The 125,416-nt window shown below is 33.0% G+C and overlaps 3 protein-coding genes and 1 pseudogene across 5 annotated transcripts; 2 read left to right on the top strand and 2 right to left on the bottom strand.

Annotated features, from left to right (window-relative positions):
- Positions 1–13,462: 13,462 nt before the first annotated feature.
- LOC145957760 (uncharacterized) lies at positions 13,463–15,452 on the top strand. The gene is made up of 2 exons (XM_083074165.1): positions 13,463–14,143; positions 14,227–15,452. The coding sequence occupies exon 2, from the start codon at positions 14,419–14,421 to the stop codon at positions 15,178–15,180; it is 762 nt and encodes a 253-aa protein (XP_082930291.1). The 5' UTR covers positions 13,463–14,143; positions 14,227–14,418; the 3' UTR covers positions 15,181–15,452.
- A 29,332-nt stretch (positions 15,453–44,784) lies between these two features.
- LOC109788183 (ethylene-responsive transcription factor ERF011) lies at positions 44,785–45,658 on the top strand. Its single transcript, XM_020346853.3, has one exon. It carries the CDS (start codon positions 45,082–45,084, stop codon positions 45,505–45,507), a length of 426 nt encoding a protein of 141 aa, XP_020202442.1. The 5' UTR covers positions 44,785–45,081; the 3' UTR covers positions 45,508–45,658.
- Positions 45,659–45,874: 216 nt separating this feature from the next.
- LOC109816607 (transcription initiation factor TFIID subunit 13) lies at positions 45,875–64,227 on the bottom strand. 2 transcript variants are annotated; one of them, XM_083075306.1, is made up of 5 exons: positions 62,062–64,227; positions 61,954–61,991; positions 61,793–61,852; positions 61,633–61,707; positions 45,875–50,432 (listed from the first exon to the last, which is right to left on the bottom strand). In XM_083075306.1, exons 1-4 carry the CDS (start codon positions 62,168–62,170, stop codon positions 61,678–61,680), a joined length of 237 nt encoding a protein of 78 aa, XP_082931432.1. In that variant the 5' UTR covers positions 62,171–64,227; the 3' UTR covers positions 45,875–50,432; positions 61,633–61,677. The 2 variants fall into 2 exon arrangements, with proteins under 2 accessions (XP_082931432.1, XP_082931431.1); XM_083075305.1 differs by lacking the exon at positions 45,875–50,432 and adding an exon at positions 52,585–53,057.
- A 15,578-nt stretch (positions 64,228–79,805) lies between these two features.
- Positions 79,806–115,636, bottom strand: LOC109816602 (lysine-specific demethylase JMJ25-like; annotated as a pseudogene). Its single transcript, XR_014434079.1, has 13 exons — positions 115,127–115,636; positions 113,365–113,696; positions 113,146–113,261; positions 112,672–112,771; positions 112,447–112,585; positions 111,846–111,909; positions 111,042–111,763; positions 109,681–110,008; positions 108,803–109,291; positions 108,184–108,256; positions 108,012–108,097; positions 106,136–106,255; positions 79,806–80,013 (listed from the first exon to the last, which is right to left on the bottom strand). The product of XR_014434079.1 is annotated as a lysine-specific demethylase JMJ25-like (transcript).
- Positions 115,637–125,416: the final 9,780 nt, after the last annotated feature.

The following is a 125,416-nucleotide window of genomic DNA, read 5'->3' as shown; positions in this document are numbered from 1 at the left end:
ATTTGTAACTACCTTATGTCTAATAGATGACACATACAAGGTAAAAAGATATTCAAAGGTTAACTTGCCTACTTTAAAATAATTACTTTTTAAAATAAAAGCTATTCACTATAAATTTATCTTTTAATTCAACGAAGAAATTCATCACGTCAATTGTAAAATTTTTTTAAATATTATATAATGATAAATTTTCAAATTCAATTACAATTTTTTTATAATAAGTAACTAGTTTTTCATTTTATACTTTTATTATAATTCATTCAATTATCAACATAATTAATTAGTTATTTTATGCTTTTGATGTATTTTAATGTTTAACTTATTACTAATTAATATAACGAATATTGTTATACTAGTAATCAATATATCAAAATGTTTGATTACCCAATAGTCCCTGTTAAAATGAATAAATTGATTTGATAATAACTATGTTAATCTATTAATATTAAATATTTATAATAAAATATTAAATAAAAGAAAATACTTCAAATAGTTGATGATAAATAATTTGTCATTTATAATTAAAAATAAAGGATAACTTTTGTAATGGACAATCATATAAATATAATATTTGTGATAAATAAAACTTTTCTGCTCATAAATACTTTTTAATGTTAAATAAAATATATATTAGTTACAAATTTAAAATAAAAAAATAAATCTTATAAATATTAGTGACAATCTTTTTGTAGTAAACAAATTTTGGTCACTACTAATAAAAATTATAGTGACAATTTATCATTTTGACACTAATATAAATCATATTAGTGATAAAATTAAATTTTATCACAAATAATATATTATTAGTTACAAATTCTACTTTCATCACTATTTTCTAGTCACTAAAAATCATAATTCTTGTAGTGCCTTAATTTGCATGGCTTAGGTCATTATTGTCATGATGAACAATGGGCAACAGTGAAGTGGCAGCATATGGATGGAAGGGAAAAGGAAATAGTGTTTTTTGTGGTACAGGAGCATCTGTGTGTGGAGTCCCAGGAAACAGAGTCCAGATGGCAGCTTTGTACAGAAAGATAAATGAGCGTAAAAAGTTAGATTGAAAGGGATAGGCATCACAATGAGACGTAGCATAAGGGCAAGAACGAGCTTTTGGGCCCTCACTCACATGTTCATCAAACACACCCACTTTCCAAAGTTTCTAAGCCTTTTCAGGGCTGCGGTCCCCTTGCCAGTTTGAAACACCAATTTCAGACCAATAACCTAATCTTCTACCAAAATATTTATGTCTCTATTTATTTGTCTCCTTCTTGCATGGATTCTAATGTCTAAAATCACACACACACATGATATACATAAAATATATGTAAGAATTACAATACCTTCAACTCTTCGTCATTAAACCGAATCGAATGGTTCTATAAGCATATATAACTTAATAAACACTATTTTTTGGGGGAAAAAGTTAAAAATAATTAAATAATAATAGATTTTTTTTCTTGATATATAAAGAGGTTTAACTTTTTCTTTTTTACTAAATTAATTTAAGTATATATTTTAAGTTAAAAAGGTATGAATAATGAATTTAATTAGTCATTAATTAAAGAATACAAGTATTAAATTATTTATTTAATTACTCTTATGAACATTATGTTTTAGTCTTTAATTATAATTAAAAATATTTTGTTTTAGTTCATATATATATATATATATATATAACATTTTGTTTTTTTTTATATTTTATTTTAGTCGTATAATTCTATAAATTTTATCTTTTAGTTTATAACAATAGAATTCAAAGATTAAAATGAAACAAAAATGATATATATATATATATATATATATATAAATTGAAATTGAGCATTTTTAACTATTAAGACTAAAATATAAACTTTTAAAATTATAAAGATGAAAAGGATAATTAAATATGTTATATGCAGTTGTTCAAAATAGGTTCCTTTTAAACTTTTGTCATAAGTCAAAAACCTTTCTTCCTTCTTCTGTAATATTCTCTAAGTGGAATAGAGTATTTGTAATAAGAATTAAACGCTCAAATAAGAAGATAACAATGTTACAAGTAATAAATTTAAATATGTAACTTGTGTCAATCTTATGATTAAATATTCTTCGAAGAAAACGTTATATATAATTCAGAGTAATAATAAAAATGTATATCTATTATTAATTAACAATAATGATAAATTATAGGGAGTTACTACGATACCCTCAAAGATCGAGAGGTTTCAATATATTTTTCTATGTAAACTCATAAAAGATTTAAAAAAAATTAATTTAATTATAAAATAAATAATCTAAATTATACTTATAAAATAAAAAGTAAGATAAAATTATAGAAATTAAAATTATAAGATTTCAATAATATTATAAAATATAAAAAAGAAAAAAATTAATAAATAGTAAAAATAAAAAAATTATTAAAATTATAATATAGAAATTCAAAAATTTAAGACAAAAAGACAAAAAATATATTTAAAAAATTTAAAATTAAAATATAGAAATTCAAAAATTTTAAGTGAAAAGATAAAAATATACTTAAAAATTTATTAAAATTAAACTATTTAAATATATAATAATATTATTACAAATAAATTAAAATATATAAAATAAAAATAAAATAACTAAATAATTTAAAAATTAAAAGAATAAAATATCATAAATATTATTTAAATAAATTATTAAAAATATAAAATATAAAAAACTGTACCGGTATCTCAAATAAGATGGATACCATAGAATTTCTCTAAATTATATAACACATTACCTTATTATGTTCCATTTATTTTCAATCGACCTATCGATATATGTAGGTGTGTCATATAGTTGAATAGATAAGATTTTTGCTCATAAAAGAGATCTAGCAAGAAGGGTATTCAATCTTAAGAAGAGCATTGAGTCATGAGAAGATATTCAGTCATGAAAAAAGTATTCGATCGTGAGAAGATATTTGACCCTTAGAGAAGTATTCATTCCACCCTATTCGGTGGTTAAAACCATAATATTTTAATGTTTTTGAATCTTCGATCTAGAGAACCTAACCTATACAATATTATCCATATAAATATAGTAGATCGTGGAGATCTTTAATGACGAGTCAAGTGCTCGATGAGAAGCATACAAATGAATTGGGTATAACAGTTTGTATCGATGGTAGGTACTAGGTACTAGAATTATTGATTATGGAAAGTCTAAAATGTAGGAGAAATCTTCAACAACACGTCAAGTGAATAAAAACAATATTTTTTTATGAGGATAATAAAAACAACATTAAATATATATGCTTTAAGTTATATATATATATATATATATATATATATATATATATATATAGTTTTTATCAAACGAAAAAAGTTTAGTTTTTGGTTCGAGTAATTCTTTTCTTTATTTTTTTTTTATCATTTTAAAATTTGAAATAACGTTTTTTAATCGCTATAAAAGGAGTGAATTTTAATTTAGATTTTTATAAATTTATAAATTTTCATTTTTTGAAAACCTAAAAAATTATTTTATCTCTAATATTTATTTTGAGGTAGATAACTAACATTCATTTTTAAAGATTTATATATAATTTTTTTTTACTTTTTGTTTTGGAGTAATCATGTTATTGGTTCAAAATATCTACTAATTTTGTTGTCAATGAGTAATCTCTATCAATGAACTTAATTGATCACATGTAGTTGGTTTTTTCCCTTTTTCTTATTATCACATATTAATATAGTGTCACAATTACTATTGAGTGTCACTTAATCTTTCATTTAACACAAGTAATTGTCTGATTGTTACATGGTAATATGAACAAGATATAATATATTATATTTTGTCTAGTCACAAATACTCCTAATTCATTAGTTCAAAGACTAATATATTCACAATCTTATGACTACTCTAATCTAATGAATTGTGGCACACGTTGAAGATCAAATATGAATTTTTTCATTAAATAGATCTTTTCTATAACATATGAGCATAATCTGTTATGTTAACATATTGAATTTGATTTCGTATTATTGAAAGATAAAAATCAAATAAATAGATTAGAATTAAGATTTCTTTATTTTATAATGACTAAAAATATATTTAAGTGTATATAAATATATGTTTGTGACTTGTAAGCGTGTTTAAATTATTACCGGAGCTCTTTTGTCATGTAGTATTATTTCATTAATAATTTTTTATATTAAATTTATATAATTAAACATATATTATTGAATAGATAAAATCTACACTTAAAAAAAAGAATTACTATTTTGTTGAATAAAATTAATTTAATGTAAAATATATTTTTAAATGTACTTAGTAAATGTTGATTATAAAAATAGCTATATTGTAACAATCTGATTTATCAAAAATTTAATGTCCATAATCATCGAAGTAATATAAAATACTTAATAATTAAAATTTTGAAATTATATTCAAACATTTATTAAACACCCTAACTCGACGAAAATCTTCCTACCCATGTGAAGTCTCACATCGGTTAGGAAGGAGAATGAAGCATGCCATATATATGGGTGTGGATACCTTCCTTGTGTGGACGCGTTTTGGGGTGGCATGCCTGCCATTGCCAGAAACAAAACCGTGAGGGCTGCGGTCAAAGCGGACAATATCCACATGCGGGTTGCTCGGGTGTTACACCCCACACATATAGGACAGCGTATCTATTGACTAGTTTGTGCTTTAAACAAAATTATTGAAGGAACTTATCGTAAGTAAATTATTAGTAATTTATCAAAATTCTAATTCAATCCATATCGCAATACAACTTATATATATATATATATATATATATATATATATATATATATATATATAAAATTATAAGCAATAAATTGTTTTTTTATTCTAGTTATGAGTAATATTTATTAATTTTAAAACTATTTAAGGTTAATTAAAAATATTTTATACTTATCATTTATTGTTAATTCTATTATATATATAATCAACATTACATATAACAATCACTTAAAATAAAATTACTTAAAATAAAATTTAAATTTATGATAGAATTAATTAAAATAATTATATTAATTATTTTTCTTGATATTAATAGTTTCTCTTATGTTACTTATAATTAAAATAAAAGATAATATTAATTATCAATAGAACGTTTTAAAATGGTCTTATGCTGAGCTAGAATTTGAGGTAAAGTCTATTATATAATTTATATTTTTTTTTCATTCTTTACCTTTATAAATTATAAAATTCTTTAGCAAAGTTTATTATTAATTAAATAACGCTAACATTCTTCAACAGATAAAAAAAAATGTATTCTACTGCATAACCCTTTTTTTTTTTATCAATAAATATAGAATAGGATAAAATCTCTTACTAGACCACCAGCACTAATTATTAATTTTTTTTATAAAAAATGTTTAGTGAAATTAGATATCTCTAATAAAATATAAAAAAAGAATCGAATTTGATTCCAAATTTTAATTATTTAGAGTGAAAATACTTAATTAAGTGTATTTTTTTTATATGAATCAGCTGCATGACTAATCTCAAATAGTATTTAAAAAATATATTTTTTGAAAACTTTTTTCAGTGGTAGAAATAGTTAGTCAGGGTGAATAATATCCCATGAGTAATTCTATTATAAGTTATTTTATATATAAGTAATGTATGTAAATCATAATATTTTGATAAACTATAACTTAATACTTCTAATGATGCATTAAATTATTTTTTAATGTTTCTTTCAATAGCTCTCGGATTCCATTCCACTTCCTTTTTCTTTACAAGGAATTTGTCCCATGGGATGCACCAGAAAAGAAAAAGAAAAGGGGAAAATGTAACATGTTTTTGGAGGGTAACTTTTATGATTTGGTACACGCGAGAGAGGGATCCAAAGCTATGCAAACTGCAAAGTGTTTAAATTAAGAATTTTGTTAAATAAAATATTTAAAATAATGTATGTATCTTATTTAATTTATTTGGAAGTATATATAAGATACGAGACAAGTACTCGGATTCCTCTGAGAATGTAACAGCAAGTCAGAAACTGGGTTGGGGTGTCCTTCTCGATCAGAGCATCCATTTCTGATTCTGTACCCATAAAACATTGCGAAAAGGCAACATTTATTTTTACTTCTTCATTATATTTAGTATTGCTTAGATTTCAATCATGTAAAATATAAGTCAAGCAAAGTTATCAACTTACTTGGTCAAGAAGAGTCGGGGGAAATAGTTGGAGGGAACAAAGAAAAGAGTATATTAAATACAAACTTGAGATACAGTTTGTTCTCATACCTACTAATATTTGTTGAGTATTGTATTTAGAAATATATAAACATTATATTAATAATTATCATGTTTACACTTTATTCTTTCTTTTTATTGTTTTTAAGTGTCTATTAATATGGAGTGTTAATATATATATATATATATATATATATATATATATAATTAAATCATAAGAAAGATTATTATTATTATTATTATTATTATTATTATTATTATTATATATTCATTTACTTTAAAAACACACTAAAGAAATTGATTTTGCTGATTTCGTACGATGTTGACTTGAATTTCTCTTTCTCCACCAAACTCTTCTTCATTGGATTCATCCGAATTTCACCGTTAGATTGGGTAGCCAGAGAGGATACATTGGACATTAGCTTAGTGTCTTAGGATGTGATGTAATCATAACCTTACATTAAAATTTTAAACGCTGAGAATTTCCAGAAAACCACAACTTCCAAAAAAGGAACATATAGTGTTAGACTTGGCATATAAAAAAACCACTTTCTTAGAACTAAAATAGGACATTTTTTCACTCGCTTTCTATCCCACCGGTGTTTGTTCCTTGGGTGAGCTCAGGGTCTTATTCAATATTGTTACGACGAAAGGCTAGGTTGCTTGTTGATAAAAGACTAAAAGTGAAAATAGGTACCAATGAATTAAGCCTTAAAGCTCCATATTTAGGTTCAGTTCAGGGTTCCACTGGCTACAAAAACTTATGGCCAACCAACAAAAACAAAAATTATTTACTATTCCATATATTGAAAAGAAAAAAAAAAAGACTTCATATTTTACAAAAAAATGTAACATATCATTCTTATTTACTTTATTTGAAGAAGAAAAAAATTCTCTCAAAGTTTATTTTATGTTTTATTTATCATTTGAATCTTTATTTCAGTTTTAAATGTAAGTTTAATTTATTTATTAATTTGATATATATATTATTTTTAGGAATGATTTGTTACATATGTCGTAATTTTTTTTCTCATTTACCCTCAAATTTACTTGTATTTTTTAGTTAGGATACTTTTGAATTTAATATTTATGTTAACTTAATACTTTTATTATCTATTTCATATCCAATTTTAATGTTTTTTTTATGAGTCATGGCTTCTATTTCAAAACAAAACAATGATACATTTATAATTTAATAATTAACATGAAATCAAAAGTTACTACATGACGATTTATTTTTAACTTGTTAATATATTATGTTTCTACATTTTTACAAAATTTAAAAATTATTTGATATTTTATTATATTAATTTAAATTAACATATAATTATTACAACTATTATATTATTCAATAATTTTATATAAAATAATAATTTTTTTATCCAATTCTTGAATTACATTTTATATTATTTTAAATATGTATATCAAATTTTATTAAAATCGAAGAATATTAATGAGAAGATTATAAAATTATTATATTTTAATATGTTTTGAAATGTATATATTTCATATTAATTTTAATTTATCAAGTTTAGATTAATAATTTTTTTATGTATGATTAATGAGAAATAAACTTTCATTATAAGCCCTATATATCCTAATATATAAGTTCGGTAAACATTTTCATGTTGGTCTTCAAACACCAAAGAAATTGTTCATTTCAGTCTACTGATAGTCATAGTTAATGATATAATAGATTTTTTTATAATATAAAATTTATATTTATTTAATTTTTATAAGAGATAATGGTCGAATCGAATATATAGAAATTAATATATATTAATCAAATCATGATTTTTTCAACCTATATTTTAAGTTCATGGAAATAGTAAGGTTGATTGATCTAGATGAAAATCACTGTTCAGAATTATTAAGATTGGTCTGGTGATAGAAATTGTGGTAATATAAAGTTTTAGATTTGAATTTTGTTATTGTTATTTTGATTAATAAAATAATGGTCATCGTACACTTATTTTTTATTTTGTTTTTAGTTTTGTATATGGTATTGTGTATGATATCTTTTTATATTTTTTCATTGTTGAATGCAGCGGGAGAAAATTGACCCATACCACCTCATATCCGTGCGGGTATTTATTAAGCGGGTATCCATAAATTTCTTGAATACCCACGGATATCCATGAATATCCATGGATATTTATAAATTTTTTAAGAAATTAAAAAAATTATATTAGAAATATTTAAGTTTTTATATTTAATGTCATTGAAATATTAAAAATAAAAATTTAATATTAATTTTGAACTTATATTTAATGTTAATTTGGTTGAAATAATAATAAAAATGCAAGATAATCAATAACTTAAAATACATCAATCTCACAAGTGAAAATCTCATATCAGAAAGTTACAATAATTCAATCTTATAATTCCAAACGAAAGTAAACAACTTAAAATACATAAATCTTATTGTGATAACTAATGTGTAGGTTCTGCGGTTATGGAAAGAAAATAAGATGAGAGAGTGTAGTTTTAGGGTTATGTTGTACAAGGATAATTTAAGAAATATTATTAAATGGTACCCGCAAGCATGAATATCATCATACCTACCCCCGCCCCGTTTATAAACAGGTAAAAATTTATTTGTCCCCATTATTCACAGGTACCCAATTAATCTATCTATTTATTATCCATAGCGGATTTTACCCATAAGTATTTTTGTCCTCCCTACTTTTGTCCTCCCTAGTTATAACGTTAAGCATTGAATTTGATTAGGTTGCATGGAATAAATCCATATAGGTGATATATGAAAAGGCACATTACGCACAAACCAAGGAAACAAGGAAATATATAATGTTAAGAAATATCAGTAATAAAGTCTATATTATATTTTTCATATTTATTTTATTGTTAAATAAAATATATTAAAAATAAATTTGTAAAGTTTTAAATTTTATTTAATAAATTTTACTCATAATAATTTAATACTAATTTTTAATAAAACTTGTAACATTGTGAGTTTTATGATTATTTATTTAATTTTATTAATTAAATAAGTATATGATTTGTTGTTTTAATATTTTAAAACTCCAAGAATTGACCGTCGGAAAATTTCTCGTCTGAAACATTTACCGACGAATTATAATCCGTGGGTAACTTTCCGACGGAATTACCCACAAATTTTATCCGTGGGTATTGTTGATAATATTTTTAAAAAATAATTTCAAAATTATATTAAATAACATCCTTATTTAGTGCAACCATCTCTCATATCTAACCTTTCAGTAGCTCCACTTCATGACACTTCACACAACTCCTCGTTGGTCAGAACCCTTCACCAATTAGAGCTCTCCATGGGTAACCCTATATGAGATATTCGTATGCTTTTAGGATCAAAGATTGACCCCACAAACCTCACAAATTAACACAAGACTTTTCAACGTGCCTTGTCGTCACTTGCACATTTTTCTGGAAAACTTTTCAAAATGTCACTCATCCCTAAATTACCTCATGTCAAGCACGCTTAACTGTAAAGTTCTTAAGGAATAAGCTACCAAAGAGTAGATGCATCTCATTGGTATAAATAGTACAAATTAATTCATTTATGTCATCTTCAACTATATAATTTTATACTTGTACAATTTTTGGATTCCTCTCATTCCAGTATATTTTACAAGTTACAATATAATATAATACTATAATTTTTATCTAAATTAAAAAATATTAATATTTTAGTTTGTATATTTCAAAAGTGACATTTTTATTTATTATAATTAAAATTTATAATAAATTATATATATAAATAAATATTATAGTTAAATCAATAAATTATATTTAAAATTTGTATAAATATATATTAAGTGAAAATTAGAAACTAATCAAAGAATAATTAACTTCTATATATAAAACACAAATGTCTTTCTTGTACCATAGGGTTTTAGAGACTTTTCTTTAACTATAAACCTTTTATAAATTTTAAAATTTTTTTTATCTAATTTAGTTTTTATTTATCATTATTACTTAGAAATTAATTTTATTATTTTTAACATAAATTATTAATAAAAAATAATTACCCATGGATACATCCATGGATAATTATCTAATTTAATTTTTATTTATCATAATTACTTATAAATTATTTTTATTATTTTAACATAAATTATTAATAAAAAAAATTACTCACGGATACATCCATAAGTAATTCCGTATCTAATTTAATTTTTATTTATCATAATTACTTATAAATTAAATTTATTATTTTTAAAATAAATTATTAATAAAAAATAATTACCCACGAATTTATCCATGAGTAATTATCAAATTTAATTTTTATTTATTATAAATACTTATAAATTAATTTTATTATTTTTAAAATAAATTATTAATAAAAAATAATTACCCACAAATACATCTGTCGATAATAACGTCGGTAATTTCGTGGGTATTGTTGATAATATTTTTAAAAAATAATTTTAAAATTGTATTAAACAATAATCTTATTTTATTAAAAATAATATAATTCAAAATTGGTAAAATTATTATAAATGTTAAGAAACTATCTTTTAATTTTAGACTATCATGCATCAATATATCATTTCACTAATTATATATTTCTCAATTTAAATAAAATTAACTATATAATATTAAAATATATTGATAGTAAATTATTATTTTATACTATCATTTAATTATAAATTATATATATATAATAGTTGGTATGGTAAATTAATTAGCATGAGAAAATTAGTTAAGTATTTAAGAATTTAATTTGTTAAGCTTTTATCATTAATTTTTTTTAAGTTACCGGTGATTTTTTTTCCCATTTTTTTATGAACAATGTTTTAGACAGATAATATCTGTCTAAAATATCATAATTTTCCCACGGAAAAAACACGTGGGTGATATCCATCTGAAATTTCAGACGGAAAAAATATGTGGGTAATATCCGTCAGAATCAATTATTTTTTAGACGGACACATCCGTCGGAAAAATCCGTCGGTAATGTTATTTTTCAGACGGATATTTATCTGTGGGAAAAAGTCCGTCGGTAATAAATGTTTTTTTTTGTAGTGGTAAATGCATGATGCATGTAGTTGTACTATATTACGGACTTAGGATTAGATGAGAGATGTTTTTAAAAGTTGAAATATCTCATTATGTGGACATATGTTTAGTGCTTTAAAAGCCCAATTGTTGAAAAATTCTTCTTGAGTATAGTTGTCTCTTGAAGTGGAGTGTTGAATCTCCTCTAAATCCTTAGTTGATACCGTATCGGGGCTCGGTCAATCCATATTGGTTTAGAAGCGACCAATCGAGTAAGGTACAAGGTCAAATGCAAAAAATTCCTAACTGTGTATTGGAAAGGTGAGTAGTATTCAGAGGGTAATCAACGGACTAATTTCATATAGGCTTAATTATGCATGTTAAGACCATGGTAGATTCATACTCAATTTGTTTTACTCCTGATAGGGATATTGGACTTTCTTAGTCTAAGTAATGAAATTCGAAAAACCATGTAACATTGTGGATTCATATCCAAATTTGCTATTGATTTAACAAGCACAAAAAGATCGTGTTAATAAGATGGTTTGTTAGGATCAAATCACTTAAACTTTTCACTTGTATCGTAATAGGTCTTTTAGTTGAAATATATAATGACACATTGTGTTGCTGTGTTGCCATGTTGTAGTGTTATTTAAGTTGTTGTGTTGTTAAGTTGTGAGTTGATGTGTTGATTCATATGTTGTGTTGAAAAGTTGAGATGATGATCTTTTGTGCAGTGACGTCAATAAAATTGTATAATTGTATTGATAAGTTGAAATGTTGCTGTACTTACACGAATCAGGTCGGATCCCTAACTCGGATAAGTCGTCTTCCTGGTTGGATTCAGCCGAGGTTGTGTGAGATCGATCAATAGGTTAGGTTGAGTTCCTTCTCTCTGGTTTCCTTGCTCGAGCGTCTTGGATGTACCTGCAAAAAGGACTCCGACGATCAAGTTAGTTACCATTTCATTGTCTATTCTCATACTTATCCTTTACTTGGGTTGTGCGGTTTTTCGATATAACTGCTATAGTGGTTATCCGAGGTGAGTTAACTACAGTTTAGTTAGTCTTTATCGTCACATGTTATATATATTTGATGTTGCTTATATGGTGAGGTGTCGGTCTTATTGACCTCGAGGTTTGCATCAGTATACATATATGTATGTAATCGGTATATTACACCATGATCTCGGTGTGAGCTCGGTCCTACGTCGGGGGTGGTACATAAGCCCCCCAAGTCTGAGTGATGTAAGAGTGAAAGAGGTTAAAAATGAATGTAACATCTGAGATCAAAAAAGGAGGTGTCACGTCCCAACAAAGAAAGGCACAGAGGAGGTGACATGAGGAGTCACAGTGGTTGAGTAATGACAGCTGGTCATTTAAGGGGTCATGTCGCTTCAGCATACGCGTGGAAGTAGTAATAATGTTTCATTAAGAGGCGTTAAACGCGAAATGACAAGCGCGTTGGGATGCGTGAAAAATAAAGAGGACGTTTGAGTTTTGAAGGGATGCAAAGGCGAGCATTTAAAGGGTAACTGGGCATAGTTGAAGATATTCGTAGTTGTTCAGAGAGTCGTGAAAAGGTGAAGCGTGGAAGTAGGAAAGGAGCGTCATCGTTGGTGGAGTATTTGTATTTCCAGGTATTGATTTAACCTCGCTGTTCATTTTAAAGTCCTTCCACCTTCTGCGCTTAGCTTATAGGGTTAGATTGATGAACAAGGGGAAGATGAAAGGTGGCAAAGGAAAAAGTAAAGTGACGGAGGCGGAGGAAGCAAAAGTACGAAAGAGAGGAGGAAATAATCGTAAAGATTCACATCCTAAAATCGCAACATCTAGGTATGAGTGGGTGAGGGGTGATGTGGGGCAATATAGTAGCAGATTTGGGGATTTAATCGGTGTGAGTGTGTTGCAACATCATCTAAAATTTTGCTTGCCTCCCATGCTAGAGCGAATCATAATAGAGCCCTGCTCTGTTGAAGAGCGTGTGTATTTTGAAGGGTCAAGGGTATCGCCTGGGATATACATGTATAAATGTGTCTTTAAGGATTTAGGTGTTTTGATGCCATTTACGCCGTTCAAATGTGAGTTCCTGAAAAAAGTGAATATAGCACCAAGTCAGCTGCACCCCAATAGTTGGGGTTTTCTGCGAGCGTTTCAAATTCTGTGTTCAATATTAGGAATGGAAGTAAGTTTGGGAAGATTTATGCACTTTTATCAGATAAAATTAGGGGAGCCTCCTTTTGGTTGGGTTTCGTTAAGTGGAAGTTCAAGAGGGGGGGGGGGGGGAATATTCCAGATATTTGCACAATCATATAAAAGTTTTAAAGAAGAGTTTGTCAAAATTCGGTCTGTGTGTCGTGATCCGAATTTAGATTGTGTGTTTTTCTTGGATGGAGAACCGAGATTCCCCTTTTATTGGCAATCTCAGCCTACTAAATTTTCCGGCTCGAAAGGGTTAGAACTGAGTCCAGCCGAGTTGGAGGATATAGAAAAATTGCAACAGCTACCTCGGTCTTTAGAAAACAAGTCGGTTCTAGGGCTTGTTGGATCAAAGAATCCTCAAGAGGATCTAGAACGTAAGTGATAGTTATAATACTAATAATGAGTAGATATTGCTACAATTAATGTCGATATAATATTGTGGTGGCTGATGTAATGCAGATATCATGGGAAGAAGTAGATGACGGGAGTTGAAGGGGAAATTCAATGTGGAAGAAATTCCTGATGTTGCGGTCCCGAAACAGAAAGTTAAGAAATAGAAGATAGATGATGAAAGTGCTCACAGTAAGGGACACAAAGCTTCTGACCATGCTGTTATTTCGAATAAGCCGGGGAAAGAAGTTGTGAAAGAGACTCCCAAACCGAGGAGTGATACAAGCCAAAAACATGTGGGGGAAAATCTTGTTATTGATCTGGAAAAGGAAAATCCTATCCCGGAGGGAAATCCCGTGATTAATCTGGAAAAAGAAAAGGTATATTTCTTATCATTACTTGCATTATTATGTAATTATGTTCCTTACTGTGACTGCTCTGATTTGTAAATTTGTTTTTAAAGCCGGCGAATACACAAGTTCCTAAATCTTCGAAACATTTGGTGTCGAATTTGGAGGCATCTATTGCTCAACTCGGCTTTAACTCGCCGGTGACACAGGGGAGACCGTCTCAATCTGGGTCACACAACCGTCCGAGATCATTGCATCAAAGATATGATACGGAGCATCCCCTGTCAAGGTTAGATCACGTAAGCATGTCACCCGACGTGACTTCCCTTTGGAATGCCGAGTTGAAGGCAGAAGCGTTTTATAAGGAGGATCCAGCTTACATCGCCGATAAGGCGTTAATCGAGAAGGTTGGACCTGTGCAAGGTTTAGACTCCATGCATGTGTTTCTGCAGAGATCTATTGCTGTGGTAGATCATTGGAAAAGAAAGTGGGATAAAAATGCTGCACTGGTGTCCAAACTGAAGACTGAGAATGCCCAGGTTGGGTCATTAAATGCCGAGGTTGGCACTTTAAAGAAAAAATTAGAGGAAAATTCAAATGCATTTGAGATTTCCGTGAGATCAAACAAATCATATGCGGCTAAAGTGGATGACCTTTTGAAGAAGGTGAATTTGTTGGAAAAAGAAAAAGAAGCTCAAGCAGAGAATGTGAAGATGTTGGAAGGGAAAACAAAGGAGCATGAGGGAAATATTCAAAGTTTGAAGGGTGAGATGATAGAGCTGTACAAGAAAAATAAAGCCTGCCAAGAAGTTATTGCTACGAACGTGAGGAAGATCGGAGAAATAGAGAATGAGAATAAGAAGTTGAAAAAAGAGATAGAGGCTGCCGAATACCAAGTGGTTGTAGAGCACAAGAAGGGATTTTTGAAAGCCTTACGACAAGTGAAATGTATTGCCCCAAGCATTGACTTGACAGAAGTTCACATCGAAAAAGATGTTTTTAAGGGAAAACTGGTTAATGAAGATGACATCACTAATGATATGAGCAGTGAAGAGAACAATGAATAATTATATTTGTTTACTGAGCAATAATATGGTTTGTACCTAGGAGTTGTATTTTGTATTTGCTATTGCCTTCATAGGCTAAACTTTTGACAGTCTTTATAATATTTCGAATGTTTTGATAAAGTGCTTAATTAACTATGGTGCTATGCTTAAAGTTAGCATATAGATATTCGAACGGAACTAGCTTACCGTAATAGGATGAAATCGGCTCTAACTTGGCTGTGTTATGCCGCGAATGTAATTGACTCGAAATTGGTAGCGAATGTAATTGAGTTGAAATTGGTAGCAGTAGTGTTATGAATGAAGAATAAATTTTGTTCAAACTGGGTTAAATTATGGCTCAAACTTGGCTAAATTATTGCTCAAACTTGGCTAAATTATTGCTCAAACTTGGCTAAATTATTCAGACCAGAATTAACATCGACTCAGATTTGGACGATGTTATTAAAAGTGATTAAAATTAGACCGAGTTTTGAATCAGAGATAACATCGACTCAGACATGGACGAGTTTCTTAACATTGGCTCAGATTTGGCCAAGTTTTAACTTAAAATTAACATCGGCCCAAAGTTGAACGGGTTTATTAACATTGGCTCAGACTTGGCCATGTTTCAAGTCAAATTGAATATCGGCTTAGACTTGGGCGAATTTCTTAACATTGGCTCAGATTTGGCCAAGAAGGAAGAATCAGATTAAGGAACAAGGGAAAAATTAAATTTATGTAAAACAGAAGAAATCAAATTGCAAGAAGAGAGAACTTGTAATATTGAGTATGAAGTTATGTGTGCATTACATCTCTCTTGCTGACCTCAGGTGTGCCTCATTAAAACCTCTTCAGCCAAAACCCTTTTTTTTTGTTGGGAAAAAAGACTAAAGTAGGAAAAAGAGTACAACACCTGGGTTTACATGCGTTTAACTGAAATAAGATTTCAGATGAGTGGCATTCCAAGTTCTAGGGAGAACTTTGCCACTAAGTTCTGCCAATGTATACGCTCCATTTTGTAGGCATTCTAAGATGCGAAAAGGACCTTTCCAATTGGCTGCAAATTTTCCTGCTGATGCATCTTTCCTAGCATCGCATGTGGCTCTCCAAACGAGATCTCCTTCATGGAAATATCTCGGTTTGAGCTTGGAGTTGTACCTCCGTGATGCTCGAACTTTACATGCTTCTTCTTGCACCCTGGCGTGTTCCCTTTTTTCGTCTAGTAGATCTCTGTCCAAGCTCAGTTGTTCTCCGTTCTGGGGCTCAGTAAACATTAATCTTCTGTGACTTGGCTCACCAACTTCAACAGGTATCATTGCATCTGAACCATAGGTCAACTTATAGGGAGTCTCTTGAGTGGTGGTCTGTGGTGTGCAATTGTATGCCCACAGGACACTAGGTAACTCTTCAACCTATTCTCCTTTGGAAGACCCTAGCCTCTTCTTAAGTTCACAGAGAATCACTTTATTTGCTGCCTCGGCTTGGCCATTTGTTTGTGGGTGTTCTATTGAGGTGAATTTGTGTTTGATGCCGAGTTGCATCAGGAATTGCTCAAAATTTTTGTCTACAAATTGCTTGCCATTGTCTGTGGTGACTGCTTGAGGTATGCCATACCTGCAAATGATTTTCTTCCACGTAAAACGCTGCACATTAGTCGCTGTAATTCGCGCTAAAGGCTCAGCTTCAATCCACTTTGTGAAGTAATCAATCCCCACAATTAAAATTTTCAATTGACCTTTGGCGACTGGGAAAGGACCGAGTATGTCCATGCCCCACCACGCAAAAGGCCATGCTGATTGCTTGGAGTGTAAGGCTGTTGCAGGTAACTGGTGTAGGTTGCCAAATTTCTGACAAGCTTCGCACTTTTGTACATATGCTTTACAATCTGATCTCATAGTTGACCAGTAGTAGCCAGCTCGGATCACCCTAGCAGCCATGGACCGAGCTCCTTAGTGCATACCACATATACCCCGATGGATCTCGTCCATTACATACCCAGCTTGATCCGAGTTAAGGCATTTTAAAAAGGGTACTGAGAATCCCCTTTTGAACAACTCTCCAGCATCAATTGTGAAATGACAAGATTTGAGTTTGTTTTTTGAGGCTTCAGCTTTATCTTCCGGTAAAGTACCGCTTGTAAGATATTGCCAAATGTTTGACATCCAGCTTGGTTGACCGAGGTTGTTAGCTGACACTGCTACAGAATCATAGCTAGGTGCACTAATTGTCTCTTGGATAATTGTTTTGTGCTGTCCGGGATGTTTAGTACTGGCTAGTTTTGACAGCAGATCAGCTCTAAGATTTTGGGCCCTTGGGATATGTTCCATCTGGAAGTTGTCAAAGGAAGAAGTCAAATGAGATACTAGAAGGTTATACTTTTGGAGTTGTGGTTCCTTCGTTTGATAACTTCCTAGGCCTCCGACTTGCTCTGTGATCAACTTGGAATCACTACAACATCGAAGCTTTTTGACGCTGACATCTCTGGCCAATCTCAAACCTGCAAGCAAAGCCTCATATTCGGCTTGGTTATTAGTAGCTCTGAAATCAAATTTGATTGCAAGTTCAAGCATCATCTCATTAGGACCTTCAAGAATAATACCTGCACCACTACCTTTTGTATTGGACGATCCATCAACATGTAAAATCCAGGATTGCTCTTCCATAGGAATGCTAGGTGTCAGCTCGGCAATAAAATCAGCAAGACATTGGGCTTTTAGTGCTCCTCGACTTTCATATTTGATTCCATATTCGGACAGCTCGATGGACCAAGCTGTCATCCGACCTGCGAGATCAGGCTTTCGAAGTATCTGCTTGATGGGATAGTCGGTTTTTACCACAATCTGATGACTTTGAAAATAGGGCCAAAGTCGCCGAGCTGAAGTTACTAGCGCGAGGACCAACTTCTCAATGGTTTGGTACCTCTTCTCGGTGTCTTGCAAAACACGACTAATAAAGTAAATAGGAATTTGCTTCTTACCGTCATTTTGCATAAGGGCTGCACTGATTGCATTGTCGGCCACAACAAGGTATAGCAAGAGGTCGGCGTGACTCTGAGGTTTAGTCAGGATGGGGGGTGCAGATAAAAATATTTTGAAGTCTGAAAATGCTTGCTCACATCGGTCATCCCAATGGAAATTCTTTGGTTTCTTTAACAGGTTAAAAATGGGTTTGGCCTTTTTTGCCATCTTGGGAATGAACCGAGAGAGAGAAGCGAGCCTGCCCGCCAACCTTTGTACCTCTTTGTGGTTCTGGGGACTTCTCATGTTAATCAATGCCTGACACTTATCTGGATTTGCCTCTATCCCCCGACACGTAATCATGAATCCTAAAAACTTCCCACCTTGGACTCCAAAAACACATTTCTCAGGATTTAGTCTCATGTTATACCTTCTGACTTGCTGGAAGATTTCTTCTAGATCTCGGACGTGATCGTTGGCTGACTTCGTTTTGATGACCATGTCGTCAACATAAACCTCCAGATTACGGCCAATCTGTTTCGCGAAGACCTTGTCCATTAGCCTTTGGTATGTTGCTCCCGCATTTTTGAGTCCGAATGGCATGCCATGATAACAGTAGTTGGCTTGTTCTGTGATAAATGCAGTGTACTCTTCATCTGGGGGGTACATTAAAATCTGATTATAGCCGGAGTATTCATCTAGGAAACTAAGCATAGCATAGCCGGAAGCTCCATCAACCAATCTGTCAATGTTGGGTAAGGGGTATGCATCTTTCGGACAAGCTTTGTTTAAATCTGTATAGTCAACACTCATACGCCACTTGCCATTGGACTTTTTAACCATCACGACATTGGCTAACCAAGTGGTATACTTGATTTCTCTAATGAACCCTGCACTTAACAGTTTTTGAGTCTCAACTTTAACAGCTTCTCTTCTTTCACCGCCAATCTTTCTCTGCTTTTGGGACACTGCTTTGCTTCCTTGTAAATGGCTAATTTGTGGCAAATAAAGTTGGGGTCTATCCCTGGCATATCTACACTACTCCATGCAAAGAGATCAACATTTTCAGTAAGAATTGACATGATTTTACCTCGAAGATCCGTTTCAATGTGTTTTCCGATTTTGGTACACTGTCCTGGCTTCTTTCCAATCTGGAATTCAATTAGTTCGTCAACGGGGCTAGGTCGATGGTCATGCATGTCAACTCGGGGATCCTGTTTGGCCATTTCCCTTGTTCTGAGATGGGCTACTACAGAAGAATTTGACTTCTCGGGTTGAAGACTAGTAGGGGCAATCCTTAAACTCTCGACATAACATCTTCTTGCTATTTGCTGATTAGCTTTGATAGTTATTATACGTCCGTCTGTGCCCGGGAATTTCATAGTCAAATGGGGTGTTGACACAATTGCTCCTAACTGATTTAATGTTGGTCTCCCAATGAGAATATTGTAGGAGGTGACAGCATCAACTAACAAATACTTCACCAGCACTCTCTTTGAATTCTGGGCTGTACCAAAAGAGGTTAGCAATTCAATGAAACCACGAGTGTGAACTCGCTCACCTGCGAAATCGACGAGAGGCTCGGAATATGGTTGGAACATATTATGAGGGATGTCAAGCTTCAAGAAAGTAGGCCAATACAGCACATCAGCAGAGCTACCCTGGTCAATCAATGTTTTCTGAACTTCCCAGTTAGCCACTTCGACTGAGATGACCATGGGATCGTCTTGGCTTAGACTTATGCCTTTATAATCATCATCGGTGAAGACAATGAGAGGAGTTGATGGACTCGTTTTGATGTCCGAGTTGTGGTGATCATTGATATTGTGAACGTTGCGTAGGTTCCGCTTCCTGGCGGAGTTAGAACTTCCACCTCCGGCGAAGCCCCCCGCAATGGTGTTAAAGACTCCTCGCAGGTTATTGTCGGCAGAGGATTTGTCCCCGTGCTGTGGATCAGCACTGTTTGCGCTGGGTTTGTTTTCTTTGTGTATGAGTGCTTGTTGATAGTTACCTTGCTCAAATTGGCCTTGGTAACTTTGGGAGCGTCCTTGATATCGGTTTGAATATCGTCCTCGCCCTCTACCGCGTCCTCGGAACCCCCCTGCGGGAAGATTGACCACGTTGGACATATTGGCCAAGGTGACCAGCTTGAATCAGTTCTTCAATTTTGTCTTTGAGGCTCCAACATTCCTCCGTTGTGTGTCCATGGTTTCGGTGATATCGAAAATGTTTGCTCTTATCGGCATTGGCCGAGTTGTACGCCGGGGGAGGTAAGGAGATTAGATCTACATGATTAGCTTCTTCTAAAATATTAACTCGCGGAGCATTAAGGGGTGTGTAAAAATCATACCTGGGACCTCATGCTTGACGAGGTCTCTTGGATCTTTGATCGAAGTGACTATTTTGCTTCTTCTTACTACTAGACTCGCCCTTGGCGGCAAGGGCATCCCGGACATTATTACGGAACTCAGCATGCTCTTCTATTTGGATGTAACCGGCAGCGCGCACTCTCAGTTTGTCCATGCTGGCTGGTTGATGTCGGCAAAGACTGTCAACAAAGGGTCCAGGTTTGAGGGCCATCAGCATGGAATGGAGGGCGACTTCAGGATTGAGGTTTCGGATTCTGATGGAAACGTTGGCGAATCGCTCCATGAAATGCCTGAGGGATTCATCATCCTGTTGTCGCAGATTAGACAACGCTGCTGAGGTGATATGATGAATTCTGCTGGTGGCATATTGGGCAGAGAAAAGACGAACCAGAGTATCGAAATTATTTACGGATCTGAGTGGTAGTTGTGTGTACCAACTCAGGGCAGCTCCTTTGAGTGAAGTTGGGAATACCCGGCACATGATGGCATCGTCATTCGTATAAAGGTTGATATGGGTAACATATGCATCGATGTGCTCATCGGGATCTGTGGTTCTATCATATCTGTCTATGTTCAACGGTTTCCAAGTGGGTGGGAGAGGGACTTCCATTATTCCATCAACAAATGGGTGTCGTCGAGTGGAATGTGGATCATATTCGGGACGACTGATGTGGGTATGTACAGATCGGTGAGTGTGAGTGTGAGTGGGTTCTGGTGGGTATGTGGGATCGGGAGAAGACTGATGTTCTTCTGCCATAGGTGGAACATGGCTAGCATGATGAGTATATGGCGGTGGTTGATTTTGCTGCCATTGGGCTCAGAATGCGGCCTGCTCAGCACATAACTATTGCAGATCGGCTTCGTGCTGTTTACGCAGATTCTCCATCGCGGCTGCGTGTTGTCGTTGCATCAGTTCTATCTGTTCAAGTAACCGTCGAAGGGTTGGATTATCTTCCATGTTCAGTGTGCTTGAACGTGGTACACTCGTTGCTCTATTGGTCTGACTTCGGGTTGAAACCATAAGGGTGAAGGAGGAAAAGTTTTACCTGGCCCTTCTTCTAGCGCCAAATGTACTTACATGAATCAGGTCGGATCCCTAACTCGGATAAGTCGTCTTCCTGGTTGGATTCAACCGAGGTTGTGTGAGATCGGTCAATAGGTTAGGTTGAGTTCCTTCTCTCTAGTTTCCTTGCTCGAGCGTCTCGGATGTACCTGCAAAAAGAACTACGATGATCAAGTTAGTTACCATTTCATTGTCTATTCTCATACTTATCGTTTACCTGGGTTGTGCGGTTTTCCGATATAACTGCTATAGTGGTTATCCGAGGTGAGTTAACTACAGTTGAGTTAGTCTTTATCGTCACATGTTATATATATTTGATGTTGCTTATATGGTGAGGTGTTGGTCTTTTTGACCTCGAGGTTTGCGTCAGTATACATATATGTATGTAATCGGTATATTACACCATGATCTCGGTGTGAGCTTGGTCCTACGTCGGGGGTGGTATAGTTGCTAAGTTGTATTGTGTTATAAGTTGATATATTATTTAGTTGTATTGTTGAGTTGTTGATAAGTTATGTTGTTTGTATGCCGAATTAATATGTTAAAAAGTTATTGAGCTGGTTTGCTAGTAAGTTGTAGAATTGTATTGTGAGTTGATATGTGGTTGAGTTGAGACTTGTATTAGTTAACTTGCTAATATAGTTAGTGTATTACTTTTATATTATATATGTTGATTTATTAGTTTCAAGCTTACCTCTTATTTTTTTTCTTGTTGTTAGACTATGATGAGAGTGAGATAGAATTAGATCGGGGCGAGATAGGCAAGATATATATTTTGATAGTGCCATATTGGAGATGATGATATTGTTTTTATTGTTTTGATACAATCTGTAGACAATAATTACTTCACCGATTATGTTTTACAATCTAAATCAGTATATATGTTTATGTTGAATAATTATATTTATATTTTTTTTGTTACATAATTGTTGAATTAGAAAGGATAATAACTTTTCAAGTCGTTACAAATTTTATACTACAGTAGAAAACATATTAAAAATGTATTCTAATACTCTTCGTATAATATTTAACGTATTTTCAAAAATTATTATGTTCACTGTTCCCTTGCTTCCCTTTGGAGATCTAACTAATATTTGCCTAATGGTATCATCATTTCATCGGAGAATATTTTCTGAATAATCTTAGTTTAGGCCTTTTTTCAGGTCTAGTGTATCCAAACTAAATGAATGTGACCTTGTTAATGAATATCTTTACTAATTTTCTGTAGCTATAATTTCATGTCCTATAGTATGATTAAAGAATCTATAAGTAATGAGCGACTGTTTTTGATTCTTAGTAATTATGAAAGCAATAATAAATGAAGGGTCATCTACATCTATATAAATATATAACTCTTTGTAAATTAATCACAATAAACCAGAAATAGTGAGTTGTTAATTTTTTATTTTTTATTTATTGAGAGAGAGAAATATTGAGGAGCTGCTAAGCATTTGAAAAGTTATTCTGTTTTTCTAAAACATGTTTATCACCGAATTGTATGATTTGGTCGGAAAATAGCTTTACCTTTTTGCCCTTACCTATCATGTTACACAATATTGACAGAAAATTATATATATATATATATATATATATATATATATATATATATATATATATATATATATATGAGTTAATAACTTATACAGTACTAGTGTAAAGTTTTTTTACACTGACAACTAATTAAATTTTTTAATTGTGTCATATCACTGTTAAAAGTAAATGTATTTATAATAATATAACACAATTAAAAATTTAATTAATTATTAATGTAAAAAAACTTTACACTGACAATATATATAGATAATTAACTATATATACATATATATTGATTGAGAAATATATTCTTTGGGTCTTGCCATCTGATTGTTGTTTCTTGGAGGCTGGAGCTTATATCAAAGTTTTATACAACGCATGACATTTGTTTGAGCAATATTGCCCACCAAGGTTTCCACATTTATCATATTCTGGATTTTTTTTTAATTATAACTAATTTAAAAATAAAATAAAATTCACACGTCTCCATTCCCGACTATGATTTTGTCACTTAATCTATCAATGTAAAAAAAAGTGAAAAGGAATAATTGATAAAAAAAAGGCTAAAATCATATTTTGGTCTCTTATAATATTTTTTGTTTTAATGTAGTCCTATTTTTATTTTTGGTCTCAATTTGGTCCCAAATTAATTAATTGATTTCAATTTAGTCCCAAATTAATTAATTGGTTTTAATGTGGGACTTCCGTCCAAATTATTTAAACGGAGTTAATTTTTGGGCACGTGGATGCCACGTAGAGGCATACATGAATGCCACGTGGATGACATTTTTTTTAAAGCACCTGGACCCAGAACGGCCCGTTCTGAAACCAGAACGGACCGTTCTGGTTGCACTCTGTTAATTTCGCAACTGAAACGGTTGTTCCAGATGCGAAAAGTAACACACCACCAGTGCAGAAGAACGGGCCGTTCTGAAAACAGAACGGGCTGTTCTGGATTCAGAACGACCCGTTCCAAAACTGAGAATAGAATATTCTTTGCTTCATTGTGTTTTTAATCGCTCAAGTATTATAATTATGCAATTTTGATCCCTAAGATTTTAATTGAGTAATTTCAGTCCTTAAAAGATTTTAGTTGTGTAATTTTAGTCTCACAATTTTTAATTGAACAATTTTAATCTCTCAAATATCATAATTGTGCAATTTTAGTCTTTCTCATTAAAAATTTAATAATTTTAAAATTTTAATATATATATATATAATGTTTTAAAACTATATAATTGTTTGCTTATTTAAATTACCGTATATTATAATTTTTTTTAATGTATCAAATGATATATTTTTATTATTAATTTTTAATGGAAGAAACTAAAATCGTACTATTATGATATTCGAGGGACTAAAATTGTTCAATTAAAAATTGAAGGACCAAAATCGCGAATTGCAATTCTTTAAGGACTAAAATTACCCAATTAAAATCTTGTGGATCAAAACTGCACAATTGTAATACTTGAGGGATAAAAAATGCAATTAAACCAATATTCTTTATTAATTTTATTAAAAAATATAATAATTTTGAAAAATATTTTTTTATAGTAAAAATTTTAAAATTACTTATTTTTATAAAATACAATTGTCTTATAAATAGAGTAATAATTTTTTCTTTTTCTCTTTCTGTTTGAAGAAATATTTAAGTATCACTTTATAATTTTTTGCAACTTATTTAAAATTAGAGGAATAAAATAATAAAAATTAATAAGATAAATATAATAAAATAAAATATAAAAAAATATTAATATATTTATTTTATTAGATATAACAACATAATTAAAATATAATTAATAATATATATTTTATAAAATTATTAATATTTTATATATAAAAAAATGAAACCGGAACGACCCGTTCTGAAACCGGAACGGGACGTTCTGATTGCACTTTTGGTGTGTTAATTTTGCACCTGGAACGGGCCGTTCCAGATGCAAAATGAACACACCAAAAGTGCAACCAGAACGGCCCGTTCCGGTTTCAGAACGGGTCGTTCTGGGTCCAGGTATTTTAAAAAAAATTGTCATCTACGTGGCATCCATGTATGCATCTACGTGGCATCCACGTGCCCAAAAGTTAATTCCGTTTAAATAATTTGGACGGAAAGTCTCACATTGAAATCAATTAATTAATTTGGGACTAAATTGAAATCAATTAATTAGTTTATGACCAAATTAGGACAAAAAATAAAAATGAGATTACATTAAAAAGAAAGATTATAAGAGACTAAAATAGGTATTTAACCTTAAAAAAAAAAAAAACATTTCTCTTTTTTCTAGAAAGTAGGTGGTGCAGTTAATTAATTAGTAACATAGCTTTTATGGTGTCATTATGGCTGTGGTCCTGATTTAGTTATAGTTCCGGTGAGTTACCCTTATCTATAATTTTTTTTAAGAAAAAAGTACATTTGTCAAGGGTGGAAGTGGAACTGCATTGGATTTAAGCCTTGTATGTCTCTAACCTTTGTCATGCCTTTCTTCTTTTCTGTGCAAGCACTTGTCAGCATCTGCATGAGTGCTAACATGCAAGTTGGCATGTACAGTGAGATTAATTGCCTTGATAAATGATGCTAAATATTTGCAAATTTTAGTTTCAGAAAATGACTAGTACTTACACTATCTTTGGCCATAATATATTTACATATTTACATATGCACTACGGTGCATAATCTCCAAAATACGGCTTTGATTCATTTAGTATTGCATTCATTGTGGAATAACTTAAACCTTTAACTTTAAGCTTAAATTGTATATAACTGGAGGTGTTAAAAGTTAAAACAACTCCCCCCACCTCTAATTTTTTTCCCATTAAACTACGATCACTTTGCTTATTTTCTTATATTTTAAAAAAATTACTTTAGTTTTTTATAATTCTTTATATTTCATGCAATCGTTTTATTAATCTTTCATTAATTAACTTTAATCATTATTTATTATTTTTAATTTACTTTCTTATCTCTCTAAATATTACATTTTATTTGGGATTTGATTTTTCTATAATAAGGAAATATATTTTAGAAGATAAAACACACTCACAACTATTGATTATAAAATTAACAATTAAGATTTATGATAAAATTAAATTTTTATAAAATAAAATTTAAAATTAGTTATAATATCAATTATTATTTTATTTAATAATTATTATTATATTTTATTTTCGAAAATTAAATTTTTTCCCTTCTAGAAGCGATAGATCCTAAAGTCGTGTAACAGTTAACGGACAAATAAATGGAGCTAACAAAAATATTGCATTGAAACCATTAATTAAAAAACTAAATAACAACCTTCTAAAAAATAAGAGACTTAATTAAAAGTGATTATACTTAGTGGTTGGATGGCAAGAGATTAGGATAGTTAAAAGTATGAGGACTTAGATTCAATTCTCATTACGACCATTTTTGTAATCTTTCTTATGTTTATAAAAAAAACGAATAAGAAAAATATGGTCTAACTATTATGCTTTAATTGTTTTAATGATAAGTTAAAAATCAATTAAAGAATATTTATCAAACAACAACAAAGTAATAAATGTCAAAACAATTAAGAAAAATTATTTTACTAACAATGTCTTAAAAAATAATTTAAAATTAATAAATAAAAATTATTAAATATTCCAATTAAATGTATTAATAATTTTAAATGTTGTATCTCAATAAAAGTTTTTATTTTTATTTTTACTTTTATCCATTATTTTAAGATAAGAGTTAATAAAAAAATATTATTTTTATGTTGATATTTGAAATATATATTCTAAAAGTATAACTTAATTTAAATTTTATATGTTTTAGTCTATGATTTAATCATCATAAAATATTAAAATCGATATTTTATGTTATATAATGTTTGGTTGAAACGAAATGAAAAAATGAGAAAAAATTTTAATAATTTTTTTGTTTTAGTTCAATTTTTAGAAAAGAGAAGAGGTGAGGGGAATAAAACACCTCTTTATCTAATTTTAGTTTCTCTTCGATTGGGGATTTGGAGGGGATGAGACTAATTTTTAATTATTTTTAATGTAATACTTAAAATATCCTTACTTATAAGTACATAAACATAAACTATTTTTTAAAATCTCTTCCTCACTTCCTTGTAAATCAAACAATAAAAATGTTATCTCTTCTCCATTAAAATTACTCTCCTCTCATTCACTTAACCAAAAAAAAATTTCTCCTTTTCCTCCCCCTTCCTAGTAATTCTTTTTTCTTCCCCTTCCCTCTATTAAAAATCTTTCTCTCCTCCCATTTAAATCAAACAAATCTTCAATAAATCAAATTCACCCTATCTTATTATATATTATTAGATCCTGATCAAATAAGGTTTGAGTTTAAATAAAGATAAAACTTACATACAATGTTATAAATGTTGTTTGTACTGCTTTTTAACCCAAATTTGAGTTTCAACTCAATAATATGCATACTAAAAGATTGTATTAAATGTTAATATGTATTTTTAAAATAAAATTTTAATTCTTCATTTTATAAATATGATATTAATGCCATGCCAAACATATATTAGCTTTGTCAAAAAATAATATTTATTAAAAAACTTGACATATATTAGCTTTGTCAAAAAATAATATTTATTAAAAAACTTGACTAATCACGTTTGGTATCTTTAATGAAGAATCCACTTTTAACTATGGTTTTTTCTTCACAATTCTAATATTTTTTAAACAAACAATCTTATTTAAATTTAAGTCAAATAAAAATAAAAATAAATTCAACTCGACCTGTATACAAATTCCTATAAAATTGTATGTCTAGCTTTATACCAGAATAATAATAATAATAAATCAGATATTAATTGGAGCACTAATTTGTTTATGTTGTAAAGGAGAATTAGAAGTAATAAAATGAGTTAAGATTTCATTTGTCGCGGGCTTTCTAGTAGGACCCTCATATTGTTGGGAAACAACGGGATGTGTGTCATTCATTTAACTTTGAAACACAACCATCCAAACTGTCACAATTATCTCCATAAACCAACCCTTGATTGGATTTGGCATATGTTGTTGGAGTGATTAACATCAAATATGTACTGCATATCATACCTATCATTTCTTAGTAAAACCCATCTTTGTGTTGCCTAATTACTAGTCCCTTTAATTAATAAATGACCAAGAGTCTGTGCATGCAAGCAATTAATTACCTCGGTGATTAATAATGAAGGATATCTCTGTATCTTTGACTTATAATGTCATTAATATAGACTAAGATTACAATGATGCGAAGGAATATGGGAAGCTAATCTACTATACTTTGAGAACTTGGTACTTGCTTGGTTGGTGGGTCTGCATCTATAGCAACAATGATTCCTTTGATTGGATATGTCGACAAATGTTTTGGGAGGGAAATAAATAGGATCTCGTGCACTTAAAAAATAAATAGGATCTTCATGGATCCAATAATTTAAAAAAAAAAAACCAAAAAAAGAAAAGTGTATCCCAAATTTTATCTTGACCGTTTAATTTGATGTGAGAAAATGTTATTTTTTAATTTTTTGTTTATTGTTCTCATTTTATAATTGAGTTTTTTTTAAAGAAAGGACTCCATTATAATTAAAAAGAACTACAAAAGATAAAACAAAAATATTCAAACTGAGAAAGAGAAAAAAAATGAATTGTCTTTAATCTCAATCCTCATGTTATCGTTTCTCTTCAAGTTTCTCCTAGTTGGAGACTCCAAAACAAACTCTTTAAAAAATCTATATAAACTCAAGGATTTGGGCTCAAACACACTAAAAATTAAAATACAAAATGTAAAATATGGGTGTTGCACTTTGTATAATGTTCAATCTCTTCATTAAAATCACATCTTTTTATTTAGGCATCCTATAGATACCAAGATCACATCACGAGAGTCTGAATTATGACCATTTCAATTCCTCTTGTTTTAGTTTACTCTACAAACAATTTTCACCTAAATCATAAAATATAATCTAGTTAATGCAATAAATTTTTTTAAATAAGATGAATTAAGCAATTAATGATGGAATAAATCTTAAAAATAACAAAAAAATGCCTGCTAAAAAAAATCTTAAAACATGATGCAAAGTAAGACATGTCAAATAACTACTACATTAAGGTTTTACCTATCCTCAAGCAATTATTATATATATATATATATATATAGAAATTAAACATAAATTTGAAATTTCATCCTCTTAAATGCATAGTCAAACAATTAACTTAAGGGGTTCCTAGTGTAAAAAAGTAACTAATGGAGTCAAGGCATTTAGGCATTAGGGTAGACAATTAATTTAATCTTTTTTTTAATCACTTTTTATCCTAAATTTTCAACATAGAAGATCCTTACATGTCAATTATACACAAGTCTTCTACTTAAACGTTTTACACTCATTACACAAAGTCTTAAAGGAGTTGTAAGGAATTAATTGTTGTAAACTAAATATTTTTTCTAGTGACCAAAATATTTATCTAATAACCCATAACTTCAAGGATGTTTAAGTGACTTAGACATTATTTTTTTCAATGACTTTGTTTTTAATTCTTTTTTCTTTACTTTTCACTAATATGTTCTTAAGACATACAATTCCCCAATAATTAAGAATAGTGAGTGGAACATAATGTTTAACATATTTTATTATATATATATATATATATATATATATATATATATATATAATCCCTAATCCTCATTTTGAGACCCAATTGTGTACACTGTATGAGTGTGTGTAAGGAGTCCCAATAACAAGTTATAAATCAAAATATTATAAATCAAAAAGTTATACTCAATCAAAGAAAGAAACACTAAGATTCTTTATGTGGAGGGTGCTGCATCGAGAAGAACGAGTGACAAGCACAATGCACATATAAAAATATCAAGTGATCCACAAGCGATCTTTACCTGAAATCACAAAACACAATTGAATGCAATAAAAGTTTTTGACAAAATAAATTAATCAAATAATGATGTAATGGAGGAAACATCATATAATATAAAATTAAAATGATTTTTAATTGAACTTAAGTTGCCACTACGTCATAGGTAGAATATTTCTTTCTCATTATATTTTAAAGCAATACTTTTAAGATATTTCATCTATTAAGAAAATGGTTTATATCCTTTAACACCATCATCTATTTGTCCTTATAAAATGGATCTTTAAGACCACGTCCAGTTGCATAGTTTTTTTTGGTTCAGGTTCTACAACAAGTGGATTATAGAAGTGGCTCGGCTTATATAGTCAAACCTTTGTGCCCTATGGTGTAAGTAAATGGTTCATTAAACCTAGATAGTGTCGTAATGCTATTTTTTTTATTCTCACCATTGGGTTGGGCTGTGGGGTTTAGAGGTCCAGTAAAGGAAAATGATAGCCCAACTAGCTATCTACTATCCCATTTTCTTAAGGTTCATGATATATACAACCTCTTTTTTTCTATAAGTACACCTCTTTTTTAGAAAAAATAATTAAAATTTTAAAATATTTTTAATTATTTTAATTTTTTGTTTTTAATTTTTAATTTTACATATACAATATTTAATTTAGTAGTTTTTTTCACACATCTTCCCTCTTTTTTTCAATTTTTATATGCACCCCCTTACCTTTCTTTCACCACACCTATGTAGCATGTGAAAATTAAAAGAGAAAAAAAATATGTGAAAAAAAAGAAGAAAGTAGCAAATTGAAAATTGGAGGTGTAAAATTAAAATTTTTTAAAAAATAACTACAATATTTTATAAATTTTTTTTAAAAATAATAAAGGAGGTGTACTTAAAAAAAAACATAGGTGTATATATCATGAGTCTTTCCTTAATCAATTTAATCCTACACTCTACGCTAGCCGTTTAATTTAACTTTAATTTTATTTTCATAATACAATAATTTATGTATTATTTTTCACCGATATATTTTTTATACCTGAGTTCACTAATTAAATTTCAAATTTCTATACACCTGTTTATTTATTTAGATGTATAATATTTTTTTTTTCAAGAGAAATGAAAATGCTTAATTATATTTTTAGTCCTCCAAATTAGAGTTATATTTTTTTGTCTCCTAAATTTAAAAATTGTGTTTTAGTCCATGTAATTTCAAAAAATATATTTTTAATTATTGCATAAATTTAAAATGTAATTTAATATATTTTTAATTTATAAATATAAATGAACGGCTTAATTATTGTACAAATTAATGTATGATTTGTTATACGTGTATCATCACTTGTTATTCAAAATTAATTAATATATATTTTTAATTATTTTGGTTTAGACAAAAAAAAATATGATTGCTTCTAAATGAAAATTCAATTTATTTTTAACTAGCTTAGTTAAAATATTAACTAAAATATCACACTGTGTTGGGGTTATTTTATGATATTTGTCTGAGGGAATATTTTATAAGTGTTATTTTTATAAGGTTGTTACACACAACTCCAAAATGATGAGATATTGTCAGCTTTGAGCCTGAGTCCTCATGATTTTGCTTTTGGTTATCACCCAAAAGGTCTATCTAACATTAGAGTATGTGTGTGCTTTATAAATTGTTATTTTTTCTCTTATTTTATGTAGAACTTGTTTATATCCCAACAATCCTCCCCTCAAACAAGGGACCTAACCTTTCAATGCAGTGAAATCTGTCTTTATATATCACATTATCAGTTATGAGGGATTAGGGTTATTACCACGTCCAACCTTGCGGATCTGATACTACTAATGGGGTTATTTTATGATATTTGTCTGAGGGGATATTTTATAAGTGTTATTAGGACCTAACCTTTCAAAATAGTGGAATCTATCTTTACCTAACCTTTCAGTGCAGCGAAATCTGTCTTTATATATCACATTTTAAAGGGAAATCTGTCTTTATAAATCACATTATGATATTTGTCTGAGGGGATATTTTATAAGTATTATTTGGACCTAACCTTTCAATGCAGTGAAATCTGTCTTTATATATCACATTATGATATTTGTCTGAGGGGATATTTTATAAGTGTTAATTATTTGGACCTAACCTTTCAAAATAGCGGAATCTGTCTTTACCTAACCTTTCAATGCAGCGAAATCTGTCTTTATATATCACATTTTAAGGGGAAATCTGTCTTTATAAATCACATTATGATATTTGTCTGAGGGGATATTTTATAAGTATAATTTGGACCTAACCTTTCAATGCAGTGAAATCTATCTTTATATATCACATTATGATATTTGTCTGAGGAGATATTCTATAAGTGTTATTTTTATAAGGTTATTACACACAACTCCACAATGATGAGATATTATCCTTTTTATAAGGTTATTACACACAACTCCACAATGATGAGATATTGCCCTTTTTATAAGGTTATTACACACAACTCCACAATGATGAGATATTGTCCGCTTTGGGCCTAAGTCCTCACTGTTTTACTTTTGGTTATCACCCAAAAGGCCTATTTAACATTAGAGTATGTGTGTGCTTTATAAGTTATTATTTTTTCTCTTATTTTATCGATGTGAGACTTGTTTGTATCCTAACACACTGCAAACAAAAAAAATTACTACTTTATTTATTTTTGTAAGATAAAGAAAATAGAAAAATTAGGAAATGTCACACTAATGTTCACATTACTATTATTTTTTTTAAAAAAATCTTATGCACAAGTCTTAGTTTATTTAACATATTTTTTTCTTATAATTTAAACAAATAATAGCTATTTCAAACAATTATGTTCTTTTATATATTTTTTAAAACACACACACAATACTAATAATTTTAAAAATAATATTATATTTCGTATTAAAAAAACTATAAAAAAAATGATACCACACACCAATTTATTTTCTCTTCCAATTTGCCGACTTCTCTTTTTGTTTTTCATAATTTAATTTTTAAAAAATTTTATAAATTCTTTTATCCAATTGTTCATTCAAAAGTTAATCATTAGATAAATTAAGCTTACAAATATTTTTATTCCTTCGTTGTCAAATAAAACACTGACAAGTTACTTGTACACCATTGTCAAGAGAGATGTTTCAAAATTCAAAATTAACACAAAATATCTTATTATTTTTTTATTATATATATATATATATATATATATATATATATATATATTGTAAAATAGAATACATAAATATAATAAATGAATTCATAAATACAAATAGTTTTAATTATAAAATTATTAGAAGGAGAGGTTGAATAATATCTATCAAAAACTCACTTTTTTAAAACAATGAGGTACTAACACAAACCACAAGAGTGCTTTACGAAAAGTCAAGAAACTGAACACATAAAATTTTATACTGATTCATCTCAACCACTAAGACTACATCCAATTCTCAATTCAATTAGATTGAGTTTTACTATCTTTAACAAAGATACAAGTATGCTTTTCTCAAGCTACTTCTGACTCAACCTGAGTGTTCTTTGACTTGCCTCTTCAAACAATTATCTAAGTATTCTTTATACACCAAGCCTCTCTATGATTAAACAACCAAGTATTCTTTTATAGACAAGTCTCTCCAAGCTCAACCCAATAACAAACAATTATGTCTGCGTAAGGTTTTACAAAAGTTGCTTCGTCTTATAAACAAGACGTGATACAACCAATTAAGAACAAAAAACTTTACAAAAAGAATAAATGAATAAAATTTTGTACAAAACATTCTCTTTTTCTTTTTTAGTGTCAAGCTTCTTATATAATATTCTTGATAAAGATGATTGTTGCAATACTTCAAACATTTCTCACAAGCTTGCTTTATTTGTCTTTGTCTGTAGTTCCTCGAGGAGATAAGTATTCATTGATGCATTAAATGATTGCGTTAAATATATATCATCAAAATGTCACATATTATTATCTAATCAAGGAGAGGTTACTTATTCTTTTAGGTACCAAACGAATGAAACAAAACATGTGTCAATGTTGTGTAGTTCTGAAATAGCTTTAATTGTCCCTTTTTGTGAATATAAGGATCTGCTTGTCCTATTTCTAACAATAAACATGTCTTTGTTCCTTTTTAATAGATTATGACTTCCAAGGAAGCTTTTAAGGTTCAATCTTTTAAGGAATTATTCAAACACATAATTTTTTCATTAGACATCACAAATGGTACAAAATAAATTATAGTCTAACAGATAATATGTTTCCTTTAGTTAAACAACATTTTACTACAGGTAACCTTTTACACTTTATCTGATAATGTTTCTTATAAAAACATTTTCTCTTAGAAAAACTTTTCATTTTTTATCACTAAGACATAAAAGCTTGAGGGATTCAAGATTGTCTTTTGACTTAATATGCTTGTTTATTATATAATTGTATTGTTGTCGTGTTTGAAGTTACTCGACCTTACTTTGCACCATGAGCATGAGTGAGATATATCACGCTCCCTTTTATTATTTGCTTTGTTTATGTTTGGGTTGAATGTCATTTGCAAGTGAGGATCAACTATAGAAGCTAATGATGGAGAAGAGGATTAGACATCATTTGCTATAAGCTATGAGTGTTTTGATAGGACTTAATATCAAGGTTTAGGTTATTTGTTTCAATTGATTTATGTAACATTGTAATTTTTGTTAATAATTTTTGATTTTATTAATTTAATTATTATTGTGATATGTTGTTTAATAGTTGTAGAAACTCTAAGGATTAAAAAATTCTTAGGAGTTTTAGTTATTCAAAGGTTGATTTGAATCGAGGTCAAGCTGATCAGTTAAGGAAGGGTATATAAGGTCTTTCTTAACAAGTGAACTTCATAAGTTTATCTCATTAGAAAACTTAGAGATAAATTAGTAAGAGGAGCTTTAGAGTTAGAACTTCTTCCTTCTTCTTCTAAGTCTTCCGATGAGTGTAAGAATCTTTCCCCTAGGGTCAATATTATATGTGTACAGATTCAAAGCTTATGGAGTTGAGAATTAGAGACAGTAGAGTGGTTCCATGTAAAGTTCCCAAAAGTCTCATTCTTATCTTCTTCCTATTTTATCATTGATTCAAAGGTAAAGGAAGCTCTTAGATCCTCTTTATTAAATTGTTGGTTTAATCATTGCTTGAATTATGCATTATATTGACTGAGTTTATTGAATTTAAGGGAACATATGCATATGTTTGAGCTTTTGTGTGTTTTTGTTGAAGTTGAGAGGAAAATGTTGAATTGAGTAATTGAATAGGTTGCATGTCATTTTTGTTGATGAATATGAATTGGTAATGATGTATGGATGTAATTTGGTGCATTGCATGTCAAAAGTCTTCTAAGTTTCATGTGGGTTGAGCTAAAATGAGATTCGCCAAGTTCATAAATCATCATTGCACCAGGCATAACTTTATGTCATTGAGTGTGATGCAAGCCATACGCTCTTTGCCTGATTGATGCTAGGCGTTGGATTGTAGCATCAGACGTAAGTTAAAGGAGAACTCTCTAACTTGGTAACATCAGACTCTAATTAAGTGGCACCAAATGTGATCAAGGCAGTAACTCTTTGCTTGGATGACATCAGGCGTAGGTTGAATGACATCGGGTGTGACTTAGGTAGAGACTCTCTACTTGAATGAAGTTGAGCATGTGTTTATCCACGTTAGGTGTGATTAACACAAAGGCTCTTTGCCTTATTCTATTGGGTGTGGGTGGATTGGCATTAGGCATCAGCATGGGTGAGCCAGAGGCTCTCCTCCTTAATGATGCCGAGTGTTGGGAGAATAGTGCTAGGCATGAGTTGCTAAATGAAAATTGGTTGGTTATTTGACTAAGTGTTGAATAATTGATTTGCAGGTCGGATTACTCATATGATATTTGTTGTTATATGAATCTAAATCTTTATACATTAATCTAAGATGATGTATGTTGATATTTAAGTTGGTTAAAGTCATAAGTTGGTGACAATTGAGTTGTAGTGGAGTTGTATATAGTGTGGTGTTGAAAGTAACTATGTTGAGAATGTTTAATGCATGGAATTGAGTTGTGTTGATTGACTAAGGATTAGAGGAAAAATGTTATTTTAAAATATGAATATCTCATTGTGAGGATATGGTGTTGTGGTGCTCTACAATCCCAATTGTTGAAAAATGCTTCTTAATTATAATTGTGTTTTGAAGTGGAGTGTTGGGTCTCCTTTAGCTTCTTAGTTGATACAATATAAGGGTTAGGTTGAGTCATACTGATTATAAGTGACCAATGTATAACTGTATGCAGACAAGGTCGAGCCATACGTGTATGAAGTGACCAATTAAGTAAGTTACAAGGTCGGAGGCCAAAGTCCCTATCTAAGTACCGAAAGGGGCACAATATTTAGAGGATAGTCGGTAGGCTAATTCCATATTAGGCTTAGTTATGCATGTTAAGGTTGTGGTAGGCTCACACACAATTTGTCCTAACTTTGATAGAGATACTGAACTTTTCTAGTTCATGTGGCAAAATCTGAGAAATCATGTTATTTTGTGAATTTTATCCAAATTTGTTGTTGATCTAACAACCCTAAAAATATCGCATTATTAAGTTAGTTCGGTAGGGTCAAGTTACTTAAACTTCTCACCTATAAGTAAGAGATCTCTTAGTTGAAATGCATGACAAAACATATAGTTTTTTGTGTTGTGCATATTTTTTAGTGTTGTTTATATGCTAAGTGGTTATGTTGAGGAGTTGTATGGTTTTGTTGTAAGTTGAAATGTTTCCATGTTGCTAAGTTTTAAATTTCTATTGATATGTTGATTTATATTGTTATGCTGAGGCCTAGGTTGTTGTGAAATGCTGAGTTATTATATAGTTAATTTTTAATATTCCTATACTATGTTATTTCTTTTGAATTCAAGCTTGCCTTGTAGTTGGACTGTGATTATCATACTTGTTATGAGGGTAGGGTAGGAATTGGTTGGAGGATGAACATTTGTCAAGAGTCATGTTGGAGGATGACGATGTAAAGTGTAGAGACTTGTTAGGTCATTACAACTTACATTTTAGTTATTTAGTTTTTAGCTTATATGAGGCCTTTGGAGTACCAAGTGGTTATTTAAACAATTTTTTATTATTTTATTTTATTTGATTTATTCAATTTGCATAAACATGTGAATCATTTACCTTTGAGAAACAATTTTAAAAGATTGAGATTTTTTTTTCTTTTTTTCTTTACTTAAATTGCAAACAAAATCTTTAAATTTATTATAATAATTATAGGAGGGCAAAGGGTGACACAAAGTCTATCAACAACAATAAACAAGTAAGTCAACAACATTGAAATAACTTTACAATTCAACCACAATATTAGGAATAAGTCCGCCAATAACAAATAAAATATGTCTACAATACAATTACAAATAAGTCCATTAACAATAATAAATAAGTTTACAATAGAATCATAAATAAGTCTTAATAAACAAATAAATATTAAATATACGGGTCCCTAACTCAATATGTTATTTGATTGGTTAGGTTGGTGGGTTGCATGGGATGAAGTGAATGTTAAGCAACAATAAGAGAGGTTGAATTATTATCTTTCTTAAAAATCAATTCTTTATGAAAATCAGTTACTCAGGATATAGTGCTTCTAAGTGTTTTAAAAACTTAGTGACTTCAAAGTCTGCCTTTGAGATGTTTAGAGTAAAATTGTTCTTCAAAAGATGATGCTTCTAACTGAATAAGACTTAGTCTTTACTTTAAAAATTTCTTTAGTCAAATGTTTAGATAACAATAAAACTTGTAGTTTAGATATATATTGTAATAAACAATTGTAATGAATAAAGGAGATTGTTAGGTTAAAAGAAAATCTTACATACCTTTGGTTTTAAGTTTTGATGTTAATAAACAAAGAAGGTTTTGATGAATAGAATAAAGTTTTCAGAATGACTAAAATGCACCTTCTAAGACACGATCCAATGAGACAAATCCTCATATAAGATGAAAGCTACATTAAGATGATTCCATTATTGAATAAGGACATATCCTTAGTTATAAAAAGATAATGCATTAATTTTTTATCACTTACGATCTCTAAACAGAAAATTAGTTGCATTTGAATGTTTTCTTAATAGATCGAATTTAAAAATACTTCCTTGGTATCAACATTCTACAAAAAGGAAAAAAAAAAGACATGCTTTGCATTAGAAAAACGACAAGTAGATCTCTATAAACATAAAAAATAACGGTTAAATTGTTTTAATACTAAACCAACTCGACACACATATGGTTTTACCGACTCAATGTCAAAAGGTAATAAGTAACTTCTTTGATTAGATAACAAGTAAAAATTTGGTGAAAACATTCAATGCAAACATTTATTACACCAACAAACACTTGTCTCCTCAAGAAGCATATCATGAAGATAGACAAAGAAAGTCATGAGAGAGAAGCTCAAGGATTTGCAATGATTATCTTCATTAAAACCTTAAAAAGGAAGTTTGAAGTTTAGAAAGAAAGTGACGACAATCTAGAACAAAACATTTTTTCTTCATTCTTTCTGTAATTATCCTTGTACTTAACCTATTGTATCAAGTCTTAAAAGGAAGATGAAACAACTTTGTACACCTTTGTAACTTTAAGTTATTGGGTTTGAGCCAGAGAGACTTATTTGTAAAAGAATACTCATTGTTTGAGCCAGAAGAGGTTTGTTTATAAAAGAACACTCGGTGTTGAAGCTTGAAGAGGATTTGTGTAAAAAAAATACTTGGATAGTTGCTTGAAGAGGCAATTCAAAGTATACTTAGGGTTGAGTCAAAAATGGTTTGGTAAAGAATACTTATATCTTTGATAAGATAGTGAAACTTGATTTGGTTAGATCAAGAATTAGATGTAGTTTCGATGGTTAAGACGAAACAATATAAATCTTTAAGTTCATTATATGCTTTGTTTATCCTCTCATATATGTTACCTTACTACTTCATTTTTTTTGCAAAAAATGAGTTTTTAAGTAACAATATTCAACCTCCTTTTAGTGTTTTTCTTTTCTCTATAAAGATAGATTAAGAGAGATTGAAAACAAGGATTTACATTGGTTCACTCAAACTTGGACTATGTCTAGTCCTCACATACTTTGTGAGATTGTTTTTACTATATCAGTAATATCTATTTTGATTACACCACTAGCCATGTGTTGGGTTTAGTTCCACACAATATAGCCAACAACTATTTGTGTTTCAGACTTAGCAACCTACTAAGGCTTTTTACAAAATCAAGGTTTTATGTATCTTAGCAATTACTATGGTTGCAATAATCTCTCCTTAACTAGGAGCTTCCAATAAGGAAATTTCTCACATTTTTTTTCTATTACAAGAATGTTTACAAAATGTAGAGGTGGAGATCTTTGAAAATAGAGTATGAAGCAAGGATTAAAGCTAAGAAAACTTGTATTTTGATTAGTGTAGTCAATAAATTCCTCAGAAGTAGTTTGCTTCTAAAGCTTCCTTCTAAGCTACCTTCTAAGCTTCCATCTAAACATCCTTTTGAGCATCCTTTTGAGCAACCTTTTGAACAGAATCTTCAGTATCAATCTTTTGAGAAGTTAAGCTTGAATTGAAGCTTCTTGATGAAATGTTCAAAGAATTGGACCTATGAACCGAGTCTTTGTTTGCTCATAGAACAACTAAGACCATGGTGTTATATGTTAGCTCAAGCAACTTAGTTGCTTACTATTGGTGTTTTTGAGTTGAAATATCCTTAAAGCTTTTGAGTATTAATCAAAGTAAATATGCAATACTTGAATAGATCTGTTAGTACTCCACAAGAATACTTTTCATAATTAAAACTTGAAACTAAGAGTTTGTCATTATTAAAACATATATTAATGCAACATTCAACCTGAGATAGGTGTGTCCATTAGGGACAGTAAAACTCTACTATTTAGTATTTAATGGAATAATATATCTAATATCCGAAGTTAAAACCATTGGTTAATACTACTTTTGGTTATACAAAGAACTTGTCATCATATGAAAATTTTAGCTAAATGTTGAATTAATCACTCATAGTGATTCCTAAAAGGAATTAGGCACCAATACTAAAAGAGTTTTTTATGACGAAGACTTTATGTTGGGTGTAATCCATTCAACATAGATAGTGATACGATGACAAAGTTACAAATATAACAAAACTTTTTTGTTGGGTATTGTTTCACCAGTTATAAAAAGTTATTTCTATGTCAAGTGAGTGAACACATATCATAAAATGTGTCAAGAAGTGTCAAATTTGTAGTTGATCTTAACCTTCTATGATATGTGTAATAACATCCGACATAGAAAGAACTTTCCATGATTGATGAAACAATAATCGACATAAAAAGTACTTTCAAATTTTAGATTGAAAACATATTTGCATTCTAGACTCTTGTTTCTAGTTTTGTCTTTTTTTCTTCATCATCTTCCTTCTCACATATCTAGGTAAAAAATATTTTCTTTATTTTTTGTTGCTATTGTTTAAATATTAATACTATGGTGGTTTGGAAACTAACATAGTGGTGGCGAAACACAAAACGCAATGACTGCAAAAGAAGATGTCACAACAAGAGGGAAATAAGGTGGTAGGGAATGCAAAAAGATGAGATGAGGAAAAAAGAGTGCAAGAGCGAAGCATGAAAAGATGTGACGAGAGAAAGAGCATGATGATGAAACTTGAAAAGATATGACAACAAGAAGGAAAGAGTGTGATGGCAAATACCAAGAGATGTGATGAGAAAGAAAGACTACGATAGTGAAGGAATTGTCAACCTAAAAAATAAGACTTTTTATATTAGTTATTTTTATAATCGATATAAAAGTTAAAACTTTCAATATTGTCGGGATTTATGACGCTTCTAAAGCCGACATAAAAAACTTATTTTATTTGTCATTAAAAGTTTCACACACACCAATGAGACGATTATCGTTAAGGGATTGTGTTTTTTAATTATGGGTGAGTTAAGCGTTAAAGGTTGAACAAAAGTAAATTTTGAAAGGAAAAAGACAACAAAAACAATACATGTAATAAAAAGCAATAATAGTAAATAGGGATGCTTAATTGATTAGTTGTGTGTATAAAAAAAAGTACAAACCTTATTTATATTGTTAGGCACTTAAATATCCTAGTCTACCATTTTTTTCAACTTGGTAACTACTACAAACGTGGTTACTACCTCCATCAAGTAACTTTTACATTAATTCAGCTAATCAAACAGTTACATTTTACTACTTTATAAAGGATTAATTTTTCTTCTAGTAGCTACACAAACTTGTTTCCTTTAAAATATCACCACGATCATCCCTTTTTCAACACATTTATTTACCTTTAACTATCATCATCTTCTTTGATTTTGAATTGTGTCAATTCCCTTATATTTTGAAAGGAACATTATCTCTCACTAGTTTCAACCACTATTTTTCATAACCCACATTTGAAAAACTTTTAAAATTACAATGATTTCCTTTTTCCTCTCTAAACTAGCATTGATTACACTCAAATAACTTTCTTGTCAACTAATTGTAAACATTCGATTCTCATATTAGATTATATACAAATCAACTTATGCCTTAATAGTCAATAATTTATGTTCAACTAACTTTCTTCTAACTAATGCTTAATATTGCATTAGCTAATGTTTTAGTTGTTGGGGTTATTTTATGGTATTTGTCTGAGGGGATGTTTTATGAGAGTTATTTTTATAAGGTTATTACACACACAACTTCACAATGATGAGATATTGTCCGCTTTAGGTAGGGATGGCAAAAATACCCGCACCCGCGGGTACCTACGGATAAAATCCGCTACGGATAATAAATGGATAGGCTAATTGGGTACCCGCGGATAATGGGGACGAATAATTTTTTACCCGTTTATAAATGGGGCGGGGGCGGGTATGATGATATCCATACCCGCGGATACCCGTTTAATATTATTTCTTAAATATCTTAATTATCCTTATACCACATAGCCCTAAAACTACACTCTCGCATCTTATTTTCTTACAAAAGTGAGGTTGATGAAGTTACTAACATGTGTTAAGCATGTTATAGAATTATGTTAGATGTAATTTGATTAATTTTCTAGCTTTGATTGGACCAATAAGATTTATGTACTTTAAGTTATTTACTTTCGTTTGGAATTATGAGATTGAATTATTGTAACTTTGTGATGAGACTTTAACTTACTTGTCAGATTGATGTATTTTAAGTTATTGATTATATTGCATTTTTATTATTATTTCAACAAAATTAACGTTAAATACAAATTCAAAATTAAGATTAAATTTTTGTTTTTAATATTTCAATGACATTAAATATAAACTTAAAATTATTTGTAATATAATTTTTTTAATTTTTTAAAAAATTTATAAATATCCATGGATATCTATGGGTATTCAAGAAATTCATGGATACCCGCTTAATGGATACCCGCACGGATATGGGGTTGGTATGGGACCAATTTTCATTCAGCAGGGCAGGGGCGGGTTTACTATTACCCGCCCCACGGGGCCTATTGCCATCCCTAGCTTTAGGCTTAAGCTCTCATGGTTTTGCTTTTGGTCATCACCCAAAAGGCCTTTCAAACATTGAAGTATGTTTGTGCTATATAAGTTATTATTTCTTGTCTTATTTTATCGATGTGGGACTTGTTTGTATCCCAACAATCCTCCCCTCAAACAAGGGACAACCCAGGCTTGGGCCACCATCACAATTCGCATCGGTCAATGCCCCGAGTCGATCGACAGACCGGCTAACACCGTTTCACATTCGACCGAGACATACTGCCGACCCCCATCCGCTTCCCTCTCAACAATTTCAAGCACTCTTTGACTCTCTTTTCAAAGTCCTTTGTATCTTTCTCTCGTGGTACTTGTTCGCTATCGGTCTCTCGCCAGTATTTAGTCTTGGATGGAATTTACTGCCCGATTGGGGCTGCATTCCCAAACAACCTGGTGTTGTCACCCCCATCCGCTTCCCTTTTGACAATTTCAAGCACTCTTTGACTCTCTTTTCAAAGTCCTTTTTATCTTTTTCTCGTGGTACTTGTTCGCTATCGGTCTCTCGCCAGTATTTAGTCTTGGATGGAATTTACCGCCCGATTGGGCTGCATTCCCAAACAACCCGACTCGCTGACAACGCCTCGTGGTGCGGCTCTGATACCACTGATGGAGTTATTTTATGGTATTTGTCTGAGGAGATATTTTATGAGAATTATTTTTATAAGGTTATTACACACACAACTCCACAATGATGAGATATTGTTCGCTTTAAGCCTAAGCCCTCACGATTTTGCTTTTGGTCATCACCCAAAAAATCTCTCAAACATTGAAGTATGTTTGTGTTATATAAGTTATTATTTCTTATATTATTTTATCAATATGAAACTTGTTTGCATAGTTTTAAAAACCGGACCGGTCATCGAACCGGTTAAGGTACTGGGTCAATGGGTCAAAGGTTGAACCGGTGGGTCACTAGTTGAACCGCATGACTCGATTTTTATTAAAAAATATTTATATTAAATATATTTTATACTTATAAATTTTAATAAATTCATATCTTATTTTAAATTTCAATTTTTCTATCTTATTTAAAATTATTTTTATTTTTATTTTGTAAAAAAATACATTAAAAAAATTACATGTTAAACGGTATATTAATACAAATTAAAAATATAAATAATATGTACATATATAATATGCTTGCAATTAATATCACAAAATAATATATGTAATATTTACATAGATATTGCATTATTAAATATATAATTTAAAATTAATAATATACTATAAAAGTTATTTAAGTTGTATATATTGCAAATAAATATATTAGAACAAGTAGTCATTGTTATATTTAATAAGACTCCTTGCTTTTTCATTAAGAGATTCAATTTTCATTATTATTTTTGTGATTTATAGTCCCTTAAAATTTTTTAAAAAAAATAAGAAAAAAAAGTGGTTGAACCGGTTTGACCCACCGGTTCACCGGTTGAACCGGAAAATTGACCGGTTCAATCCAATTTGAAACGGGTCGACTGCATAACCGATCCAACTTCAGATTCGAACCGGCTGGACCACCGGTTCCCGGTCCAACCGGTCCGACCGGCCGGGTCGGTCCGAGTTTTAAAACACTGCTTGTTTGTATTCCTATATTAATTAACATCATCACTCTAACTACTTACGCTTTATTTATTCTTTTCTTTATCAACTATTTTTCTAAGTGTCAACAAAACTACAAATAATATTAAGAATATTTAATATTTCATACAAACTGATGAACTTATATAAGTAGTTCTTAAAATATTAAAAAGGTTTAATTTTCCATTTACTTCATATAGTTTCATGAATTTTACTTTTTAATTTTATTATTAAAAGTATTAAATTTTAGTCCATATACGTATTATTTTTGTTTTCATTCATTTATATAGTTTCATAAATATTTTATTAGTCCTATAATTACATAATTTTCTCTTTAATTCTCATAAAAATAAAAAATAAAAACTAAAAAAGAATAAAATTGTTTTGTAAAAGAATTAAAATAAAATTTTTTTAATTATAAAAACTAAAAAATAAATTTATGAAACTAAAAAAAAGTTAAAAGCTAATTAAACCTATTAAAACTCGATCAATTTAGTTCCTTCATCAACATATTTCACTAACGTTGATAGACTAATTCAAAAGATTTTCATTACTTAGAAAATATGTAACATAACATTTAATACTTTAATGTCATTTATATGATTTTATTGGTTGAAGAGTTACTGAAGAGAGAGAAATTGAATACTTTTAAGACCAAATTGATTTCTCCTATTTATTATCCTCCTTGAACAAAGAAGACTAGAGAGAACGTGCCTTAAAGTTTGTTTAATGCTTAGGTTATTTTTGTCGGTGAATACATATTTTTGTTTGAAATGTGAATTTTGAAATTATGTTGTTGGGTGGTATAAAAATGAACAGAGTTGGACATGGATTGTTCAAGCAAGTGATAACCTCGTCTCAGTGTCTTTGCACACAAAAACCAAAATCCCAGTATCTTTCCTCACATATTTTTATTCTTTTTTATTTATGTTTTTCATAAAGATTTACCTTTTGATTTGAGAAAGAGAGAGAGAAAAAGTTTGGGTTTTGCTAAAATGAAAGGAGAAGGAGGAAGCACGAAGAAGAGAGGAAAAAAAGGTGAGAATCGTTACAAAGGAATTAGAATGAGGAAGTGGGGCAAGTGGGTCGCTGAGATTCGTGAACCTAACAAGCGTTCTCGAATTTGGCTCGGTTCCTATTCCACACCCGTTGCGGCGGCGCGTGCTTATGACACTGCTGTCTTCTACCTCCGGGGTCCCTCCGCCTGCCTTAACTTCCCCGACCTCCTCGCTGTGGAAGGCCCCACCGCCGACATGTCCGCCGCTTCCATCAGGAAGAAGGCCACCGAGGTCGGTGCCAGAGTCGACGCTCTCCACCTCCAGAACGCGCCCGCTGTCGTCGCCGGAGAATTCATCGACCGGGTCGACCTCAATAAGATACCTGAACCCGAAAATTTGGATTTTGACTGGGCCGGTTGCTAACGTGCGCTGCTGAGTTGCAGTGGAGCAAGGTGACGATGATCATGACATGAGGCCCTTTTTCGTTATTATTTTTTTTTTTTAATTTAGATTTCACAAAAGGAATTTTGGTGCTGTCAAAGTCAAAGTTTTAAATGTAAATTACTTGATAATCGCCCTACGCTTCCTTGTTGCTTTTAATTGTTCAATTTTAACTAAATGAGATAAGTATCGATGGCAATCGGGAATTTTTGAAGAAAAAAAACTTTTTTTAAAAAAATTAATGGTGTTTTTATTTGGATAAAAAAAAGGGGTTGTAGAGGTTAGGGCCAGGGGGAAGCATTGCAATGGCCTAAGAGAGTGAGCCCTTATAATAAAGTACTACAAAGGGCAATAAAATTGGGGGGTTAGGTATATTTGTGGCTTATGAGTTGTATTTGTGAAGAGAAGGGACCATTGGAGAGAGAAGATGCTGTGGTCACTACTCTGTTTCGATGATAACGATGGGTGATGGATGGGGTCGGTTAATCGGTTCTATCGTCTCAGATTTTTGTCTTGTTGGAGTCAAATATCGGACAACAATTGTATCCAACAAATAGAAAATAAAAAGCAACCGAAAATGTAAGTAACATGTCTGACGCCTCCAATGTGAAACCAAAATTATAGCTTCGCAAGCTGACGTCAATTTTTATGTTTAATTTGAAGTGATAAATATTAATTTTTACGTAAATTTATATTTAGACGTGTTTAACTCTTATTTAAAATCAAAGAATTAGTAGATCTATTTTGCCCAAAAGAAAATGGGATAGGGTTATCAACTTATAAACTTAAATCCAGTGATCAGAAAATGGGATAGGGTTATCAACTTATAAACTTAAATCCAATGATCGAGTCCATTCTATGCGTTAAAAAATGGATATCAAATACACGCTAATTAACACCAAAGGTTTGTTTTATTTATTTATTGATCCGGTGGAGAAAATAAAAAACATAAAAGACGGTCGGTGAAAGTATAGGTAATTTAATAAGAGTTTGGCTTAGAAATAATTTGTAAAATATTTTGCTTTTGATTTGATACGTTGAATGTGAGCTGAGTTGTGTTCCATATTTCGTTTGCTAAGATCTATAAATCTTTTTAGACGTGAATAGTTCATGATTAGGAGAATCGCATGATGCTAGATGGGAGTAGTAGTGTGTCATTGATACCTGAAATGCATGTTTGGTTTTGCGTCTCGAAACAAATCCACGTCTAGCTAGATGTTACAAGTAATAGATTCTGTGTGACATGAAAATGTACAAGAGCAAAAGTTAAAAAATGCCAGTTCAAGCCTTAACTAAGATATATAGAATCGTGTGACTGTATAAGCCAATAATATAGAGAATGAAAAAAAATGAAGACTTGTGAAATGAAAAGAACAGGACGTGCATATAAGTCAAAGTTATTTGTGTAGGGATGAAGACATTTTTAAGCTTGATTTTTCAAGAGATTTGTTTTTTCAAACAGACAATGTACCGAATAACATGGACACCGAAAAACAAAACCTTAAAATCTAAAAGCCATTCGAGTCTTTGGTATATTTTAAGAGCAATTCTATTAACAATTAAAATAAAAGTTAAAAAATTATAATAAAAATACCTTTATTTGAACATAATTATTTTTTTTATAATGTCGAAACCAGTTTTAAAGTAATTTTATTTTCACCAAAGAAAAATCATTTTACAAATTAATTCTTCCCTAATCTAAAACAGCCTATATCAAATTTCATTCCACAATTATAATTAATATAAAATTAGTAGGATTGAAACGTTTTGTACTTTTATATTTTATTTAATAAAATTATTTAATAATTATCAATATTTAATAAATTAATTGATATTATATTTAGTCTTTAAATTTAGAGATCTTGAATTTGAATCTTTTTCTTTATAAGAATGATTGATTTTTAATATCATTTAAAAATTTAAAAGATAAAATAATATTAAAAAAAATGTGTATACCAAATGCAACAATGTTAAAGATGATGTAAAAACATCATGTTAGGTCTGAATTAGCTTTGACAATAACAATGCTATTTTCCTCGTGATTAATTAATGAAAAACAACATGAAATAAGTTCATTGACATGCACCAGTTTCATAATGTGCCACTTTAAAATTCTTTTATAATTTAAAAAGAAAAGATCCAACGATTTTTTTTATTTATTGTTAGGTACTTGTGTTTTCATTTTCTGTTTTTAATTTTTAATTATAAAAAATGTTAGATTCTTTTTGATTTGTTTTCTATTTTCAAAAAATTTGTAGAGCAAAATTATTTTCAATGTTTCATGTAATTAAACAGAAAAAAAAAGATAAAAAATTTTACAATTAAAAATTGAAAAAAAAGTGAAATAAAAAACAAGTAAAAATAATCCATAAAAAGTAAAATGTGTGCATGTTACTTAACATTTTCCGCTTTTACAAATGTGGCAACATTCAAAGCGTGAAGGGGCCTTCAGTGTCAGTCTGTCCGCAGCATGCAAATTTCAAACATTCAAAAGAAAAATCATTATTTCTCAGAGGAATCATCATCTACAAATATAGTAAAATTTAAGATCTCGCGCATTTTTTTTTTCCAGTTATGACATTGTCTTATGCTTTATTTAGTAATGAGTTGGTCGGACCCCCCGGTGGTACTTTCCTTATATTTTTTACATGCGTTACATTTTTTTAATTACGACCTCTTTAAGCTAGAAAAACCCTTCTGAAATCTAATATCAAATCTTTGAAGAACAATTCTTTTATGAACACAGTCTGTCCACACAACCAATCAAAACTTCAAGATGCATTAAAACGATTATAATCTCTATTGAAGTTTGTGCTGATGTTATTTGAGTAATACAAGAAATTAATGCCTGTAGTTACAAGCGTTAGTTAATTTAATCTCTAAAATTACATCATTTTGATCCCTAAATTACCAAATGACAGTCATTCTAGTCCTTAATTTTGTAGAGACTATAAAATGATTTTTTTTTTCGCTAATGACTCACATTTGTCTGCAATTTGGTACAACATCAAGGATTGCGGCAAAATCGCAACCATGCTTGGCAACAGTTATGCTTATGGCAGGCCTGGCTAGACATGAGCCAAACCTAACTGGCTAGGGCTTTGCTCACTGAGAAATAGAACTCATTTAATTTCTTGCCTCAATCTATGTACTAATTGAGAATGTTAGAATCAATGAATTAGGTAATTAGGCCTGAATTTGAAACTCAATAAAATACATGACAAACATTTATTCGAGATTGCGCATTCAATAAAAAGCATAAATCACTCTATAAAATACATAACTCAATGAATTAGACCCTTTCACGTCAATCAATACTCAGTTCACTACTCAAAAACTACAAAGACAGATTGCAAAGAGGGATTTCAGGTTTCCTAGAGCACTCTAATCTAAAGTTTTCACTTCTGAGTCGCGGTCACACACGATATGAAAACAAGGTTGGAAGGGAAAATGGTAAACAATTTGGATCGAATTCTGCGTATGTGGATTGTTAAATATGATGCAAAATTTGGAAATAAAATCCTAAGGGAGCAGAGGAGATAAATAAGGTGTGACAGAAACATACTCGAGATCGAAGGAGAAGCGCAGGGTTCGGTGCTGAGATATGCGGAGAGCGAGGAGAAGAATATTGGGATTACTTGTTACTCAATGTTCATATTCATTACTTCAAGGACTCTCCATTTATTTTTTTATACTTTTATAATTTTGTTTTTAACTTGTTATTCATACAGCCGACTTCTCAGTGTTATAATAGATAAGCTAGATAAGAAAGATGAACAGAAATAAATAAATAGGACTTATTATTTTTTAATTTTTTCCCCTCTTATTTTTCTTTGATCAAATAATTTTACTTATTTTCACTCTTGTATTTTCACTCTTTTGAACCTAATTCTTACTCATTTTCTCTTAACCAAATAAAACATTAATGAAATTTTCTTTCCTAATAATGTTTTTTTTGATCTTATCAAAGAGATTGGCTCCAATGCCAATTAGACTAACTACTTGTTTATACTATTAGAATTTAAATATAAATATATTTAAATTAAAATAAATTTAAATATATTTTTAATCTTTTAAAGTTAAGTAAATTTGTTTTTGATAATTCAAATTTAAAATTTTTTTTTATCTTTGTAATTTTTAAAATATTGTTTTAATCTCTCAAACTACTAATAATACATCTGAAAATAACAAATTGAAAAAGTTATGTAATATCAACGAAATTTAATGTAAAAGAAACATTAGTAAGTAGATTGTGTAAGACAATATTGACTTCTTTAAAAAATTGGATATAAGGATTAAAATAATATTTTTTAAAATTACATGGATTAAAAAGTGATTTTAAATTTGAAGAGTTAAAAACAAATTTACCTTAATTATGAGGACTAGAAACCATTAAAATATATAAATTATGCAATAATCAATCTCCTTTGCATATAAATTAGAATAAATATATTCAATAAAAATGTATAATTCAATCTCCTTTGCATATAAATTAGAATAAAATATATTCAATGAAAATATTTTTAGAGACAATTATTCAACCAAATTTGTTGTAGTTTTTATTTATTTAATATTGAGTAGTTATAGATGGAATTGAAAATGCATGTCTAATATTGAAAAGATCATGTTGTATCCTACAAGACTTGCGTGAGTGTCTATAGAGAAGTCCTTTAGAACAGTGCATTACACACCTTAAGAGTTTAAATTAGTTTGTATTCTCAACATTCATGGACAACAATCTAAAAGACTTAAAGTTGTCTATGAAAATTCTTGATGAATGTGAGAGATGAGCATGAGACTATGACAACAAAGAGAACGCAACTTATGCGCTACTGCGACGGTCACATGTGGAGGAGAACAAGGTGTCAATTGGTCAGTTCTATGTGATTCTACCATTGTTGAGTCTCCTGTAAAGCAATGAGTTTTGTAGGAAGAAGAAATTCATATCAATAACAGTAAGCATAATTAATTTGCCAACCAATTTGGTAAGAATTTGTCCAAATTTTATTGATCAATATGTGTTAAATATTTTATGTTTAGATATCATGGTCTGTAATATATTGTTATATTGGATTATTATGTTCAACTATGAAATGTTAATTGATAATTAAATTACTTTGGGTTGTAACTACTTATTAAATGTGTGGTGCATGTTACATGATTCACAATCATGATTAGCACATTATATTGAAAGACTTTATATATTTAATTTTTTTTATTAAAAGTGTTTGAGGAGAATTAAATATTCATTTATTGTGTGAAAGTTTGTGGTGAAGAGGTGAAGAAAATAATTGTGGGGCATCTTTTTTTTTTTTTTGGTTCGTCCCTGAAGTATTCACCGCCGATAGCAGTGACTAATCTCCTCGCTACGTTGGAGGCACCTAATTGTGAGGCATCATTTAGAGAAAAATAGTGTATACAATTAATATTTTTGAAAATCTCTTCATAGTGAGAAAAATTATAATTTTTATGAGATGAAACTAACCTAGAACAATATAGATAAATAATTATGTTGATCTAAGTGTGAATGATTTTTATGTGAGGATGAATATTTTTTCTCTAATTTTGGATATATTAATTATATATGTTGATACCTTTATGGTATGATGATATTAGTGATATGATTTTTTTGAGTATAATTCTTGAAAGTTATAATCATTTATAACATGAGTTAGTGGAGAATTATGAGTAATATGATGTTATCAATATTATAATATTTTACATAACATGAGATGTTATAAAGATACTATAAATTAATGGTATTTAACATTGTGGATTTTCAATTGTATTAGAAAATATAATAATGATTAATTGAGTCCTGGATACATATGAAATAGAATCCACTAATGTTATGTCATTATATTTTATTGTAGTGAAATTAATTTGAGATCAACTAATAATAGTTATTGAATTAGAGTTTGTTATTCTAAAAATGGCTGATCATGAGATTTAATGATGGAGAACCTCTTAACTAATATTTCATTGGGAATATAAAATTAAAATGATGTGATATACCATTTGTCTAAAAAGATTGAGAATTATTATGTGCGGTCAAGGGGTATAAGTGAGTCAAGTTGGGTTAGGTTTGGATGAATCCCTTATCCGATCCAATCAAAATTTAACGGGTTGGGTTTGGTGGGGTTGGTGCATTTTTTTTTAACCCAAACCAACCCAACTCGATCACGAACGGGTTGAGTTGGATTAATCGAGTTAACATAATTACATTTATTTTTAATTGTAAAAATTTAAATATTCTAAAATAGATGTAAATCATTTGATACATTGTTGCATATATAATGTTATCAACCTATAAAGCAAACAATGATACAAATTAAATTCTAAAATAAATTTATTAATTTGCTACATTATTATCAACTAAAAAAATATTAATTAATACAAAATAAAAAAATTCAAAATAATATTCTAAATTGTGCCTTATATTATATTTAATTTAAAAAAACTTAAAATTTTCATATTTAATGTAGCACGTGTAATTAATATATATATATATATATATATATATATATATATATATATATATATTTCTATTTGAACAAAACTAATATACCTTACAATATACTTTTGAATTATATATTTAAATTAATTAGTTATAATTTGTATTATTTTTGTTATTTTTTAGTTAGGGAAAATTTAAATTTAATTAAGTGTCAAATAATTTTTTCTTGTTATTATTTTAAATTATACTTTTCACACTTGAAAAGATAAGAATGTTAAATATCATGCACTTGTTTTCTCTGCGTGTACTAAAATATTAAAATTATTTAGTTAATTTATAAAGTAAAACTTTATCATATTTAAGAATAACTATTTTATTATACATTTAGCAATCATAATTGTGATACAAAAAATGACCACAATATAATAATAAGGATAAGAAAAACTGTCAACTAATTATATCTACTTTCTTAAAAAATTACTAAAATCTTTAAAATTTAAGATTCATATACTCATTAAAATTCACTTAAAAATTAGTTACTCATATAATTTAAAAAAAAAACATATTAAAAAGTAATTTCACTCTACAAAATCTCTTGAAACAAACAATAGGTAAAAGCTAGTGTAGATTTGACCCATGTCATCTAAATCTTAAAATTAGATTCATAAATGTATTGATAAAATTTCTTTTACCATAAATTTTTTTTTGGTCAAATTTTATCATATATAATAATAATGAATGCAATAAATGAAAACATATAGTAATTATTAGATTATTTTAACTATATAATTAATCTAATTATCAAGCAATCAAGTAGATTTATAATTTTTCTAGTGCAATCAACTTAATCTGTTTATATAAGAAAATAATAAACAATACATATTACAATGTATACATACATGAAATTGAAATATTTTATAAACTATTGTCACTATTTAATAAATCTAAATGACTATTTGTTTTTAGGATTTTTTATTCGTCAATCGAATTCTTCTGATTCAAAAACCTTTCTTGCTTGTTTCAACTCTTCATTCATAGACAGGAGTTCTGTACAGTGGTTAAGTTTTGGCAAATCCTACGGTACATAATTATATATTATAGATATAAGACAAACAACAAAAGATTATTATGAAACGACAAACAAATATTATGTTGTAGCGTAACCCTGTTGTTTTAAGGTAGATATTATGAACTTATGATAGCCTAATGCCATGTTGGCTCAAGATTTTCCCTCTAAAGACTACAACATTTCAGATTTTTTGCCTAAGCTACATCTAGGCTTGTAAGACAATTCCAGATTTCTTATGTGACATTGATAATTAACAAAAAGATTATCATGTTGCAATTAAATATGACGGTAGTGAGATCATGTTGTTTAAAAGGTAGATGACATGAACTTATGACAGCATAATGCCATGCTAGCTCATGATCTTGTCAATGAAGGCTACAACATTTCAGGGTTTTTTTTTTCTGAACCAAGTCTAGGCTTGCAAGACAAATTCAAATTCCTTAACTGCTATATCCAGAATAAGACCATCCAGAAGTTTAATTTGTTGGGTAATCAGCTCTCCGTACCAACCACCAAAGCAGTGGATTCAGTTTTTTCTTCACTTTTTGAACAAAAGATTACGAGTTAGTCTTCAGTAGCTTCTTAAAATATCATGGTACATTTGCTCAACTTAAAAAATGGTGAGGTATCTAGATACTCAATTTCGTCCGGGGGCATATAAACAAGGACATGGACCTCTGTTATGAAGGGAAGGAGCTCCCGAAGCATGCCAACAATAGGCAGGACTTTAGAAGGCCCAAAAGCCCAAACAAGCTAATTTTAGAAGACTGGAACGGGCTATTCCAAAACCGGAACGGGCCGTTCCCAATTTGGAACGGGCCGTTCCAAGTTCCTAAAAGGGCCAAAAAACCCTAGTTTGGAACGGGCCGTTCCAAGATTGGAACGGCCCGTTCCAAGCTCTTCAAAAGAGGGCTAAAACTTTAACTGGAACGGGCCGTTCCTAAACTGGAACGGGCCGTTCCTAAACTGGAACGGGCCGTTCCAAGTTATAAAAAAAGCCTAAAGATCCTTGTTTGGAACGCCCGTTCCAGTATACCAAATGACATATTAATCTTATCTCTGGAACAGGCCGTTCCAATTTTAGAACGGGTCGTTCCAGTTACAAAATTTACACGTAACGGCCATATCCAGAACGGGCCATTCCAATTTTGGAACGGGCCGTTCTGGACCCTTTCTGAAGTCTATAAATAGACAGCTTAGGCTCATTTCTCAAGACCCCAAAAATTTCGTCCAAGACTCCTTAAAGCACGAAATTTCTCTCTCTTTCTCTCCTATTGTATTTCTTGAGATTTGTGAGGCATATTGTAGTGAGAAAAGTTGTCATAAAGCACCTTCTCCATATTTGAAGATTCAATAGAGCTCGTTCAAGAGGTATTTCAATCAATCTTTTTCTATATCTTTTATTTCTTATCTTTATCTCTATTTTTATTTACAGCAAACACAATCATGTAAATATTTTAGAGTTAGTCGTATAATTTAAATTTTCAATATGTAAATAAATATTAATAAAGGGGATTCAATATTTAATTTATTAATTCTTATCATGTTAACTTTATCATAGGGTACCGATTGAGGGCGTTGTAGGGGTGCTTAATGCCTTCCTTACACGTAACCGACCCCCGAACCCAATTCTGGTTATCAAGGTCATTATTGGATCTTTAAAAACATTTTCTTTTTCCAATGTTTTGAGTAAAATATTGGTGGCGATTCCATGAACCTATTTTCAAAATCATTAATTAAGGATTAGTCTGGTGTTCGGACATTCCTTAATTAATGAGACTTTTAAAAGGATGTCTAAACCATTAGTCGCGAGATCAGAAATTTTCGGGTTGCGACAGATGGCGACTCCGCTGGGGACGTTTTAAGAGGGTCAATCCCAAATAAATGATGAAGTTAATAAAATAAGAATAATAATTTAAATATTTTTCTCCTTTACTTTGTTTGTTTATTTGCTTGGCTTTAATATTTGTTTGCCTGTTTGAATTCTGCACTTGTTGGAATACAAATTGTCCACAAAACCTTTACACACAACAGTTCCCCCTACACCCGGGGGCATGAGGGTATTAAACATAGGGAGTGGTTGACGTATGACCGGCCCAAGTTTGGCCTTGGAGCCTGCGAGCCTTGTCGGAAATCACACTCAAGGTGATAACTGGTTACTCTAGCCCGAAATACTGCGACAGACCTTAGAGTTTGTCAGGTGACGGCGACAGAGATACTGGGTCCCTATAATGGGGGCACCTTGGGAGCCTTGAGAACCAGTGAGATTAGAACCATCCTATACAATGCACTTTTCTTGATAGGGACCACAGACTAAGGATTTGAACACGATCGTTCGTGGGTGTACGTTGATTGAGCATGTGTGTGTGCATTTGTTTGTATTATTTTGTTCTAATAAGATGAATTGAAATTTTAAAATAAACAAACAGATAATAAAAAATAAAAAATAATAATAAAAATTTTATACCCCTTTGTACATTCTTAGGTCAGCAATCCATTAACATCATATAGGTAGTTTCCTTTTTGTAAAAAAAAATCAATAAAAGAAATCTCATCTTTACCATGCATCATTCCCCTTTAGATAATAGAAACATGATAAAGATTAGGCAAAAAAAATAACATGCATTCTAGATTAGCTCATTAATTTCATTCATTTTATTTTATTAGCTAAGGAGAATTAGGTTGCAGTACGTATAGAAAGTTAAGAAAAGTGAATGCTCTAATATACGACAGTATTTGCGCTATAAAGAAAAACCCAAATCAATTTTTAAAAAATACTATGGTTGGGCCCTTGCTCCGATATGTTTGTTGAAGTAAGTCTTCTTAGAATCTAATATAGATTCTCGCTTAATATTGTCGAAATCTATTTGAACATTCACAAATAAACAAATCAATGAGACTGATATTTATTATTCTCATCTTTCTCTACATTCTGCATTACATTCATTTAGAGCATATCCCTCCTTGTAAAAGAATAAATGAGAATAAAAAGGGAAATTAACTTATGTGCGTTAGTCGGAAGTAATGGAAGCAAACCGTGCATAAAGAGTTTAGGGTAAATCATTAAGATGCCAACTCTTGCCCTAAAGAAAATAAAGCCGTGTCGTGCAACTGTGAAATCCAAGCGGAATAGGAATGGACGAATCCACACTCCTAACGAGTTGTAAGCTAAGAAAGAGAACCTAAGGAGGACAAATCCCTCAAAAGGAAAAGTGAATAGAGCTTTCTTGAAAGATGATTTCAACAAGAGAGAAGCATTGCTTGTTAAGAAGCTACTAAAATGAAAACCCACAAAGGGCATACTAGGCAAAAAAAAAAAGCAATGTTTGTTCGAGTTGAAAGTCGAAAGACAGCTTGAATGTTCCTTTTGAGAAACAAGACTCCATGGAAAGCTCTATCATCGCTTCTACCCATTCCTACCTCTTAGGAAAAGACTCAGGATATGGATTGGCAACTCCTTCATGAGAGAAGAAGCCAAAGGACCTCCCTCTACACGAGATATTCTGAAGTGCCACATCCAAGCAAGTGTGGGACTAGCCCTACAGTCTGACAACCTAGGCCTCTCTAAGGGGCAACCTCCCTCTACTTCTCTGTGTATGAATCACGAACTCGGGGCATGCTCGGGCCCTCGAGCTACATTAAATGGGCACGTGTAAATTGAAAATTTCATTTTAATGCCATACACTTTTCTACTTCATTTCTCTTCTCCAGTTTATCTACTCTAAGCCTCGTCAACAAACCCTAAATAAACGAGTACATTTGAAATAAGGACATCATTAGAAACAATGGCTTTATACACCATAAAAAAGAACACATAAAAATCAATCAAACTTGGCATGACTTGTGGATAAAAGTCCAAACGAAATCAGTGCAAGGGACATCCCCCTTTAATGAAGGAATGAAAAATGATCACAAATGCTACAAAGACAAAGGCCTGGCAGGAAACCCACTAAGGGGGCTGCGCAAAAGTTAGGGCAAGATCTACTAGGAAACCCACAATTAAAAAGGGTAACCTAGGCAAAAGTAAGGATCAAAAGAAAATGTCTGCTAGGGAACACATCTCAAGTAACCTAGGCAAAAGTTAGGACAAAGTAGCATCCCGAGCTGAAAATTGAAAGGCGGCTCGAGAAGATCATTTAATCAATATGCAATCCCAAGTCATCGCTTAACTTTGAAGGAAATAATAAGCTAACGAGGAAAATGATTTCTTCACTTTGAATGTGCTTGTTCATCAGCCTAAACCACTAGCCTACCTCGGCCAGCCATTCTTCTATAAACCATTTTTGAAAAAAATCCTTTCTACCAAAACTTTTACAAAAAATATATATATATCCTCTTCCTTTCTTTCCTCTTGACCTATATGGCATTAAGATAAATTTGAGAGATACACGGAGTATGCATAGTGAACACTCACAAGGAGAAGATGGAGGTGTCCTAGAATAGAGTCTAGGTACACCTAATCTAAGGGCTAACATATCATATCCGGTACAAGCGAGAGGGCTGAACTACACAAACCTTAGGTTCAAGAAGCAACACTGAATTCGACAAGGCTAAAGGCTAACAATCCATGTCATTGATCAATGCGCATAGATTAATTTCTTGAAAGTAAAAATAAATTTGCGTTATAAGCATAGCATAGAAGCATCATTGCATAACATGCATATGGCACAAGTGTGCACAAAAGGGTATAAGTTCACAAAAAAAATTAAAAAAAAAAATCCAATCCATTTTTGCTTTGCATTTTCTTTTGCATTCTTGCATTCTTTGTGTGTGTCTATCCATCACTTGCTGGAGGAATCAAGAGGCCGAAGCACTCGTAAAAAATATCAACAACTATACAGTGCCTTAAAATCCGAGATCATGTCAAAAAGCATAGCCCCAACAAGGGCATTCCATACAAGTGGTTTCATATAACCACCAAGAAAAAAAGACACATCAACAGCAAGACGAGATAGAACCGGAGTCGATCGAATAAGCAAGCCCATAAGCATGAAGAGGCCATCGCGCCCTACTCCTCAACTAAATGAAGGATGATCTAAGAAAATGCCAAGATCAGGAATGACTTCCTAACCAAAGCCAGGACTGGCTTCCAAAATAATACTCATTAATAAAGATTCAACAAATAACATCATGGAATGGATCCCTCCACCAATAATGACAATAAAAAGCAAAAGCAATAACATGAGAAAAAGGCAAGCTTCGTAAATGTTGAAAAAAGCCGAAGCATTTAGAAAAATAGCAAAAAAGGCAAGCTTCAAACATGAAAAAAGCCGAAGCTAAACAAAAATGAAGTTAAAAAAAAAACTCTATCACAAGCAGATGCCTGGAGAGGCATCACAATACTCACCTTGAGAAGAACAACACCAAACTCTTACCAATCATCCCATAATGAAAGCGCCTGGAGAGGCATCACAATACTCAAGCGGTAGGGGCAACATTGGAATCCCTGCCAGTCATCCACTTCTCTGCCCACCAACACAGGGGCACATCAAACATCTCCTGCCCATCCACTTGGGGGCAGTCTTTCATCCCACAACACCAACAAGAAGACCTCAAGTACAAGAACAAAGAGGATTACCTGACCTTAGAGGTGGCCGGCTGAAGCCTTAAAATATCAGTCCAGCTTGGAGAGGCTGAGCTACGAAACTACTTCAACAAAAAAAGTGGGTTACCTGACCTTAGAGGAGGCCGGCTGAAGCCTTAAAATATCAGTCCAGCTTGGAGAGGCTGAGCTACGAAACTACTTCAACAACAAAGTGGGTTACCTGACCTTAGAGGAGGCCGGTTGAAGCCTTAAAATATCAGTCCAGCTTGGAGAGGCTGAGCTACGAAACTACTTCAACGACAAAGTGGTTACCTGACCTTAGAGGAGGCCGGCTGAAGCCTTAAAATATTAGTCCAGCTTGGAGAGGCTGAGCTACGAAACTACCTCAACGACAAAGTGGGTTACTTGACCTTAGTGAAAGGGTTGCTAGATCTCCAAATCTAGTACAAAGTGAGTTACCTGACCTTAGTGAAAGGGTTGCTAGATCTCCAAAACTAGTACAAGATTGAAGAGGGTTACCTAACCTTAGAGTGAAAGAAGCTACAAATAAAGGAACACATTATCACAAGAGAGACAATGGAGCTTCTACTCGAAGACTGAAGATCAGGTGTACAGTTTTTCAGCCTTGTTACCCAATAGAGTACGCAACTGCTCTAAAGGGTGAGGATACGAACAAATACACCTATCTAAAGGAAACAACACAGAAGCGCCAACACCAAAGAGACGAAGAGAAGACCCGAACGAAATGTCTACGTCTTTACTTGCCTTTGGAAAAGTAACACATTACTATTCCAAAGGACAAGTAAAGAGGGGCAGCTGTAGACACCCAATTTCGTTCGGGGGCATACAAACAAGGACATGGACCTCTGTTATGAAGGGAAGGAGCTCCCGAAGCATGCCAACAACATGACCGGACTTTAGAAGGCCCAAAAGCCCAAACAAGTTGATTTTAGAAGACTGGAACGGGCTGTTCCAAAACCGGAACGGGCCGTTCTCAATTTGGAACAGGCCGTTCCAAGTTCCTAAAAGGGCCAAAAATCCCTAGTTTGGAACGGGCTGTTCCTAAATTGGAACGGGCCGTTCCAAACTCTTCAAAAGAGGGCTAAAGCTTTAACTTGAACTGGCCGTTCCAAGTTATAAAAAAAGCCTAAAGATCCTTGTTTGGAACACCCGTTCCAGTATACCAAATGACATATTAATCTTATCTCTGGAACAGGCCGTTCCAATTTCAGAACGGGCTGTTCCAGTTACAAAATTTACACGTAACGGCCATATCCAGAACGGGTCGTTCCGATTTTGGAATGGGCCGTTCTGGACCCTTTTTGAAGTCTATAAATAGAAAGCTTGGGCTCATTTCTCAAGACCCCAAAAATTTTGTCGAAGACTCTTTAGAGCACGAAATTTCTCTCTCTTTCTCTGCTATTGTATTTCTTGAGATTTTTGAGGCATATTGTAGTGAGAAAGGTTGTCATAAAGCACCTTCTCCATATTTGAAGATTCAATAGAGCTCGTTCAAGAGGTATTTCAATCAATCTTTTTCTATATCTTTTATTTCTTATCTTTATCTCTATTTTTATTTACAGCAAACGTAATCATGTAAATATTTTAGAGTTAGTCGTATAATTTAAATTTTCAATATGTAATAAATATTAATAAAGGGGATTCAATATTTAATTTATTAATTCTTATCATGTTAATTTCATCATAGGGTACCGATTGAGGGTGTTGTAGGGGTGCTTAATACCTTCCTTACACGTAACCGACCCCCGAACCCAATTTTGGTTATCAAGGCCATTATTGGATCTTTAAAAACCTTTTTTTTCCAATGTTTTGAGTAAAATATTGGTGGCGACTCCATGAACCTATTTTCAAAACCATTAATTAAGGATTAGTCTGGTGTCCGGGCATTCCTTAATTAATGAAACTTTTAAAAGGATGTCTAAACTATTAGTCGCGAGATCGGAAATTTTCGGGTTGCGACAAAGTAATGTTAATGTAGGAAGGGTTTCTGCCAATGCTTACACCTTTCAGGAACCAAACTAACCTCTGCTAGTGTCAGTAGGGTGCTACTTCTACAATCTATGGTACTTACTGAGTACTGACATTTAATTTGTTTGCAATACTTAACGTTAATGATCGTTAAGACACTAATAACTCGGCCTAAACTTTGATCCATGGAGATCTAATGCTAATGATTGATGCTACAAAAACTAAAGAGGAGGAAGTCTAGAGAAAAATGGAATATAAAGAACATAATTATTTATGCATTATGCATGAATGGTTCTCCGTTCCCTGCAGACTCGGGGTCAAATAATAGTACCTTAGTCCCTAGTATTAAAATGAGGGTACTAGTACTAAATAGTCACCGAAATATTCTTCAGATTCCTTGGCTGGTCAAGGTAATAGAATACTAATAGTGATAATATTGATTGCTTGCATGCCTATTATAACATTTCAAATTGCCATGCTGAAAAAGAATATGTTTGAATAAATTTTCCCAAAAGCACTTTAGAAAAAAAAAAGCAAAACTAAAATAAGTTTTTCTACGAGCTAAAATTAGTCTATGCATAAGTTAAAAATAAGATTTTGAAAAAAAGAATTAAAAAAAAATCTACAAATTAGTTTATGTAGAAATTTATTTCATTTTTGTTTCTATTTTTCTCTTCTAGAAGTGTTTTTAGTGTAGTTTATCCAAACAAGACCCAAAGACGGATTGAAAAGAGCAACTTCTAGCTAGTAAGAGTGTCAGGTTACAATTGTGTTCTGCAAATCTGATTCCAAATCAACTAGGAAATAAACACTTATAAAAAGATGGGTCAATACTGTTCTAAATATTTAAGTGTTAAAGAGAATTTTTCCTTTAGCTTGATCTGGATTCCTCTTTAATTCATTTATTTTGTTGTGTTTTCTCTTCCAATACATAATATTGGTTCTATATTTACTAAAAGGATGGACTATATGAAAAGAGATGCAGAGAATTCAAGGTTCCCCAATAATTTTTAATCTTGATAATAATTATTGAGAATAAAAATTTACCTTGCGAATCAAATAGAGGAAATCCTCCACTGATAGCTTCCCCCTCTAAGATCCAATTTCTTGGGCTTTATGTACCTTTGCAGAGAAAATTAGCATGAGGACAACAAAGCTAACTAACTACTCAAACTAAGCTGAAGAACTAAAAAGTTAGGAGTCTTACCAATTCTGTGACATATTCCACAACAATGTCCTCCATAAGTGCCACACTTTCAGGAAGTGGCTAATTACAGTGGAAAACAAGAATAAAAGTTCAAGTTAACAGACATTGCCCTTTAAAATTTACATGAAAAGATGTATAGAATGATAACACTTGAGACTTACGTTAGGGTCATCTCTAAAGCCATACATCATGTGCTGCACTATAGGACCCAAAGGAGACTGATAAGAAAGTAGGGTTAAATGTAGAAAATTAGGAAGAAAAAAGCTTACATTCTTTTTGGAAAACTCCTCTTTTGCGCTTGGGTGAAGTTTCTGATGGTTGCGAGGAAGCTGCCCTCGGTTTTGATGACGTTCCAGTTCCAGTGGAGGAATTGCTCATTGCAATTACCCAATTGCACAGTGAGGGTTCTGCTCTACACACAAAATGAAAAGAATTAGAGAACTATAGCATATAAAAAGTCTCAAATAATTCCCAATCCAAGGAACCACACCACATTTCTACAGGTTTAAGTAGAAATTTGGGGAAATAGTTGGGGTATTAGGCTTAGCTTTCTTAGCCTCTACAGTTTGTTGGTCACTATCCCTACTCTTAACTTTATAACCAGTAGCACTAATTCTTCGATTAAAAGAATGATTACTAGTTGGAGTAGCCTCTGTGTTAGTACTATTAGGTAGAGTTTCCATTGTATTTAACTCATCTTCCATATTGAAATTTTCATTGAGATTCATGACTACAATATAAAACTTTCAGCAAGATTCGCTCATACATCCAGATATTAACAGATTCACATTCACTCATATCCAAATTTTCATGAAGATACATGACTGCAACATAAAAATTTAACAAGATTCAAGCATACATACAAGAACATAGCAGGCAGCAACTAATATCTACAAGAACCTACTTGATGAAGAGTAAGGTCTTCAAAATATGAACTCTGGGTTAATGTCTTGCTGATCAGAGGACTAAAACACAAATTGTTCCTGCTAGTATACCAGAAAACAAATCATGCTGAAAGTGGCACCGTAAACAAGGCCAACAAACATGTACTGAAATAACTAAACATACTGTATCTATGCATTTTAGGTGCTAAATGTATCACACAGTCCATGTTACACTATATATTATAATCCTTATTTAAGCCTATTACACCTTTTATTAAATAAGATCAATCTATCATATATAACAGAGTACAATCAACTTAACAGACAACTCTCAGCTCAAGCTACAATATAGTTTATATTCAGTAAAGGGAAAACATTAACACAGCTTGAAAAGTCTTGACTTGAGCTGAACACCCTCATCCACCAAATGAGAGACAGAAAAAAATAAGAAATTTGAAATATCCTTATAGAATTTAAGAAATTTCATAATGATAATGTGTATCTAATGCAGACCACACACTATTGTATTTATGCTTACATGAGTTGGGTATGGTAATAAATGATAATAAAGTCCTAATGATATGTTAATATCAGTATCAATTCAGTTGTCAATTGAAAAATATCATCTCACTAATTCAACTGTTCCACCAGTCCCCCAAAATTTACAAGCTTTTAGCCGTTAAAAGCAAATTAGCCAACGAAAACCACCTTTCATGAGTGTAGATTAGTATTTAATTGTCACTTTTGGAACACTGTGTGAACTATGTCCATAGACAAAAAATAATGCAAATTATATAGAATTTGCAAAATTTGACCGGGTGTAATGTAAGAGGAGGTGAAGCAGGACATATGTTGTATGAATATTTTCAATGAAAGTATCCAAAAATGACTAGCATTGCAATGTAAATCAAATATTACTTGATGTTTCAAATTAGGAAGTCTATTTTTAAGTAGCACTAAAAAGAAGATGCACTGATGCAGGAACTATAAAATGATAAGTGGATATTCCTCATTTATGAGTACTCTCGCCTCACAATATGAAGGCAAGATAAAAATAAAGTAAAAAAATTACATGTTAAATGTCTTATTGATTTAAACGGTAAGACATAAAATCAATTCTTTCAATAAGAACAATAGCTCATGCCATGTGCTATTGATTTAATCTTTCTCAATGTCTAAACTCCCAGGGTTTAACCATATTTTAGAGAGGCAATTTACATCTCAGGCTGTGTTCATGTCAGGTTAAGACAAGGGTACAACTACAACCATACAAAAACAAATAGCTTGAGGCACTCAAGCTAAATATTAGCAAATACAACACAACTTGCTACACTTCCATAGTTTCATTGAATTAAGAGACATCCAAAACTACAACACATTCAGATTATTGAAAAAAAAAAATCAGAGCCAGTAGGAACTAGGAAACCTAAATCATTCCTTGTAACCACACATAATTGAACATAGAAAGTTGTCCCAAATCCAAGTTTATCGGTTTAGTAAATAGCATTCCCAATTATAAAGTTGTGACCAAAATCAAACTAGAAAGAACATATTTAAATGACATCAAATATTTAAAAGGAATAGACAGAGCATTGATGTGAGGCAATGCAAGTAGAACTCAACTCTAACAAGCAATACATAACTTTTGACAATGAAGAGGACATTAGAAAATGGAAAACTTTAGGACAATAAGAAATTGAAACAGTGATCAAGGAAGCTCCTTCTTTTATGCATACATCTAATCAACTTAACACCACCTAGGTTAGTTTTTCATAAATCTTTAACAACATTTTCCCTCCTTTAATTTTATCCTTTCTTATGTAGAAATTTGATCACAAAAGGATTGAAACCATACGCGTATTAAATATCCTACCAACTCTATAGCATATTAGCATTCGTTTACAAAACATCTATTCTGGGGAGTGTTCTAAAATCAAATCTGGACAGCACCCGACCCTAAGCCAGAATTACCAGAGGGGCAGTATTAGATAACCAAATACAATGCTATAAAGGCCATAGCCCACCAACTTAACACTGCCTTCAGCTATGCGGCCGGAAAAGGAAAAAAAGTTCCTAGGTCTCAACTAAACTCAGACACTACTGCTAACAAACCAAAGAAGATTTCACACAATGTCTATAAACATGAAGCAACATTTAATGCAAGATCTTCTACATTAAATGAAAGATCAAACTAGTCATGAACGACTACATCCTACTTCAACGGACACTTGTAACGGGCAAATTCTACAAGACTATATATATATCAAGCCCATGAAGCAATGGAACCAGAGACAGAGCTTATAGAGTCAAATGTACAATAGTGTATTGTAATTATCTCTATAGACTAAGGAGTTCTAAGTGTAACTTAGGAACATGCACCTTAGTGAGTGTAGCAAATATTTGTATCTTTTTTGTGAGAGTAAACCAAACACTCAAACCAAATCATCTATCTATCATTTGTAAAGTTTGAAGAAGCTAGGGAAAGAATACTTGTGAAAGCCTGGAGAGGCTTGTCAAAGAATCCTTACTGAGAGCCAGAAGTGGCTGAACAAAGAATACTAGCGTTAATGAGTGAAGTTAGCGGGCCAGGAGTGGTCGACATTCCTCACTGAGAGTTTGAAGAGGCTGAACAAAGAATACTAGAGCTAATGAGTAAAGTTAGTCAACTAGGAGTGGTTGAAAATACTCGGGACCAGGAGTGGTAGAGAATACTCACTAAGAGTCTGAAGAGGCTGAACAAAGAATACTAGAGCTAACGAGTGAAGTTAGCCAACCAGGAGTGGTTGCGAACACTCAGGACCAAGAGTAGTCGAGAATACTCACTGAGAGCTTGAAGAGGCTGAACAAATAATACTAGAGCTAATGAGTGAAGTTAGCCAACTAGGAGCGGTTGAGAATACTTAGGACTAAGAGTGATCGAGAATACTCACTACGAGCTTGAAGAGGCTGATCAAAGAATACTAGCTCTGACGAGTGAAGTTGGCGGGCCAGAAGTGGTCGATAATACTTGGCACACCAGAAGTGGTAATAATACTTGTACTTCATTGAAAATCTAGTGGGACCCTTCAATTGAAGGAGACTGGACGTAGCTCAATTTGAGCGAACCAGTATAAAAATCCTTGCACTGCTTATTTATATTTTCAGACGCGATTTCGCTTAACTATTAAATCATATTGAAAATTTCGTCCATTACTTATTCTTCACTGTAACTATCTTCAGACGAAAACTACACTTATTTAATTTATCATCTTAAGAAATAGTTTTCATTTAAGAAATATTTTTTGTGTGCAGACAATAAACTTTTAGACGAAAAATCCTTTGTTGAGCAAATCCTGCACATTTTTTTTTAAGTACTCAAAATAATATTTTTACTGGACGAAAAGGAGTCCCTTGCGAAAACAGTTTTAAAATTCTTCCATTCACACACACACACATATTCAATCCCCCTTTCTATGTGTTTTTCATCTAACTTCATTCTAGAGGAAAACATGTTGAAGAGCATTCATGGCCCAAGAGCCATCATTCACACACTCACACTACTTCAAATGAACGGTTTTATAGTAGTCACTCACCAAGATGATGACTACTATCAAAGACCCCCTAGACAACATAAGCCTAAGAATGAACAACACTTCTAAAGGAACCTAACATAGACCTTCCTCCCTTCCATGGTAAAGATAATGTAGAAGATTATTTATATTAGGAGATGAAGGTGGCAGAACTCTTCATTTGCCACAATGAGAGTGAAGAGAAAAGAGTTCCTATGGCCACCTTTACCTTTTAAGGGAATGTCATGCATTGGTGGACTTCCTTAGTAAGAGAAAAAAAACTTTAGAGAGCCCTTCATTAAATATTGGAATGAACTTAGGAGTGCCTTAAGGAGAAGACACATTCATCCCTATTATGAGAGAAAGTTAATGGACAAGCTCCAAAGACTCCAACAAAGAAATCAAAGTGTGGAGGAATATAGGCAACAAATGGACTTGCTTATGCTAAGGGCTAGAATTAGTGAAGAAGAAAGAACCACCATTGCAAGATTTCAAAGTGGCCTTAACATAGACATTAGTGACAAGGTTAAGCTATTTCCATACAGAAACCTTAATGAACTAGTTCAACTTTGTATAAGGGTAGAAAGTCAATTAAGGAGAAAGTCTAGCCTTAGGAAGAAGTCTACCTCTTACCCTAATAATGATTACAAGAAGGAGGGGTCTTCCTCCCAATCCAACAAAGAAAGGTCATAAGAAAAGAATAAAAAGAAAGAAAAAGAAAATCCTAGAGATAAATCTTCAATAGAATCTAGGACAAATTCTATCAAGTGTTTTAAATGTCTACAGAGAGGACACATAGCCTCCCAATGCCCAACTAAGAAAACAATGATTTTAAGGGACAATGACATTTATAGTAGTGATAGCACTATATCTTCTTCATCTTCTAGTGAAGAAGACATCCATGATTCTAGTGAAGAAGTTCCACCTTGTGATGGAGACCTTCTTGTTGCTCAAAGGTTGCTTGCAAACCAACTACAAGAGCAAGACCATCCCAAAGAGAGAACTTATTTCATACTAGATGCAAGATTTTAAAAAATACTTGTTCTCCCATTATGGATAATGGTTCTTGTAATAATTTTTGTAGTGCAAGATTGGTTAAAAAGCTACACTTGACTCCCATTGCCCATCCAAAATCTTACAAATTGCAATGGCTTAATGAGGATGGATCAATAGAAGTCAAGGACCAAGTAAACATTTCTTTCACCATTGGGAAATACAAAGATGAAGTTTTATGTGACATAATTCCCATGGATGCAAGTCATGTATTACCTGGGAGGCCTTGGCAATATGATAGGCAAGCCATCTATGATGGATTAACCAATAAGATACGTCTTACCCATAGGAAAAAGATATGTGTTGAATCCTCTATCAGCTTCACAAGTTTTAGAGGATCAACTCAAAATGACAAAGAAAAGAGAAAAATAAAAAATACATTACTCTTAGAAAAGAATAAGGAGGATAGTATCTCCTCCAAAAATCTTGTGATAAGGGAAAGTCATTTTTCTATTAAAAATGATTGTAAAAAGACTTTTCTTCCTCACAAAGATTTTAGCTCTTCTTTTACTACTGCCATAGACTTGGAGCTTAAGATCCAAAATCAAAATATTTTTGAAAGTAAAGGATCTCAAGTTCTTAGTCTAGTGAAGAAGAAGTGAACTTCACCTAGTTCTACCTCTTAGGAGGCTACTTTGGTGGTGCCCAAATTAAACAACCATTGTATATTTAGGACTTCTTCTAATTTAGTTGTTCTAATAAAGCATGCAACCTTTGGTTTATATTGTTTATTAGATACATCTCATGGTGTCTTATTTTCTATTTTTGATCTTAAGGGAAGTTCAAACTTCTTTGAACTTAACTTGACTACTTTCCTTCAAGACCAAATTAGCTTATATGACTCTTCTAAACTCTTCTTTACATCTTCTTCCAAGTTGTATCTAACAAATAATATGATCAAGGGTTGTCTAGGTAGTTTTCTTATTATATTCACTTTGTTTTCTTGTATGCGCCTAGGTTACTATATAGGGTACCTCAGGCAAGATACCTTAGTATGTAAAAGTACTTCATTAGTTTCTTATAGTTTTAGTACTTTCACATTTTTAGGATTTAGTTTTACACTTAGACTACACTATAGTGAGAATCCTATTCTTATTCTTAGAGAATCTATCCTTCCTAGTCTAGGGACCCTTGTTAAGACTATAGAAGAAATTCCTCATAGGGTGCACTTTCCACATATATTATATGAATATATCATCCCTAATGCATTTTTTTTTCTTGTTTCCTTGTAGGTAATGCTATCTATGTGAAAGGACCACTAGATTTAAGGACAAATCCTTTCAAAGAGGGAGGGTATGATGGAAACCTAATCCCCAAGGATTCCTTTGGAAGAGGTAAGACCAAGAAGGGTGAAGGTTGATCCATAAGAAAGCTCACACATGAAGATCATTAGGCCTTTAACTAGGTCCATGGTTAGGAGGCTAGAAGAGGCTTCTATATAGGAGGTGCCTTTTAGACCTATGTGTGACTTAAGCATTAAGTATGACTCCTCTTAGTAGTTTCTTAGTCTTCATTGTAAACACATTGTACATATTGTATAGGATATTTTTTTCCCTTGTATTTTGGGTCAAGTAGTGTAGGATTTTTGTCCCTTGTATTTTGGTGTAATTAGTAGTTTAGGGGAGGTATAACTAAAAAGACCATGGGATTGTTTGGGCTTGGATGGCCCAAAAGATTTTCTAAAAATACACCAAGGTTGGATGTCCACTTGCCTAGGCAAGTGGTTTGGACGTCCAAGCTTGGTGAGAAAGCCATCCAATGTCCAAACTTATAGAAGAAGCTTTCACACGGCCTTGAAAGTGACATCTCAACTAACTACTAGAAGTAATCATTAGGATAGTTAATTGGAGTTAAGTTAAGCTAACCTAAGTCATCTTTAAACTAAGCTTAGCTTAGCTTGTGATGGAAACCCTCCTTGCATGGATTGAGTTTGGAGCATCAAAGAGGGAAGACCAGACTCCTTGGATCATGGAACTCAAGGTTTCTAGCCTTGATGATGGAGATGGGCGAATGGTGTTTATGGAGGCTAGGTGTTTGATGAAATGATAGAATGGTACTCTAGATTTTTTGGCTCCCTTGATTGATGGATGAAGGCCACTCCTAAAGGTAAGAACACTCACGATGAAAATGAGGAAGATAGGCGGCCAAATTGACCAAGGTGACTAAGGAAGGATATTAAGGCTCAAAGGCACTCTCAATATCATAAATTCCAAAGTGATTACATGAAGCAATACCTAGGGTATATATAGATTAGGGTGTGAGGTGGTGGGCACACATTTAGGGTGACGACTAGGTCATAAAGTGTGCACATTTCCATGCTAAATGTGATGGAAATGAAACACAAATTCATGCCACATGCAACCCTAATGTGACGCCTACTTGGTGGCCAAGGATGGAATCTTTGGCTTGGTTATGTTACAACTAGGTGCATGATAAGACCATGCAACCTAGGTGCCCTCCTCTTGGGCCTAAGCCTTGCCAAGTCCAAAAATAGATCCAATGCTCACCAAAAATACGTCTAGCCTATTTTCTCACCCTAATAAAATACCCTAGTCCAAAATAAAATCCTATAATCTAAGACACCCCATAATACAAGGGTAAAATAGGAAATACAAGTAAAAATAAATCCTATGACTAAGACACCCCAAAGTACAAGGGTAAAATGAAAATACAAGTAAAATAAGTCATATGTCTAAGATACCCAAAAATACAAGAGTAAAAATGGAAAATTAAAGACAAGGGAAAAATAGGAAATAAATTTTATGCTAACAAGGCTTAGGAGAGTGAGTAATATTCTTTAGCCATGAGAACCCTATCTTCTTCCAATCTCCTAACCATGGACCTAGTGATTGGTCCCACATGAAGCTCCAAGGTTGTTCCTCCATTAGCTTGTTCCACAAGCTTCTAGGAAGGTAACTAGGGATAGTTAATTTAAGTGTAAGAAGGCTAAATGTGGTTCTATTTGAAACGAGGTTAGACAAGCTTACACCATAAGCTACCTATTCTCTATATAAGGCATTTTTATTACTTTTTAGACACTTTTTGATGATATTTGAAAGCATTGCCGAGATTTTTCTCTGAATTCTCTCTTCCAAAAAGTTTAAAACCTTTTTTTATTTTAATTCAATTCTCTTATCCTCTTCATACAAGAGGGTGGTGAGGGTTGAAGTGACTCATATTCTTCCAAGGAGTGGCATCACTTGAAGAGTGTTCTTCACCTCCTAAGGTGAAATCTAAAACTTCTTTTACCATTGGAGGATTTGGTGAAGCTTGAGAAGTTTCAAGAATCCAAAGGCCTAGGGAGAAACTTGAAGGAGAAGCCAACACCATTCCAAATTCTCTAGAAAGTTTCCATCATGCTATTTAGTCCTAGCATGTTCCATGTGTTTTTGAGCATCGATGTGTAATTTGATTCCTTGCACATTCATTCAATTTGCAGCCCACTTTCCATGCATTCCCGCTTGTGATAAATTATGGCCAAGGCCAAGGAATCCAAGAGGTGATACATTGAAGGAACCAAGAGGAATGGGATGATAGACCATGGGCCAAGGGCCCAATCTCTAGAGCTATGGCCACCTTGAAGACCAGTGGACACCTTGAAGACTAGTGGGCTTTCTGATGGCATCCTTACTTGCATGAACATGAGATGATGAGCAAAGGAAGAGGACGCCTACTCCAAGGATCAAGTTCTTCAAAGGTGGCACAAGGTTTTAAGGTGGATGATGATGGAATGAACGAAAATGGAGGTTAGGTAGAAGGTGTTTGAGGAAATGCTTGAGAAGGGTACTCTAGGGTTGGCTCACTTCATGATGATGAAGGCCACTTTTAGGGTTGTTTCTCTCAAAGTGGAGATGGTAGGGTTTGGCCAAAAATAGCCAAAGGTGACTAAGGAAAGATATAAAGGCACAAAAGACTCTCTTTATATTCAATATCCAAAGTATTTACAAGGTGTGGGGTGTTGGGTATTTATAGGAGGGGAGGCATCTAGGGTTGCATTTGGAGTAGGCAAATGCATTCCAAATGAAATGCAAATGAACCCTAGATGCAACTTGGTGGCCAAGGATGGAATCTTTGGGTTTAGATTGTCTATATCTAGGTGCATGATAAGACCATGCAACCTTTGCCCTCCACTTGGGCCTAAGCCTTTCTAACACCAAAAAATAGATCCAATGAACACCAAAAAAATGTGTCACCCTTCTAGTTAACACCCTAGCCCAAAATTAAAAACCCTAATCATCTAGAGCACCCCATAATACAAGGGTAAAAAGGGAAATACAAGGGAAAATAAATTCTAAGTCCTAAACACCCCAAAATACAAGGGTAAAATTGGAAATACAAGTAAAATAAATTCTGTGATTAAAAAGAACTTAGGAGCTAAGGTCCAAAAGTGGCCTCACTAACCCATTCCTCTTGCCTCCTTTAATATATCACCTCTTGGTCTTCTCGGCCTTAGTGTTATTCCATCATTCCCTCCCTCTTGAAAAGGATTTGACCTCAAATCAAGAGGTTCCTCATGGTGGGCATCATGACCAACAAAAACATAAAAATAAGCATTAGAGGTAATAGTATATGATAGAAATGGAAAGTGTATCGTAAGAGGAGTTCTACTAAAAATGCTAAAAAGATTGTCTAAATTAAAAGGACTAGACTTTCTAATGTTAAGGATAGGATCCTCCCCACGGTGAAGTCTAGGTGTATAACTAAAACCTAAAAAGGTAAAAAGACTAAAACTATAGCACACTAATGTATTAGTCCTAAAAACTAAAATATCTTGTTGGAAGTGCCCAATGTAATGACCTAGGTATGTATTGGAAAATAAAGAAAACTTAACTAAAAAATTACCTAAACAACTTTGTATTGCATAATTTGTTAGATACATATGAGAAAAAGGTGTTAAGAGGAGTCTAGGAAACTCATATAATCTAAGTTTGTCTTGTAGGAAAGTATTCAAGTTAAGTTCAAATAAGTTTGAACTTCCTTCAAGATCAAAAATAGAAGATACAACACCATGAGATGTATCCAACAAACCATACAAACCAAAAGTTGGGTGCTTTATGAAGAAAACTAAAGTAGAAAGAGTCTTAAAGAAAGAAGGCTTATCTTCCTTGGGCACCACCAAGGAAGTAGCACAAGAAGTGGGACTAAGTGAAGTCCACTTCTTCTTCACTGAATCTTGAAGTTGAGATTCTTTTTCTTTAAAAAGGATTTGTTTTTGAATCTCCACTTCATGACTAGTGGCAACGTGAGAGAAAGAGTTAAGGTCTTGATGAATGAAGAAAGTCTTTTTAAAATCATTTTCAATGGGAAAGTGACTCTCTTCAAGCATAAGCCCTTTGGAAGAAACATTATCCTCCTTACTCTTCTCTAAGAGTGTTGGTTGTTGTTTTTCATTTTCTAGCCACTCTTTAACCTTCTCTATACTTTTCTTTATTTTTTCTTTCTTTTCTATTTTCTTTTCTTTTTCTTTCCTTCTAAGTTCCTCCTCTCTTGTTGTATTTTCTTGCTCATGCATACTCCTAGGAACTCTAACTTCTTTGCCTTTTTGAGATCTAGTTGGAACAATCCTAGGTTGGGATCCACTAGTTTCTCTCCTCTCAACTAATTTTGCAAGTAGTTGTTTTATTTCCTCATTATTTTTTTCAAACTCTTTTTCTTTTCTTCTCAATTCTTCCTCTCTTTTTATATTTTCCGCTTCTTTTTTTCTTAGGTACTCTTTGAGTTGCCTAATTTCTTCCATAACACTAGACCTAGTACTACAAGAGTTATGACCATGGACACTAGAATGATCACTCATCTTTGATCCAAAAAGGTTTTCACAAAGTGTTTTCAAAAAGGTTTGAAAAAGTTTTCACAAAGAGTGAGTGATAAAAGGGTTTTCACAAAAAAAAGGATTTTCAAGGTGCAAGATAGGTATGAAAAGGCCTAAGTGTACAAAGTGAACTATCAAGGGAGGTGGACTACTAAGAATCACTTAAAAACCAAGTCTTTTCAAGTAAAAATCACTAAGCCTTTTCACACTTTTCTCACAAAAACAATTTTCACAATACTAAGGTGTGTGATGTGCACGCCCCCTTAGTAGGCAAATGAAGCCTTCTAAACGAAACAAATAAACAATGTAAAGTCCTAGGCAAATATACTACCAAAGCTTTAAAGCATGCAAAGGAAAGCACTTAAAGCATATGCTAGTCGGTTTCCTAGGTGAAGGTTTTCAAAGCACCTTCAAACTACACGAAACTACCACCAAATTGAAAAGGTTTAAAAATGGCCAATTACAAACCAAAAATGAATGAAACCAAGGCCAAAAACACAAGAGGCCGAAATTTAACAAGAAAGAAATAAGTAGAAGAAAAAAAAAGGAAGTCTCCAAGTCTTCAATTCTCCACCCCTTCACAATGAACACCCAATGTTAGTCTTGAAATGGTGTTTGCACTCTTTGAATTGGTGTGATCCTCCAAAGTTCCTTGAACTCCAATCGGACAACCCCTCCACTCAATCCACCAAGAAAGTGTGTAGTGTTTTAGAAGTTTTCCCCACCTAGATCAAGAAGAAAACACAACCCAAGAGTACAAGAGGCCAAGAAAGAAAAACTAAAAAGGCACAATTAAGAAAAGGCTAAACTCACATGGAATTTATGAGACAAACTTAAGAGTAGAAGAAAGACTCAAAAACTGAAATTAAGGCACATTAATAAAAGGAAAGCACACAAAAGAGTAATTCCTATAATGGCACTAGAATAGAATTTAGCAAGTAGGCTTAAAAGAAAAATTATGCACTTAACATGTTTGATTTATTGTCTCATTCGGCCATTAAGTATTGTCCAATGGTCCAAGAATTAACTCCAAGTGCTATGGTATAAAAGTTGGTCCAAAACTCCACAAGTCTAGCAAAGGTTCCCTTTTTCTTGTTTTTGGTTTCTTTGTTCTTTTTGGGCTTGTCCAAGTCTTGGCTTTTTTTTTTGTTCAAAGTCCAGCCACTTTTCTCTTTTTTCTTTTGAATTTTATACTATTCCTTTGCTTGGGTTTTACACTTGTTTTTGGTGGTTTTGTTAGCAACTTTTTGGAGTATTCTTTTAGCAACTTACACTAGCTCAATGAGACAAAATTTGAGTGTTTTTCTTAAGTTTTTAATAGCCCACGTCCAGCAGCAAAGATAGGCATATTGAAATCAATTTCACACTCAAATTATCAAACATCATGTAGGCATACAAGTTCACCAAGGAATACACAAAAAATTGGCCGAGAATTTGAAGTAAGTATGTGTAAAGGAATTAATCACACATGATATTTTAAGTGATGTAGAACATGCTAGAACTAATTAGCATGCATGATTGACTCTCTAAAGCACATCAAGGACTCACGGCCATTTTATCAAAAAAGTGGCATGCATGTCATTTTTTGTTCATTTCAAAGGCTAAGCATAAAAAACTTGGAATTTCTTTCAAGGTAGTTCAAAGAGACAAGCTTATGACAAAACCGGATGGATTAAAAAAATAAAAACATTAATGTATAACATGCAGCCCAAAATTTCCAGCAACTCAAAAATTTAAAGAAAAAAGCAAGAACCTAAATAAGAAAGCCTAAAATGCCAAGATGATTCACAAAGAACATATGGTATGAATCAACACATGAGAAGAGATTTATGGATCATCAAAATATGGCAATTAAGATGATTCATTTAGGCACACTTAGGAGACATGTAAGGAAGACATGACATGACCGAATATTTTTAGAGATAAAGAAATTGTTACCCTTGAAGAACCAAGGCTCTAGATACCACTTGATGGCATCCTTACTTGCATGAACATGAGATGATGAGCAAAGGAAGAGGACGCCTACTCCAAGGATCAAGTTCTTCAAATGTGGCACAAGGTTTTAAGGTGGATGATGATGGAATGGACGAAAATGGAGGTTAGGTAGAAGGTGTTTGAGGAAATGCTTGAGAAGGGTACTCTAGGGTTGGCTCACTTCATGATGATGAAGGCCACTTCTAGGGTTGTTTCTCTCAAAGTGGAGATGGTAGGGTTTGGCCGAAAATAGCCAAAGGTGACTAAGGAAAGATATAAAGGCACAAAAGGCTCTCTTTATATTCAATATCCAAAGTATTTACAAGGTGTGGGGTGTTGGGTATTTATAGGAGGGGAGGCATCTAGGGTTGCATTTGGAGTAGGCAAATGCATTCCAAATGAAATGCAAATGAACCCTAGATGCAACTTGGTGGCCAATGATGAAATCTTTGGGTTTAGATTGGCTATATCTAGGTGCATGATAAGACCATGCAACCTTTGCCATCCACTTGGGCCTAAGCCTTTCTAACACCAAAAATAGATCCAATGAACACCAAAAAAATGTGTCACCCTTCTAGTTAACACCCTAGCCCAAAATTAAAAACCCTAATCATCTAGAGCACCCCATAATACAAGGGTAAAAAGGGAAATACAAGGGAAAATAAATTCTAAGTCCTAAACACCCCAAAATACAAGGGTAAAATTGGAAATACAAGTAAAATAAATTCTATGATTAAAAAGAACTTAGGAGCTAAGGTCCAAAAGTGGCCTCACTAACCCATTCCTCTTGCCTCCTTTAATATATCACCTCTTGGTCTTCTCGGCCTTAGTGTTATTCCATCACTTTCCAAGCCCAAGGTACTCTTCAATTTGGACCACTCTATCATGAAGAGAAGGCATAATTCTAATTGTAAATATCTTGTACATAGTTCTTTTGTATAGGCTTATTTTTGCCTTTGTATTTGTGAGGCACTTTAGTTTCTTTTATTAGTCATTGTATATTGATTCTAGGGTGGGTTACTTGGAGAGTTTGAATCCATTTAACCTCCTTTGTTGATACACTCATTTTCTATTTTTTCAGTAGGAAAAGAGGGGTGGCATTTAGCATTGCTTGAGGGTGTGACTAGTAATTGGGTCAGAATTGAGCCTAGGCAAAATTTTTCATATTAGACTCATTTTGCTCCTAATTTTTCATAGATTTGATTTAGCTAGGTTTCATCATCATTGGATGAACCTAACTAAACCAAATCAAGCATTTTTGAAATTAATTCAAGGAGCCAAAAGAGACCAAATCCGCCCACCTTGCCTAGTCTTCTTTCTTTGATCGAATTACTTCTCTAACCTTCAAGGAGATGAGAAGCTTGTGCTACAAGCTTCTCCTTAGCTTGCTTCCCAAGCAAGCTAAGTGAGAAGCTTTCTCTACAAGTTTCTAAACTCACCTAGAAGGTCAACTAACCTTACCATGGTTCCTAGTGAACCATGGTTAAGGTTAGCTTGCTCCTTAAGCTACCTACCTCTATATATTTGTAATTTCTACTCTTGTAATCACTTTTGACATTTATGAGACTTAGAATTCAGAAATTCTCTCTCATTTCAAGAGTCCAATTTCGTGGAGAATCTCCTTCTCATAGAAGCTTCACAAAGGAACTTCTCCTTTGTGCTTGGTTCCTCAAGTTTCTCTCCTTCAAGAGAAATTGAACCACTTTGGGAAGCATCTTCAAGCTTTTGGAGCTTCAACTCATCCAAATCTTCCATTGGCGTGAAGAAACTCACGAGAAGAAGGGACTTAGCATGGTTCAACTTGAAGAAAAATCAATCTTCTCCAAGTAGTTCCATTAGTTTTGGTATCAGAGCCTTGGTGCTCTTGAGGTTATGTGTTCCTAAACTTTGTTTGAATCCGTGTTGTCTCTTCCATATTTTACATGTCACTTCTTGTGTTTGCTGTATGGATCTAGGTTTAATACATATTTTGATGGATCCTATATGTCACATGAGAATTGATTGATTCACATTTTGCTTGTTCCATTAATCTTGAATCAATCCGGTTTTGGTGCTTTAGGTTTCTATGAACTTGTGCATTTTTTATTTTGTTGAGTCTTCTCTTATTCCTTATGACCTGAATCTGTGATTGGATTATGATAATGAATAGCATGTGTTTTTGGTTTATAATCTTGTGTTTTGTCTAGAGTCATGTGTAGTCCTTTACATGTCATTAATTCCTAGACTAGCTTGTTTAACCTTTGTTTTTGTGTTGTTTTTGGTCAATTCGTTTTGTGCAATTTATATACTCTTTGTACCTGACCTATATGTGCTTTTGTTTTACATATTTGAGTTCCTAATTTGCTATTAATTCTAGCAAATTTCTTAGAGTTAGGTTTCTATTATGTTTCCTTAAAAAGTTTGTCAAGAAAATTTCAAAAAAAAACTTTCCTAGTAGGTTTTCCTTGAATCTCTTGTGTGGCTGAAACTTGTGCTTATTTTTAAAGCTTTCAAAACAGAGAAAAAAGAGGTTTTAAGTGTTCTAAAAGTGTGAGAGAAATTAAAGAAAATTGTGCCTAAAAAATTACTCAAAAATTGTGCAAAAGTGTGAGCACTTCTAACACACACACACACTTGAATACCTCTTGTTGATTGTTGAAATGTTTGGCAACAATTTTCTTTATTAAATCCGAGTCTCTTGCAATGTTTAAAAGGCATTAACTCCTGGTTGTGTGAAAGAAAAAGAAAAGGAAAATTATAGAAAAGAAAATTGCAAAAGAAAGAACCAAAGAAAAAAAAAGCCAAAAGGAGTGAAAATTTTGTGTTGTTTTGCTCTCGGTTTTTGCTTATTGTTGCATGTTTCTAAAACTGTCCAGCCCTATACACTTGAGATTAGTGTCTTGTTTTCATTTCTTAATCTTAGATTTTAATTTTTTAAACCATTCTAGAGCCATTGTTAGGTTTTCCTTTGTGTGCTAACCTTTCATTTATGCCTTAATTTTTGCTTGTCAATTTTTGGAACTCTTTCTAGTCTTGTCTCTTTAATTCTACCATTTGGTGTAGCCTTTCTAAATTATGATTTTTCAGTTTTTCCTATATAACTTCAGAAACTTAAGGTGTGTTGAGTGCCTCTCTGAAGGTGTGGAAAGCCAAGTACAAGGGTAGCATCTTGAAGTGTTTGTGGAAGCCTAGGAGATTGATATTCTCTTTGGTGGAAAGCTCTTGGTGGGAGTCAAACACCTAGGAATAACCAACATCAAGGTTATTCCTAAGAGAGGAGAGATACACTTGGAGAGGTTGCTGCAACAAGGAGAAGCTTGGAAGAACACAATAAAATTTTTGTGAAAATTTTGTGAAAATTTAGTAACCAATTTAGTGACGGAATTTCATTTCAAAAATTTTTTCAACACTAAATCCGTCTCTAAATTTGTCACTAACTTAGTGGCTGAATTTTGTTTTCTTAAATTAGGTGCAACCACTACATTCATTTAGTGTGAATTTGCATTTTATTTGGTGTGAATTTACACTTTATTTGGTGTAAATTTGCATTTCATTTCTTGTAAATTTTCATTTCTTTCATTTCTTGTACAAGGCCTTTTTAGGAGTGTCTTGGAGTGCTTTTGGTGCATTTCCATCTCTCCTTAGTGTTTTCAAACTAGGGTAATACGTTTAGTACTAGTGAGAGTGGTCCTTGGAAGTCCTTGGTACTTTCCAAGCTCTCACATAGGTTTACTTGCTTAAAACGCCTAGTTTATGTTTTCTTGTCTTTATGTTTTCATGTCATTTATGTTTTAAGAAATTTATGTTTTCATGCAATTTATGTTTTCAAGCAATTTATGTTTTCAAGTCTTTAAGTTTTGATTGCATTGCTTAATTGTACACATTAGGCACTTGCTTGTTATTTTTCTTTTTGAAAAAGAAATTTGTGAAAACATTTTGGTGCAAGGCAAAGTATAAGGGGGTTTAGAGATTTTTACTTGAAGAGACTTGGTTATTAAGTGGCTCTTTAGTAGCTCACCTCCCTCCATAGTTCAATTTGTACTCGTAGACCTCTAAGTGCCAAGTCTAAGCACTTTAAAAATATTATTTTCTTAAAATCTCTTTTTGTGTGAAGAGAAAAATCTTCTTGTTTAAAATGTCTCAACAATCCAGCTATAGTGGAAGTGAGAGCTCTCCTAAAATCATTTCTTACTTAACAAAAGAGCTAAAATCACTTAAACTATGGAAGAAGCAAGAGGTCTTTCAAAAAGAGAAGGAGAAAATTGAAAGAGAGGCCAAACTTGCTATCCTAGAAAAGAAGTTGAGAATTCTTAAACAAGAAGAAGAAAAATTGAAAGAAGACATGAGAAAACACAAAAGAAGAAGACAAATGAAAATCAAAAGAAAAGAAGAAATAGAAAAAAAGAAAGAACTTTGTGCAGGGAAGAGTAAAGAGGAAGAAATATCCTCTAAAGGATTTGTGACTAAAGAGAATTGTTTTAGTACTAAAAATCCTATGAAAAAAATTCTCTTTATTCATAAAGATCTTAACTCTTGCCCTCATTCTGCCACTAGTCTTGAGGAGGAGATTCATAAATCCATTATTTTTAAAGAAAAAGAGTCTCAACTTCAAGATTTTGGGAAGGAGAAGTGGACTTCACTTAGTTCCACTTCTCATGCTACTTCCTTGGTGGTGCCCAAGGTAGATAGTGTGACACCCTTACTACCCCAACACATATATTGTAATAATAAAAACTTATAAATAAATTTTTCAATTTCGGTAAAAGGGTTCACATGAGAATCTTAAAAATTATCCTTTAATAACCACAATAACAAAAATGAAACGCAAGAGTTTTCAAATTATTTTCAAAAATAACATTTACAATAAAAACCTATGTTCTAAAAAATCCTTTGCCCCGATGTCACAATATCAGAGCATCCCGACAATTCAACCGTTGTCATTCTAGATACCACTCGTAGCCAGATCTTCCTCACCTAAAATATCCACAAATCGCACGGTGAGAAAAGAAAATATCTATATATATAGCACATAAGAAAACACAATATATTATCTCATTATAATTTAATATTCATAAATATTTCAACATATCGTATTTCAATCAATTATGCATTGTCATCACGTCATAATTCTCAATCACACCAATCATCACAAATCTTGCACTTCACACTATGCCAAGGTCACGCTACCCATTTAACAATCTCGGGCCGTGCTCACCCCTGATATAACATTGTGCCAAGGTCACGTTATCCCTATCATAGGGTCGTGCTCACCCCTGACATGTTAACCAAGGTCACGATACCCACGTAACAATCCAGAGTCGTGCTCACCCCTGATATAACATTGTGCCAAGGTCACGTTACCCCTAACCTAGGGCCGTGCTCACCCCTGACATGTTAACCAAGGTCACGATACTCATGTAACAATCTCAGGCCGTGCTCACCCCTGATATAACACTGTGCCAAGGTCACGTTATCCCTATCATAGGGTCGTGCTCACCCCTGACATGTTAACCAAGGTCACGATACCTATGTAACAATCTCGGGCCGTGCTCACCCCTGGTCATAGGTGTGAAGAACCACAATCACATCTCATTCACATTCACATTCACATTCACATCCACATCCACATCCACATCCACATCCATATCCACATCCACATCCACATCCACATCCACAATACATACACAATCCACACAAAATGGTGGTTCATATACCCCTCAAGTAATTCACCATGAATCCTCACCTAGATCATCAAATTTATCAAATAATATAACAATAACATTCATAAATTAATATTATAATCAATAGAATTAGCAATTTAATATAATCTTAACATAAACGGTAAAACCCCCAATTATTCTAAAACCTAACTCACAGGCACTTTTCTACAGTTTCGTTCTCCCTCTCAGATCATCATTCTTACAAATTAAATATATATTTCTAATCCTCAATACATACGGAATCTAATGGTATAATTAATTTCTCAAACAGAAATAATCCAATTTTTCCAAAACCTAACCTACAGGCACTTTTTTATAATTTTGTTCCCTCTCCTAGAGCATCATTTTTACAAACAAACCATATATTTGTTGTCCTAAATATATACAGAATCAAATAATGCCAATAATTCTTCAAACAGAAATAATTCTAAAATTACTCATAATCTTAAGGGGTTCTTCCTCTACCCAATTTCCTCATGTAACTCTATATATAAATAATTTTCTTTTCCCCCGTACCTGGATAAATAGGAACTAGGGCATAACCTCCTTCTTTCTTTCCTTAAACAAGGACCGGGACTAAAACTGGGGCAAAACCTCATCCTCTGAGTTCCTCTTGGTCTTCAGAGAGAAGAAGAGGAAAGAAGAGCATAAGAGATAAGGAAGAGAAAGTGTGTGAAAATGAGAGAAATGAGGGTCTATTTATAGGAATTCTGGCTCACCTACCGGAACGGCCCGTTCCAAAAGTGGAACGCCCGTTCTGGACCCTTCAAACCTACGTAAATTTCTCAACTAGAATGGCCCGTTCTAAAACTGGAACGGCCCGTTCTCAAACCCAGCAGAACGGCCCGTTCTGCTTCCAGAACGACCCGTCCTCCCTCTGGAACGGCCCGTTCTCCAAATCAGAACGGCCTGTTCTCAAATTGGAACGGCCCGTTCTCCCACTTCATTTTCTAAGCATTTCCTTATTCCGGAACGGCCCGTTTCACTTTTGAAACGGCCCGTTCCGGCCAACGAATTGGGCCCTTGGCCCAGCGAAAAATTGGGCTGTTACAATAGCCTTCCTTTGTGTAGGACTTTTCCTACCTTAGTTGTTTCAATAATGCACCCAATTTATGGAATATATTATTTGTTAGATATAACATATGAACCTTCAAGGTTCCTTGTGACTAATTCTTTTCATAAGTATCCAACAAATAATATAATCCAAAATTGTATAGGAAATTTCTTAGTAGTATTTTCCTTATTTTCTAGGAAATGCCTAGGATACCACATAGGGTACTTTAGGCAAGATGTTCTAATTTTTAGGATTAAGTCTTTAGTGTGGTATAGTTTTAGTTTTAGCACATTTTTAGGATTTAGTAATATATCTAGTATATGTTTAGAGAGGATCCTAATCATTATATTAGAAGGTCTAGTATCATTGATTTCTTTAGGTTCCATGAAAGGATTCCTTCTAGAATATACCTTTCACATTTATTTGTTGAGAATATCACCTCTAATGCATTGTATTATATATTTGTAGGTGTGGCCGACCGTCATGAAGACCCTCGAGATTTGAGGTCAAATCCTTTTCAAGAGGGAGGGGATGATAGACTATGGCCAAGGCCAAGGAATCCAAGAGGTGATACATTGAAGGAACCAAGAGGAATGGGATGATGGACCATGGGCCAAGGGCCCAATCTCTAGAGCTAGGGCCACCTTGAAGACCAGTGGACACCTTGAAGACTAGTGGGCTTTCCAAGCCCAAGGTACTCTTCAATTTGGACCACTCTATCATGAAGAGAAGGCATAATTCTAATTGTAAATATCTTGTACATAGTTCTTTTGTATAGGCTTATTTTTGCCTTTGTATTTGTGAGGCACTTTAGTTTTTTTTTATTAGTCATTGTATATTGATTCTAGGGTGGGTTACTTGGAGAGTTTGAATCCATTTAACCTCCTTTGTTGATACTCATTTTCTATTTTTTCAGTAGGAAAAGAGGGGTGACATTTAGCAATGTTTGAGGGTGTGACTAGTAATTGAGCCAGAATTGGGCCTAGGCAAAATTTTACATATTGGACTCATTTTGCTCCTAATTTTTCATAGATTTGATTTAGCTAGGTTTCATCATCATTGGATGAACCTAACTAAACCAAATCAAACATTTTTGAAATTAATTCAAGGAGCCAAAAGAGAACAAATCCGCCCACCTTGCCTAGTCTCCTTTCTTTGACCGAATTGCTTCTCTAACCTTCAAGGAGATGAGAAGCTTGTGCTACAAGCTTCTCCTTAGCTTGCTTTCCAAGTAAGCTAAGTGAGAAGCTTGCTCCACAAGTTTCTAAACTCACCTAGAAGGTTAACTAACCTTACCATGGTTCCTAGTGAACCATGGTTAAGGTTAGCTTGCTCCTTAAGTTACCTACCTCTATATATTTGTAATTTCTACTCTTGTAATCACTTTTGACATTTATGAGACTTAGAATTCAGAAATTTTGTCTCATTTCAAGAGTCCAATTTCGTGGAGAATCTCCTTCTCCTAGAAGCTTCACAAAGGAACTTCTCCTTTGTACTTGGTTCCTCAAGTCTCTCTCCTTTAAGAGAAACTGAACCACTTTGGGAAGCATCTTCAAGCTTTTGGAGCTTCAACTCATCCAAATCTTCCATTGGCATGAAAAACCTCAAGAGAAGAAGGGACTTAACATGGTTCAACTTGAAGAAACATCAATCTTCTCCAAGTAGTTCCATCAACTTGAATTTGGTCAATATTTAATGTTTTGTTATACATAAAAGAATCTAAGAGTATGTGCTGGAAATTTTTGCAAAACAAATTGTACCAACTAGTACAATACACTTTCCACTCAAAAGATTCCCTAAGACCTTCTAAGAAACCACAACTTCTCACCTTCTTCTTTCTCCAAAATTTGACCTAAAATCTAACCATACACAAGTGCAAAATCCAAGCAAAAAAATAGGAATGAAAATTAAAAAAAATTTGGACCAAGAGAAAGGAAAAATCTGACGTGAAAAAGAAAGGAAAAAGAAAAAAGAAATTGTTTGCCAAAAAGACTTATTGCTAGACTTGTGGACCTAGACCCTTACCTTACCTATGCTTTTGGAGTTGGACTTATGACCTTCATGGACTTATTTTGAGACCTTATAAGAAAATTACTTACAAAATTAGTTGTGGTGGGGGAAAGCTAGTGGGTCCAAACCAAGGGTCTCTCCAACTTGGTCTCAAAAAGGCAAAGGGGTAAAGGTCCCTAAGAGTATAAATGAGAAGGAGAGTCATCACACTCAACCTCCAAGTGAAAGTCTCTATACTAGTCATCACAATGATGATTACTATCAGAAAACCCCTAGAACACAAAGACATAAGGCGTCCTCCAATAAAGAACCTAACATCAATCTTCCCTCATTTCATGACAAAGATAATGTTGAAACCTACTTAGATTAGAAAATGAAAGTTGAACAACTTTTCTCTTTCCAGGATGTGAGCGAAGAAAGGAATGTTTCTTTAGCAACCTTTAGCTTCCAAGGGCATGTTATGTATTAGTGGACCTCCTTAGAAAAAGAAAGGAGAATAAATCATAAGCCTTTAATCCAACATTGGAATGAGCTTCATAGTGCCTTTTAAAACCAAATTTAGTTTGTATGAATGGTTACTGACGTCTTTTGGCCTCACCAATGCCCTCAGTACCTTCATGCATCTATTGAATCATATACTTAGGAACTGCATAGGAAAATTTGTAGTGGTTTATTTTGATGACATCCTTGTACATAGCAAAACCTTAGATGAACATCTTGGACATCTAAGGCAAGTCTTAATAATTCTTAGGGACAACCACCTCTATGCCAACTTTGAGAAATGCATATTTTGTCAAGATCAAGTAAATTTTTTGAGATTCATAATTGGCAAAGAGGGAGTACATGTTGACCTCGAGAAAATAAAGATCATGTTAAGTCAGGCGAAGCAATTCCTAGCAAGGTTTTGAATATGAAAAATATAATACACATTGTTATTACTAACCTGTAAAAAAGTGTTTCAGATGTGTATAAGAATAGGAAAAATTAAAGCATGGTCAAGCAAGACAAAGATAAGAAAAATCAAGCCAAATGATAGAAGGATCATGAATTATGCATCAGACAAAAAATATCAAACGAAGAAATGTCAAGAGCAACCAAAGCACAATTAAGAAATCAGAAATGGGAGAAAAACTAGACCAAGACAAAGTTGGCTCAGTGTCAAATAAACATCAGATGAAGATCGCTGATTAGCCACACAAAAGACAACAACAAAACAAACATCAGTCGCTGGACAAAACAAGACGAAGAAATATTTCAGACGGTATAAGTAGCATCCACTCTCACGACCAATCAGATGAGATGAAAAAGTCAAAGTCTAACTCTTAGACGGAGACTCAAAATTCCATACGCAAACAAAGCATGATGAAAAGCGTCTGAAGTCCACTAGTCATAACGAAGAAGATCATATATTATCTCTATTCACAAGAAAAGCACACGGGGTTATCAAATATATGAAAAGAAATAAGAAATGTTGAAGAGCGCGAATTCACAAGTCAAAGTTGCATGTGTCAGGGCAAGTATATCTACTTTTCAGAGAAAGGCAACACCTCCGCAGCTACATTGACGGAAAAAGGATAAACATACCTAGGTCATGATTGAAGTCAGAAATAAAAGGGAACAAATTATGCAAAAGACTTCACGTAACACAAATTTAGCAAGCAAAGCATTTAATGCAAAATCAAACGCATTAAATGAGAAAGATTTGTGTAGCCATGAACGAATGTTTATCTGCACCAACGGAAAGCTCCGCCTCAACAGACACATTCAAATTCAAACAACGGGCAGATTTATTACAAGGCTACAAATATCAAGATCTAAGAAGAAAAGAAAATAAGAAGAGAAGAAAGCTTATTTTAGTGAGTGTAGAAACTACCCTATCCTCTCTATGAGAGTTTCATATACACTCTAAACACATTTTTGTAAAACTAAGGTTGAATACCTTAATGAGTGTAGAAATCATTTTATCCTTTCTGTGAGAGTCACATATACACTCAAAACATCCATCGTCTGTGAAGCCTAAAGAGGCTAGCAAAAGAATACTTTTAGAACCAAAAGTGGTTTATGAATACGTCAGCAAGTGAAGTTGACGATCTAGGAGTGGTTGAGAATACTTGAGCAACCAGAAGTGGTTTAAGAATACTAGCGTCAGCGAGTGAGGTTGACGAACCAGAAGTGGTTAAGAATACTTGTAATCAGTTGTGATTAGTAGAACCCTTCAGTTGAAAGAGACTGGACGTAGCTCAGAACGAGTGAACCAGTATAAAAATTGTGCATTATTATTTGTTTTAAAAATGCAGTTTTTACTTATATTGATCTATCACACAAAAATTTGTTTACTACTACTCATTCTCTAAACCATATTTAGACGAATTTATATTTGTTGAACTTAAGAAACCATTTTCGAACATTCAAACGCAAAACTTTTGTTAACCAACCTTGCACTTTCCTCAAGCACCTAAAATATTATTTTCTAACGGAAAGAAGCACTTTTGCGGAAACATTTTTAAAGATCCTTCGTTCACACGCATTCAACCCCCCTTTCTGAGCGTTTTTCATTAAACTTCAGGCCATCCAAGATTGGCCCACCCAAAAAGTGTTAGAAAAGTTATAAGTTTTCATGGTTTAGCAAGCTTCTATAAAAGATTTGTGAAAGACTTCTCCACACTTGCATCCCCTCTTAATGAGCTTGTTAAGAAGGATGTACCATTCATTTGGGGTGAAGCCCAAGAAAAAGCTTTTAAGAATATAAAAGAGAACTCATCAATACACTCATTCTAGCTCTTCCAAACTTTGCTTAAACCTTAGAGCTAGAATGTGATGCATCTGATTTTGGCATAGGTGTCGTGCTACTTCAAGGGGACCACCCAATTTCTTACTTTAGTGAAAAACTTCATGGGGCCACCTTGAATTATTCCACCTATGACAAAGAGTTGTATGCCCTTATTAGAGCCCTCCAAGTTTGGGAGTACTACTTAGTGACTAAGGAATTCATCATACATACCGATCGTTAGTCACTAAAGTACATTAAAGGGCAAGGAAAGTTGAATAAAAGGCATGCTAAGTGGGTAGAATATCTAGAGCAATTTCCTTATATTATCAAATATAAGAAAAGAAAGAATACTGTAGTGGTCGATGCTCTCACTAGAAGGCATACAATACTCTTCAGCTTGAGCACTTAAATTCTTAGATTTGATAATATAAAGGAGTTCCAATCCATTTATGCCAAACGCCTCCAAAAGCCTTTTGATGGATTCTATCTTCTTGAGAGATATCTATTTAGAATAGGAAAACTTTGTACACCTCAAGGATCCATTAGAAAGTTTTTGGTTAAGGAAATTCATGAGGGAGGTCTCATGGGCCATTTTGGGGTTAACAAAACCCTAAGCCTTTTAAAATCTAAATTTTATTGGTCACATATAATAATAGATGTCCAAAGGCATTGTTTTAAGTGCATCACTTGTCTTCAAGAAAAATCAAGAGTGATGCCTCATGGACTCTATGCACCCCTCCCTATAGCTAACTCCCCTTAGGTTGACATTAGTATGGATTTTGTGCTTGGTATCCTAAGGACTCAAAAGTGATTTGATTCTATCTTTGTGATAATGGATAGTTTTAGCAAAATGGCTCATTTTATACCATGCCATAATGTAGATGATGCTAGCTATATTGCTAAAATTTTCTTCAAGAAGGTTGTCTGTTTGCATGGTCTACCCAAGACTATTGTGTCCGATAAGGATGCTAAGTTCCTTAGCCACTTTTAGAAATTACTATGGGAAAAACTAGGAATAAAGCTTGTTTATTCCACTAATCGTCACCCACAAACTGATGGGAAAACTGAAATAATGAATAGGTTCATATCCATATTGTTGAGAGTCGTATTAGGGAAATAAGAAAACTTGGGATGACTATCTCCCTCATATAGAGTTTGCTTATAATAGAGTAGTCCACAAGACTACTAATTTATCGCTTTTTGAGGTTATATATGGCTTTAATCCTCTCACTCATCTTGACTTGCTCTCACTCCCTAATACTATTTCCTTGTTTCACAAAGAAGAAGTATCTAGGGCGAATTTTGTAAAGAAATATCATGAGAATGTCAAGAGCCAAATTAAGAAACAAACCCAAAAGTATGCCAAATACAATAACAAAGGGAGAAAAAAGGTAAACCTTTGAAGTTGGGATAGATTCCCTACTCAAAGGATGTTAAAACTAAGTCCTAGGGGAGATGGACCTTTTCAAGTTCTCCAAAAGATCAATGACAATGCATACATCCTAGATCTTCCCTCCGATTATGAAGTTAGTTCCTCCTTTAATGCTTGTTATCTTACACTTTTTGTAGGGACTAATGACATGGATGAACTTGAAGATCTGAGGTCAAATCCTTCACAAGAAAGAGGGGATGATGGAAGACCACCCTTAGAGCTTCATGTGGGACCCATTACTAGGTCCATGGCTAGGAGAGTGGATGAGGATGGAGTAGACACAATGCCTAGGGCTATATTCATCATGTGTAGAATATTGACCCTCTCCTAGGCCTATTTTGAGTAATATAGGATTTATTGCTTTTATTCTCATTTTACCCTTGTATTTTGGGGTATCCTAGATGATAGGATTTTATTTTGTATTTTCATATAACCTTTAGATTAAGATTTATTTTTGGGCTTAAACCTTGACTTGTGAGATAAGTGAATTTTTTTTCTATTTTTAGATCAAAGGGTATTTTAGTCTTTTAGGAAGAAAGGAACCCACACAACATTTAGGGTTTATTTAGGGTGCAATTGACTTGCATTTCTCGATCAAGCACCTCCAAATGCAACCCTAGATGTTTTTCTTCCTTCTATATATACCATAGGCCTCCCACCACGTAGATACTTTGAAATCTATGATATTGAGTGAGCATTCCATGCCTCAACATCCCTTCCTTAGTCATTAGGTTGAGATTTTCGGCCAACCTTCTCTTATCTTCACCCTTGGAGAGTGAAAACCCTAGAGTGACCTCCACCTTCATTTGGAGTGAGCCAACCCTACCTTAAAAGCATCCACACTTCATGCCCTTCATCTCTTCTCTTGGACGTCCACTCTCATCCATGGAAACTAGAAGCTCTTGGTGATCCATGATCCTTGGAGTAAAGAGTCTCTCCCCTTGGGTCATCAATCCATCAATGAAGACAAGGTTCCACCAGGTGAGATGACAAAAGAAAACGAAATTGTCCAAAAATTATATCCATCTTGCATGTCTCTTGTTAAGCTTTCTCTAATTCCTCAAATACGTGAATGATTCATGATCACTATGAATAATAACCTCTTTAGGAACAAGATAGTATTCCCAAGTTTGAAGGGCCCTCACTAAAACATATAACTCCTTATCATAGATAAGGTAGTTGAGGAAGACACCATGTGATTTTTCACTAAAATATGCAATTGGATGTCCTCTTTGCAACAAAACAACCCTTATACTTGTCCTTAATACATCATATTCTAGCTCAAAAGTTTTTGAAAAATCAGGTAGAGCTAGAATATGAGCATGGTGGGCTTATCCTTAATGAGTTGAAAAGATTTTTCTTATTTTTCACCCATAGAAATGGAACATCCTTCTTCACTAACTCATTGAGTGGTGAAGTAAGTGTGGAAAAGTTATGATATTATGGGACATACAATGCATTACAGATGTATGATCATTACGCTTCAACCGGGTTATTCTATTCCACCAAACCTCCTATAAAAGCTTGTTAAATCATGAAAACTCCTAATATCTCCCACACTTTTAGGGGTAGGTCATTCTTGGATGGCCTTTATATTTTCGGGATCCACATGAACCCCATTGACTCCTATAACAAAACCTAAGAAAATTACACTATTTACATAAAAAGTACATTTTTCTATGTTTCCAAAAAGTTTATTTTTTCTAAGACTAAAAAAGACTTGCCCTATGTTATCACTTAGGCTCCTACTATATATTAAGATATCGTCAAAATAAACAATTACAAACTTACCTATATACTCCCTAAGAACATGATTCATGAGACGCATAAAAATACTAGGAGCATTAGTAAGCTCAAAAGACATAACTAACCACTCATATAATCCAAATTTGGTCATGAAAGCGATTTTCCATTCATCTCCTTCTTTAATCTTTATTTGATGATAACCACTTTTAAGATCAACTTTAGAAAATATGGTAACACCATGCAACTCATCAAACATGTCATCTAATCTAGGAATAGGATGGCTATACTCAATAGTAATGTTGTTGATGGCCCTACAATCACAACACATTCTCTATTTCCCATCCTTTTAAGCTCCAACAATGCCAGAATAGCACAAAGGTTAAGACTCTTTTGAATCCAACCCTTATCTAATAACTCTTGAACTTGAGACTCTTTCTTTAGTGTCTTGTAGATTTGTCCTATAAGCAACCCTATTGGGTAGGCTAGCTCTAGGAATAAGATCCATTTGATGCTTTATTCCCCTAAGAGGTGACAATCCCTTTGGACCTTCTTGTGGGAATATATCATCAAACCTTTTCAAAATTTCTTTAACCTCACTAGGTAGAGTTTCACCTTCAAGAGTTGTGGCAATGCATACAAGAATACTCTTACAAAGAAGAAGGAAAGGAGGTTGTTAAACAAGGAAAGTTCTATGAATTTCTTGTTTGTTGGCTAAAATACTTTCCTTATGAATAACCTCTAAGGAGGAAGTAGTGCCCGCAACTCTTTCCTTCCCCTTAGTACTATTCTTAGAAGATTTCTTTACTTTTCTCTTTTTATCTTCTTCTTATTTTTTTTTCTTCATTTGAACTTGATCCTCTACCACTTGTTTTGGTGATAAAGGAGTAAGTACAAACTTCATTTCCTTACGCTTGAAGGTAATCTCATTAGTAAGGCCATCATGTATAAATTTCTTATCAAATTGTCAAGGCCTTTCTAACAAGATATGACAAGTATCCATAGACACTACATCACATAAAAATTCATCTTCATAGTTTCCTATGGAAAACTTGACCTTCACTTGTTGGTCAACCACTATTTCCCCATCATCTTTAAGTTATTGAAGTTGAAAAGGTTTTGGATGAGAAATAGTGAGAAGAATAAGCTTGTCAACCAACCTATTACTAAAACAATTGCAATGAGATTCGTTATCAACAATGAGAGAACAAACTTTATTTGAAATGTTACATATAGTATAAAAAATATTCTTTGTTTGAGATATAGGATCTTCCTTAGGTTGGCTCCCAAGTAACCTTTGAACCATTAAAAGTTCTCCATCATAAGGATTAGTTATTTCCACATCACTTTCTCTTCTTCACTTTTACTTGAAGATGAAGAAGAAGAAGACTCATATTCACTTACTACGTCATTATCGCTCATTATCATGGTTTTCCTTGTGGGGCATTGAGAAGAAATGTGGTCTCCCCCTAGACATTTGAAACATTTGATTTCAATAGTCCTAGAGCTAGTATCTGAAGTGACCTTTCCTTTTTCTCTTTCTTTTCCTTTTTCTACTTCTTTTTAGTTTTCTTTTGTCATTTCACCCTTGGGATGGTTCTTGTAAGAACTTCCCTACCTCTTGAAATCCTTCTTGTTATGAGTTGGAGTGGAAACTTTTAGACTTTCTCAAAATTTGTTGCTCTACCATAATACAAAGTTGGACTAAGTCATTTAAGTTCCTATAAGGTAGAAGTTCTACTTTATCTCTTATCTCATGATTGATCCCACTAAGGAATCTTGCTATGGTGAGATTTTCTTCTTCCCTAGAACCTGCCCTTATAAGATAAAACTCCATTTTTCATCTATACTCCTCAACACTTATATTCTTTTGTTGTAGCCTTTGGAGCTTATCCATAATTTCCCTACTATAGTATGAGGGTATGTCTCCTTCTTAATGCTCCTCTCAACTCATTTCAATATTAAATTGAGAGATCATTATGGAGTCTTTTTTCTCTTTTTAGGACAGTCTACCAATACATAGCTTGCCCTTGAAATTTTAAGGTGGTTAAGGATACCTTCCTATCTTCACCTACTTGATGACAAGTAAACAGTTGCTCTACTTTCATCTCCAAATCCAAGTAGATGTCTACATTATCTTTGCCATGAAAATATGGGAGTTCAACTCTAACTTCTTTTGATTTACGTTTCCTAGAAATTCTCCTAGGAAGAGGTTGATAAATATCTTACATATGTAGGCCACCCCATTGTTCTTGGAAACTTGTGGCTATACTACTCTTTTATTTTATCCTTATTTTTTCTCTCAATTTTTCTTCATATTTAACCAATCTAAGTTTTTCCTCAATTATAGCAAGTTGAGCATCCCTTTCAATTTTCACATTTTCTTTAGCTAGGGTCCCTTACTTTCTCCATAGTTTTAGTGATTGAAGTTCCTTCGTAACATGTGAAATACTTTCGGGAGGACTTGAATCACTACCACTATGTGAATGAGAATGACAACTCATGGTTGAACAAGAAGATTTGAACTCAACTTGTATAAGAAACTAAGCTAAATAAAAACTATCCTACACGCACCTATCAGTAAACAAAAAACTTTGGAACTCTTGTTTACTAACTAATCAAGACCAAAAGATATGGTAACATAAATTGGAGTTAAAGCCTTAAAGAAACAAGTAAAGAAGCAATGTAAAGAATACAAACAAAGTGGAAGTCTTAAGGAGACACCTAGAGCCTCAATAAGACCACTTCCACAAGAATAAAAGGCCAAGTTTACACAAAATTTTCAACAATAAAAAAGGATACTATTCTTGAACTTTTCTCTCAAGTGTTTGCTCTCAAAGTATTTGGTGTAGCTCTTCAAGTCTCCAATTGTCAATCAATGAGTTGTTCCTCCTAGAACTAAAGAACTTCAAGAAAAGGCTAGCACACAAAAAAGATAAACTTAGAATGGATCTAGAATGGATTAAGAAAACTAAAACAAATGATTAAGGAAACAAAACCCATGATTACAAGTTGAACGATCCAAGTGTTTCGTGATTTATCAAACATGTTTTGAAGTTTCTTCTTCTCTGAACTAGCTCACTCTTCATGTATCCTCCTAATCATAGCCCTAGTCGTGGGTCCCTTAACTAGGCTTTTGCTATCACACATACACATACATAAACAGACTCCTAGACACATACAAATAAACATACATAGAAAAACACACACAAAGACACAAATAAACACACATATATCCAAACACACACATACATTAAAACACAGACACGAATACAAAGAGACACTCAACACACTCAAACACACACATAGAGACACAAAGACACACATAATCTCACAGACACCTACAAACACACACAGATACACATTGACACACACACAAAAACAGACAAACACATTCACTAACACAGACACAAACATATACACAGACAAACACAAAAACACAAACCCAAACATGAACCATCACACACATACATAGACACACATACACACTAACACATACAGACACATGCACATAGATATAAACACAGACATACACAAACGCACACAAAGATAAATAAACACACACAAAAAGACACACAGACAAACATAATTTGGCATATGCTCACTCACATACAAACAAACACATTAACACAAAAAAAAACACACACACAAACACTAACATAGAGACGCACACACATATACAAAGGCACAAACAACACACATAGATACACACAAACAACATGCACACAAACTTACAGACACACAAACAACACTCACACAAACTCATAGGCACATCCCACATACAAACACAAACACACACAAACATGCAAATAACGCACAGACAAACAAACAAACACATTCATGCACAAAAACACACACAAAGAGATGCACAAACACAAAATCTCACAGAAATAAACATACATAGACACAAAGACACACACATAGAGACAACCACACACACAAAGACACATAGACACGCACACAAGCATAGAGACACACACACATTGAGGCATACAAACAAACAAACACACCCAAACACACACACACAAACACATACATACAAACATACACACAGACACAAACATAAACAAAGATACTGACACACATACACAGAAACAAACACAAATGTAAAGCAACACACAAACAACAGACAAACAAACACATAGATACATTCACATCCATACACACACAAAGACAAACATAGACACACACACAAATACACAACCACACATAGATACAAAGAAACACACAAATGCACAGACAGGCGCAACCACACAAAAACACACACATAAACACAAACACCTAGACACACACACAGACATACATACACAAAGATGTACACATCCAAACACATAAACAAAGAGACACTCATACAAAGACATAGTCAGACAGAAACAAATGAAAACAAACACAGATAGACACTCACAAACACACAAATAAACACACGAACACGTACACTCTGACACACAATCACACGCATAATCACACAAACATACAAATAGAGACACACACATAGAGGCACACAAAGACACCATGTGCATACACACAAAGACATAGACTAAGGCAAACACATGCACACATAAAGACATACAAATGCTCACGCACAAATACACACAAAAAGAGACTGACACACACATAAAACCACTCACACCCATACACAACCACAAACAAACACACAAATACACGAAGACACACATAAACAGAGAAACACACAGGCACACAAACACAAACACAGTCACAAACACACACAGACACACAACACACACATAATCACATGCACACACACAAATGTAGATAGACACACACGGATACGCACAAAAACACACACGGATACACACCCAAACACACACATGGACAAAAACACATACAGAGATAGGCACAAACACACATAAAGACAAACACACACATAATCACAAAGAGACATACACAAAGGCACACAGACAAACATAGTCTCACACGCCTAATGGCACACACATACAAACACTCACACATAGACACATGGACACACTTGCACAAAAATAGACATACATAAATAGACACAAACAGACAAACACATACGATTAGATGGACACACACACATAAGCACAAACACAAACACACAAATCCAAAGACACTCACACACAAAAACCCATGAACGCTCAAACATATACTCATATGTAGACACACAAACACACGCAGACACACTTAAAGACACAAAAAGACACCTAGACACACACACTTAGAAAGAGAAACATATGCAATGACACACAAAGATAAACACACACAAATATAGATACACATAAATAGACACACTAAGGCACACATACATACAGACAAACACAGTCAAAGAAACACACACAAACATACACATAGACACACATAAATACACGCACATAAGCATACACTAACAGACACACAAACACTCATAAACACATAGAGTCATAGATACACAAACACACATATGCACACATACACACAAAGACATCCAAACACCTAAATGCAAAAACATACACAAAGAGACACTTACAAACACAAACACACACAAGCACAAACACATACACAAAGACACCCAAACCCAACCACATACAAAAACACAAACATAAACATAGACATAAACATACTCACATAGACACAAACTCAAACACAACAACACACATAAAAACAAAATGTCAAACCCACATGCATAGAAGGATCATGAATTGTGCATCAGACGACGAATATCAAACGAAGAAATGTCAAGAGCAACCGAAAGCGCAACATAAGAAATCAGAAATGGAAGAAAAACTAGACCAAGACAAAGTTTGCTCAATGTCAAATAAACATCAGATGAAGATCGCTGATCAGCCACGCAAAGGACAACAACAAAACAAACATCAGTCGCTGAACAAAACAAGGCGAAGAAATATTTCAAACAGAATCAGTAGCATCCACTCTCACGACCAATCAGACGAGATGAAAAATTCAAAGTCTAACTCTTAGACGGAGACTCAAAATTCCAAATGCAAACGAAGCATGATAAAAGCGTCTGAAGTCCACTAGTCACAACGAAAAAGATCATATATTATCTCCATTCACAAGAAAAGCACATGGAGTCATCAAATATAAGAAAAGAAATAAGAAATGTTGAAGAGTGCGAATTCACAAGTCAAAGTTGCATGTGTCAGGGCAATTACATCTACTTTTCAGAGAAAGGCAACGCCTCCGCAGCTATAATGACAAAAAAAGGACAAACATACTTAGGTCATGATTGAAGTCAGAAATAAAAGGGAACAAATTATGCAAAAGACTTCACGTAACACAAATTTAGCAAGCAAAGCATTTAATGCAAAATCAAACGCATTCAATAAGAAAGATCTGTGTAGCCATGAATGAATGTTTATCTGCACCAACAGAAAGCTCCGCCTCAATGGACACATTCAGATTCAAACAACGGGCAAATTTATTACAAGGCTATAAATATCAAGATCTGAGAAAAAAAGAAAATAAGAAGATAAGCAACAAGAAATAAGAAAAAGCAAGTGTCAAAAACAATCACACATCTCTTCTTGTTCAGATTTGATTATCCATGTAAAGATAAGAAAGCTTATCTTAGTGAGTGTAGAAACTACCCTATCCTCTTTACGAGAGTTTCATATACACTCTAAACATATTTTTGGGAGGACTTGAATCACTACCACTGTGTGAATGAGAATGACAACTCATGGTTGAACAAGAAGATTTGAACTCAACTTGTATAAGAAACTAAGCTAAATAAAAACTATCCTACATGCACCTAAACAAAAAGCTTTAGAACCCTTGTTTACTAACTAATCAAGACCGAAAGTTATGGTAACATAAATTGACGTTAAAGCCTTAAAGAAACAAGTAAAGAAGCAATGTAAAGAATACAAACAAAGTGGAAGTCTTAAGGAGACACCTAGAGCCTCAATAAGACCACTTCCACAAGAATAAAAGGCCAAGTTTACACAAAATTTTCAACAATAAAAAAGGATATTATTCTTGAACTTTTCTCTCAAGTGTTTGCTCTCAAAGTATTTGGTGTAGCTCTTCAAGTCTCCAATTGTCAATCAATGAGTTGTTCCTCCTAGAACTAAAGCACTTCAAGAAAAGGCTAGCACACAAAAAAGATAAACTTGGAATGGATCTAGAATGGATTAAGAAAACTAAAACAAAGGATTAAGGAAACAAAAGCTATGATTACAAGTTGTTAAATCCAAGTGCTTAGTGATTTATCAAACACGTTTTGAAGTTTCTTCTTCTCTGAACTGGCTCACTCTTCATGCATCCTCCTAACCATAGCCCTAGTCTTGGGTCCCTTAACTAGGCTTTTGCCATCACACATACACATACATAAACAAACTCCTAGACACATACAAATAAATATACATAGAGAAACACACAAAAACAAATAAACACACATATATGCAAACACACATATACATTAAAACACAGACACGAATACAAAGAGACACTCAACACACTCAAACACACACACATAGAGACACAAAGACACACATAATCTCACAGACACGTACAAACACACACAGATACACATTGACACACACAAATACAGACAAACACATTCACTAACACACAGACACAAACATATACATAGACAAATACAAAGACACAAACCCAAACATGAACCATCACACACATACACACAAACACACCCAGACACATGCACATAGATATAGACACAAACACACACAAACGCACACACATATAAATAAACACACACAAATAGACAAAAAGACACACGACACACACAAAAAGACACACACAAAAAGACACAAACAACATAATTTAACACATGCTCACTCACATACAAACAAACACATTAACACAAAAAGAAAGACACACACAAACACTAATATAGAGACACACACACATAGACAAAGGCACAAACAACACACATAGATACACACAAACAACATGCACACAAACTTACAGACACATACAAACAACACTCACACAAACTCATAGGCACATCCCACATACAAACACAAACACACACAGACACGCAAATAACGCACAGACAAACAAACAAACACATGGATGCACAAAAACACACAAAAAGAGATGCACAAACACAGACATAGACACACACAAAAACTCAAAGAAATAAACATACATAGACACAAAGACACACATAGAGACAACCACACACACACACAAAGACACATAGACATGCACAGAAGCATAGAGACACACACACATTGAGGCACACAAACAAACAAATACACCCAAACACACACACAAACACATACATACAAACATACACACAGACACAAACATAAACAAAGATACAGACACACATACACAAAAACAAACACAAATGTAAAGCAACACACAAACAACAGACAAAGAAACATATAGATACATTCACATCCATACACACACAAAGACAAACATAGACACAAACACACAAATACACAGCCACACATAGATACAAAGAAACACACAAATGCACAGACAGGCGCAACCACACAAAACACACACATAAACACAAACACCTAGACACACACAGAGAAATACATACATAAAAATGTACACATCCAAACGCATAAACAAAGAGACACACATACAAAGACATAGTCAAACAAAAATAAATGAAAACAAACACAGATAGACACTCACAAACACAAATAAACACACGCACCCGAACACGTACACACTGACACACACAGATACACACCCAAACACACACATGAACACAAACACACACAGAGATAGGCACAAACACACATAAAGACAAACACACACATAGTCACAAAGAGACATACACAAAGGCACACAGACAAACATAGTCTCACACGCCTAATGGCACACACATACAAACACACATAGACACATGGACACACTTGCACAAAAATAGACATACATAAATAGACACAAACAGACAAACACATACGATTAGATGGACACACACACATAAGCACAAACACAAACACACAAATCCAAAGACACACAAACCCATGAACGCACAAACATATACTCATATGTAGACACACAAACAAACGCAGACACACTTAAAGACACAAAAAGACACCTAGACACACACACTTAGAAAGAGAAACACATGCAATGACACAAAAGATAAACACACACAAATATAGATACACATAAATAGACACACTAAGGCACACATACATACAGACACACACAGTCAAAGAAACACACGCAAACATACACATAGACACACAAATACACGCACATAGGCATACACTAACAGACACACAAACACTCATAAACACAGAGTCATAGATACACAAACACACACTGACAAACACACATATGCACACATACACACAAAGACATCCAAACACCTAAATGCAAACACATACACAAAGAGACACTTACAAACACAAACACACACAAGAACAAACACATACACAAAGACACCCAAACCCAACCACACACAAAAACACAAACATAAACATAGACATAAACATACTCACATAGACACAAACTCAAACACAACAACACACACATAAAGACAAAAAGACAAACACACATGCATAGACACACACAAATACAAACAAATACACACACACATAGAAACACACAAACACATATACACAAAAAAAAAACCTACATAAACACAAAAAGACATACACAAACTCACAGACACACACAAACATAGACAAAAACACAGACACACACATACACACATACAAATAAACACAAACACAAAGCGACACAAAAAACATACACACAAATACATTCACACATATACACACACACAAAGACACGCATACACATGGACATAGACACGCGTACAAAGACACACATTAACATGGACATAGACACACGAACACACAGACATAGCTTCACACACATAAATATAGAGAAACATACATAGAAACACAAACACAAACACAAACACCCAGACATACACACATAAATGCACATACATCCAAACACGTAAACACACACATAGACAAACAAACTCACAGACACACACAAACATATACAAAGAAACAAACATACACACATACAAATAAACACAAACAAAAAGCCACACACAAATAAACACACAGATACATTCATACACATACACACAGATAAGAAAACACATTCAAAGACACAGACAAAGACACGCAAACACGTAGACACACACAAACATACACACACATAAACATAGAGAAACACACAAACACATAGACAGACACAACCACACATAAATACACAAAAACACAAACACCCAGACACGCACAAATGCATATACATCCACACATAGACACACACACACACACAAAGACACAGACAAACACACCACACATAAACACACACAGACTCACGAACACACAAATAGACACAAACACACATACACAGACACAAACACGTAGACACACACATACATATAAACATAAAGAAACACACATAAGCACACAAATAGACACAACCACACATAAACACACACAAAAAACATAAACACCTAGACGCACACAGATGCACATACCTCCAAACACACACACAAAGACACCGACAAACATACACACACATAAACACACACCTGGACTCACGAACACCCAAATAAACACACAGAGACGAACATACAAGCACACACACACCCAAAAATGTACACAAATAGAAAGACACACACATAGAGGCACACACACAAATATAGAGAAACACACACAAGCACACAAACACAAACACAAGGACAAACAAACACTTTTACATAATAACACACAAACACAAAAAGACAAATACGCATATATAGACACAAACATAAACACATGCACACACAAATACACACACACAGAAGCACACAAACACATAAAAAGACACACACAAGCACATTCACATACAGACACAAATTACTCATACATACACACATATACAAACACAATCACACTGAAACATACAGAAACACAAAAATATATACACACACAAACACAATCACACTGAAACATACAGAAACACAAAAATATATACACACACAAACACACACACGCACACAAAAAGACACACACAAAGGCACACACATCCAAACATACAGACTGACATAGAAAGACAAAGACAAAGGAACACGAACACACACAGAGACTCACAAACACACACAAATAGACAAACACACACATAAAGGCATACAAGCACACACAAGTGCACTCACACCAAGATAAACATATGTATACACATGCACAAATACATACATAGAGAGAGACTAACACACATTAAGACACATACACACACATAAACACTCACGCACATACACAACCACATACAAACACACAAATACACAAATATAGACACACATAAAAATATAGAAACACACATAGACACAAACACACATATAAACACAAACACACAAAAACACATGCATAAACACGAGCACACAAACATAGATAGATGCATACACGAATACACACACACAAACACAATCACAAACGCGAACACAGACACATACTGATAGACACAAACATACACAGCCACACAAACATATGAAGACACATAGTCACACACAAGCACAAAGACATACACAGAGGCAAATAGACAAGTATAGTATCACACACCCACAGGCACACACTCACAGACACACAAAGACACGTGCACAAAAATAGATACACATAAATAGATAGCTAGACAAACAAAAACAAAAACACAAACACACACAGACACGTACACACACACAAATCGAAAGACACACATAAACACACACAAAAAAACCCATAGACACATACAGAAACACATACACAAAAAACCCAAAGACACACAAACTCAAATGTAGACACACAAATACACACACACACAGCCACACAAAGACACCTAGACACACACACACACTTAGACAAAAAAACACGCACATACACAAAGATAAACATGCACACATATAGACACAAAGACAGAGAGACACAAGCACATAATAAGGCACACACACACAAACACACAGTCATAGAAACACAGAAACATACACATACACTAAAATGCATAGAGACACACCCACAAACACAAACAAACACAACCACACATCTAAACAAAACATAAACAACACATACAGACATAGATAAAAACACATGCAAGCACAAACACATACACACAAACACATCAGGGTTAAGCATATCAACAAAAGGATCATATAACCTTTTCATCAATTGTAGACTAAAATATTCATCGTGTAAATGCAATCGATTTTTACCGAGTTTAGGGACAAGAACATTATTGTACATTCGTAGCATGCATCAAGTGCACTACTTTCATATCCCTAACAATCCCAAGAATAGGTGCTGGTGAAATAAGCCCTCTAAATCAAATGAATAGCATTTAATAGGTAGGCAACGCAAGAACCGAACATTTCCCCAAAGCCATAAAGGCTAGAGGAAAATATGAAAAGGGATACATGTCAATCGTTCGATGCACAAGTATGGAGCCAGCCAATAAAAGCATCCCAAATATCACTCATACACCCTCACGTGCACCAAACTCGACACCACCAAACGAACCACACCCCGCATTCCCAAAGGTATGCAAGCAAATGGAACAACAAGTGATCCCGAGTTTGGCATCGCTAGGCATGAAAATCTGGGGGACATATATAAGGCTTTCTTACCTTATATTTTTATCATGGTGAATAAAAAATGCAACGAATAATGGCTTTCTACTTTTTGACATCAGGTTCATGCATAATCACAGAAGGATCATATACCATATTCATCATTTGCCAAATGAAACACTCATCATGTAAATGTAGCCCACTTTTATCGAGTTCAGGGACAAAGTCAAATATATAGGATATTAATATCCTATATTTTCCCACCATGAATACCAAATACATCGAATCATAACCGTCTCTATTTGTCGACATCAAGGTCAAGTATAAAAAGATCATATACCTTTTTCATTTTTTGCCGACTAAAAGATTCACATTTAAATGCAACCAATTTTTACTAAATTAAGGGACATGGACAAATATATAAGGTTTTAACACCCTATATTTTCTCACAATCAATATCAAATGCATGTAATAACAAGGATCTCAATTTTTCAACATCAAAGTCAGACATGTTCATAAAGGATCATATAGCCTTTTCATCATTTGTTGATTAAAATATTCATCGTGTAAATGCAATCGATTTTTACCGAGTTTAGGGACAAGAATATTATTGTACATACGTAGCATGCATCAAGTGCACCACTTTCATATCCCCACAATCCCAAGAATAAGTGCGGGTGAAATAAGCCTTCTAAATCAAATGAATAGCATTTAATAGGTAGGCAACGCAGGAACCGAGCATTTACCCAAAGCCGTAAAGGCTAGAGGAAAATATGAAAAGGGATACATGTCAACTGTTCGATGCACAAGCATGGAACCAGCCAACAAAAGCATCTCAAACACCACTCATACACCCTCACGTGCACCAAACTCGACACTACCAAACGAACCACACCCCGCATTCCCAAAGGTATGCAAGCAAATGGAATATCAAGTGATCCCAAGTTTGGCATCGCTAGGCATGAAAATCTGGGAGACATATATAAGGCTTTCTTACCTTATATTTTTCTCATGGTGAATAAAAAATGCAACGAATAATGAATTTCTACTTTTTGATATCAGGTTCAAGCATAATCACATAAGGATCATATACCATATTCATCATTAATCAAACACTGATCATGTAAATGTAGTCGACTTTTATCAAGTTGAGGGACAAAGTCAAATATATACGATTTTGATACCCTATATTTTCCCACCATGAATACCAAATATATCGAATCATAACCGTCTTTATTTGTCGACATCAAGGTCAAGTATAAAAAGATCATATACTTTTTTCATCATTTGTCGACTAAAAGATTCATCATTTAAATACAACCGATGTTTACTAAAGTAAGGAACATGGAAAAATATATAAGATTTTAACACCCATTATTTTCTCACAATCAATACCAAATGCATGTAATAAAAAGGATCTCAATTTTTCAACATCAGGGTCAAGCATGTTCATAAAGGATCGTATAGTCTTTTCATCATTTGTCGATTCAAATATTCCTCGTGTAAATGCAATCGATTTTTACCGAGTTTAGGGACAAGAACATTATTGTACATACGTAGCATGCATCAAGTGCACTACTTTCATATCCCCACAATCCCAAGAATAGGTGCGGGTGAAATAAGCCTTCTAAATCTAATGAATAGCATTTAATAGGTAGGCAACACAGGAACCAAGCATTTACCCAAAGCCATAAAAGCTAGAGGAAAATATGAAAAGGGATACATGTCAACTGTTCGATGCACAAGCATGGAGCCAGCCAACAAAAGCATCCCAAATACCACTCATACACCCTCACGTGCACCAAACTCAATACAACCAAACGAACCACACCCCACATTCCCAAAGGTATGCAAGCAAATGGAACATCAAGTGATCCCTAGTTTGGCATCACTAGGCATGAAAATCTGGGGGACATATATAAGGCTTTCTTACCCTATATTTTTCTCATGGTGAATAAAAAATGCAACGAATAATGGCTTTCTACTTTTTGACATCAGGTTCAAGCATAATCACAGAAGGATCATATACCATATTCATCATTTGCCAAATGAAACACTCATCATGTAAATGTAGCCGACTTTTATCGAATTCAAGGACAAAATCAAATATATAGGATTTTAATACCCTATATTTTCCCACCATGAATACCAAATACATCAAATCATAATCGTCTCTATTTGTCGACATCAAGGTCAAGTATAAAAAAATCATATACCTTTTTCATCATTTGTGGACTAAAAAATTCATCATTTAAATGCAACCGATTTTTACTGAAGTAAGGGACATGGACAAATATATAAGGTTTTAACACCCTATATTTTCTCACAATCAATACCAAATGCATGTAATAACGAGGATCTCAATTTTTCAACATCAGGGTCAAGCATGTTCATAAAGAATCATATAGCCTTTTGATCATTTGTCGATTAAAATATTCATCGTGTAAATGCAATCGATTTTTACCGAGTTTAGGGACAAGAACATTATTGTACATACGTAGCATGCATCAAGTGCACTACTTTCATATCTCCACAATCCCAAGAATAAGTGCGGGTGAAATAAGCCCTCTAAATCAAATGAATAACATTTAATAGGTATGCAACGCAGGAACCGAGCATTTCCCAAAAGCCATTAAGACTAGAGAAAAATATGAAAAGGGATACATGTCAACTGTTCGATGCACAAGCATGGAGCCAGCCAACAAAAGCATCCCAAATACCACTCATACACCCCCACGTGCACCAAACTCGACACCACCAAACAAACCACACCCCGCATTCCCAAAGGTACGCAAGCAAATGGAACATTAAGTGATCCCAAGTTTGGCATCGCTAGGCATGAAAATCTATGGGACATATATAAGGCTTTCTTACCCTAATTTTCTCATGGTGAATAAAATGCAACGAATAATGGCTTTCTACTTTTTGACATCAAGTTCAGGCATAATCACAGAAGGATCATATACCATATACATCATTTGTCAAATCAAACACTCATCATGTAAATGTAACCGACTTTTATCGAGTTCAGGAACAAAGTTAAATATATAGGATTTTAATACCCTATTAGGCTCACGAATTTAAATATGAAAAGGGACAAAGTGTAAATACCTATCTTTGTTCCCCAAAATAGTCCTCTAAGACAATTTGATGTCAAAAGTACATTGAATTGAAAGATCAATTTGATATAAAAAATTTATGGCACCAAACAGAAAATAAATACATTTTTTTAAGGATCAAAATGTGTTCTATAATACTAGTTATTAGAGAAGCAAAAAGCATAATGTTGTGACTAGAAGTAGTGCGAAGGCTGAATATAAGTCAATGACACAAGGAATTAGTGAAATTTTATGGCCTAAAAGAATTCTAGAAGAGTTGTAAGAATGTAGAAATAGTACTGTGATAACAAGCTGAAAGCGACTACAGCACTTGAGTGAAGGGTGTCAAATCTGGGCAGAATTAGGGATGTAAATAAACTCATATCCACAGATATACACAATTAAAATCAACTATGGATTTTAAATGAATAATTAAATGAATGTCCGCTTAATAATGGGATGGACACAAATAGTTAGGTATTCGTACGTGTGAGTACCCGAACTTTAAAAATATTAAAAATACTCTAAATTATAAAGTAGTTAGTTTAATTTATTTTTACATGTGTCATAATTAGGTATTTCCTCCTTCAGAACACCAAAAAATAATAATAAAAATTGACAACTTATTCCCTCCTATAGCTACCTACGTACCTACATACATATATATATATATATATATATATATATATATATATATATGATAACCTCCTTGCTCATCAAAGACTAACAACAAAATAAGAAATGTTACATCTCAAAACAATGGAGAAGCAAATAAGTGCCAGAACGAAATCAAGAATAGTAGTTTGGCATACCTCCAATTTGTCCTCAATAGACCTATGATTTATTGGAAGTGTGCAGAATTCCTCTGTCAAACGAAAGCACTCCCCAACATTTTCAGGAGACACAAAATCCATCGCAACCTTGATACATGACTACAAAAGGAAAACATATATCATGGATGTTAACATGGAGAACATTTTAAGGATTACTCTAAATAAATTAAATCAATCCCCAAAATGTATGCTGGTGATTAGGGGCTTTAGTAGTATATAAGAAATCATAGATTCAAACCATCATGTTGTCATTGTCTCAAAATAAAAATAAGAATTACAATAATAAAAAATAAAAAAGTAATCTGGTAGAACTCATGTCGAGACAAAAATAGCAAGGAAAAAAAGTAAATCCTTATTGATTGATAGGAAATATCTCCCCAAGAGACTGATACACACTCCAATATTTCAAGAGGTCTGAACCACTCTTCACAACTTTCAACCTCCTCAAAATTCCCCTAATAGTATCCCATTATTCCCCTTTTATATTAAGTAATTAGTTTACATTTTATAACAGAAGAACTAAGCCCTAAATAGGCCCATCTAGCAGCAGCCCAACTACTTCCTTTTAAAATACATTTCCTTAATTACATGATTGCTATCACTAAACACACCCCCCCCCCCCAACAAAAAAATAATAATAAGCTTTGCTTCGTAGTTTGCACCAGTGTCTATAAGGACAGTCACCTATTGGTTACCAAGAGTTGCCCATAATTTAAGAGCCCTTTTGGGATTGAGGCTAGCCATACTATGAACTATGAAGATCTAACAACACCAATATCTTCTCTTCCACTTTTTGCATGTCCCCTTGATCATCCACTGTTTCTTATAAAATTAATACCCTGTAATGCTTATTCTTACATGCACATTCACGTGAGAATTTCTCATCACAGGTAAAACACAACCCCCTCCTCAATCTTTCTTGATATTTGACCTCTGGTAGCAGCCAGATTTTTTTATCATTGTTCTCCTGAATACCCTCTGCTCTTTTAATTATGATCCAGTTGCAGGATGTGTTTTAGGGATGAAAATAGGACAGATCTTAATAAGAGTTTATGACCTGGCATGCTTAAAGTCTAGTCTGGCCTGAGTTATTAATAAAAAAGTCAAGTTTAAGCTTTAAAAAAAAAGGCTATTTATTTAAAAAAGACGGGCTTAGACTTAAAAAAAAAAAGTCTATTAGACCTAATAGGACAACTTATTTATCTATATAATACAATAAAAATATATATATATATTACATTATTAACAATATAATTAAATAAATTTGTAAAACAAAATCAAATTATCAATATTTTTGACATTTCCTCTACATTTAAAAGTTTCACATTCCTTGTTCTTGCGAAATCAAGGAATTGAAAATAGAAACTCTAACAACCACATATTCGGACGAAATCAAAAAGTTTTACATCTCCACTACAATTTGTGGATAATATTTCTCTTTGATTCTTGCTGCTATAGCAACTTAGCAGTGACAAAAATAATGGTAAAATATTGAATCTGCCATTTGTATAGATGTGCAGTGTTATTGTCTTTTGCATATAAAATTGTATTCAATATTTTTTTAATTATGTTATTTTGACAATTTGTACATTAGTTTTATATTCTTCTTTTAAAATCTAAATTTTAATAATAATGTAATAAACCATTTTTAGATAGTAGTTTTTCTCAATAAAAGCATGATTAGATGATGTAATCTATGTGAAATATTATATTAATAAAAGTTATTTTTCATGTCTAAGCAAAGAAACTATTATAGTATGTCAGAACCATACCTTAATAATATAATACTTGGCACTTATACACTTCTAGGCAAACATGGATACATCATACCTACAAACTACAATAAACCATTTACCTTCAGATTTCTGACTTGGTGAGGACAACCAGCTGGAATAAAAATAGCAGCTCCTACCTTCTGAATAAAAGTCCAAGGCTCAATTCCTACAAGAAAATACAGAACTGTCAATGTTGCGACACAATTTGAACCCATTCCCATATCAAAATATGAAAAATTATGTGCTACTAACCATACTCCTCCTTAAGCTTCCTCTTATGCTCCATAGTCAGATAGAAGGTCTGGTCATGGATGGGGTGAATAACCTACATTACCAAAAGAGATGGCCCAGTTAAGAAAAAATAAAACCTAATGGGGGACTCTCAGACTGACTGCTTATCTATATATAATATAAAAGGTATCATCTGCCAGAACAAAACTTTAAAATTGCCAAAGTCAAGTAATTAAAACAAAACATTTATTTGGAAAACTAATGAGCATTTTAGACTGTTAATTACACTATAATGCCATTCCTGACCTTTGTTTAAAGGGAACAAATTGCATGACATTTATTGACATCTTAATGAAAAGCCCATCATCCATAATAAACATAAACAAAAATAATTTGTTTTTATTTTCAAATTCACAACTATTTATTATTTGATCATTCACTCAATCCTCTGGTACATGTATATTAAATGAAATTTTTATCATAAGAAAATAAGGGTATGGGAGAACGTCAGTGTTATAAGGGTGCAAAGCTCCAAAGTTTAACCAATGGTAAAAGTATCTGGTAGGACCCAAGCTTATAAATGACTAAAGTTGACAAGAAGCATTCAGATAAATAACTGAAAATCATTTTTCTAATTTACCTGCTTTAAAGGACAACAATAGACATGCCTGAACTCTCTGAAATGCTTCTTCAGATATTCTTGCAACTTAGGTACATCCTGCATCCGAAAAATATCCCAGAGAGCACCTTCTGAAGCATCCCCTCCAAACAAGTCATTTTCTTGTTTTATTTTTACTTTGTCAGCCCCACTGAGCTCTGATCCACATGAAAGAGTATCCTCATTATCAATGGCAACCTCATTACTACCAGAGGGTTGATGAAACTGATCAACTTCTTTCCCATCACATAATCCACCTTCATGTTCCATAACTTGAACACTATTTTGCTTGTCCAGAACATTTATGATAGAAGATGAATTATTAAGCATGTCAAAATTAGTTTCTCCATCCTGATCATCCCCATGTAGCTCCCTTTTGTCTTGCTCAAAGTGCTTTTGTTTCAAACTCTCAATTGCAGCAAGTTTATCAGAATCCAATTCCACTTCAGCAATATGAGTCAACACATTTACCTAAAACAGTCAAATTTTAAGAATATATATATATATATATATAGACACACACTTCAATTCCTTCATTGATGAACATCCACTCAGGACCACATACAGCAATAAATACAAAACACTAACAAATATATGATCAGGAAAAGCTATGCAACTTATGAATTGAAGACAATGCACAGAACAGAAAAACTGACATGGAATTGAAGCCACAATCTACTCGTAAGAATCAGAGCAGAGAAATGCAATGGGTTACCAAAGACAAAATTTATACATCCTATGAACTATGCACATTCCAATGTGAATCTCTTTTTAAAAATAACAGCCTAAAAAGTCCAAATAATTCAGAAGAAATCCTTGAAAATAACAGGCCAGGAAAGAAATAAGCAAATAGAGCATACTGCATCCGACATATCATAGTGGAGCTTAGTCACTGAATCACCACGCCCAAGCTCCTGAGGATATCCATAAGCAATATATGTCTTAGGCCCCATGTCTGGCTTTAGACAATCATTTGGCAACTTCACAGCAAGGTTAAGAGCACCTGAGAGGATCAGTATACTCCTTGAAGGGCAAGGAACATAAGAACTCAGCACAATGACGAGGCAATTGTTCCTCAAATAAATTAGAAGGAGGCCAATCTTTTAATTTCAATATCTGGGGCCAACCAAGCCAATCCATGCGACCTGCTGTATAGCCAGTAAAGAATTGGTGGATATTAATTTCCCCCTGCGATTAACCAACAACTCGTATAAAAAATGAAGAAATCAGAAGCAACAGAATAAGCAAGTCAAGCAAAAGCAGTAAAGAATTATTGAATCAGTTAAAAAAAAAAAAGCAGATATGATTTACTCTAGTCTGATTACAAAACCAAAAAATAGAATGAGTATGAGTTGAAAATAATATTTTCAACAGTAGAAAGAAAAACTAAATAATACAATTTACCCAACATCAGCTAGATGCTGCAAGTCTAAGAAGCAGATAAACATACCAAAAGGAAAACAGAATGCAAAGGATGCAAGGGCAACAAGAAGTGCAGGCGAGTGAACAGCAAAATGGGGGACCGGATAACAGACAGCCAAAAATTGAGATAAGTTTCGAAGATGATATGATAAATAGAAAAAACATAGGACTATCCGACTATGTATATAAATTTTATGATGATGACATCAGGATAAATTGATCACACAATACCCCATGTTTCTTGACAACGTTGGGAGAGACAGCATAAAGCAAGCAACAAGGGCTTAAAGTTAATCACTAATATATGAACTACACTCAGAAAAATGACTTTTAATTACTACCCTAATATGAGTTTCCTGTTTACCAACATTCCACATCAGACTGGTATCCCTTTATGCCTCAGACAGCGGAACATCTACAAACTGTTTCTCATAATAGAATCGTAGACCTAAAAATTGTAATTTTTCAGTACTTTACTAAATATTTCTAGGACTTTTGGTTCTGATAAGATAACTCTACGGAATTCAGTAATTGACAATACTAAATGCATTAAAACAACTTTCAATCAAGAATAGGTGCGGTTGCTGAATTCATGAAATATGTAGGAAACTCAACAACATAAAATTGCTACAGTTAAATTATTCTCTAATTGTCATTTTCAAGTATGGGGTTCCAGTTACGATAAGTACCAACATTAAATAATTAAGCATAAGCTTCATAAGAATTAAGGTGAAAAATGAAATTTGTGCAAAAACACTTCCAAGTTCAAGAAAGTTGTAGATTTGGAAATCAAACAAACCTCACACCAATCTAAGCAATCAATACCTTTCACATCCAAATGTTGACCACGCTTGGTATTAGATACATGACGTAATGCACGCCACATAACAAGTGGTTCCCAGCTTAAACCGGATGTACATTCAAGCACATTGCTGACAATGACAGGCTCCCCCTTTTCCCAATGCCACTGAAAATGCCTTAAATCCTTGTACTGTAGATCTACAGCCTTAGGACAGTATAAATAGTTGTCGCTGGAATCTTCACGAGAAGCAGCCTTCTACACATTATTACATCTAACATCTGTGTTTCTATCAAACCTCAAACATGAACAGAAGTTGTCAGGGGTTTTAACTGCATTTTGTGCTAGTTCTTTTGCTTTACGTACTAACTCAGATAAAATTTTGACCCAATATGCTTCTTAGTTCAAGAAAACCATGGTTACATTCATCATTGACTTTTGGACAAGGAATGCTACCATTACTTTGTGCATGACATCCAGATCTTGACCATTCACGAACCTCAAGCTCAGCATCAGCATTTGATGTATGTTGTTTTACAATTTCATTTTCTGTTTCAGCATGCAAGTAACCACGACCTTGCCAAACAAACCCCCACTCAATTGGATCTGCACCACCTACCAGCTGCCCACTACGAAGCTCGCGGCAACAGTTGAGACAAAGGTCAAAAGAGCATTTTGTGCAGCTTCTGTGGTAATCAAATATTGACGTTTTGCAGTTGTCACTGCAAGAGAGTGTTAAGTTAACAACTAAAGAATATGAGGTTAACTGGGAGAAGAAATATAAGAAATCAGAAAAAACCCAACCAGTACACACGCTCATCTTTAGAGAAATCTGCCTCAACAATATTTAGCTGGGAGACTGAGAGCCCTGTAGTGTGCATACCGAAAGCAAATTATACAATGAAAAAGATATGGAATTGTACTGAATTCTGACTGGGGCATGAGATGAGATATGAACTCAAGCTATGCTGCTATAGTGCATGCAAGAAAAATAGTTTAAATAGGTAAGTAGTCCAAGATCAAGAGAGAGAGAGAGAGCGAGTTAATTCTAAGAAAAGAACCAAAACCAGGAAATATTAACTAAATAAACTACATTAATAAGAGGGGGAAATGACCAGAAGAAATGGATTGCAACTTGTGACAGTCTGGCATTTCAGACTTCAAAATCTAGAAGTTTATCTATGATTATAAAACAGATAATTCTTGCTCTTTTGCAGTCAGAATTCAATGCAAAGAGGTCTGAGGCTCCATGGCATCACTTGAAAACAATGGTTTATTTATGTGTAATATAACGTGTATTTGAACAAACATACACCAATCAAACCTAGCTTTGCAGAGCAACCTTGATTCAAACATGAATAAGCACAATCAAGACTCCAAATGGAAAAAATAAATAAATAAATACCTTGTATCTTAGCTTCTGTCTCATTCTCAATCATCTGTTCTTCATCCAACAGCCTTAAATATGGAAGAAGTACTTGCACCAAATACATAGAGAATTCAACCTTCTCGTCTTCACCATTTTTTGCATTTTCCTTCATTTTCTACCGTAAACCAAACAGAAACATTTCAAATGTACTATACAGAAAACCCCAGGAAAAGGCCAATGTAGAAGGGGGGAAGACCTAACCTTAATAAGTTCATCAGAACTCAAGCATGCTTTACAATTGCAATTACCGCGGCACACAGGACATGCCTCCGCAATATCATCCTCCTTCAAATGAGGATACCTTAACAAGATCACACAGCAAAAACATCAAGGATTGACAACATTGGTCGAGTAATCATCATTCAAAACCAAAACTTGTAATAACATATCATTTCAGGGCATTGTTGGTCTTGCAATTGTTCTTGTCAATTAAGACTTTTCTCCCTGACACAATAAATAGTAGCATACTATATCTAACGTGCATAATGCCTAGAAATTCCTCGTACAAATTTGGGTAAACAACTGAAGCTTACACTCATACATGGATTTTCCAATTCCAATAATCAGTTCAAAATCTTGCAACACAAAAACGGTGACTGGATTTGTCTTTTGTAACTGGCAATGCAGTGAGGTAAACATGACATGGAAAGAAGAAAAAGAAAGGCGAAACTATACCAGGCCCGTATACAGACTAGGAAAAATCTTTTCTTCTGACAGGTTGTGCACCTCACAACAGGACCTTTATCATTTCTCTTACGTTGATGGCACGTTAAGGGCTCCTCTTCACCACACTGATCATTGGGAACCAGAAACATGACATCAAATACAATGCACCATCTAAAGCCAAACCCAAACACACATTCATATCTGAATGATGAAATAAAATCACCTCACCTTAGGTTTTTTCTTGATGACTTTTGGCGTCACCTCTTCTTTACGACCATGTTGTTGTTGCTGAGTGTCAAACATTTCAAACCCACCACCAAAGTCATCGTCTTTCTTTCTTCTTCTACTGGATCTCTGCTCGGAAACCCCATCTTCCATGGCTAACATCCTCCTCTTCTCCATCTCCTCCTTCTCCTTTTTGCTCTTTCTGCCGCGCTTTTTCTTCACAACTTCTTGAACACAGGAAGAACCTCGTGTCCCGTTTTCAGCAAAGTCAGCCATTTTGGCATCAAAATCCAAAGAATGTTTCTCTTGATGACCCGTATTTGGGTTTCTACTCCCTGGCTCCATTGAAAAGAGACGGTAAATTTTCAAACTGTGAACCATAGCTGTTGTGTCTACCTTAGTAAGGTCGATACAGGAACCAATATTCACATTCAATGGAATTTTTTACTATTTGCTTATTATCAAGGTAGACAAGACAAGAACATTGTGCTTTCTTTTGATTTCAAGTCACATTATTAACTTATCTCAGGACCATATCTCGATGTTTGGAATAGCTTTTATAATCCTACATAACTTTTCAATTTTTCACGTGACACATTATTAACTTAACATGTTTATAATAGTTTCTAAAATACATGTACAATAATATATAATTTTTCACGTGACACATTAATAAAACATATACAATGTTACATACATATCCAAGCGTAGGGGTGGGAAAAAAAATTAAACTGAACTGAATTGGTGGTAAACTGAATTGCACTGTATTATAAAAAAATTAAACTGTTTAAAAAAAAAACTGAACTGAACTGTTGGAAAATTGAATTATACTGAACTATAAAACTGAACTGAATTACAAAAATTGAACTATTTTTATAAAAGGATAAAAATAAAATATGTCTAACATGTTATATCTTAATGGATTAATTTGATAGTCTAATGACTAAAACTTTGGGAAAAAAAAAGTGATCCGAAAAAAAATTATATCAATTTTGTCGAACCTAACAAATTAATTGAGCTATATTGGACTACTTATTTTTAGGCTTAAAATTTCCTGAGTTTGTTTGACTTAATTTTATATTTTTTTCCTTTGAAAAATTTAAATAAAAAGGAAAATAAAGTAAAGTTGGCAAATGTCTGTTAACTCCAAATTTTGTCTTCCTGTATAAATCAAATTATATGATAAAGTCCAGCCCATACATATTACAAAATATAATACAAATTAAAAGCAAAAAAAACAAAAAAACAAACAACAAAACAAAATAGAAAAAAAAAAAAAAAACATGTTGATCATATCTTCCGTTATCTTCCTTGAACCCCAGCAACTACTCCCCCGCAACTACTCTGCTACAATTCTCACAGAGCTACCTTACCACTGCAAACAAGTCACCATGCCCTACAAAAATCTCTAAAATTGCCTCTTAACCAGATTCACAAGCCATATCCCTAAATTTAGGGATTTTGGCAGAGAAAGATATCAGATTAACCAAATTCAAAAAAAAATCATGTGCCTAAAAATACCAGAACATAATATGAACAATGGGATGAAAAAAAATTAATTAACAGAAATACAACAGAGAAACCATGTTGGCTGGGATATAATCGGAAGGAAAAAACTCAAACAAGGAGCACAAGCCGGAACCTCAAAATTGTGGTATCATCTTCACCCACTATATTTTAACATTTTCTTTTGTGTATATAGTGATAATTGTGTGTGCACCTCATTTTTATTACGCAAAAGAGAGAAAAGAAAAAGAATATTAACCTCTACAATTTGTTGTACGTGCTGATTTCTAGAGGCCACGGTGCGTTCTTCCCCTTTTTCTTTTTTTCTCTTCTCCCTCTCACTCACTCTATCGTCTCTCTGTCACACTTCGTGAGTGTGTGACCAAAATGCAAGAACCACCTTGAACCCCCACCATCGGAAAGATTTTCAACGGTGGTGTCCGCTTCTTATTCTTTCCTAAACGAATCTCCACAAGAATCATTGTGGGTCACCGTCAAAAGCGATTTCCAACGGTGACCCTCTTCTCCCTTTCGAGTTTTTCTCCTTCACTATCGTTTTCCCTCTTCGCTTCACGCGTTTGACCAGCCACGATGATATGGTGTACCGATCTTCTTCCGGCCAGCGTCGGTGCGTCATCTGCAGAGAGAAATCGGAAAGTTTCTCTCATAACCCTAACATAAGGGTTCCTCATGGTTTGCTAATTCCTTTTTTTTCACGATTTAGTGGTAGGGTTCCGCTGCTTCTTTTTTCTTCTCTTTACTTTTGTTTTTTTTCTCTTAATTATTATTACACGTGTGGGCCAAGCCCATTTAACATGGTATTCTTTGGGTAATCAAATATTTTTGTTGGCCGATGATAAATACACCTCCACTCTCGTATAAATACACCTCCTTTTAAAAAAAATATATAAAATATCTAAATTAGCCTTAAAAAAAAACAAAATTTCTAAATTTACACTATCTTCCCCACACCCCACCCTGTTCCTCGCACTCCCCTTCCCCTAACCCCTCGCCCCCCTTCCCCGCAATATATAATAAATAAGAGTAGCAATTACCAACAAAATACCATACTCTCTGCACTGGCTTTCTCCAACCAAGATAGGGTTCCGCTAGGACAGGTCTAAATGCGCTGGATTGATGCACCGGTAGGGGGGAGGACAGCCTAGCCGTCGGGGGTTCTTCCATCATATCAATAAAGCTCAGTCTCCCAACAGCAACAACCAATCCGGGCGGGCGGAATGGCGCCTATACTCGGTCAATGGAGTCCACTGCTGGGACTGGCATTGGATTCGGCCGCCAGTTGTTTTGCTATTGGTGGCACATGGTCCCTGTATATGGAACTGGTCAGAGAACGAATAGACGCGGGATCGATCTATAGGCTCCGAATATCAAGTTTTGGATCTCTCTAACGGGACTGGAACAGCAATATATAGGTTCAATTACTGCTGCAATTCTCAACCGCGTAGGGTAAGGCCAGTGCTTCGTCGAGGTTGAGGCCTTCTCCCATTACCATGAGCTTCACGAGTTCAACGTCGGAGGAGTCGAGGGCCCGCCTCATGCGACGGGTTTTCTGGTCCTCGAGGTCGAGAGCAGCGTGGTGGTGGTGGTGGTGGTGGTGCGGCACTAAGGAGCGGCGCGCCAGGGAGGATTTCAGCCGAAGCTCTTCGATCTTTGCCACGATGTCTATGGGGAGGTGTTTGGCGAGAAACATAGAAAAGAAAAGGGGGTATGAAACATAGGAAAGAAGAAAACCTGAGTGAGCAATGCGAGCTGTTCGACGGTGGGGTGTGGCGGTGCGGAAAAGGGGATGTGGGATGCGGGGAAGGGAGGTGCGGGGAAGGGGATGTAAATTTAGGAATTTCTTTTTTTTTTTTAAGGGTAATTTAGATATTTTATATATATTTTTTTTAAAAGGGAGTGTGTTTATACGAGAGTGGAGGTGTGTTTATCATCTGCCTTTTTTGTTTTGTTCCTTTTTCTCTTTCAACTCACGTATGGGCCTAGCCCATTTATTCATTTTTCTAAAGAAAATAAAGTTTTAGGAGTATAATTTACAATATTGTTAAATTTATGTAAGTGGAGCTAACAATTATACACAAAAATTAAGGCAATTTATTTTATTTGATTATTTAAAGTTATTATATGTTAGATTTTCAATAATAATGATAATAATGAGCATGATAAAAATTAATAACTATTTCACAAAATATTGAGAATAATATATTTTATGAATATCGACAATATATTATTCAAAGAAAGGATTATTTGAATGTACAATCTCTTAATCCTAGGCCTAATATATGCAAATTGTGACAATTTGTTATCTTAAAGTTTCTCTTATTTAATTTTTTTAAAATATATATATATATTATCACAATTTTTAATATAAATATTTAAGGCCATTATATCAAAGATTTTATTGGAAAAATAATTGATTAAATGTAATATATTTTTAACATTTAAATTTAAGATACAAATTGTGACAACTTGATATCTTTAATTTTTTCTCCAAAATAATAAAAATATCTAATCAAAATCTTTTTAAATATGTATCACAATAATAATAATATTGATAACAAACGATATTTTTAAAAATAATTAAATATTTGGCTTTAGTGTACACCTCTGTCAATTTTTTTTTTATATTTTGGGATATATGAGCTGTAACAGTTCAAAAATCCTAACCTTTTTAAAAGTAAAATAATAAACAAATTAATAAAAAAATTGCAACACACAAATATTTTCTAACAAAGAACTACGTGACTCTGATTCTTCATTACGCATGGAGATACGTAGGAGCAAGAAATCACTCCTATCGAGCCAAAAAAATAAAATTAACAATATTATCTCATTTTTTAATAATAATAATATAAATAATTTTAGTACTCATTAAAATAAAATAAAGACATTTGTTGAACAATATATTTGATTATTATTGTTAATTCATATTAATGTGGGGTGAGATAAATATTTAAAAAGTTATAATAAATTTGCTTAATTAATTAAAGATAATCGTCTTAAGACGAACGTTGTAAGCTACTAATACCTTCCTTACACGTAATCGACTTCTGAACCCAAAAATCTAATTTTCATGGACCATTTTTTGATTTTATGGTTTTTCCAATGTTTTCCCGTAAAAAAAATAACATTGGTGGCGACTCCTCTTTTTTAATTTATTTTTCGTCGTCCCATCGCGATCTCGGTTACGATAGTGTCCTATCTTGATAGATCAATGAGTCAAAGTTGTTCAATTCAAAATATCATAACAGTTTAGTGCAGTTTAAATTGTAGTTCAATTCATGTTTTTATAGTGTAGTTCAGTTCAGTTCAATGACACAAAAGAATAGTTCAGTTCAGTTCATCTGAACTAATATTTAGTTCACTTCATGAGAACTACTTTTAAGTTTAGTATAATTTTTATAAGTTCAGTTTAGTTCAGTTCATTTTGTCCACCCCTATCCAAGCGACACATCAACTTATCTTGGTGCATTTAGAGTAATTTTTAGAATACATGTATAATGATACATAAATCTCCACATGACACATTATTAACTTATTTCAATATGTTATTTTAGCATATTTATAGTAACTTTTAAAATATATGTATAATGATACATAAATTTTCACATGACACATTATTAACTTATAATGTGTTATCTTTAAAATACATGTACAATGATACATGAACCTTCACTTGACAAATTAATAACTTATCTTGACCCGTTATTTTAGTGCATTTAGAGTAGTTTTTAAAATGCATATACAATGATACATAAAACTCTATGTGATACATTATTAACTTATCTAAGGGCATTAATATTGTACTGGAATATCGGATCAATCACGTGGAACGACACGTGATGCCCCATCGGCCACCGAGACGGCCGAAACAAGGGTCTTTCCCACAAGAAGTTTCGGCCATGAGGCCACCAAGACTACCGAAACACAGGCCCTACATCAACCAGTCATCAAGGGTCTCGGACACGTCGGTGGCCGAGAGGACCGAGACCACAAAGTCCATACTCAAGATATTGGGAGTTCGAGCATGTTAGCAGCCTAACTGGTTGTCTCGACAACTTCTCGGCTCGATCGAGGGCCGAAACCTATAAGTAGCCTCGGTTCCGATCCTTTCTGCTCGGTCAAGGGCTGATATGAGTAATTGCAGTCATTAGGACAATAATCATGATTAACAAGGGCAAGCACATGATTAACACATAATCAATCGCTTAGCATCGTATTACCTAATTTGGTAAGCGTTAGAGGAGGCCCACCACACTCAAGACCCATTATAACTAGTATAAATAGGTAACGTTAAACGAGGTATGTCACTGTTTATTTATTACTATCGAGATTCGTGCTTGTCCTGACTTCAGTATCGGAGTGTCTTTGCAGGTACCTCCCCCTTCTGAAGCGTCTGCCCGAAACTCTCGTTCGGCCCTCAAATTATTAGAATATTATGAGTGTGCCCTTAGACAGGTACAAATATTATCTTAGTATGTTTGAAGTAGTTTTAAAATGCATGCATAATGATACATAGTCATCTATGTGACACGTTATTAATTTATCTAAGCACATTTAGAGTAGCTTTTAAAAACATAAATTTTTGTGTGACACATTATTAACTTATCTCAACACATTATCTTAACATGTTTGGTGTGATTTTTAAATGCATGAAAGTGTTTGAATAAACTTATAAAATATCTTATAAGAGTAACCCATAAAATATTGAGCTTATTTTGATAAACTCTCTGATATAACTTATTATTTAACTTATGCAAAAAAATTTATTAAAAAATATTCAAATTCAAATTTTGTCATCGACTTAAATAAATTTTATTTATTTTTTTTATTCTTTCACTACCAGTTTTTTTTTTTCAATTAGTCCCTTCAAAAAGAAATTTCTTTTCTCCTCAATTTTTTTTCTATCTCGTCTCTTGAAAATCCACATTCATTTATTATATCAAACAAAAAACTCATTACTTTTTTCTCTAAAGTAACACATAAGGAATAATTTTGTTTTTGACATTTATACAATAATTTTTTAATCATAACTTAATAAAATATGTAAAATTAAATTTTAATTATTAAAATTTATAGTTCTTAATTTTTAATCATGGGTATATATCTAATTGATTTATCATATATTATTATTAATTATTTTTTATAAACTATATTAAATGAGTGGTGACAATAATTTTTTATTTTATTTTTAATATTATTGTGATGTATAATTTTATTTTAAAAATTATTTAGTTAATTTATATTTTATTTTATTTTATCAAAATTTAATTTATAATTTTTTAACTTTTAAAATGAGATAACATAAATAATGATATATCCACTAATTTGAGTTGGTACCAATAATAAGAGATTAGTGTTGCTTAAGCAAATTAGTTTTCATGTAGATCGAAAGTCCTCTCCTTTTATTTCAAATTTATAAAATAAATATAAAAATTGAAATATAATAATATGATAATTATTTTATTGAAGGAGAGTATATTATTAATTTTAGATACAAATAAATAAAGAAATATTTTCTGCTATATAAACGGTGATTAGTTTGTAACACCATCTTACAATTAATGAATATGAAAAGTCATGAGGCAATTCATAAGTTTTAAATTTTGGATGGAAATTTTGAGTGAGAAATTTTGAATATTTTACTCTTTATATTTAATATTTCTAGAATTTTTATTGTCAAATGTCTACTATATAAACATTTTAGTGAACTTTTAAGGTAATAATTAATAAATTTTATAATTAATAGTTTATGTTATAGACGCGAATTTTTTATATTTATATTTATTAAAAATTTGAAATAATTAATAATTAATATGTCATAGCGTTGTTACGGTTTATATTAATGTGTTTGATTTTTATTTTATAAGAATATTATTTTGGATGAAAATTCTTCGGTGAAATTTTTTTATTATTTTACTTTATAAATATTTACAATGAAAATATTAATATTTTTATGTGGAATTATGTCCAATTACATTGTCTATATTAATGCAATAAATAATAATTTTATAATTGTTATTTTTGATATTTTGGAGGGATGCAAAAGTTGTTTGTTAATGTGTTTTTTTTTTCTAGTATACATTAATTTTTAATATATAATAATAAATATTTTCATAATTAATTTTTTATGGGAATTTTACAGTTATTTTTACTTTAAAAGTACATTAATCTAAAAATATGTAATTGATATTTTATGATAACATTACAATTTATTACATTAATATGTTATTATATTATATAATTACATAATTAATATAATTTTAATTTATTTTATAAAATTTGTACAAGAGAATTTTGGAGGAAAATAGTTGTGGAAGTCAAAGAAGTTATTCATTTTATATATATTAGTGAGACTAAGACCTCTATATTTGTTTAAATATATTTAAGAATTATCAATGTTTGTTGGATTAATTGGTATTGTGTCTAATCTTTAAATTTTAAGAGTTTTGATTCAAGTCTTAGATGTATAAGAATAGTTAATTTTTAATATTATTTTTTATTATTAAAAAATTTAATAGTAAAACGGTACAAAAATTGTGCAACAGCCCAATTTTCATAGATTGTTTGAGGGTCCAAAGGCCCAATAAGGGTGGTTTAGTAGCCCAAAACGGGCCGTTCCCAAATCGGATCAGGCCGTTCCAAACGACTAAGACGAGAGTGATTTTTTATCCCAAAACGGGCCGTTCCAGCGAAGCCTGATACCTATAAATAGAACATTTTGTCACTCCCAACAAGCGCACCTCTCATTTTCTGATTTCTTTTCTTCTGCTCTCTCTTCTTTCCCTCTACTTTCTGCTTCAGACCGAGGGGAACCCAGCGAGGGAGACCAACCAGATCTTGCGTAGGTTTAGCTATTACTTATCAAGGTACAAGGGAAAAGGGGATTATTTGTATGCAAAGTTACATGAGGGAATTGGGTAGAAAAGGAAGCTCGTAGGATTATGAGTAATTTTATAATTATTTCTGTTTGGAGAATTATTGGTCTTATGTGATTCTGTATGTATTTAAGACTACGAATATATGATTAATTTGTAAAAAAGATGCTCTTGTAGAGAGAATGAAATTATACAAAAGTGCCTATTAGTTAGGTTTTGGGAAAATTGGATTATTTATGTTTGAGAAATTGATGATCCCATTAGATTCCGTATGTGTTGAGGATTAGAAATATATATTTAATTTGTAAGAATGATGATCTGAGAGGGAGAACGAACCTGTACAAAAGTGTCTGTGAGTTAGGTTTTGGAATAATTGGGTGTTTTACCGTTTATGTTAAGATTATATTAAATTGCTAATTCTTTTGATTATTATATTAATTTATGAATGTTATTGTTATATTATTTGATAAAATTGATGATCTAGATGAGGATTCATGGTGAATTACTTGAGGTGTATGTGAACCACCATTTTGTGTGAATTGTGTATGTATTGTGGAATTGAGATGTGGATGTGGATGTGGATGTGGATGTGAATGAGTATGTGATTGTGGTTCCTCACACTTGTGATCAGGGGTGGCACGACCTTAGGCAAGAAATGCTACAGGCGTGACCTTGGCATAATATGGGATGGGTGATTCCTCATGCTTATGTCGGGGGTGGCACGACCTCGAGCAAGAGATGTTGTAGGCGTGACCTTGACACAGTGTAGGATGTGTGATTTCTCACGCTTATGTCAGGGGTGGCACGACCTTGGGCAAGAGATGCTACAGGCGTGACCTTGGCATAGGGTGGGATGTGTGAGGCAATTAATGCTTATGTGGAGGGTGGCACGACCTCGAGCAAGAGATGCTACAGGCGTGACCTTGGCATAGGGTTAATTGCAAAATTTGTGATGGATTGGTGTGATTGTGAATTGTGATGTGAAGATGTTGCGTGATTGATAAAATTAGGATAGATAGAAATGCTTATAAATACTTCAATAAGTAATGAGTTATGATGAGACGATATTGTGGATTTTTCTTGTGTGCTTTTCATATAGATGTTTTCTTTTCTCACCGTATAATTTGTGGATGTTTTAGGTGAGGAAGATCCGGCTATGAGTGACATCTAGAATGCCAACAGTTGAGTTATGGGTATGCTCTGATATTGTGACATCGGGGCAGAGGACTTCTAGGACATGGAATTTATTTGTAAATGGAGCTGTACTTATTATTTTGAAAACATTTTATAACCTCTTATGTTTTATTTTCCATGTTTCATTTTCAAAATATTTTGGATATCGAAGAATGTTTCTAAAGATTTTTATGTGAACCCTTTTACCGACGTTGAAAAATTTATTTCCTTAGTTTATTTATATTATTACAATATATGTGTTGGGGTAGTAAGGGTGTCACATTTAGTGGCATCAGAGCAAGTCGATCCAATCGGCCGTGAGTTATGAGTCTACTATGCTTGTTTGGTAGATGAATGATGTAGTGAATTGATTGTTGAACTTATTGATATGCTAGTATGACGATTGATTTCGTTTGTTGTTATTTAATTGTGTGTACTCTCACAATGTTTTGCTTTATGATGATGATAATGATGATGATGATGTTTCCCTTGTGTTGTTCGTATTGTGCTTACTTATGTATTGTTTTCCGAGAATTTGGCTAAAAAACATGATATAACTTAGTTGATGTTATTCATGATTGCTTATTTGTTTCGTTACTTCTTACTTACATAAGAAGTAGTGGTTGGGTGGCATCACTTGTGTTGCGAGTATAGGTGCAAGTAGTGGTAGTAAACGAAGTATCTTGCTAACCAACTATAACTATTAGGACTTTGAATGTGGGTGAGACATTGATTTGTCGAGTGTATTAAGAGTTTACGATTGGTAGAGTTTCTGAAAGCTATAGTTCTAGTGATTGAATCTAAGAGGTTATGTGTTGAGCATTAGAGCTTTGAGTGTTGTTGATGAAAGGTCAGAGTGTTGGTGATTTCCTTAAGTTTTGATGCTTGCATATTAACCTTGTTAGGGGTTAGGTTGCATAAGGATTTTATTTCAACTCTAAGTCTTTTGTGTGGAGTATGTGAGTTGTTTTGGTTTAGGATTGTAGTGAGAAGCTTGGATATGAGTTTGAGGTAAAGGAGTGAGTTTGAAAGGATTGAGGTATTTTTGTGGCCTTAGATGTTGATACACTATTGTAGTTTGGTGTAGAGGAAGTTTTTTGCTGTAGTTTTATTGTGCCAGTTTGAGTACCGTATTGACAGAATTAGATTTTTGTAGTCTTCAAGAAAGTTGTAGCCTTGGACGTTATCTTTCTAATGGAACTAGAATTAGATAAAACGAAGATCTAGAACTCCAGTTATAGTTGTTTTGATGGTTAGAAGTCTAATTGTAAGCGTTGAATATATTTGTTGGATTTTTGAACTTTTATCTAAGAAAATGATTTTTTTTAGAATCTCATGTCTTCATAAGAGTTATAGCTTATTCTCTTAGCTTTCTTTTGAGATAGGTTTGAGATCATGTGGAGGAGTATAACTCTTTAGGTGTCTTTTTTCGTTGCCAATTGTTGATGGAATATGTACTGTGTCATGATGTTTGAGTTGTTAGGCAATGCAGGGATGAAAACTGATTTGGATATGATATTCTGAGGTGTTGTCATGTGGATTGAGAGGTCGTTTAAGGTTGTATGATGCTATGTGGTAAAGTTGGTTCATGTACATGCTATATGGAGTAAACGATGATTGATTTGTACATGCTTAAGGATGGTATATATGAAGGTTTAAAGTAGGTATTCTAATATGATTTGATATGTATGTATGTTAATATGAGGATAGATGACCTTATGAATTAATTAGCGAGTGTTTATGTGTTTAGTAAGATTGACCTTAGGGTGTATATGATCATATTGGAGATGAGGATGAAGATGTATACAAGACAAATTTAGGCTAAGTTATCTAAGTATGATTTTTGATTGTATGAAGTGAATTTTTCAGGTCTTGTGATTTCTAGCGAAGGTATAATATTAATCTATTTAAAGTAGAAGTTGTGCTTAAGTGGGAGATACCTAAATCAGTTAGTGAGGTTAAGAGTTTTCTTGGATTAGCTCATTGTTGTTGGATATTTATTGAGTAACTTCCTAAGATAGCATTACCTTTGAGCAGATTAACTAAGAAGAGTGTTGTTTTTGTGTGAGATAGTAAGTGTGAGAATAGTTTCCAAATTCTTAAGGAAAGATCGACTAGTGCACTAGTGTTAGCATTGGCTGATCTTAGTAAACTTTTTGTGGTATAGGTTGATGTTTCTAAGATAGGTTTGGGTGGAATGTCGATGCAAGAAGGAAAGGTAGTAGCTTGTGATTCTAGGCAATTGAAAACTCATTAGAGGAATTACCTACCTATGACTTTAAGTTAGCGGTTGTAATATTTATTCTAAGATTTGGAGATGTTACCTATATGATTCCAAGCTTGAGATATTTAGTGTGATCATAAGAGCCTTAAATATTTTTGACTGAAGAGTTAATTATGAGACAAAAGAGATAGTTTAAATTTCTGGAGGACTAAGATTTCAAACTTAGTTGTTATCTGAGTAAAGCCATTATGGTGAC

This window comes from Cajanus cajan, chromosome 5 (assembly GCF_000230855.2).
Source record: "Cajanus cajan strain Asha chromosome 5, NIPB_CcT2T_4, whole genome shotgun sequence".
NCBI lineage: Eukaryota > Viridiplantae > Streptophyta > Magnoliopsida > Fabales > Fabaceae > Cajanus > Cajanus cajan.
The sequence above is the reverse complement of the archived record's forward strand: the minus strand, read 5'-3'. Positions and strand labels throughout refer to the sequence as shown.

Bases quoted from the DNA above. Each gene is read 5' to 3' on its own strand.
- LOC145957760 (XM_083074165.1), top strand. From the start codon at position 14,419: ATGTCACCCGACGTGACTTCCCTTTGGAATGCCGAGTTGAAGGCAGAA.
- LOC109788183 (XM_020346853.3), top strand. From the start codon at position 45,082: ATGAAAGGAGAAGGAGGAAGCACGAAGAAGAGAGGAAAAAAAGGTGAG.
- LOC109816607 (XM_083075306.1), bottom strand. From the start codon at position 62,170: ATGAGCAATTCCTCCACTGGAACTGGAACGTCATCAAAACCGAGGGCA. The intron at 61,992-62,061 runs GTAAGCTTTTTT...TGGGTCCTATAG, and splicing joins AGGAGTTTTCCAAAAAGAAT to TGCAGCACATGATGTATGGC. The intron at 61,853-61,953 runs GTAAGTCTCAAG...CACTGTAATTAG, and splicing joins GCTTTAGAGATGACCCTAAC to CCACTTCCTGAAAGTGTGGC.